A 144179-nucleotide genomic window follows, 5' to 3' on the forward strand; every position below is an offset into this window, starting at 1 on the left:
TAGTAGGTACTTTGCAAACCCGTTTATCAAGGAAATATATCACGTTCCAATGTAGCAAGCGGAGCAGTGAGCTATCGCAGCCCGCTCCCTTGGCCACAGTGCGCATGATCCGACCTTAGGGGTGGGGACTGTGGTGCAGTATGTGCCTGTGGCAACCCTTAGCGTGGTGGTGGTGCGTTGTGGCCGTTCACTTCCCTGCGGTTCAGTTCCGTTCTGTTTGGTTTGGTTTGGTTCCGTTCAGTTCGAATTGGGTATATTTCGCGTGAGGCTGAGACTCACAGAGCGCGGCGGTCACATAACAAACTTTCTGAAAAACCACCCACATGTGTGTACACACGTACATGCGTAGAGAATTTTCTAGCCGAAGGTTTCGGTTGTGAAAACAAACGAGGCGCAGTGACCGAGCCTCCAGCTCACCATCAGAAAGCTGCCTTATCTTGGAAAGTTTATCCTGGCCAGTGAGAGAATCGAACTATTTATTTGGCTTCATTTGACTCGGACTCGAGCTTAGATACTGGAACGTTCCAGTCAGGAAGGAGATCGAAATTGTCTCCTGATATCCACTGGGTGATTTGTGTAACAGTGCTATGCATACATTCGTTTCGAGATGCAGAAAGTGGGACGAAGACGCGTCTGCGAAGATGTAGCTTAGGCATTCAGATCCTAGGTAAATGCTTTTCAAAATCATGCCCTAGCTTGAACGCAAGGGAACCACCGTTTAAGCCAATTTGCTCACTTGTAAAAGTGAGGAAAATATTAGAAAAGTGCAAGCAACCCCTACCCTTTGTCCCTGCGTGTGTGTGTGGCGAATACACTCGCACACATGTATCTGTGTTTGTGTATTAATGGAGCAACCCTTAAGGTCGGCGACGATGGCAACGACAAAAAAGTTCTGTGCAACTAATAACAAAAAATAAACCAAGACGTAGTCTACTTCTAACCGCCGGGACTAATGTCTAAGCCAATCCCTTGTTATAAATCAAACCATTGGTATTATCTGAAATTAATTTGTAATGTTTTACGGTGTTAAGTGTTAGGTGTGTAGTTTCCCTAGTTTTTAGCTGTAGGACCGCTGGTTGTACGGCGAGATATCTAAACTAAGTTACATAAAATCAAACAATTGGCCTAAAGTGCACTAAACGGTTTTTGTTTTCACTTCTCCCTTGCAGATGCATTCGAATGGTAACGCAGCGCAAGCCACATCCATAAGGAATGGAGTCCATAAATGAGATAATTGACCATCAGACATTCAGCCAGGAGCTAGTGGAAGATGCAGCCGAGTTCATCACCGTGGGTCACCATTCGGAGCGCCACCATCAGGAGGAAGCACCGGACAGCGGCGAGGATCTAGCCCTGTCCATGCAAACGATGATTGCCTGCTCCAGGACCGACGGCGCGGGAGGGGAGAAGAAGAACCGCACCTTGTCCGGATCTGGGCCCGGACCGGGGTCCGACTCGGTCGTCATGGTGATCGATGCCCTGGGCCACAGCAGAAGGCAGGCGTCGTATCAAATTGTGCCTCAGCAGCTCCAGCTGCAGCCCAGAACAATGCCTTTGCCCTTTGGGCTCCTCCAGCAGGAGCGGCACCAGCACCAGCACCAGCAGTGCCAGGGACGCTTGGGCAACAGCAGCCCGGTGGACTTTGGGGCCTCCGACATCAGCTTGGACGGACTGACAGTGGACTCGATGTCGCAGGCGGTTCTGCCGCAGGGAATGGCCATTAAGCAGGAGCATAAGCTCCAAGCCAACAAGCGCATCCGGATGCACGTGGACGTGGCGAGCGTGAACGCAGGACTCGAAGTGGACGTCGACGAAATGGACGACATTTCCTCCGACGGCGTAGGGTGCGACGACGAGGGGGTCACCCTGAATCAGCACCACCAGCAGCTCCTGGAGCACCAGCAGCAGCAGCAGCAGCAGCAGCAGCAGCAGCACTACGGCCTGACCAGCCATCATCCGCATCACCAGGCTCACGCTCAGGCGCTCCATGGCCTGCACCACAGATCAGCCCAGCTGGAAATGGGCTTGGGAGGACTGCACGGCGAGGTCCTCTCGGTGATCGTTCACTCGCAGGACAGCGACAAGGACCTGGATGGCGAAGGAGACGCGGATGGGGACGGGGACGGGGACGGGGATGGGGAGGGGGAAGTGGAGGGAGAAATGGATGCAGAGGACGAGGACGACGACGATCGGGACTCGCGCAGTCGAGGGCAGCTGCTCAGCCACAGCTCGTACCAGACGCTGACCTCGGTGAACGACCGACTATCCCCGCCCGGCTTTAGCCAAACATCGTACGCCACGCTCACCCCGATCCAGCCCCTTCCGCCCATATCAACGATGTCCGAGAAATTCGCCTACTCCGGCCACATTTCCGGGGGAGACAGCGGCGACACGGACGTCAACGGAGCGGAGGGAGGAGGCGGAGTATCCGAAGGCGGCGAGGTCACCAACCAGTCTGCCGAGGCCGTGGGGACTGAACCGGGCTCTGGCGGCAACGTGGCCTCCTCCGGGTGCAGCAACAACGACTGCAGTTCTTTCTCTGCCCTCACCATGCCCATGGCGAGTGGTCACTTGGGCCTCGGCGTGCTGGGCGGCGTGCAATCGCCCTACTCCCCCTACGAAAAGCTGACCGCGATGATTTCACCTCCGCCCAACAACTACCTGGTCTCGTGCGATCTGCACGCCTCAGTGTCGGGACGCGTTCCGAGCTCAACCCAACTGCAGCTCAGTCACAACGGTCACAAAAAGGACCCTGCAACTGCCCACGGACAAGCCCACGGACACTCCGATGTCAACGGGGGGAAGTTCGCCTACTCCGGCCACATCTCCGGAGGAGACAGCGGCGACACTGACGTGAACGGAGAGAAGTTCTCCTACTCCGACCACATCTCTGGGGGCGACAGCGGCGACGCAGATGTCAATGCTGAGAAATTCGTCTACGCTGACCACATCTCTGGAGGCGACAGCGGTCCGGATGTCAACGGAGGAACGTATGTATAGAATAAAACAGTCTATAATGATTTCGGACATAAAGTAGGCTCAATAGAACCTTTCTATGTCGTGACTTGGATTGGTATGCCCAAACCTTGAAATTTAAAAATATTATTGCTTAAACAACTTTCACTCCGGGACCGAAGCGTTAACTTTAATTTCAAAAATCACAATTTTTATTAAGGAAAAAACATTTTGTCAGTATTATTCGTCAAACAAAAACACCTCTTAACGCGGTTAAAAATTCGTGACGATCGGGCCTTTCACATACAAAATATCTGATATCTAATTTTGTCACAAAAAATAAATAAGCGACTAAAAAATGCACAACTTTTAAAGTATTTCAGAAAAAAATTTCAAAGAAAAATAATGATAAACAGGACGGTGACTGTGAATCTTAACTCGTGACCGAAATATCGGAATCAAAAAAAAATTGATATGCATTTTTAGAAGTAACCAGGAAGAGTTTTTTTTTTTTTTGCTTTTTGAGCACTTTACAGTGAACAACGAGATTTTGGATAAAAAAAATCTGTGTTAATTTGTTATAACAAAAAGAAAAAAATCCTTACAAAAATTAAAAAAAAATATTGGACCCCTACCCCTCTTAAATGTTTCCATTCCTACACAGGCATTGGGATCAGGAAAGGGAACATTTAAAAAAAATATTTATTTAGTCCAATGCTAATTTGATGTAAATAAAAATTAACGAGAAAGTTGTCTGGCTCGCTATAACACGTTACAATTTTCTTTACTTCGTTGTTTTTAAGACATTTGTTTACATCTTGCTCACTTTTTTTACAAAGTATCTGATTTCACATAAGTTTGCTTAAACTAAGAATAGTTTGATGTTTAATTTTTAAAAAGGAATTAATATTGTACAAATATTTAGTAAAAATTTTTTGGTTCCTAACTAGAAACAATTTTTATAACCTTTTTTTTACCAAATTGCATGCTTTTAGGAGGCAGTGTTCTGTTCTGAACTGAGAATCTTGCGATCTTTTTTTCTTAATAACATTCGAAAACGTTCTTTCAGAAACAGGTTATATATATATCAAAAGTTGAGGAATCTCAAGGGCAAAAAAGTCTAAAAAAAATAATTAATTTTAAACGGTTGTATTTAGGCCAATTATGTTAAGAAAGTGTGACTAGCATTTGACAATACCTTTTAAATTATCTGTTAGTTTACAAGCTTAAAAGTTGTGCACTCTTATTTAAATATACCCTAACATTTAGAAATTCTTTCTAATTACAGGGAAATATTTAAATAAATAAATAAATATTTAAGTAAAATTGGGACTTGTTTTCAGAAACATTTTTCAAAATAACACGAAGGCTTGCCCTAAAAAGAAACTAACTCTAAAACTAGATATATTTTTTTATATAGAAATTCCTTTCTAAAAATTCTCAGCCTAACTCTTAAATTAAATAATTAAAACCGTTTGCTAAAACATAGAAATCATTTTCAAAAATGTCGAACCCAACCCTAAAATGAAACTAGCCCTAACAAGACAGAACTCTAAAGTCGTGTTTTCCGACTAGATACCCTTAACCAAGCCAAAAAAATTCAAACTAACTATTCCTCCTACAAAACAATCGAAGTTTGGGTGGCGCCATCTTTCGAACTGAATAGACAACACTAGAAGCGACAGTTCTTTCGTTTTGTCTCTTTACGGCAGCGACTACCGGCAAGCAGCGGCAGAGGCGCGGCAGAGCGCGAAAGATACCGATAGATATGACTGAAACACAGACACTGAGTCCAACACCTACGGTGTCAGGGTTTTGCGATTTGTTGGCATTAGAGTTCGTTTTGAAATAAACTTGCATGCCAAATCCAAAATCTCTAGCTTTTATAGTTTCCAAGATATCGACGCTTATACAGACGGACAGACAGGCAGACAGACGGAAATGGCTAGATCGACTCGACTATTGATCCTGATCGAGAATATATATACTTTACCTTACGAGTACTACTTCACTCACGGGTATAAAAATTTGTAGTTTCACCGCCCTTTCTCCTGAACCTATTAATTTTTATCAAGTATTAGTATGAATCCCTTTTCCTTTAGCTATACCTTTCGATTCTGCGGCTATAGTATAGTATAGGATAGTAGTATCGAAATATCGTGTGCACAGGAGATTACTATATAGAAAGGGCGGCGAATGTGACATAATAACCATTTTTATACCCTTGCAGAGCGTATTATAATTTCAGTCAGTAGACATTACCGACCCTATAAATTATATATATATATATATAGCAACAATCGGAAAAATTAATGGAAAAGGGAAATTGCTAGCTAAAGCTGTTATAGGAATAATCGAATAATTGAGTTGAAAAACATCAAGGCTTCAAGGTTTTTGAGCAATGTTTTAAATGTTTAACTTTAAACTTCGACTTGCCGAAGTTTTCTTCCCTTCTTTAATTTGGAGTTCTTGGGCCCGGTGTATTTTGTATATTTTAAAATGAAATCTTTTGAGCCTATGTGTGTTGGTTTCAAAAAATTGTAAGGGCTTAATCTAGGACCTTCGAATAATTTTTGATGTGTTGAGCCGATAATAAAAACCTGAAACCTTTGTACATATAGGAATTTTCGAAAAACTAGATAGTTAAGCGGGAAAAAAGCTAGCAGATGCTTAACTTTCTATACCAACAGCTATTAAACTAGTAAAACTACAGACAAGTGCTATGTGTCGTTTAAGAGGAAATTGAGATATTGCTAATCACGCTGCTTTAATGGTTGGTCTAAAAACCATAGTTTTAAAAGTATTACAAAAACTTTTAGTTTTAATAAGTTTATACACTTTTTAAAAAAATTTTCAAAATCGGCCCTTTATTTTTTATAAATATGAGCCTTTTATAAGCCCATTTGCAGTTCGACAGATGGCGCCACCTTAACTTCGATTGATTTGTAGGAAAATATATTGAATATTTGAGTACAGGTATCCAATAGTCGGAAAACTGCACTATAGTGTTATTCCTTGTTTTATATGTAAAACACGTTACCTTGATAATTGGTTTATATTAGGTTTTCTCACTAACTTTAACTTTAACAGTAGTAATAACAAACAGTTAAAAAAAACTTTTTAGCAAAGAATTAATTTCAATTTATTTGATTTACTTTTTAAATTGGATTGTTTGAGTTGAAGGTTAATCGTCTAATTTTGTTTGATAATAGTAAAGTGCGATTAGGTCAATTTAGCTGGGTTAACTCTATAACATCAAATGTTTTTTTAAGGAGTTGGCTTCAAATGCACCCCGACCGGGAGGTTCGACTTCACATGCCGGCCGATCTGGAGACAAGGTTCCACATGCCGCCGGAGCGCAGGGCGCGGCATGGCGGGGGGCACCTGAACCGCAGCCTGCCCCAGACCGCCGCTCCCATCGGCCCCCCGGACTGGAAGCCGGATGACTGGAAGCACGGGAATGGAACCATTGTCAGTCTGTCCGCTGACCTGCCCGTGGTTGTGTCCCTCACCCCCACACCGCCCCCCATAGCAGACGACTTGGCGGGGGCCGGACTCAAGTTGGGTGACCGCTTGTCCCCGGGTCAAAGGCCACAGTACTTCCTGGACAAGGGCCAGGAGCCCAGCGGCGTGCCTGCAGAGCAGTGCAGCCCCAGCCTTCACGGCTCTGCGCTCTCGGTCTGCTCCCTTCACCAGCAGCCCCAGGCAGCCCAGTTGAACGGCTTCCAGGGGGCCACCCAGCACACCAAGACCTTGGTCTGCGCCTCGCCCAAGGCGGCGGGTGCAGCTGCAGGGGGCGGATCGGGCCGCGGCGGAAGCACCGGCGACATGGAGGAGATCAACACGAAGGACCTGGCTCAGCGCATCTCGGCCGAGCTAAAGCGGTACAGTATTCCGCAGGCGATCTTCGCGCAGCGGGTGCTCTGCCGCTCACAGGGCACCTTGTCTGACCTGCTGCGCAACCCGAAGCCGTGGTCCAAGCTCAAGTCCGGCCGCGAAACTTTCCGCAGGATGCACAAGTGGCTCCAGGAACCCGAGTTCCAGCGCATGTCTGCTCTGCGGATGGCAGCTGCCCAGATTCCCCAGCGCGCGCCCTTGGGAGCTGGGACGCCGCTGGTTTCAGCAGCAGGACCAAACAGTTCTTCGGCGACCATGCCGACGGACTTGGACCTAAACGTCGGGCCTACGATGACCCCCAATGGTAAGTTTTCCACTACATCTCAAATTTAAACCCTACACATCTAAAACTTAAACACTTTACTCGTCGAATTGTACTCGTAAAATTGTACTCGTAGAGTTGTTACTCGTTGTATCGTATTGTATTCTTTGAAAAGAAAGTAGCAGGTGGAAGATGACGTTTCTAAACCTGAACCTAGCCACGTTTGTCTGTCTGTCCGTATGAACGCCGAGATCTCGGAAACTATGTATAATAGACAGAGATTCAGTGTTTAACACTCAGATTCTAGTTGTGCCCACGTAGCGCAAGTTAAGTTAAGGCCCGCTTTCAGTGTTCTACCTCTATTAGTTTCTGGGTCTAATTATCTACTTCTGTAACAAATTGTAATTTGAATAAGTAGCTAAAGGGCTGTCATAATTATCAAACATTTTCTCGCTCTTGAACATAGTTTTGCAGATATTGTTTTTGAGCGAATCATATCTAAATATTGCCGTTCCATGACACATAGATACATAAACGGAAGATCATTTACATATGTTTACTGAGTAGATCTGGTCCTTGCGGAACTCGTCTAGTCACCGGTTGGTATCAAGATTTTTGTTTGCGAGTAAAATGGCTTGACTTCTATAAGCTAAAAAAACAATTAAACTAATTTGTAATCTTAACCAGATTTTATCACATTTTGTTGGATATTATATGACATACCAGTTTTTTTTCATGAGAAGCTTCTTTTTGATACAGCCTTAGAAACAAATTATATAATTGTTAGTCCTGCCCTTGACGAAAACAAGAAAACTGCTTATTAGTTCATCCTCAATACGCTATTAACAAAGTTTACTGGACTAATCGAATATAACATTATATTATGGTTCTGTTTTTAACACTCAAACCACTTCTTTTATTTCATTTAACAATGATCTGGAACCATCGTTCGCTGCCGAATCACAACTGGCACAACCTCAGCTCCGCCCAATGAATCTGTCTCCTCGTCTGCAACTACACCTGTCATTAACGTTTCCGCTACCAACGTCGTTAATTGTCGTCGGAAGGAAGAGCCTCAGATCGAGCAAATGCCTCAGCCAAAAAAGCCTCGATTGGTCTTCACCGATCTCCAGCGACGAACACTACAAGCCATTTTCAAAGTATGTATTAATATGAGTGCTCCAAAAATTTGCTTAAATTGGCGATTCACTTTAGGGGGTTGGGTTTCAAAAGCCAAAAAAGACTGTTCTGTTGATTTTGTTTAGTATATGCACTGTCAATATCGTAGGGTAATTTAATAGAAGAACATGCGTATGAAAGATAATATTAATCCATTGCTATTTGTGATTTTTGTGACTGCTTAGCTATTTTTGAAACTTAGCTTTAATGCTCCATAAATACAATGTTTTTCATTTTCTAATTAAATCTTTAACTTAGTTAGGGTGTAATCGCCACTTCCATTCTTTTCACAGAATTGCTTTTTTCTAACAGCCATTAAAATGGAACTTCATTTTTATACATTTACCATAAAGACATTTTTAAAGGGATTTGTGCTTGTGTATTACTTTTTAGGAGACCAAGAGACCTTCGAAGGAGATGCAGGTGACGATTGCGCGGCAGTTGGGTCTTGAGCCCACTACCGTGGGCAACTTCTTCATGAACGCCCGCAGGAGATCGATGGACAAGTGGCGGGACGACGACTCCAAGAACACGATGCACCTAATGCACAACCGCCAGCAACAACAGGACGAGCAGGAGGATGACGAGCTCCACGTTCAGAGTCAGAACCAAAGCCAGAGTCACGGCAACAGTCACAATCACAGTCACAGTCACAGTCACAATCACAGTAACAGTCACAATCACAGTCAGGCCACGGGCAATAGTTTAACGCACGAAAACTACTCGAGTCTGCACACAACAGCCATGTCGCCCCTCGGAGCCTTCGACGAAGAGACCGACATGGACCTGGAGCTGGAAAGCCACGACTTTGACTTGGTGGACCCCGACGACCATGGGGACACCAATGACCCGACCGGGGAAATGTTGTGACAGCATAGCCGAAACGGACGTCGGAAGTGCACCAAGCCCGATATGCTGAAAACATGCCCCAGCACTCGCCACTTCAACCGCAACAGCAACCGCAACAGCAATCGCAACAGCAATCGCAACCGCAACCGCACCCGCACTCAGTCTCGCACGCACACGATCCCTTCGAGGAGGACGATGGAGGTCAGTATTCGTCGCATTTTGAGGAGGAGCGACGCAGACTGTAATGACAGTAATAGCGCGGAGAGCTCCCCGCACCAAGATGACCGGGATGAAGTAGCGTCGGACCATTTGCTTGGGGACGAACAGCTTTCAGACGGGAAGGGCCAACGGAAGCAAGGCCTCTGCTCAGACATACACGAGCAGGAGCCTGGTATCTTCATCGATGACATGGGCATCTCCAACTGCTTGGACGACTTGAAGGTGATGATAGTTTGCTGAGCACAGAAGGGTTAGGGAGTTGCCGCGACAAAAAGGTCGAACAAACATTTTGGCCTGTGTTTTGTTGATTTCGATTTTTAATTTTTAAGTTCACTACCAACCTGCAAAAGTGATTTTATTCTTAATTTTTAAAAACTAATTGTCACCGCTTTCAAAGCCTTCGCATTAATTAGAATTATGATTGAAAACCCAGCTCTGTCCGATTCTAACTGAAATGACTGAGACTCACCAGCCTGAGTGATTATTGAGTGATTTCCAAAAGTCTGTGAAAACCACTTGCCTAGGACGTTTTTGTGTTTTGTCACTCAATCACTCAATCACTCAATCAATAAAAATAGATCTGTTCTCGGGGACCGAAACATTGTAAATGTTTTTACCAGGTACTAGTTGAGTAAAGTGCTGCTCAGATAGTTAATATTTCACATTTTTTTAAAGGCTACGTGACTTTCATAATATTTAAATGTTTCCGGGCGGAATAACGTAGAAATTTCCATCGTTTCCAGTAAACAAATTACGCAAATCGATTTGTATTCAAAGGCAGCATTTAAAAAAAATGTACGATTTATACGATATATGTTATTGTTTTATCCTTTTCGGCAAAATATTCAAATGTTCATATTTTAGGTAGTTCGATTGTGTTTTAAAATAACAATACGCACCTTGGTTTTTGTTTTACATAAGCTTTCAAAATTGATCTCAAATATGTTTACCCTTGCTAAGGGTGCGTTTAATTTTATATTTGCTTGAGTGATATGGACATGGAGCTAAAGATAAAGATATAAAGATACTTCTTTACCAATCTAAGTATATTTTTCACGAATCAAAGTCGATGCCTTGAATTTTGTCCTTATGTCTGGACATCGATATTAAATAGCTCCATTGCATTCATTTAAAACAAGAAGGAAAGCAAACTTCGGCAAGCCGAAGTTCATATACCCTTGCAGCTATTGCATTAATTAAATACTTTTGAAAACATTTAAATTATGATTTACTTGAGTATGTGCTAAAAAAAAACATTGAAACTATGATTATTTGCAGCTCAATTATTAGATAGTTATTTTATATATTTTTATTATTTCTATGGGAGCTATATGCTATAGACGTCCGATTTTGATAAAATTTATACCATAATTCTGAAATAATTAAACATTGCTATATGTCGAAGAACTAAACAAAAAATTAAAAAACAGAAAAGTTATAATTTTTTTCATTTATTTTTCCGATTGTTCCTATGGGAGCTATATGCTATAGTCGTCCGATTTTGATGAAATTGAAACCGTAATTCTGAAATATTAAACCATTACTATATCTCGAAGAACTAAACAAAAAATTAAAAAACAGCAAAGTTATAATTTTTTTTCATTTATTTTTCCGATTGTTCCTATGGGAGCTATATGCTATAGTCGTCCGATTTTGATGAAATTTAAACCGTAAATCGGAAATATTTTACCATTACTATATGTCGAAGAACTAAACAAAAAATTAAAAAACAGCAAAGTTATAATTTTTTTTCATTTATTTTTCCGATTGTTCCTATGGGAGCTATATGCTATAGTCGTCCGATCCGGCTCGTTCCGACTTATATACTACCTGCAATAGAAAGACAACTTTTGGGAAAGTTTCATGCAGATAGCTTTAAAACTGAGAGACTAGTTTGCATATAAACGGACGGACAGACGGACAGACGGACAGACGGACATGGCTAGATCGACTCTCCTAGTGATGCTGATCAAGAATATATATACTTTATAGGGTCGGAAACGTCTCCTTCACTGCGTTGCAAACTTCTGACTGAAATTATAATACCCTCTGCAAGGGTATAAATATAATTATTTATTTGGCTAATAAGATAAGCCTCGGTTTCTTAAGCTTTTTATATGGGCATTGTGGCTTGGGCTGATTACAGTTTTACCCATTTGAAACGCTATTAACTTATTTGTTTTTGTGTTCTCTATAAGAGTTTAGCTTCCCTATTTATCATATATTTATTTAATTATCTTTATATTTATCAGCAGTTTTTTTTGTCAGAGCTTATAAAATCGTTTGCTAGAGTAGCACCCAGATGAATTTTCCACTGACAGCTGATTTAATGAAACCGTTCCAAATATTTTTCATTGAATTCAATTGTCCGACTGTTTTTGCCGACCATTGTGACACGATCACATTTATCGCATGACTTTTAGTTATTCAATACGAAAATGCAGTAAGAGTATGCATCTAAAGGGCACTCGTTTCAAAAGTGTAAGAGTATAAGAGTGTAGGCAGTTCTTAAACAATTTCAATATACAAACATTTTCATATATAAAGTTTACCTCCTGTTTTGTTAAGCATAACTTCACTGGCAGTTAATGGCAATTGGCCTTAGGCAACTGGATAAGGGTATTTGGAAAGAAGAAATGTGTATGTATGTAGATATATTAGTTTGAATAAAATTAAAGAAATGTAAATGGAGAGTCCCAATTGAAAGAGAAAACATATATAACAATGTCAAAATAACTGTATCTAGTCAAATTAATAATATAAAAAGAAATCAACCTTAAACGGTTTATGCAAATATTATATTTAACCTAAAATTATTAATTTCACTAAAACACTCTAGCATAATCATTCACATTTATAAAGGTAATAATGTACCTTCGTATTTACGTTTTTTAATACTAATACGGGCCAAATATTGATTTTAAATGTGAAATGTGAAAATGTCAGACCTGACAGACTAAAAATCGTGAATAACAAAGAGTTTACAAATCGGGTTTTAATATAAGAAACTGTAAATAAATGAAATATTCAACAAACCCTTCCAGTTAAGTTTGAATGCAGATATTCGATAAAAACCGCTTACTTCATGGAAGAAAACCACAAAGAACTATGATTCATTATTAAACGATACCAAATGCTTAACAATACTCAAATGTCAATATAGCAGGCATTATGTTAATATCTGTAGGATATATTACGCAATTTCGCAATAGGAATACGACCCTCGATGTATGCTAGTCAATTTAGTTTAAATACAATTTAGCAACCTACGCGAATGAAGGGTGGGCATGTTTAGGCACATTCATATTTTAAGTATTTATGTAAAAATCAAGCAATGCAATAATAAATTAAAGGCAAACTTAACTTGTAAGTACCTCTTTATGTATATATGGGGCTAAAGTTGCTATACAGCTTAAGATTATAATTTTGTTGGACTTTATACCCCTTCCTGGTTGACTACTCGTATTGTACTCTTTCGAGGAGTATTTAAGGAGACGAAGGAAGCCTTTTTGACCAGTGACCAACAAACCAGTGGCTTTCACAAAGTTTCTCGACAAGTGGTTAAAAGTGCATATTCTGACAATATTAATTTGAACAATTATTTGATGCTTAAATTGGATTTAGCGATCGACTCACTGTGTAAGTCTAATTAAGTTTAGTTATTTAGCAATCACATTCAAATTAGTCAGCTTACTTTCACATCGATTAATAGAGACATCACGACCGATACCTACAGTGAACGCTCGCAAACACAAACACAGTACAAACACAGTTTTGAAGACTGATTCAAAAAAACGAACTTGAAACGCGTTTAAAACATTTATTGTGGCTTTTTAAAATTGATGAAAAAACTTAAAATGGAACGCGCTATATAAGTTGTTTTAAGAATTTCGAATTTGTGTTTGGCCAACAAATAGTGCACTGTAAAAATTCAGTTTTGAACTAAAATATATATATATTATTGACTATAGCCGGTCGATCTAGCCATCTCCGTCTGTATGTCTGTCTGTCCGTCAGGACAGGCATAGTTCTGTCATCTTCTAACACATTGCTTTGGTTTTGATTGCTGAAAAGTTTCTTTACCAAACAATAATTTATTTAAAAATTTGCAAAACAACGGATTATAGATTATTGGATTCCTGACTGTCTGCACAATATATTGCTCGCTTGATTGTAACCTTCTCAGTCTCAACGACCTTTTTCCATACTTCATCGTACCTGGAGAAGTGCTGATCAGCCAGGCCATGTTCCGTCAAGCGGAAGATATGATAATCAGGACTAGCAATATCTGGGGAGTACAATATGAGTTTCCAAGTGCAGGTGGGCCAAAAGAAGTTATCCGACGATGTCAATTTTTATCTAAATGAAAAACTTTGATTCCTATTTTTGGTTATGTTTATTTGAACCCTTGGAATTTCTTTGGTCAAGTCAAGAAGATGATTTCGGCCAAAAGGGAGGCGTCACAATTTATTGCCAACGGACTTGTTTTATGTCATTTTTCATCACTTCGCCAAAAACTTCGGACGACAGCTTCTTTCGCTCGTGTCAAAAGTTATCCTTTGGGGCTTCTGGAGTCTTGGGTTTGTTCATGAAGACAGGGGACTTTAAGAAACCGCACAAAAAAAACGTCTGGAACGGCTTAATAGGGCGATCTGGCGGGACAGTGCAAGTCGCCACAACGAGAGGTATTACGATTTCGGTCCGCAAATCGTCCACTTCGTCCTTATGGCGATTATTCCACGTGCTTGGGGAGCATATCGCCCCATTGCTTGTTACACATTACACTTAACCGAAGAGTAAGAAGAGTAAAAAATATTGACCAGACTTATGTTTTTGTTCTGTGAGCCCCAGCCTTAAAACAATATGTGTTAACAACACATAGTAACGATTTATTTTAGTTTTTACATTCTCGTGTGTGCATTTTACTAGTGGGAAAACATTTTAATATTACCTGAAAATGTTTGTAACCTTAAAACTTGAACAATACACAAGACTTTTATATATTTTAGGTTGGGCAAGGTACTTTAGGTAAGTAATTAGTTAGAGTGCAAGCTTAAGCCTTATTTAAAATGCCAGCTGTCTCACTTGCTCAAATAGGGCTTAGATTGTAGAAACTTAAACTGTTGTTAACTTTTGTGTGCATTTAGAATGCAATGTTCTAGAATTCGAAAACCAAATAGTCTATCTATAATAACGAGCGATAAAATCACGATCCTGATATTGCACTTTGACTCCGTGTCCCGGCGTTTAAAGGAACCCTCGGTGTCACCATCCCTGCCACAGAGCCCACATCCATCAAAACATGTCCTCGTGCTCACTTCAAACAGTTCAAACAGATGATGTCGCATTTTGCCCGCTGTCGATCGTTAGGCTGGATGCCCGCATACTCAGCGAAGCCAGCGACAAGTTGCTGTGGTACATGCCTTTGGGGGACAACAAGGTGCTGCTTTCGGTGTCCACTGCTGGCTTGTTGACGTGGCAAAACGCGACCGAAGGGAGGAGGATGTCGGAGTTCATCCCTAGGAGACCGTCAACCGACAGGGCATTGGCATTTAGGGTGACCGTCACGGCGCTGCCTCCGTCAGTGCTCTCGCTCTCGACAGGTGCGCTGCCGCAAAGATGTATGCGAGAGCTCACCAACTTGTTGCAGGCGGGGCATGATCGTGGTGTGTTCTTGTCCCGACGTCTCAATATTTCGTAGGCACATCTGCAAAACGCCACATAGAAGTATAAGAGCAAGAATCAATTTGAAATAATTTAATGTGTAATTTAGTTTAGTCTTTGATCATTTTTTTTTGCTTGAGTTTTAGGTGCTACCATTGTTTTTAGAAGTCTGCAACAACGAAAAAACCAAAATTACCGGAAGAACTCTGCACAGAACAAAACAGTATATTGTTTTCGTTGCAAAGTATGTAACAGGTAGAAGGAAGCGTTTCCTTTGGTAAAGATCCAGATGCCCGGGAGCTCGGATGGAAGGTTCTTTTGCAACAACCTCGCACCAAGTGATTACCACCTGGTAGTCTGAAGTTGGCCACAAAATAAAGAAGCGAGCATCTATAAAAGGGGCATTATGAAGTTGGCTTCCCTTTGGGAACTAGTCATCGAACAAAACACCCTTATATATTATTGGTCAGAATCATCTAGCCATGTCCATCTAGTCTGTACGTCCGCATCAACGTCGAGATATAATATTTGACTTGCAGATTCCAGGAATTCTTACGCAGCGCATGTTTATTACAAAACGGAGCCACGCACACTCCAACGACCTTAGTTATTAGGCTCTGTGTAGACACAGAAATTTTTCAAAAAAGTTATTGGCAAACATGTTTTATTATGGCGTCACTGTACAATTGCAAAACGGAGTTTGTGAAGGAAGAGCAGCGGAGAGCACACATTTTTTGTGTGAGTAATTTGCACGGGAAAACATTTTAATGTGTGTGTGCCGACAGAGGTTTTGTACTCTTCGCGTGTGCTCTGCCGCTGCTTCGCCTAAGATATTGTCGCTGTAGCGGGGGTAAGGTGCTGCTCGCTCTTTACTGGTAGTGTGGTCAATGCAGTTCGGCTTATGGCGCCAGCTATAACCCTATATTTTTAACTTGTTAGATGAGTAACTTGTTTATATTAAAGTCGGTTCAAAGGGTTCAATTTTGAAAGCTTTAGCGTAAGGGCTCGATCTGTTTTGGGCAGCTTTCTAGTATTGAAAAAAATCACACAACACTGTACTTTAAACTTTTCCAGAACCAACTGTTTGATGTTTTAAAATACTTGACTTAAATGAGAAGTAATAATTTCTAACTACAAACAAAACAAATTTTTTGTTTGCTATGACGGTTTTTTTCTTTGTTGAATCTCCTCCCTAAGAAACTAACGACAAGTAATAAAGTCTTAAATCTATAAATTTAGTTGAACCCCATTAAAAGAACCATTTGGTTGATGAGAGGCCTCGCTTGTGTTCTAGTTTCGCAGAGAGGCTTCGCTTATAGTTGGGCAATTTCTTCTTCTTTTAACGGATAAAATATCTTAAATATAGGCTTACCTTGCATGGAGAATGTGCGCACAAGGCAGAGCTTCCAAGTTTTCCGGCCGAAGGCCAAACAACTCGCCACACGCGCCACAATTCAGGCCTAGCGCAGCGTCCGTCTGATTGGCCAAACGAAAATGTGTGTTGTACTGATCCTCGTCGCCCAAAGCGCGGTAGATAAGTGCCAGTCGACAACGAATCTTGCGGACCAGAAACTGAAAAGCACAAACACCACACAAGCTTGAACACACAGTATAGGCCACATTTCCGACTCTACACAGTATATATATTCTTGATAAGCATCACCAGTTTATTCGACTTAGCCATGTCAGTCCGTCGGTCTGTCCGTTTCGAAGCTATTTCCAAATTTTGACCTACTGATAAAGTTATTAGTATGACCATATCATATGGCACCCATAGGAACAATCATAAATAAAAGAGGAATTGCTTCGCTGTTTTTTATTTTTTTGCGATTTTAGTTTTTTTTTAAATACGGAAATAACTTCACGATTTTTAATTGATTTATGCATACTTCGATATAATCGTATAATTCCAAGAAAAATCATAATAGCTTCATTGCTTTATAGGCATAAAATTGGAATAAAGCTGTTATAAATATTGTTTACATTTTGCCATCACTGCTAGGGTATATAAACTTCAGCATGCCGAAGTTATCTTTTTTTCTTGTTGTTATTTCATAGTCTGTGCACTTTTTTTAAAATACCCAAATGAGTCTCTCCACTAAAAGTAAATTAACCTATTATACCAGATAATCTTGAATTTTGAAGTATTAACGTTTTACAGTAAATAAATTAAAAACAAGAAAGAACGCTATAGTGGAGTTCCCCGACTTTTAGGTTACTCAGCCAACAAACTTCAAAGTAAATGTTGCCCCACACAACAATCAAACTGCATTACCAACACTAGAAGCTTACAGTTCATTCGTTGTGTCTCTCTACACCAACGATCACCGGCAGACAGACAGACGGACAGACAGACGGACATGGCTAGATCGAATCGGCTATTGATCCTGATCAAGAACATATACTTTATAGGGTCGGAAACACTTCCTTCTACCTGTAACATACTTTTCAACGATCACAATATGCCCTTTTACTCTACGAGTAGCGGGTTCAAATACATGAATATCTCTCACTCTTACCTTGGCCCCGATTGAGCTTGCAACTTCCAGAAGTCGTGTGTTGAATTCCAGTGGTCTGCAGTTGCAGATTTTGTTTTGAAGACGCAGTGTTTCCAGGCAACGGGCCGCTCCGTCCATAGCCTCCATTTGAGCCATACGATCCCCTAAGCTTGCTGACGTTCCCATTGCCTGTTCGTACTGCCGGAATGCCCGCTGAAATAATTTGTTGTTAAGTATGAGTTGAAAGTGTTCTAAGATAAAGAAGTATAAGAGAGCCTCTGAACAGGATAAAAGAATGTATTGCAAAATATGTAGCCAATAGGGATCTCAAGCTTAGTTAGTTTCTTTTCCACTATTTGTTTGAGTTGTATTTGGAAAACATTCCGTCAGTGGATTTCGACCCACCCTAATGGTGTAATCAGTGTTGGGAAAGGTACTAGTTTTTCCGAACCAAAATTGTTATCATTTTGTGGTCAATGATATCTTGGCAATTAAGACATTATAGAAACATAATTATATCTTGTTTATCCGTTTAAGCTTACTTATATTTAAGTTGCAGTTTAACAATTCTATTTTTTATTAGCATATTGGCGAAAATAATACAAAATTAAATTGAGTGGCATTAAGCCAATTTGAAAACAAAAATAAATACAAATATTTCATTACCTAAATACTTGACATAGCATATTCTTAAGTTAAATAAAAAAAAAAAAAAGTAGTTTACCTAGGTAAAATTTACAAGATTGCGTTTAGATCCGAAATAATTTCAATCCCACAAATAGGCCAAAAAACCATAACGCATAATGTTTAAAATAACGATCTTTACTAAACGAGCGAAATAATGGACTCTTTGAGTCATTAAGCTATTGTTGCAGAGAGTAAGTATTATACGATACTTACGTCCATGTCCATTTGTTTCCGGTAAATGTCACCCATAACGCGAACACTTCTCGTGTAAGTGGCTTGATCCCCAGATATAAGCGAAAGCTTTGTGGCCTCCTAAAACGGAGTAAAGGTCAACTGTGTGGAACACGAGTTGGGTAGATGGTCCGACTTGACTCTACCTTACAGTAATCTTGTGCGTCTCCGAGTTCGCCTTGCTTTCGCAGAGACACAGCCATTCGCAACAACGCGGCTCTGTGGTGACATGAGTTGAGGTCACCCAGTTGTAGGGAACGAGACAGGTCGTAGGCCTTGGAAGCATACGTTGCGCTCTTGTCGTTATCTTGAAGCCGTCCAAAAAGCTCAGACAGCGCAACATACACTTGTAGTTCTAGTGATGGATCTCCAATAGCGGTTGCGATTTTGTAAGCCCCCTGTAAGCCCTCCAGTGCCCTAGAGAAACCTCCCATTTCCAGATATACTCGTGCCACAGTCAAGTGGACTAGCCCACTTCGACATTTGGTGCCGCACTCATTGTAAAGTGAGTGCCGAGCATAACTTAGGGATCTCTCCAAGCCCCCCAAACAAGCGTGAGCTCTACTGAGGTTAAGGTACGTCTCAGCCCGCATATTTGGTGAATCCAGTTCCTCTGAAATTCTGAAGATAGTTTACAAATTCATGTATATGTTAATATTTTCAAATGATCCAACCGATGACACTGCGAATCAACAAAAGTGTATGATAATGCAAGTAAATTTTAAAAATAAATACATATTTAGGTGTGCTAAATCCGAATCTGGCAACGAAGACGTTTCATTACGTCACTGATTCGATTAATTCTTAGAACTTTATATCACACTGAATACAACAACAATCAAAAGAAAAAGAGTTACTGTTAGTTACTGTTTTGCAGTAAGTTCAACCAAATAATAGCAGTTAAATGGAAAAATACCAATGATTAAAGTAAACGTTAAGTTGTACCAGAAAAACTTTAAAGTTACCCTAATTACAGCAATAATAGGACTGCCTTAGTCCATCCTAATACTTTTGTTTTGGCGGAGGTCTTCGCGTACAAAACACCCTCTCGTTCCTCATAGTTACAATAATGATTTATAGATAGATTTATGGAAGTGATAATGACTGTCTGTAGCACCTAATTTATATTTGAAATCTCCAAACTAGCATTTAAAAATGTTTATTTAAATTCTTGTTTTGAGGAAAAAAAATCTCTTAAGCTGCGGTATGCACTCCGTTCTTTAGCAAGACTTAGAATCTTTTTAGAACTGTATCTCTCCCGAAGTTGCTTATGATGAGTTCTTACGGTTCAGGTAACAATAAATGCCCTTAAAGCTTTTTTAAGCCAATACTATATGTTTAAACATTAACACGGTTAAATATAAGTATATGAGCTGATAATAGCAGCCACTTGGGTCCTCCTGCGAGCGGTCAAAGAATGTCTTTGACTATAAGTGATATCAGGGTAGCTGTGATCTCCCTAAGATTGTTTTCCCAAGATAGGGATAAACAAGCCACTCCGTGGGATATTAGAAACAAGATAATAATAATCCCGATTATAAGATCCAGAGCCATAATTTACGATCAGTTACCTAAACCATGCAAGGGAACAGTATTGTAGCAGCACTTGTATTCTGTAAGTGCAGGCCACCTGAGCCTCCAAATGCTAGCACTACTCGCAAGATACATTTGCCTATATAGTTGTTACATAGACTTTTAGTTTTAAATTCGGCATGGCGAACCTAGCTATAACTTACCCAAGCTGCTGATGACCAAATTCTATAGCCTCGCGGAATTTCCCCCAGTCCATGTGAGCCTGATACAAGTATCCCAGAAGCTGGAAGCAGTCTTCGCGTTGGCAGGTCCCTTTAAGCGCACTGCGCCATGTACGTACGGCCTCCGTTTGATTATTTTGCTCATACAGACGTCGACCTCGCTCGATCTAAAGAGCGCGTTTTAACAGACAGCCAATATCCAATATCCAATATCCAATATCCAATATCCACTTACCTTTCGTTTTGCTATATACTGCTTCAGGCTTTGTTGACATGACAAAAAGCATCCAATTACAGAGCCCGACCTTAATAGCCCCTGGCTGGCCCAGAGGGATCGGGATCGGACGTCTGGGCTGGACCCATATCCCGCCAGTCGGGAAAAGCTTTCATCTAATTGACATAAATCTGCAAGACGTTAACTGTATTAAAGTATGGAGACACGTATTTTTGCTCTGGTTGACATAATAGGGGTATGCGACTGGCAATTAATTAATTTATTTGTGTTTGATTTTTTGTTGAAGAGTAATCCCAAATAGTCAAAAAGAAAAATGCAGAAGTTCTTAAATTTTTTTTAATAACGCAGTGGATACGAGCTAAAGCAGGGACCGTTATCGTTTAAGTTTTATTTTAAAAATCACAGTTTTCAGTTTTTTTTTTAAATCAAGAATAATGATTGTTTTTGAGCAAAAAATAAAAATAATAAAAAAAATCATTACTTTTAATAAGAAAAATAAAACTAAAAAATTGTGATATTTATTTTATTTTTGTTGGATCAAAATAAAATTTAGGTTGAAGCTGCGTCTTCTGTGTGAGTTTTAACGATATTTTTCGTAGACCTATACAACGCCTCTAGAGGTACAATCAATAACAATAATAAAGCTAATATTTTATAATTTTTATTTTAGTTTTATAATTTTGTATGAATATTATTCGCCCACCTGCTAGCAATTTAAACTATATCAGAGAGATACGGGCACAGAACGTTAATTTAACTTAGGTAATGTTACTAACGTTTAGTAAAAGCCATACTAATGTGACTTTTGGGTGTGTAGGGTCATAATAATAAATTTAATGTTTTCAAGAATATTTAGTTTTTGCAATAGCTGCAAGGGTATATGAACTTCGGCTTGCCGAAGTTTGCTTCCTTTCTTGTTTTATTTCATTTTTCCAATTTTTTCTATAATAGCTATATGCTTTAGATGTCCGATCCAACTCGTTCCGACTTATATACTACCTAAAATAAGAAAGATAGATTTATGAAAGTTTCATGCAGATAGCTTCAAAACTGAGAGACTAGTTAGCGTATAAGCGGACGGACAGACGGACAGACGGACGAACGGACGGAATAGGAAGACAACTTTCGGAAAAGTTTTAAGTAAAGAGATATTAAAACTGAGAGAATAGTTTGCGTAGAAACGAGACGGACATGTCTAGATTTATTCTCCTAGCGATGCTGATCAAGAATATATATACTGAATAGGGTCGGAAATACTAAAAGTAAATATGCTGTGTCAAAATGTAAGAAAAAGGTATGCATTATTAACAACCCAATTAAAACTATTTGGTGTTCTTCCTACTTTAAACTTTGCCACTTTTGCGCACTTTAAAAAAGGTTTGCATTTGTTTATTTATGACCATACCAACAGTATCGCCGAATATATGAACATAAGAAATATTGAATCTTTACTTTAGATTCTTGAATTGCTGTTCAACAAAACTTATTGTGCACAATGTAATTTAAGGTGTAAATGTGCTTTTAATCACTTTATAAAAGTAAGCTTACACAAGTATTGAGGAAAAAGTCTGTTTGACGAAGAGGCAGCAAAATTTTTGTTTTGGCATCGAATCCGTCTGGCTAATTTTTTTTTATATTCTTGAACCACTCTTTCTTAAGTTATCTTACATCGGATACAGTTATTAAAACCTCTCTTCAAATTAAAATACCACAAAGCAGTTGCTTAACGAAGTAAAGACAATAATTTTAATTTAAAATTTATAATTGGCTTAAAAGTTGTTTTCTTTCACTTATAAAAACTATATTAGAGGGTGCCAAAGAAATCTCCGAGGTTTTGAAATATTATATACGGAGTGTGGAGTGTGATGGATTTTGTGTTTTCGCTTAACAGCAAACTTGATACCTCCATAAGTGTTTTCGGAACACCGAAATCTATTATAAATGTTTTAGTCTCTTCTTGTGAAATAAATAATCGTAATATGTTATAGCACGCAGCTAATAGTATGTTTATTTATTTAACAAGAAAGTGCATAAGTTGTATGTTAAAAAAGTTTTTATTGCTAACCGTTTGAGTTTTCCAACAGGTAACGTGATCCATCAGGTGATGTTAGTAAATGTGTTGCAGACAGATTCTGGCTAGGTGGGATGCTAAAAGTAAACATCAATTGTATATATATATGTGTACATTCATGTAAAGAGATCTAAGTTTCAATACCTAAGGAGATCCTTAGAATCAATGCTCTCCCATGACATGACAAGCTCCTTTCTTTTTGATATATTGGGATCGCACTGAAAAAAATAAAAAAGCCATAAACCACAATAATTCGCCTAATAATTGGAAATTTTGCACACATTTTTGCTTCTTTTTCTTTGTTTTTCTTAAGAATACATAGCTCACAAGGTTTTTCAACTGAATCAACATTAAGCCCAGCGGTGGCTCAATATCCTGATTTTGAAAAACAGTTTTGAATAAGTTAAATAGCAAGTTAGTAGCATGTACTAAGTCAAGAACAAGACTGAAAGCAATTACCCATCTCGTACGCCTCAAAAACTTTTTTACAAGGTGAGAGCAATAAATCTTTAAACATTAAAGAAATTTGAAAAGGTATAATTTTGGCACCGCCATTGCACCCAAAAGCTAACTTATAGTTCTTACTGAAAAAGATATGAACAGAATTATAACAAATGTATTCCGACAGGTTTGGTTGCAATCAGCGTTCCTAACCAGTACTTAACTCACTTGGCCCAGGCCTTTCGGACTTTGCACTAACAAAATTGGCGCCCATCGAAGGGTATTTAAATTTAACTTGATTAGTGATTTAAATTTTTTGGTCAGCCCTTACAATTACGTATAGCTTGTTGGAGACTTTTCTGCTTTAAAAATGTTCCCATTTGTTTACATTCTTGTCGTTGCTTTGTAGCATTTGACTGAAATATATATTATTGCTGTTTTTTCCACTTTAATATTGTTTTAATCGATTCGTATTGTACAAATCAAGACAAAAATCAGCTGTTCTTCTGCAATATATATATTTTTTATTTTCATTTTCTGAATTGGGTAACGGTTTAGATAAAGTGAATTTATCAGTTAATTACGGAATAACATTTTTTTATAAACATTAATAAAAAAAACGGAACTTTACTGCCTAGCATATTTGCAAGATTTAACTTTTCGCACTGAACAATAATTATCCTACTACACTGACCTTCCTTGCGTACATATTTAACTTCTTTAGTTAGGTCCTTTATTGTTTTAATTATTTACTAATGACCAGTAAACTGACAATTTGACGTCATTCCTTGAACCTTGAGCCAGCTTTAAAATATTTTTTACGCAAAAGTTATATGAGTGACCTTGCATGAATGCTTGATTCCACCACTCTCAATGAAATTTTTTTAACACATGAAAACCCGACCTAATATTATCACATAAATATTATTGACGTACGTATAGAACTTTTGATGCGACGAATCCTTAACACATTGCACCAACAAATTTCTACTAGCTTGACAATTGATTACATATTTGTAGAACCCGTAGGAATAAGCACTAAAAATATCTGCGTTGTCTTTGGGCGTCCGACAATGTACTAGTCCTGGTCGGTCCTTAAAGCATCTCGTTCTTGGTCTGGTTGGTGGTGGGTTTTCATCCACTGCGGGAGGCTGCGCGTAGAGACTCGCGAAAATCATTTTTGCTAAAACCTGTTCAGTGGAACCAGTGTGAGTCTGAATTGCTGACTCTTTTTTCGAAATTGTAGGTCTTGGGCGGGCGGATAGAGAGACATGGCTTTTAAACCGAAAACCGTTTTATGCTGTTAACTGAAACCTTTAACTTTTACTCGATACCTAATAATACAGATCACTTAAGACAGAAACTTGTTCAATAAGATTACTAAATCGAACTTTTGCTTTAAAGGGTGAACTCAACAAGTTTTGAAATGTTGGGTTTTAGAAGCAACAGTATTTAACTTAAATTAATTATTATTTTAATATTCTAATAGATGTATCCTAGCGTTACAAGTTTTAGAAACTTATGAATTATTACGCTAGACACCATATTTTTATAATAAAGACAATTTAAAACGGACAATATTTCTTTAATCTCTACACAGTAGCTTTCAAAATGCAAATTTGAATTGTTTTCCGTTTGTCCACAAGTCGAGCTGACTGACAGTAAGACCGTAAAGCCTAGTACTCAGATCGACGTACAGTTACGCCAGCGTAAAAAGTTAATTCTTTCTAGTGTGACCAAAGTTTTGGTCTACAGTCTGATAGCCTGGTTAAATGTGCCTGATGCCATTGGCGCATTAGCATTTAGCTAACGCTACTCCTATATGTGAGAGGCACGAACAGCTGATCTGGGCTTGTTTACTTTTGAATTTTCGCAAGTAAAAACGAAATGAATTAAAAATCATGAATTTGAGCGAGTGTACGGCCATCTTTAATGCCCAACAGGACATCCATATCCATGGTGTTATTTGACGGGTTTGCAATGGAGACCACCACCGTTTCTAAAAAGGGCAGGGATCCCCGTATATGTGGGAGTTATTTCATGCCAGAGATCCAGCAGTAATCCTTTGTGGTACTGCGAGCAGAATTTGCAGCGTGCTCTCTTGTTTTCAGTCATTTTTATACAAAATGGATTTTATATTCGAAAGAAATCAAAAATTGCGCCAATACTGCATTAGCCTTATGGAATTCCCTGTGTAAATAAGTGCGCATTAGGCTAAATGCGTATTAATGCGTCAATGGAATCCGACTATAAAACTTAAAACTAGAGCGCTGAGCGCAGAATAGCACTCTCCAAGAGCGGGAGAGTTCATTTGAATTAATTTGAGCCCAACATTACAGCGCCTTCGTTATGTTCCGCGGCCTAAACAGTCATGATTTAAAGGTTCTTTCAACTCAGTAGAATCTAAAAAAATCAAGAAAGAACTCTACAGTCGAGATTCCGGTCTATTAGATACCCGTTACTCAGCAAACAAACTTCAATCTAAATATTCCAGTTTGTCGAACTGCATAGCCAACACTAAAAGCTAAAAGCGGGGTGCACCCCACCCCCCGATCACAGTTCATTCGTTCTGTCTCTCACTGCAGCGGTCGAGCAGCGGACGAGCAGCGGCCGAGCAGCGGGAGAGGGCAGCAGAGAACTTAACAACACTATAACTTCTAAAATAATAGCTCGATTTGAAAATTAAAAATTTTTGTGTTTACCGAAAGATATGACCGAAACACACATCTACGGTCTTACATGTCTGAGAGTAACGATACATACTTTCACGATTTCTGGGTTTTAAGTGGACTTGGGCTGCGCAGGAGATACTAGAATCTGCATGCCATAGTTTCCGGACGAATCGACTTTCATACAGACGGACATGGCTATTGATTCTGATCAAGAATATACATATATACTTTATAGGGTCGGAAACGCCTCCATCTACCTGTTACATAATTTTCAAAGAATACAATGTAACGGGTATAACAAAAAATCCAGACGTGGCATTTGAACTTACCCAGATCAGATTTCTGACCAAGCGTCAAAGCCGCTAGGCTCCAGAGTTGGCAGCTTGGCCAATAATAAGCTGTGAAAGCAACGTTCATCAAAATTCACGGCCAGTGACGACGATTTCTAAAAACTTTTTTATATATTAGTGACGGGTTTTTCCAAAAATTGGCACAGCGTTGGTGCGTCACAACGGGAACTGTTTCCAATAATACATTCAATTTGGACTCCATCTCAAAATAAATGTAATTGTTTAATTTAAAATTAAATGTAAATTCAAAATTCTTTTATTTTTATTAATACATTTTATCATCTGCATTTCACATCTCCGTTATTACTTGCTGCTTGGCTATCTGTTATGCTCATACATAGTTTTTGTCGTACGTACTTGCTTATGTTACTCCTTAAACAGTATAAGTCGATATAAATATGCTGAGCTACTATTAAAAACTACATTATACTCTTCTCTCCGGTAACATACAAATACAAATGCTTACTAGTGTAATAATTTGCTGAGTTCAATCATGTCAAATCATATAAATGATCGATCGGCCTTGTGTTTTGCAATTTAAAAGTTTCCTATCGTTATGTTTACAGTTATTTTGTGCATCGTCGATGTATTCTAAGAAATCAAACAAGAATTTAGATGTAATGTTTTTTGTAAACAGTATTTAGCGGCGTCCACCTATATCCAATAGGATTCAATTCAAATTTTTGTTATAATTACATTCTTTTGGGTAAATTTTATTAGAGTCAAACAAAGACTCTTTCCGTTAGGTTCACATAATAACTATAAAATAATAAAACAATCAATAATATACCAGACAATTTTTTGCTCCAGCACCGTTTACAAAAAACTTTATCAGAGTGCACTTAAACAAAGAGTTTTAAATAAAACGATCTGAGAATGTTTGCAAAATGCTTTCATGATTATGATTTTTGTGTGAAAAATGAAACATTGTCCAGGACGGAAATAAAAATAGGTGAATTGGTTCGAACTTCGTAAACATCTCTACTATGTTCACTATCGCAGACAACGCGGCCGAATGCTAGTTAAAAATAGGTTATTTTCGTGAGTCAATAATAGAGAGTTGCTCGCATATAAAACTGTATGTATGTAATGTGTGCTGTATGAATATGTGTTATCCTAACGATTCTTTATATTATTTTGACTCTTGTCTTATTATGTAGTTAGTTACGGTTCTATTGTATGATTCTATGTATGTTTGTATGCAGTATGTAATGTTGGTTGTAAGTATGATATTAAGTATTTGATTAAGTAACAGTACGGTCCGCATTCATGTTTTCATGTCAAGCTAAAAATGGCTTGCAATGTTACAAAATATCAAACATTTTGTAGCTCTATAAGCCATTATTACCTCAACAGCAATGGTTGGATACAGGCCTAAGTAGAGCAATGCATATTTTAAGGGGTTCGTGTTCACTCATAGAATGGGACTGAATCTAGAGATTTCGGTTGATACCGTTGGATCGTAATAAATTCGGTTTAGTGTTCAGGTTTGCTGTGGCAGTATACGAATGCAATTCGCGTAAAGTTCGAATAATCAAAAAATGTAATGAATTCAAGTTTTTAAGGCTGTATTGCAGTAGATAGTAGCACAGATTTATGGAAAATAATACAAAACACGAAAAACATGAAGAAGCTTACACTAAATGCACAATAAACGTGTTATATTTGAATTAATTCGATGCAAAACTAAGATTTTAAATTACATTCCAACGATGAAACATGGGATGCAGTCTGTTTGCTGTCTGTCTTTAATTAATATAATAATTTGTAAATAGTTAACTCGCTGCGGCAAATTTTGCAATACCTACAGTTTCAACACATGTTTGTCGGACAAAATTATAGACACGCTTATGTAATCACGCTCTAATGCATTGAATTATTCACTATATATAGACTATGAATACAAATTGTAACCTTTTTATTTTCACACGAAGGTAGCACAAGATGCCTCAATATATTTCTTTTATATTTGACCTTCTTTTTACCATCCCCATTTTTATTAATTTTAATTTAAGTTAAGTTATATTAAATTTACAGAGTTTATAACGTTTCACCTAAACATTTCTTGTATATATGTTAGTATGTGTATGATGTATGTATATACATATATATTTTATTTAATGTTAAGAATCACTTCTCTATACTGCTTGGTTCATTTACAAAATAAAATTGTATTATTTCGAAGGAAAAAATTAAATAAAAACAAAACAAAAAAGAAAAGAACATAAAACTTATAGTTGAGTTCTTTGAATTTCACCTTTACCATATTCAAAATACCTACCACGATTTTAAATATACATCAATGCATACCAAACACACATACATAAGTTTCATTTGATCTTATGCGATTACATTTACATATGCGTAGTCATCCTCAATCTGCAGCATACTGTATTTAAATGACTTATATTTAATTTTATTCGTGCTTTCTTAATAAGCGCTTGTTTTTAATTTCAGTCGAAATACCCTTCGTACAGGTGCTTGCACAAGGATTCAATAAGATTAAGCATGTGTATGTGGTTTCTCACACATTTTTGGGACTTTAGATTTCCAGTGATACGGCAAATTCTAATCCACTTTAGCCATTCCGAAGGCATGCGAATCTCTTTGCTTTAGTACATTTTTACTAATTATTTGGACATTACATTCAGTATGTGCCTAGATAATACAAGAGAATGTCGGAATGATAATTTAACTGGCAGTCACTCAGTCAGCTAGAGCCTTAGCTGCAAAGATCTGATAATCGCTACATTGCCCTATCATTTCTGCGAATGTATTTTGCGCACACACGCCAAGTAGTGATTTCAAAAAACCAAAAGGACACAATTATAGGGAGGACAGCAGACTTAGTGGCTAGGCACTTGATGGTGGTATATGCATTTAGCTAAACTGGTAGCGCTTTGTATACCTGACCCTTTGTCTGCATTCTGCTGTCCTCCTCTGCTTAAGCGGTAACAGTTATATCTAGAGCACTATAGCTAACTGTTAATGTACTTGATATATTTAATTTGTTTACTTATTAATTCTATTTCACCTTTCTCCTTTCTATCTGATCTATTATATTAATTTTGAGTCAAAGTGACTCGATCAATTGCAATTACATTTCCAAATCAATATCAGTAAGCATATCATGTGATTCCAACCTTTCCCATTCACTCCCTTTTATCACTATTAATATTAACATAGTTGGAGAAGAGTGACAAAAGATGTTGAGTGATATTGGTATTCTTAAAATATAAATGCTGAACAAGAAAACACAAAATTCTTTGTTCACTACAAATTCACCGATCATATCCGATGGTGGCGGCTATGGGGCCAAACAAGTCCACGCTCATACTTGGACTGAGAACTACCATTCTAGGTCTATACGGCTGCAACGTGCTTTGCAGCGCACTTTCAACTAGATAGTGAATCACGAGGATTGCAACAATGCTTAGTACCAAAGATGGGTTGATCCAATACACAGACAAACAGCAAGGTTCAATTGATGTCACTGAGAAAAGCGACATGAGCCAGATCCACAAAGCGAAAATGTGCTTATCTGCAGGCGCTGCGCCACTATTGTATGTTAGTTCTTCGTTCTTTACAACCTCGTTGGGATGTTTGTTGTAATGGTGATGGTCATCTGAAAGTATTTTTTGTATAATTATTTGAACAGTTAAATTAAAGATAAAATATTATAAAACCATTAGTTCACACTTCACTTTTGAGAAATTAAAATTTAAGTATTAATATTAATCTTCTGTAATATCCTTTAACAACATCGCCTTCGATAAAATCGGCAAAACTTAAATAACCCAACAGTGTTAGTTTAACCAATTTTAAAAAGGGACTAACTTTATATTTCTTACGAGGGAAACCACTGATGTTTCGGAAAATTGGCAACACCGAAAAAGAGATTGGGATTTTCTAGCGCAAGCCCACTCAAAAGTTTATATTTATTTTATTATCATTAAGACAAGAAAATCAATTCGACCAAAAATGGAAACTCAAGGGAGTTCTATGAAGGTTGTCCGAAATCCCACTAGGAGGGTCGATCTAGCCCTGTCCGACTGTCCGTCCGTCCGTCCGTCCGATTTTAAGCAAACTCGTCTCTCAGCTTTGAAGCTATCTGCATGAAACTTTCCCAAAAGTTGTTTTCTACTGTTTCAGGTAGAAAATAAGTCGGAAGCCTCCCATCGGAATCGAAAAAACAAATGATAAAAATTATAACTGCTGATTTTTAATTTTTTTTTGTATTTCTTCGATTCGTTGTAATGTTTAGGTATATCAGAATTACGGTTTAAATTTGATGTAAATCGTACGAATTTATCGTATAGCTCCCATGAGAACAATCGGAATATTAAAAAAAGCAAAATTTAAAAAATGTTACTTCTCTATTTTTGTATTTTTTTAAATTGTTTTGGAAACAGTAATAATTTGATAGTTCAGATTTACGATTTTAATTTAATTTAAATCGGAAAACGATGTCATGAGCAGTCGAAACATAGAGTTGACTTGGCCTGACTTGGCTCCCAATGATTTCTTCTTGTTCCCAAACACCAAAAGTAAACTGCCAAAGAACAGTGTAAAACCACTTTGAACAGTGTAAAGCCGACGTCAGCGCACACACATTGACAAGTTTCCCCATGCAAATTAATCACACAATTTAAGTGCGAGCATTTAATAGTAAGTGTGCCCTCCGCTGTTCTTCATGCACGAACTCCGTTTTTGAAGTACGCAAAGACGTCAAAACCAAAAATGATTGCAAATAACTATTAAAATAAAAATATATATATACTTCTATCTGTAACTTACTTTTCAACGATTACAATATGCCTTATTACTCTACGAGTAACGGGTTTAGATATGGTTACACTTGTTCCGATCGCAAGAAGACATGCCTTCTGTCTTTTGCTAAAACCCTTTCTCTGTCTACCACTAATTTGATTGTAGGGATATTGATTTGTATAGCCTACACAAAGAGAGCAATTGTCTAATTTAAAGTACGCTCTAACAAATTTTTTACAATGATTGTAGATTTATTAGGTAACACGCCAGTCGTTGAAAAAAAGGGAAAGGGTGTGTCGCGCCACAGAACATATTTTTTGTCTTTCAGTTTAAAAGATGAAGAAATGGAAGCATTCTCGGACCAGGATTGTTGTTAAAAGCGGTGTATCGATGATGAAATATGGTTTCTTTACAACAACCCGAAGCGAAAGAAATCATTTGTGACCAGCAAAACGAACTAACTGCAAAGCCGAATATTAATTTGGCCGAGATAGTACTTTGTAACAAACGGTACTATTGGCTCGATTCGTTCTTGGTCTTTAAGTGAAGTTCTTTTAACACAGAATACATATGGCTACCAGAAATGTTTTATTGAAACACAAAATAAATTGTTAAAAAAGTAATAAGGCGAAACAATGTTTGGGCTTCATATAGTTTACGGCACACAAAAACCCGCCCATGTCGACAGGAAGATTATATTTATAGTATCATCTTCAAATGAAGCATTTTAAAGTGTCCTTCAAATGGCCTCTTCTTCTAAGTTTTTTCTCGTAATAGATTTACTAGATCTACTAACATTGCTTAAAATATTAGTCGATGAAGATAACATATGCTTCTACACAGATGGCTCCAAACTAGATGTCCATGTTGGTAATGAATAATAATGTAGCCAATTAAATGTTAAATCAAAGAAAAAGAAAACTGTTGCAGATATAATATGTTCTATAACAATTTTTGCGATTTTTTTGCAATTTGTATATCAATTTTTTCGATTGATCCTATGGCAGCTATACAAAATCATTTATAAATTTTGGGATATCATTTATTTTGAAAATAATTTAAAAACAAGAAAGAAGGCAATGTCTCCTTCACTGCGTTGTAAACTTCTGACTGTATTCACTTTTCTCCCGATTGTTTAAATTCTAAGGGTGGGACATGGCTAGATCGACTTTCCTAGTAATGTTAATTAAGAAAATATAGTTCAAAAGATCGGAAATGACTCTTTTGCTGCATAGCAAAGTATTGACTGAAATTTGACTCTGCAAGGTACACAAATCTTACAGGTTTCCTCACTATTGCAGAATCAGAAGCACTCGACGGAATTGAGAACAGGCATTCAAGAGTCAGGAGTCTACATACTAAACCAATGAAAAGGTTCACACAGTAGCAGACTGTCGATAATCTCTTACAGAAAACTTTGGCTGCTTTGCTTTCTCAAAAGGATAAGCAATTTGTAAAGTCGATCACTACAAAGACATCTATCAAAGAACTGGCAGCTGGGGTCAGAATTGTGAAAAATAAAATCATTACGGTTTGTCCTACAAGTGCCTCAAACGTGTTGTCATTCACTTACCATTTCCGTTGGTATTGCCGTTGATATTACCCTTGTGAGGTGGATAGCTGTGTTGCGTCGGCACATTGTTTATCCGGATCCCAGTTTGGATGTGGTGATGTCCGGGGTAAGCCACGTTTATGCCACCTCGCCCGGGTTGCAGCATATTAATGTTGCCGTGACCATGGCCAGGAGTTAATATTATTCCACCACCGCCAACCATTCCAGGTCCAACGGCGTTGTTTCCCACATTGTTGCCAATTATATTTGGTTGAATCGGTATCCGGTTGAACTGGTCGATGTTTGAATTAATAGTAGTTGCTATGCCGTTTACATTGCTATTGCCGTGGAGCGGATTTATCGGCACCCCTGCGGACTGTGGACCTCCTGGTATCAGACCTCCACTTATTCCAATATTAGTTCCAATGGCGATGGTGTTGCCTTGTCCGTGGACGTGACTGTCATCGTTGGCTGCTATATTAACACTAATGGCTCCCCCAGGGTCTGCGCCTGAGATGGATTTGTTTATCGGTGTTGTTTTGTTCTTTTCCTCGGCGGCACAACACACTTTGAAGACTACTTTCATGTTGTTTGTAGAGCATCGACCCCCTATTCGCCGATACAGATCATCCTTGGATGAAGTCGCTATATTAAAGTAGAAAAACAAGACTCATTTTTACACGATCTTCAAACGGCAGATATGCAAACGAACTCACAAATGAAGTAATAATCATTTCCAGGTAGGAACTCCAGACCACCTGGCTGCGGTGTAAATGGCCGGAAAGTTATTGTAAAAAACATTAATTTCTGAGGTTTATCACATATAGCTATTACTCGCGGATCTGCATTCGTTATGCGACATGTTTCATACTCCACTTTAGACACATTGTAAATTATATATTTCTCAGTTTCGTTTTCAAAAGTCCCTGGCTCATATACTGGGCATATTATATGCACCTGATCGAACTCAAAAGCAAGATTGCCCTTATTAACATCGATTATATGGTCGGTGTTATCAATCCGAAATCTGTGGATGAAAGAAGTGCAAATATTTTATAAAATAATTAGACATGAAAGACAGATCACCATTAAAAGTAAATTTGACTATATAAATAAATTGGAAATTCAGTTAGTTGTTAATCAGGATTGAAAGTAAACAACGGCGACTGAACTTTTAATTAAATGTTTTTTAAAAACGGACTTTGCTTTTGATTGTTACTAATGAAGAGTCAGATGTCCTCAACTCAGACCCCAAAATTGTAACCGTTTCTCGTATGCTCACATAGACTATTTCAGCCCCATCTGCAAAATTAAATGAAATGAGTGGTTTGTATGCAAATTGTGCCTGGAAAATCTTTTATTTAATTAACATAAAATAAAGAAAAAAATGTAAATTTAAGGAATGACACTTTCGAGAATATTTGAGATAAAACAATTAAATGCTATGATTTGTACCATTTTAAACCACAAGCTTAATTAGACTCCACTTTTTGCAATAATAAATTTTGCTGCCCTGAAAATCATAGCAACTCTACTAATTTATTAATTAATAGTTCAAAATGAACTGCTAAAGCACATATACATACAAGCTATGTACTTAACTAAGTGCAATTTATATTAAATTACGTAAGAACTAAATGACTAAATATAACATGATTCGAGAAAAGCATAAATGTTTGATAAGAAGCGATCAATGGAATTCTCTAAAGCTAATTTCATAATTTGAACAAAGAACCCGAAAGGGCTCATGGAGGGCAAAGTTGGATCTAAAAATTGACAAGTGAATAGGGAAGTGAATAGGGAAGTCTTGAGCGAACAACGATGTCAATATAGATGACGATGGTTTTAAGTCCCAATTCAGCTGTCGAAGAGCAAATAATAAAAATTGCTCTTGGACTAATTCGTTCCAGTTTTGTTGATCAATATGTTGGGGGCTCCATACACAATCCAAAATGGGGCGAACCATGGAAACTTACAGTGTTTTTGTTGTTTACGGGTCGTCAAACTCCTTGGCCCAACGTTTTGTGAAGACTAAAACACCCTTAGCTTTAACAATGGCGAAACATAACTTGCTACCAAAACTGACACCAAGATCAGTTACTTGCGTAATACGTTTTAAAGTAGTTTTCTATTTTTTAATTTTTTTAAAATTATTTTTGACATTTACTACTTTAATAAAGAATTACGCGTTTAGTTTTATTTAAATCGGAAAATCCTGACTGCCTTAGGAACGATCAAAAAATTTAAAAGCATCACAGCTTCAATGTTTTTAAGCAAATCAATGTTTTTTTAAATCAAACTTTAGAATTTTTAATTTTTGCTATTGCTGCAAGGGTATATAAACTTCGGCTTGCCAAAATTTGTCTCCTTTCTTGCTTTATTTTACCTTTGTAGAGTGTCATTCCTAAATGTTTTAATTTCAATTTAAGTTTCTTTACTTTATATTTCTATGAATACCTCTTTTAAAAGAACAGAGGGTATTTTAAGAGGGTATCAGAGGTTTGCATCGCAGTGAAGGAGACATTTCCGACCCTATGAGTTATATTTATTCTTGACCACAATCACTGTAGAGTCGATCTTACCATGTCTGTCCGTCCGTTTCTACGCAAACTAGTCTCTCGGTTCTAAAGCTATCGAAATTGTCTTCTGTTGCAGGTATTATATAAGTCGTAGTAGCTCCAATTGGAACAGTCGGAAAAATAATTTATAAAAATGTAACTTTCTAAGTTATTAAGGTAATTATTATTAAACGTTTCACAATTACCGTTTTCATTTCGTTAAAATCCGGCGACTATATTAAAAGCTCCCAATGAAATGATCATAAAAATAAAACAATAAATGAACAAAACATAATTACTTCACTGCTTTTGAATATAGTACAACACAAAGTAATATAAATAAAACGACGGAAACTTATCATAACTCAACTGTTGTTAAACATATAGGTATACAAATCGGCTTGTCGAAGTTTGATTCCTGTCTTATAAGTTGACTAGTTGACAACCTTTGAAACTGTCCACGATATATGGTCTCAATTATTAAGGAATTAATTTAGAATTCAGTACCGATTCGCATTTTTATTTTCTTTGTGTTCAACCAGGCACTATATGTACTTAAACGTAATGCTATACTCACATGCTGTTCGATGTATTCCAATGCATGTAGAACGTTTTGGCGCAGCTGGACATGGTTGACAGCAGGACCGTTTCCATACAAATTAAAGTGAGCAAAGTAACTAAGGATGTGGCACCAAATGTTGGGAACGGAATCATCATTTTGCACCTCACCGCTGCAGACGGCGGGGACGCAGACAACGAGCGGTTTCGGTTTCTAGTCCTGTTGCCGCGATTTCGCTGGATTCTTCCAGTGTTTTTTATATCAGGAGAGCGCAGCGACTTCTTGACTCCTATCCCCACAGAAGCTCCCTCACAAGTTTCAACCGATTCCTCCAGGGCCGCTGAATGCTTCGCGGAAGGATCAGTTTCCTTTTCACTTGACGACTGACAAGGCGAAGGGCTGCAGACGGACGGGAGCTTGCTTTTGCTCTTGGACTTTCGATGCATTGCTGGTTGTTGGTTTTTCGCCGTGTTCAGTGACTTGCTCCGAGCACTTGGCACACTCTCAATACCCGCTGGCACGAACAACTTGATGTTCAATGGACTTCCGGAGTAGAGCTGCACTCTGCGTTGCTCCTTGGGCTGATACTGCGTGCTGCAATCGGAATTCGGGAGAGCTAATAAAAGAGGTGGCTGCGGGTCGGCAAGCTCTTGGCCAGAAGTTAGGCGTCTCTTACGACCCAGCATACTGCTGTTTTGAATCTGCGACTTTGACTGGGTCCAGGCAAAGCTAACACGAAGCTCCTTAAGCGTGTCTTGCATTCCGCCAGCAATTTGTCTTTTCGATGTTTAGTTCTCCAATAACGCTTGTCAAAGCACCCGCTCTGTTTCAAGATAGCTACGCCTTACGAATACGATTATTGGTTTACAGCAGTATTCGTGTCGGTACATACCAATGTGTGTCTTGCTCCATCTGTAAAAAACAACACAATTATTCACTTGTCCATAGAACATTTTGGAAAGAAACATAATACTAGTGGTATATTTAAGTATATTTGAGTATATTTAAGTATATTTATACTTTATACTTTAATATACTACTTTTAAAGTAAAAGGTGGTATTGTATTTGTTAAAACGAATTTAAAAAGTCAACGATCGCGTTTCCGACCCTATAAAGAATTTGTCTTCGGTACTATTTCTTTATGACTATCATTGACTTAATATCAACATACATTTGTACACACATATATTTGTTTGATGTACAAATCTGAAAAATGAAAACTCAATTTAATTAATTTTAATTAATTAATTTTTAGAATCCATAAAACATTATAAAGTTGCTTGTTTTTATTGTCAAAATCGGATTACTATATATTCAATAGCTGTCATTTATCTGCCTTAACGGGTCTAGGCTTCTATGCAGTTTATTAGTTATTCCAAATCTTATTCATACTGAACAGCTAAAAAAAAAATTGTTTTTGATTAGAAAAAAATATTTTTAGACTTTTTTTTCTGCGATCGACAAAATACGCTTCTTTTTTTCACTTTTCCACATTTTTCGTGAAGCGATTGCCTTTTTATAGTCATTAACAATGAATTGAGCAACGTACTAAATAGTTTCGCTGTAAAACGTGTGGACTACAAACTCAAAATTTAATTTCAATAAATTAATAATTTAGCATCTTCTTTCCACATTCCAAGTCTCACATACATATGTACATATCCATATAGCAAGTAACTTTTTAAGCCGGTACATAATAAAATTTTCATTGAGTTGTAACACAAACCTAAAAGGGGAAAGCTTGTCAAGACAAAAAATGTATTTGATCGTTTGTTTGTTTTTCAAAACGACTTTGGTACATTATACTAAGTCTAGTAGAAAAGAGCTATCCCGAAAGTTTCAACAAAATAATTTGGACAGGCATTCGTCTGGGGATGCCGATCAAGAATATATACATAGGTATTCAGTATAGGGTAGGAAATGTCTTACTTTGAAACAGTTACTTCTGAAACCTTTTTTTAAAGATTTAAATGCCCTCTTCGAAATTATACACACACAGCGACGCTGTATCTGTGTGACGGGCAGACAAATGTTATGTTGTAATTCGCTAACATTTACTTTTTATCATTTTTTCCTTTTAACTGCTAAAACATCAGAATAGCCAGATATACATATACGGATGCATATGTATGTACACACCAAAAGAGAGACGTTTTCTGTATACATACACAGTGACGACACAGTCCCCAGTGGAGTCAACTCTATATGTGTACACAGGTTTCCTTGCTTTGGGGAAGCATTCTTATTTGCTACTTAAAACAAGACCGTTTGGAGGAGTGCGTAACGGGATATTTATCATGGTCAGACATACTCGTAGGCAGGAAACACAAGCAAATATGAACACAAAAGCACCTTGATTTTCCAAGTACATATATTTTAAAACAATTACATTTTTCACTTGGCGTTTAGAATAGGTCCCGAACAGGTTTGCGACTGAAGAGAGATACTCGAAAACAACGCATTTTAACGGTAATTTTTTATAATGGATTACATACAATAAATATATTTATAAATATTGTATTTCTAGAGCTATTATAAAAAAAACTTGTCAGTAGTGTGACCGCGTTTGGATTAAAAATAATTGGGCACGCGAAAGTAAACGTAAATATACTTATTAAAGACACAAAATACTATAATACACGCCTTAAATTTCAATGCAAAAACAGTCCATGGCCCAGAAACCCGGTTCAAGTCAAGACACAAACCCAGTAGTGGAAATGTAAGTGTAAAGTAAGTTAATGTAGTTGTGGTGTAATGTGTAACAAGCTGCCAAATTAAAATTGCTCAATTACTGAGGTAGCATTAAATTAATATTTTTGTTTGGCTAACCCTCTCCCTTTAAGTACATTTAATTTAAGCAATACACCACCGCATTATAAAACAAAAAAGAAAGGAAACTTTGGCAAACCGAAGCTTACATGCCCTTGTGACTGTTGCAAAAGTTAAGTTTTCTATAAAACGTCTATATTTAGATTTTTATCCGTTATAAAAACAATGAAGATATGCCGATTTTTCGATCATTCCTATGGTAAATAAAGAAGGCTTTTCGGAAAGCCTCATGTAGATAGAGCATGCTTATATAGACGAAAACAATACTTTGTGTAGAAACAGACAGACGAACATGTCTAGATCGTAGAGCTGCAAAAAATCGAAGTCAAGATCGATACTATCGATTCTTTTTGTTTCGGGAAAACGCTGTTCGTAACTAGTGTTATGCAGATAGCCCAATGTGGACACGAAAGTTGCAGTTCGGAGGGCAAATTAAGACGCTATTTACACTTGGCCGCGTCATTGGGCAAGAAGCAGTTTTTTGTACATAGGTTTTCCATGGTCTGCTAAAACAAAAATAACAGCAGTTACATTCTAACCAAGTATAAATGGCGCCAATGCGTCTGGGCCGATATCGACAGGAAACGCACGTGAGTGTAACTACGCTATAAGTTTGCATTCCGCAATAAGGCACAGTGTGAAAACCATATAAGATGCATAAGAGTGCTGATGTAAACAGCCTTTTACCAGGGACATTTTTATCGATTTGTTCTATCGACCTAAAGATTTAATCTGTCTCGTTCATTGTTCCAGCTTAGTGAAACGCTAATTGAAAACATAAAATAACAATTTGTGTATCAGGATGGCGTTTGCCAATATAACGAGGCGCTCTCTGGTGCCCGGGCTATCACACTTGAAGTTGCGGCCGCAATTTCTAGCTGGAACAAGCGCAATAAAGTAAAAACTATCTGCTTACATAATTCGAATGAATGCTCATTTTTTGTTTTCAACTCTCGACATTCAGTAAGCATGATACGCGCCGCGGAGCTGCAAAATGGTATCCCGATCCGGAATTCATGAAGCAGTTTAGCGGCCCGGTGATGTACCCAGACGAGGTTACATCGCTCTGGAAGGTGCCCCCATGGAACAGTTAGTTGGTAACCTAATCAGTTAGCCACTTGGCCTAACGCTTCAATTTTCGTTCTGTACCAGGCAAGGTCACACCTGTCGAGAAATCTGTGCGCAACCTGACCCTGAACTTCGGCCCGCAACATCCCGCTGCTCACGGAGTCCTGCGTCTGGTGCTCGAGTTGGATGGAGAGGTTAGAGCCCACAGTCGCAGATCTTTTAGCTAGACCTTAATCCCGTCATCCGCTTTTTCAGACTGTGATGCGTGCCGATCCACACATTGGACTGCTCCATCGCGGAACCGAAAAACTCATCGAGTACAAAACGTACACGCAGGCTTTGCCCTACTTCGACCGGCTGGATTACGTCTCCATGATGTGCAATGAGCAGTGTTACTCGCTAGCTGTGGAGAAGCTCCTCAACATCGAGGTGCCGCTCCGAGCCAAATATATTCGAAGTAAGTAGGCAGCGTCAGACTTCTGGAGAGCGCTTCGAAAGTGGAACCAAAACTCACTCTTAAAATAGGTGGTAAAACTTAAATGTTTAGTTTCGCTTTGCCTTCGTCATGATTGATATCATCTTAACGTAGAAAAAGCAAATTTGCCAAAAAATTTCGTTGGGAGTGAATTGCCTGATCCTACATGGACCAAAAACTTCCCACTTTAGTGTATTTGCCACCGAAGCTGAAGTTTGGAAGGGATTCACCATAACGGACTAATGCTGTGGCTCGTTGTCCTTAAGGTCAGTTTTGCGTTCTTGGCAGCAAGCTATATATTAGAAGTTTTTAAGGTACACGTTGTTGTTTCGGCTCAAAAAAAAAATGGGAACTATAACAATCTGTTACGGTTAACGTCACAATTGGAGCATTGGCTGTAATAAATGTTTAAGAGCAGCTGATGTGGCATAGCTCCCATCCGGTTGCTTTCATGAACGCTATTATTCTTGTTAGGCTTGTAATAGCAAGTTCTGAGAGATATATGATGAAGGGATTGCCTAGGTGAATCAATCTTAGTCTGCATAGAGCCGGACAGGAACAGAACAGGTGTTCCACCGTTTCCTTTTCCTCCTCGTCTATGCAGTCTGCTGGCATGTGTACCTACTAGCCATTGTCTTGTACATCTGTTTTCATTATTGACCAACATTTTTACTAACTAACGATATGTTGCCATATGCCACTAAGAGTACGCCCTTAAAATTGACATTCCAGCCGGATATTCATCCAAAACATTCCAGCAAATCAGATAAGAAGTGGTTTAACCAAGATAGAATCCACGTAATCATATGAAGGTACAAAATTGTTCAGAACATGGATCGTATTGACTGTTGTCACAGCCTCGCATCCACCCACGTGTCGTAATCGTATGACAGACTTTAAGTTTTTTTGTTATCCGAAAGCAGAAAGATAGCAGTACCATTACTTGCCAGCTCGTCAGCTATACAATTGCCTGCGATGTTTTGGTGTCCCATATCAGGTTAATGCTACACACAGGGCCGTATTTATGGGGGAAATTTACAAATTTATGGCTAGGTAAGGGTTACATGGGTGTGAGGAGTTCTTATGCGTATTTTAATGGTATCCTAGTTTTATGGTTAATAGCATTATAGTTATTTTATTCTAATGCATTGAATTCCCCTTCAGATAACTGCGGATCTAAACCTGACCTTTTATAACAGGTTTTTAACGGTTGTCGTCTTGGCTAAATATTTGTTATATGATCGAACAGTTGGTTTCTCAATATGCCACAATACTGCGGATATTGTTTGAAAGTTTGTGTTGGTCGCATAGATCGACCTAATAGCCTAATAGCTTGGCTATCGCTGTAGATGTTGATCCATCTTTGATAGTTGGTATTGTTTACATGCACAAGTGCTCCTCTGACGGCATATACTTCCGCTTGGAAGACGCTGCGGTGGTCAGGAATCCCAAAAGATTTCCTGGTGTTGAGTTGATCAGAGTATATACCTCCGCCGACGTGGCTCTCTTGCTTTCAGCAGTCTTTGTACATGCTGACTGCTTCTGCAGGCCCAGGCTGACCGTGCTCCCAGTTTTCTCTACTTGGGAGCAGGATTTTAAACGGGGTGTGATCAAATTCAATTGGTTTGCATAGATCCGATTTGGTTGGGATTGATTTATCGTGCTGGAGAATTATGGCATGACCATATGTTCGGGGTTTCCATTGTCCAGTGTCTTTTAATCGAACCGCTGCTATTCCATGCTGGCCAAATCCAGACTAGGATGGCGCAACATAGCGGTTAGCGCATTGTTTGGGGTACTGCGGAGTCCGTTGAACATTGTCTAGGTTTGCTGTGGTTGTCTATTTAGATAGATACCCCGAAGAGCAAAATTGTCTCGACGATTTTTGGGGACATGCCCAAAACCATAGTTACATCCAATGTCCCAACTGAGACGTTATCCGTAACAGACTGTTATAGTTCCTTATTTTAGTTAGGCCGAGACACACACCAGAATTTAAATAAATCAGGCTACTACGGATCAAATAAAGAGTCAAAAGCTAACTTAGAAAAATGCATTTTTATCAACGATCCAAAGGTCCCATGTGGATTTTTTTGTGCAAAATTGAAGTCGGATTATTCACCGCGGTTTCCTTAGAATTGGTACGTGATGGAATGTTTTAAGTTGCGAAATAGCAATCCACAGATAAAATTCTTTCAGAAGCACCATCTTTTAGTATTGGTCTTTTTGGTTGTTGACCTGTGTAATCATAGGTTTGGAGATTTTGAATTACGAATAGTTTAGTATACGAGTTAAGTTCACAAAGGTAGTAAACTTTTTAACTTTAGGGATTATTTATAAATCTTATTAAAATCACGAGCTTGAATACAACTTTTTGTCTTCTGTGCCGCAGCTTTGTTTGCCGAGATTACCCGGATTCTAAACCACATAATGGCTGTTGGTACACACGCTCTGGACGTTGGTGCCTTAACGCCTTTCTTTTGGCTGTTCGAGGAGCGCGAGAAAATGATGGAGTTCTATGAGCGAGTTTCTGGTGCCCGAATGCATGCTGCCTATATCCGCCCTGGTGGCGTGTCATTGGTAACTACCTCGCCCACGTTTTTATAATGTTTCTATTAACTGACGGTTTTTGTAGGACATGCCTCTTGGCCTGATGGACGATATATATGAGTTTGCATCGAAATTTGCCGAGCGCTTAGACGAAGTGGAGGATGTGTTGACCACGAATCGAATCTGGGTGCAGCGAACCGAAGACATTGGTATTGTGACGGCAGAAGAGGCCCTGAACTATGGGTTTAGCGGGGTCATGTTGCGTGGCTCCGGCATAAAGTGGGACCTCCGTAAGCAGCAGCCGTACGATGCCTACCACCTGGTTGACTTTGATGTTCCCATCGGCACCAAGGGAGACTGCTATGACCGATATCTTTGTCGCGTCGAGGAAATGCGCCAGTCCCTGCGAATAATTGATCAGTGCCTAAACCAAATGCCTGCTGGGGAAATCAAAACTGACGATGCCAAGGTCGCGCCACCGACGCGCTCCGAAATGAAGACTTCAATGGAGGCTCTAATTCACCATTTCAAGTTATTTACCCAAGGCTATCAGGTTCCACCGGGGGCAACGTACACGGCAATAGAAGCTCCAAAAGGGGAGTTTGGGGTTTACCTTGTATCAGATGGATCAAGCCGTCCATACCGCTGTAAAATTAAAGCTCCTGGATTCGCCCACTTGGCAGCTTTGGAAAAAATCGGAAAGCAGCACATGCTGGCCGACGTCGTTGCCATTATTGGTACATTGGATGTAGTGTTTGGGGAGATAGATCGATAAATTGTTTTCCGAGTAGTATTGCCGATCTGTGTATGAAAATACTTACGAACAGTAAAAATGAATACGCTCAAAAAGTCATTATTGTATTTTTAATTTTCATTCAACTGTACGAGGGCTTAAAACGTTCAGGAAAGCAAGATGCATACAAATGCGTTAGAACCGTAAGTCCTACAGTTTCAATAAATACACCGACTTTGAAGCTTAAGGGCTTACGTTAATCCTGATTCACAATGACTTTTTATGGAGTCAGAAGTGTGCAAAGCAGTGAGGGATACATCTCCGACTCCATAAAGTATATATAATTTTGATCAGCATAGCTCTCAAAGCAACAACCGAAAAAATAAATTGCTTTTGTTTATTTTATTTATTACATTAAAGTTGGCAAATATCTGCCAGCATAAACATAGTACCCGACTCACTTCTAGTGCGAGGGGGCAAGGACAGGTGAGTTAGGATGTTTGCTACAATTAAATTAACAGAGCATTCAGAAAATATCAAAAAATACAGTTCGTTATATTGCGAACATAAAACGCGAAATGGATCGTGTACCTCGAAATTCTTCTTACAAATATCGAGGGCAATAGGTCGAAGGTGCCGAGTAGACCTTACAGGGTGGAGGACCGCATTGGACCCAGTAGGTAGCTTGAATTTACAAGACCAGTTATTAATTTGTGAGGGAACATGACACCATGGCAGGTCCGACGTTCCGACGTGGGGCAGGTTCAGAAGACGCTGTCTATCCACGTAAGATAATAGGTGACAATGTGTTTCCCAGTTTAAACCACATTTCGAGTTGCCTAAAAACAGCAAATTCTGGATGCACCAAGAATGCAGATTGCTCAGATCGGCTTGCAAAAGTTCATGGGAATTGGGGTCGATAACGGCAAGCAAAGTTTCACGTCGTCAGCATATGTACATCATAACAAGAGAAGATAGAACTACTTGAGGCAAGTCATCTATCAAAATTCCAAACAGAAGGGGTCCTAGGCGGCTTACAAAGTTAGAGAACGTGCTTTTAGAAGCTACCCTCTGAGTCCGGTTCGACAGGTATGTTGAAATCCACTTTGGCAACGTGATCGGGAATCCTAATAGTATTAGTTTTTTCAATAACAACTGATAGTCCAAGGAATCGAAAGCCTTACCGAAGTCCGTAAAAATACCATCAGTTTGATAGTTATTTTTAAAAGCGCTTCTGACGACTGAGGTAAACTCAAGAAGATTTGTAGTCGTTGACTTCGTTCCATAAAGCCATGCTGAGTTGGGGACACCCTTGAGCTGCATTGGTGCTGTAGCTGAGCGGTGATAAGCTGTTCAAAAAGCTGGGCGATGGCGCCCAGTTTTGCAATACCCCGGTAGTTTTTTATGCCCGATTTGTTTCCCTTTTTATGAAGTGGAATGATAGAAGTTTTTTTCCAAACTTCAGGGAAATATAATGTAGGAGGGATATCTGAAAATGTTGAAATAATGGTTTGCACAAAGCACCGTCACATTTATTTAAAACCCAGCTTGGTACAAGGTCAGGACCCGAAGAGGAACACGTCTTGATTTTTTGCAGGTTTTGTAAAACATCATCCTCACTAATTAGGGGCGTGAAAATACAAATGGAGTGAGGAAGAAGGAGAAGGAGAAGGAGAAGGATGAAGTGTTATCGTAACCAAAAGACGCAATATTGGAGCCACTAGAGGCGGATGTCGTATCAAGGTGAAGGCAAGATGGAAATTGTTGCGATTTTCGTTTCGAATTAACAAATGCGTAGAACTGCTTGGGGTTCTATTCTATGCAGAATTCTATTCTGCAACGGTTTAGGTAACTATTGTAACATTCGGAATTGTGGACTAGGAAATTTGAAGGAGCAATTAGCTACCTCGATTGGTCAACTTGCAGTCAGGTTCTCTAAATGAGACGCGTTTGCAGAGGGAAATATTCTACAATGTGTAAGGGATCATCGTTTGAATGCATAAATGACCAATCGAGTTCCGATTGACAGTAATGGAGCTGAGGCTTCTAAGGTAACCTCAAGTTTAGGGAGGTAGGCGTCTTCAGGACTGGAGAGAGGGCTAATTCGAGTTACGTATGCATTGGCGAACTCCGAGACAAAAATAAGGTCTAAAACTTTTCTGGAGCAGTTCAAGACTGAGTTCAGTTGTCCTAATGAAAGATCAATAAGTCCGTGAAAAAACCGTACTTTTGTTTTTTTATATAATATCTTAATGAATGCCTCAGGGTAGTCATTTGGGCCCATTCCTATTTACCTTATGATCTTCCTTCACAATTCTTGAGTATTAATGTAAGCTGAAGATGCTAAACTTTGTTTGTCCTATAATGATTTGCAATCGGGTTTCGGTTTACAGTCTGATATTGATTGTTTTCAGAGATGGTGTCATCTAACCTCTTAAATCTGAATTGCCTTAAATGCAACGTAATGACTTTTTATAAAGGTACGCCTTCATTTATAAGCTATTCTCTTCAAAATATGTCCCTGGACCGTATACATTCGGCCACCATTTAGAAGTTCTTCTTGACCCAAAATTAAAATTCGACTGTCACATAAAGTCTGCTGTTAACAAGGTTATGAGTGTTCTTGGGTTTTGGCGATCTCTTTACATCTAAATCATTATTTACTTCCATTGTCCGTCCTAATTTAGAATATTGCGCTCCCGTTTGCAGTCCCCAATTTCAAGTACACGTCGATCGTATTGAGTCGGTACAAAAAGTGTCTTATTTTTGCCCTTTGTGGTTTGAACTGGAATCAAAACGTAAGGTTTCCTTCTTGCTCTACTAGATTACTATTGCTTTATTTACCTCTTGTAAATCGAGAATGCTTGGAACTATTTTAATGCACAATCTTGACAGTTGTGTAATTGACTGCATAGCATCGGTAAGTCGCTTAACTTTAAAAGTGCCTTTTAGATCCTCCCGCAACAACTATATTACGTTTTTGTACTTTTTATAGAGCATCAACGTTCAACAATACAACCAATAACCGTTTAAATTCAACTTTATTTCCATATTATGTTCACAAAACTCTTAAAATACACAATATGCATTTTTGCCAAACAACATTGAAGATAAACCCACTTTTTATAATTAACTAATTTATTGGATCTCTGTAACATATTGCCGCTTACATTTGCTCGGTAAATATAAAGATCTTTGAGTTTATAGTCTGATTAGCATCGACTCTAAAAGGGAATTTGTGGGGCGTTTTCGGCTTTTAGTTTCAATAATAATTAGTTTATAATAAATTAGAAAATTGCATTTTTTGTTTCTTTAAATAAACTGGCTCTTGTTTTTATAAATATAATAACGAGAGCTAATTCACAAACATCCCATAACAGTTCAATGAATTCTCATTGAGCTCGAAATCTGACAACTTTAAATACTAAATAATTAATACCTCTAATTATTACTTAGCACACGCAATCTGTACACGATATTCCTCTGGGAAATTTATCCGGTATGTGCCTGTGTCGCATTCGATTTACATATGTTTTTATTTTGCTATGCATTTTCATCGTACTTAGTAAGTTTGTTTTTATTCTACGTGATCACATTGAAACTTTTGTTTTAAAAACGCGTTTAGGAGTTACTTTAACTTGTATTATAATATGTAACATATTATCTTAGAAGCTTTAACAATTTTGTAAGCTTGTTATGAATGGTTCCAAATTACATAGGCCTGATTTAAACTGTGGCAGAACCCAAACACTTAAGCAATACTTCTCATGACAAGTGGTTCTCTAAGTGGCACGAATTGTCAACAACAAGTAGAAATCTCACAACAGAATAGAGGCCGATTAAGAAAAAAGAAACGACGCAATAGATGACCTCAACTATGAGATATTTGGAACTCAATATCCTGATTGAACGTATGCCGCAGCATCAGAGACATATGTCCACACGAATCATTATATTGTAGTAACTCTTGTCTACCATTAGAGCTCTGGGTAAACTTGAGCGTGACTAGAATTGTGAAACCACTTCGATCTGCATGGGCATGTTATTGCTTTTGAAGTCACAGAGTTCCAGGCTTTTGTGTGGACGGACAGACGGACTTGGTTACGGATTAGTCTGAGAGTAAAAAACTTAAGATCAGAGAATACAGAAGCCAATTGTCTTTGTAAAATAAAACACAGGTCGGGTGGCTCAATATGCGCTTGAGGAGCCGAAGGGAAATTGCTCAACCATTTAGCCATTGGAATTCTAAATGTAAACTAAATCGTAAAATGTTGAATGTTAATACTCAAGCTTTATCATATTTTCTTCATGGATCTGAATGAAAATTATTTCTAACTGGTTTCGTGTTCTCATTTTGAAGTTGATTTTTCACGCTATTCATTATACGTTTTCATATCGGAATTGGTATATTCAAGACCTTTTAATAATTCGTTTTATAATTTTTAAAATATACTATATATATATATACGACAAATCAGTGAATTATTTTAAGATTCCTTGTACTTTGTTGGGCATAAGCAATTAAAAATTGGCAACTCATATTTGGGCTCTTTTGACAAATTTAAATCGATCATTGGGAAACCAAACAAAAATTGTATGATTTTTACATGTTATTGCAATAGCCATTCTCAGACCAAATTTAATTTTTTCTACTTAAACTCTAACTAATTTATGGTATTATTTAAAAACAATAAATTAAATAATACTAACACATATTTCGCTAAATGCTACTAAATAAATATATTTGTGTGTCATTCAAGCTTAATCATTCGCATATTTCTGAGTTTAGTTAGTTATGTCACACATTTCAAGCTTTACATTTTTGTTGGTCAATCGACATTAATAAATATATTTTCCATGCCTTCTAGTAAGATTGCATAAATCACGGGATGTTTATTTATTTAAGACTATTTGAGGATGTCGGTAGATTAATTTCGGCAGTAATTGAGTCGGACGATTTTTTCATTTTCTCGCAGTAATCATTAAAAATATCTCGAAAGCGAATCCAACATTTCTCTGGGATAGTTATCGAAGTTCGAAAATTATTTTTTACCTTTAAAATGAAAACGGAAAATTTAATTTTGAAATAGAAAAAAATATATCTTTTACATACTTCGCTTATCCTCATGTAGACGCCTCGGTTGTTTTGCCCGATATCGAAGTAAAAGTTTTTGTTATCCACCTTCATATGCCGCTCTTCAGGCAAATCTCCTTTAAACCTGCTAAATAAATAATAAAAGCACAAATTTGATTAGCAATCATTTATTTGTTCATAAATCATCGCTTTAGGCCAACTGGCACAGCCATATACTTGCGTATTTCTATCGCTTTTACTGCGACAGGCTATATAAAGCCGCAATAGTGAGGATCAGCAAATAAAATCTAAACGACTAAAGCTACGGATGTCGTCAAAAAGAAATTATAAAGGGCTTGGCATTATCTTAAAATAATTCAGAAATTATAGCCAAATTTAAATTTATGTTTTCAAATTTTAGAATTTTTGTTTGGGAGTTGTTCAGCGTTTAAAAATGAAACCCATTTCAGATCTTTATAATTAGCATTTCATGCTTATCTGCATGCCCAAGCCCAAGCCAATTTAATAAGGAAAAATCCTTATTAGAGCTCTTTTAAGAAAAATGGAAACAAAAGGAAGGGTATTATAGCCAAAAAATTGTTTTTTATGTCCAGTGCTCAGAACTGTGTTCTTCGTTTTTTCAATGAATGCAGTCAGCAAATTAAAAATATTCAAAATGTGTAAAGGGTTATTCTCCACAATGGGACTTGTATTGTAGCAAAAACAATCGCTAATAAATTCTCAAGCTATTTAGATCACTTTTCTAACTATTGTCAACAGTGAACCGCTTCGTAGATGAATAATCTGCTTCAACGATCAATACACTTGTATAACAGCTGGCTGACTGGAGGACAAAAATATTATTATACTCGTAAACCATCCACGTTGATCCTTCAGGTTTGAATTTGAAGACTGCCCTACGATTTCTAGAAGTTGGGTTGTTTTAAGAGCTACACGATAAGGTTTGGTTCCTGTCAAGGGAAAAGGTGGGAAACATTCTTTATAAATGCTTCCATCGCTTGAACCTAGTTTAATCCAGCTAAACAAATAAAATCCCTAAATCCCAAGCGCCTTGTTTTGATTTTCTTCTTCAAGTAAGGACTTTATACGGCGTTACTTGATACTTAAGAATTTGTATTCTTAAATTGAGAACAGATTTTGCCTTAGAACTCTCATTGATGATATTTTGTACTCATTTTAAGAGAACAAATACTTAAGTTGAGGATATGTTTTTGAACTTGAGAAAATATGTTCTCACAGTGAGACAAAATGTAATCAAAATCCCTGGTAAAGCGACTGACATGTCCGGATGCGCTTTTTCATACAAGTATTTTGTAAGTAAAATGATTTTATTTAACACGTAAAATTAATAATGGATTAACATGTTTGTAAACAATCAATTACAGCACTTCAACACAAACTGTGAACACAAAAGACCAACAGGCGGTGGGGTAACAATCGTTTTCAAATTAAATCTCTATACATATGTAACTATATTAAACAATTGAATTGAAAGAAAACGGGAATTCTCACTTTGAAAACAAAATGCTTGAAATAATATCTTAAAGCCTGATTCCATTGGTGCATTAGTGGACTTAATGTAAACACTAAAAATTGTTGATCTAGGATTTTTACAAATATTAGTACAAATATTCTCAGATTGAATGCAATGTACATGATTAATAATATTCCCTTACTCGTGAAGTAAAAGGGTATATTGTGATCGTTGAATAGTATGTAACAGGTATAAAGAATATATATTGATCAGGATCAATAGCCGAGTCGATCTAGCCATGTCCGTCTGTCTGTCTGTATCTCGAGATCTCGAAGGGTATCTAATAGTCGGATAACTCGGCTGTAGCGTTCTTTCTTGTTTTTAAGAACGGCATCGAATGATATTTAAAAGGCGCTGCCATTTGGTTGAGGACAAATGGGAACGTTTAAGAAACAATGGTACGCAATTAGTTTAAGTAAAACAATACTTACACCATTTATATACACTGTTCTGCTTAAGTTAAATAGAAACAAAAAGAACGCAATAGATGAGTTCGCCGATTGTTAGATGCCCGTAACCACAAACCGCGCCAAATAGACTGCTCATTTCAGACAACGAGACGGAGGAAGAATAAAATGTTACAGTGAGTTACTCGTGGAATGTTACGAAAACAAACACTGGGAGCAAAATGTGTATGACCCCGGCACTTTTTAATAATGCGTATTTGAATTATTAGTACTATGTCACTTGGCGTTATGTTAGGCACCCATACCACACATAAATATTATATTATCATTAATGATGATTTTACGGCCCGCTTGAGATAAACATGGTATAATTTAAATTAAAAAACTATTGGTTTTTATGAATACTTTACCCTCCATCGTTTGCTCCAAACTCTTCCAACAAATCTGTAAGGGCGTCACGAAACTCGATCATTCCTTGAGCTGGTAGGGCGATTTGAGATCTAGGTCCACCTCTTGTGATGGTTTGTGAGACCTAAAATTAGATTTCGTTAATGCATAATGTATGTTTCGGTATCACGAATAGAGAAAATCTCCCTAGCCGTTAATGTTAATATCTTTTAAAGTCGAACCTCTGGCTGGTAAATCGCTGGAAAACAGAGTTGTCTATCGATTTCCATTAAAATTATATGCAATGTCTGATCAAATTAGGAAAAGCATTGTTTTAAGTGTTAGTAGATTACTAACTATTTGACAGTGCAACAGGAAATTGTTATTTCTTATCGCTTTAATTTCAATTTCTACATGTGTATATGTATGAATAAAAATCACATGTGTTTATATTTTTTCAATATTGTATTTAGAATTTTTTAATCTGACAATTGGTCAGTGATGGCAAAGGTACTAGTTCCTTTAAGATCTAGGTAACGTATAAGTTACTTGGGAAATAGGTACTTAGGTAAGGTAATAGGTAAGGTCGAAAGGTAAAAAAAAAGATTAAACAAATATATTGTACAATTCAATATTGAGTATAGTGGTATCAAACTTGTTAAAAAAACACAAGCAAATAAACATTTTTAAGATAATATTCTTAAGGTAAATAAAAATCTTTACCAAGGTACGGTAACAGACAGTCCCATATTTTGTTACCTAGGTATGGTACAGGTACCAAAAAAATATACCTAGGTACGGTCAAAGGTACAGTTATCTAGGTATACCGCAACAGTGCAGCTTACACCCGATCCCGTAGAGCAAATTTCACCGAAACAGGTGAAATTTTTGTTACGGACGCGAAACTCCAAATCCCACTAATGACTTTAGCTCAACTAAACTTTTTTAAAATTTATTTTTCTGCCTTTGCTGTATTTAGTATTATTTATCGGAACTTTTAAAGAACGTCTTACAACTATGTACAAATTGCTGCCCGGGAGAGTCCTAACATCCCAAACACCCACTTTGCTTTCTACAATATTTATGTATCAGATAGTCGACATGTAAGTTTAACTATGATCCGCCAATAACTACAATGGTTTACAAATTTAAATCAACAAAGTGGTATTATTTTTTTGTAAGTGCAATTTATTTTATCGATCTAACAGGAGATTAGATAATAGGCATAGAACCGGTGACGGACGTTAATTACACTTAAAGAAATGGTACTATACAAACAATTAGAGTGTAGTTTTTCAAACTGCACCCCAAAATCCCCAAAAGGTATGATCTATGGAGGATTTTGTCGATTTAAATTTGCAAACCTGTGTTATTGTTGCATCGGCTAGGAACGTGAAATTCAGATGGTGCACTAACTACCATCCAAAAACAGCTGACAACAGTGGCGTTAGCAGAATTATTTGAATGTGATTTTTGTAGCTCTACCAATCTGTTATAAAAATACATTTCCCTGGCTTTTTATATTCTATTATATTATAATAATATCTATTGGGAAATGGGGTAATCCCATTTACATTCTCTCTACTTCACTGATTTTGGTGTTGCACGGAAAAGCAACCGGCTTAATTCCGAATAGAAACGAGTTAAGGTTCGCCATCTAGGACTAACTAAAACATTTTTATAATTGACTATTTTCTCATGAATTTTAATATTAAAAGTCATTTTAAAATCGGTTAATAGATAGAAAATAAATATTTGTTTAAGACTGAGGAGCTTAAGCATAGATTCAGACCGACAACATTTTTTTCAGTGTTTTCTATGGGGTATGAATGTTTAAGGTAAATTAGTTTTGTTTGTGTTATCCCAGAACAGTTCGCAAAAAACTTTTTGTAAAAACAAATTAAAGCACAAAAAAACAGTTACAATATAAATGAAGTGTTTAATTATCTTCTCGACTCAAAAAGAAATCGTCATTAACAGCTGAAGAGCCTTTTAGGCTATGTGTTATAAAGTAACGAAGTTTACCCGTAAAAATCGTCCTCGCGCATTTTCCTTCAAGTCCAAATAATATCTTCTATAATCTTTTATCATCATTTCGGACTTTAATTTACCATCCTCCGGTAAATTGTCAGTGTTTGGGGGGCCTGTGTTTTGACCAGCTTTTTATTAATAATTACTTTATTAACTCCAAAAAGGAAAACTTAAACATTAGGTAATTGGTTTTGTGCTGTCGAAAATAAAGTACCCTTTAAAGAATTTAGTTTAAATGTGTTTGTTCATTCATTGAGAACGTTGGTTTATATAAGCAAATGAAATATTAAAAACAAATGTTTACATGTCTATATAGTCAGAAAATTTTAAGGCACAGATTGTTACAAACAAAAAACTTGGTTTAAGCCTGGTTACAATCCTGAAAATGAGCAATGTATCACAGGTGCCACAGAAATCGCCCACTAAAACTGGCTATTAGATGCTTTTGTTTAGCATTTTTTTAAACATAACCTTAGCAAAAGAATTGATTTGTGGCTTTGTATTTTAGTAATAATATAATAATAATAATAATTTAAGAGCAAAAACCTCATATACCTTCCGCGCCAAATTGAATTACAAAAAACTGTTTAAGCCAAATGTTCTGATTTGTTTTTAAATAGGTTGTTCAAAAATTCGTTAAAAGAATACTTAGTGTATGCTTGTCGTTTCTTTTTTCAAAATTCAGTTTTCGCTACAATTATAGTATTATCAAGAGGTCCTTTCTAAGGAAAAGTAATCCACGTCGATTCGTTCAGCTCTTTATTGAAGGCAAACCATTTCTGGAAAGAAAGCTTGGACATTGTTTTATTCTGTTTAAAAAAAACGAGGAAAATCCGATTGAAACGGCAACAGTGATGGGATTTTTAGCGCGCATTCGGTTTGTTTTGGTTTATGACATTATACGGCGTTGCCAAATAGGTGATATAACACTTGATTTCGCTGCCACCTTGGTTAAGAAAACGTCGCAAAATGTTTAAACTACTCGAAGTAAAACAAGAAGAAACGCTGTAGTCGAGAGCCCCGACTATTAAATACCTGTTTATCAGACAACCAATTTCAAAACAATAAATATCCCCCTAAAATAATCGGGCTTTAGCTTGCGCCATCTGCCAGAAAATTTGATGGAGATGATTTACTGATTAGAAGGCAAATGAATTTTACTCTGATTAACTCCTATAAAATGCCAATGCCAAATTCATTACTCCTTTCTCTAGAATTTCATCGATAAATCATCCACAGTTGATGATCATCAGCGGATTTCAGAAAATCGAATTGCAGAGATGTTAGCCATCTTAAGCCGTTTAACGCAATGGAATTTGCTGTTCTTTAGCCCTAACTGGCTACCTATACGATAGATACCCTATCATTACAACTTAGAAACTAGATATATTAATGAAAAATCGCAAGTTAGGTGGAAGAGCTACATGGCTACATGGCTACATGGATAATGCACCAACACAAAATATATACAGACTTATATAAACGAGAGAAATGAGGATCATGTTTTCTTACTGCCACAAAAAAGTTCGAAAATCAATAGAAGGGTCCACTGTTTTTTACAGATAAAAAAAAATATTTTTAATATTTTATAAATCGAAGGTAATGAAAAATGTATCAGAAAAAACTTTAGTTTTTAAACAGTTTTAATAGTTTTGTAGAATAATTAATTTTTGTAATAGCTGCAAGTGTTTATAAACTTCAGCTTGCCTAAGATTGTTGCCTTTCTTCTTAGCACTTGTTCGAAAACCGTTTCGACTAATTGGCTTAAACAGCTGACCTTAGTTCACAAGGAGTCGCTTTCCAAAAGGGATACCAGGTATGTTCTACCGAAAGGATTTTGCGCGCAACAAATTAGAGAAATGATACAATGGTCATAAACCGAATTTTGACTTTGGATTAAAATTTGATTGGAAGAGATTTCTGTGACACCGCTAGTCAAGCTTTTCTTACTATTTTTATGAAATAATTCTTTTGAATTGGATAAACACGTTTAAAAATTCCGAAAGCATCCAAAAGAAGAACTTTAAAAAGGTGTCAAAAGTGACGACACTGCCAACAGATAAAAGAAAAAAAAAACACGAGTTAGATGTTTCCTCGTATTGTTCTGATATACAAATCTGAAAAACAATAATTTGAATTTAATTTTTCTGTAATCCTTAAGAAATGTATCGCGAAGAAGTGAAAGGCTACTGTAAAAAAATTTTTAAAGGGTACATTATTCGTATCTGTAAATACCTAGAGAAGCGTAGTAGTCACTAAATGACGACAAGTGATCACGAAATTCTGCGGCAGTTGAAAGAGCCAAATAAATTTGGCTTCGTCTGCCGTCAGCGCCAATCTGAAATTAAAAAAAAATTATATTTTAAGGCTGCTTAAATGTATAAGAGTTAAAAATTGGTTGGTTTGATTATCCAACTTTTACAGTAAATATTTTGTAACACTATGACACCGTGTATTTTGTTGTTGCATTTTGTACTCCACTGACTTTTGAAATGGCAAAAAAAAGGTTTTTTGATTACACTGGCTTACAAATTCAAATAGGTGAAATCCACCAGAGATCAAACCTCTCCAGTTCTATATAACCGATTTCGTTCATCGATAGCTTATTTCACTAGAAATAGATCATTCTTCAACTTTCCCATATGCATGATCTGGAGAAAAAAGCTATCAATGACCGAAATCGGTTAAGCAGAACTGGAGATAAAAAACAGGTGAAAAACGTTATTTGCACTAAAAAAATGGTAGCATACAACAAATTTTGAGTATCAGTTTTTGTATCTGGAGGATTTCATCGATCTAAATTTGTAACTTACACTTGCTAAAAAAAAGAAAGCTCAAGACAAAGCGCTAATGATTGAGAAAGTACCTAATTTGCAAACTATTAATCCGAAACCGAAATTTGCCATTACTTTTTAAGGCTGAACAACAACGGATTCAGCTTTAATCATACATTTTACTAAGTTTTTTCGTCATTCTCTCTCGGCCTTAGGTTTAACAGATGAAATTAAAAAATTAAGTTCTAAGGTTTTTTTTTGTTTTAGATCATCTGATCGGTCAAAATCGTATGTATCAAGATCAAGAACTTTACAAACAATCAACTTTTGTATATAATGCTCGAAAATAAGTTAATATTGTGCTCCACAATTTACAAAAATGCTCTGTTTTTTTTTGTTGGGATGGAATTCCTGGCTGCGTACTTAGGTATTGTGCTAAATGTCTTTCCAAACCAAACCCCTTCTTATCTCCAAAAACTCCTCAATTTCCCCATGTTTGAAACAAGTCGTTTGTAAATCCTCTTAACAAGAAGGGTAATAAGCTGGGTGCCCGCAATTATAGAGGTTCAATTAAGTTTTCGGCTATCCCAAAAATATTCGATATATTTATTATTCTCTTCTCCGCTAAAAAAGGGTTCAATTCATTTGTGATAAAAATAACTATAAACAGGGATATTTTACTGCTGGTTTGGGCTTTGCACAAGCAATTTATAGATAATTGGGGAAATACTCAATATTAAAAAAAACAAGAAAGGAAGCAAACTTCGGAAAGCCGAAGTTTATAGACCTATTGCAAACTTTACCTATTCTTGAAAACACTTAATTTTCGATTTCTACGCGTATTTGGTTAAAAACATAAAAACATATGATGATTTTCAGCCCTATTATTCGATCGTTCCTAAAGCATCTATATGATATCGTTAGCCTATTTGATTTAAATTAAAATCGTAGATTTGAACTATCAAATTATTACTATTTCCAAAAAAAAAAAAAAAAAAAAAAAATATCTGAAATAAATAGCCATTACTATTTCGAAGTATTAAAAAAAAAAGTTAAAAAACTGCAAGGTTTTGATTTTTTATTATTTGTTATTTGTTATAGCTCCAATGGGAGCTATATGCTATAGTCGTCCGATCCGGCTCGCTCCGATTGATGTACTACCTGCAATAGGAAGACAACTTTTGGGAAAGTTTCATGCAGATAGCATTAAAACTGAGGGACTAGTTTGCGTAGAAACGGACGGACGGACAGACGGACATGGCTAGATCGACTCTGCTAGTGATCCTGATCAAGAATATATATAATTATATTAATTATATATATTATATAATACCCTATGCAAGGGTATAAAAAATAGATAAGGTGTGAAGCTGTAGATTTGTGGAGCATTGCTTTCAAAACAACAGAACAAATTCAAAAGAGATTCAAATCGGTGTTTTAAAACAAAACATGAATCGGGTTCTTTAATTAAAAAAAAAATCGAAGAACGTACTTTGGAATTATACATTTATATTCGTGTTTTATGTTTTCGGTTGTTATAGATTTAAGGGACACGCCTGATGGACTTTGGCTTTTCAAAGATAACCCTCTTTCTTGCCTTGAATTTGAAATAAAGCAAATGCTAAAGTCGAGAAAGCGGCACAATCCCCAGAGTTATAGTTTACCTCTGCAACTTTTATAAAACGACCCCTTCGGTTTTGTTTCACGTCCAGATAAAATCGTTTGGATTGTATTTGAAGCATTTTGGTGGCCAGTTCCTGTTCCACACCGCTTCCGCCTTAATCGAACAGAAGGGATCAAAGGTCAGAAGAAGAAGAAGATGTTAGCCAGGTACCTTTATACCTTTTACAGAAGATTCGAACTCGTTCCTGCTGGAGGAACCCTCCATGTTTGCGACATTGTATTCTGAAATATTTCAGTCTTAATATGTATGTTTGTCAACAAACTTGAGTGTTACTTACTTGATCCTGAGATACCTTCATCTCCGCTTCCCAAATCAGACATTACGAAACGACCTATGTATACAATTTCGTAGCTTGTTTAATAGTCACGTTCCTCTCCTTTCCCTCTGTGCACGTTGAATGCGAGTGCCTCTACTCTTGCGTCTCAATATGTCGACTTCTAATTAATCATGTTACCATTCCTGTTTATCCTGCGAACAACATTACCCTGCGTGGAACAGAACATGCAACAGTTATAACTTGATTTCTTATATTAGCTGTTTCTTTTTTTAAAGTCTCTGAACTTCATTTTCGTTTATTACATTTTCGTTTTAAAAGCAGTTTTGGTAGGATTTTGAGGCTTTGCACTGAGTTCATCCCCGATGGACAAACGATTCTACGAATTTTCGTTAACAACGATTGAAATTATTAAGTAAACCAGCTACCAAATACATTTACCCCGATTGATCGCCATTTCTAAAAGTTGCGGAAAAACTGTATTTCTTCCAGAGTGACCGAAGTTTTGCAAATTCATGCAAATGGGTGTGCTAGGGCCAGCTTACAACTATTATATAAACTTATTAATATTGTATATGGATGTACACTCCCATCTCAAAAGATTACATTCTGTAATCTTTTCCCCAGGGCCTGACGATCGTTCATCCTGGCGAAAAGAGTCCGCTAGTGGCATATAAATGGATTGGGAATATTCTGTCAACATTGAATTGATCTGATAAATACTATGATCTGCCACTCTAACCTCCAAAGATTTAATTACTTATTCTTTACGCCGGGGCCTGGCGTGAGTTCACCCAGGGAAATCTGGCAACGCCTTGCAACTTTCTGGCAATTTGTTCGTCGATCTGGGTATCGGAGTGAAAAAATTCACTGACGAAAAATGTACGCCGTTTATTTGCCTCTCGCTCTCTCTCACAGCTGGCGTACGGATTTCCTCGACCTGAGTACCAGGCTTAAAACTTCTAATCAGATCGACAAGATCCGTTCGACAGCTTACAGGCAGAGCGCGAGGCAAGTAACTGGCGGAAACTTTACTTTTACTCAGATCGACAACAGAAATGCTAGAAAATGGACTAGCGTTGCGATTTTGTTAAAAAAGCTGCAAACATTAATAGGGATTGCAGTTTAAAAATGTAACATAATTATTTATTGTGTTTCTTTACATATAGATATACTGAGTTATAATAGAAGTTTTCTGTTTGTGAACAAACACGGCTGACTGGCTGTAGGACAATAGCACACCCAGTTTGGATAAACTTAAAACAAATGTGTCTTTCGATCTGAGTCCTAGGCTTCGAGAACGACCGATCTTATTATTATTAGTATACGAATTCATAATTTCAGTCAAAAGCTTGCAACGTAGGAGAATTGATCTAGCCATGTCCGTCAGTCCGAGCGTCCGATTTTACACAATCTAGTTTCTAAGCTTTATTGCTAACTTTATGAAACATAACCAAAAGGCGGATCGGATTACTTAAAAAAAAAATATATATATATATATTTACTCGGATTACTTAAAATATATATATATATATCCAACATATATCCAATGGGATATATATATATATATATCATGTAGCTCCCATTGGAACAATCGGAAAAACTTTGTTTTTGGATTTATACGACTTTTATTATACAATTGCCATGGGAAAAGTCGGTAAAATAATAAGATAAGAACTATAGCTTCATTATGTTTAAACTCATATACTCTAGGACATAAAATTTAAAAAATTTCAGGAATAGTTGACTGTCATAGTATATATTCGAAATCAGACTATTATAATTTATCGGAAAATCATTGAATTTAAAAATTTGTTTTAGCTGCAAGGTATAAAAAGTATGTAAAGGCTGGCCGAAGTTCTCTTAAATTTTTGTTTTAGGTACATACATATATGTACATAGGTATTTTTCCATATGTACACGCCTATCTGACTATTTAAGGTATGCCTTTGCAAAAGCACAATTGGTAAAGGTTTTTATGTCAGCATCATCAAATACATAACTACTGGAACGTCAAATTCATTTAACTTAACTTTAACTTCTTAGTTAATGAAAGTGTTTGTTTACACAGTGTGTGTGTGTACATATGTATGTCTGAAATAATCAGCTGTTCGCTTGCCCCTTTCGTTAAATTGATTCGTTGCAAGCACAAAAAAGGTTCAAGGTTTTTACATAAACACTAGTAAGTGTTATTTTGCACACACATACATACGAATGTGTGTATTTATGAACATTCAAAACACAGCATGCTGGGTCTTTGGGATACATATCTATCTGGCCTGCGTAAATACTTAAACATCAGATAGTTTTTCCCGGTATTTTGAGTTGGTAAATGCTGTTTATTCAAAATCAATAAGTTTATATAATTAGTTAATGAATTTCTCTGTAAATACGATAGTGTCTTATTCGTTCAATGAAGCTTTCCATGTGTACATATTGGCCAAGCTCAACAAATATGACACTTCACAGGGGGAAAATTTCAGGAAACTGCAACTGGGAGAGCCCTATTTTGTGTTAGGCTGACACAGCGACATCCCAATTGCTGTTTGGACTATTTTCACTTTTTTAATCCAAGTAGAAATAAGTTAGAATAAAATACGTACAACTGCGACACACACAACTGCGCCTACTGACATCGACTTTCGCTCATTTTATTTATCCGTCGGATACGATACTGTAATTCGTGAGAACGGGAGTGAATCCCGAACAGGTTATTTTGAAATATCTTAACGCATTTTAGGAACTCCAAATAAGAAGGCGGGTAAGAAATTGTGCATTACCGCAACGACAACCTACCCATGTTGCTGAAGTGCTCTTTTGTTGCGGATTATGAAGTTAAATAGTTTATAGATAAACTATTTTAAAAGGAATGAATTGTTGATTTGAGTGCAGCTGACCTAACTGACCTAAACGCGCTAGGGTGTTTCTCAAAATCCCGTTTTGGGTGCAACGTAAGAGCAAAACGTAAGCGTAGCGAGGTGACTACGTCGACTCGGTCGAAGAAAGCTCAGATAACTGCACATAAATCAGCAAAGCTTTTTTTTCCTAGTCGTTCCTAACAGACAATGTTAGGAAAACGTCGAACTAACAGAGAAATGTTAGGAAAACGTCGAACTAACAGAAAGTCAGATCGAGAAAACTTTATGGTGTCGGTTGCTTTTCGTTTCGTGTCGTGTACTTGTATTGTATGAACAGAAAGTTGAAAATGATCATAAATCTCATCCAGAGTTCTGTTTTGATTCCCTCGTTACATCTGAGATCCAGTGCGATTCAATATTCCATTTAACTGCAGAGTGAAACGTGTGTGCCCACTCTGCCCCTCTAAGCCGATGTGCGTGTGTATGTATGCATACACGACAATGTATGCACATACATATGTCTGCATATACATACGAAATTGAAATTATGCAAAATGTGCAATATAATGCGAAGCCAGGTTAAGGAGCAGTGCTTCAAACAAGATATTTATGAAAATGTAACTGTTACGTATATGTGCGAATTCCCTTGTTCTTATCCTGTGCTTAAACCGTCGAACGAAACGTGAGTACATGCCCATGTACTTGCACAAGTATTCTCTACATAAATATATACACGCAAACAAACTTATTTTTGTTGGTCGTGTCGTCGTTCTCTCCTCATTCCTCCACCCCCTCTCCCTCTCCCGCTCCCGCTCCTCTCATTAGCCACATCCACTGTGGATAGCGAAAACAGAAGCAGAAACAGCATCATCTGTAGCGAAACCACAGCCAGGAATACATATGTAAAACAGATACATATATGTACGCATATACATGTGAACAAAAAAACGAGTCGAACGGCGACTAGTCTTTTATCTTTTATTTTGGTATCTGGTCCGTGTGTTTGTGTTTCGTATCCGTGAATCCGAGTCCGAATAGGTGGGCACAGCATAGCATATAAAGAATATTATACGTAAAAATAAATTGATATGTACATTTATGTGTGCACATGCACGTACCCTATGTTTTTGTATTCAACTATGCACATATGTACATATATACGCACATATGTACATATAAAAAGTATGCATTTTTTGAGTAATAGAAAAAATGTCAACAGATCCTTAAGATATTAAAATACATAAGTTCGGTGCGGACGAAGAGGTATGTAACTTGTGTTGTTTAGTCTATCGGTGTATATATGTAAGTCAAAGCGAACGATAAACACACTAAAAACACTAAAAACGTCCAGTAATTTAACCGAAAGTTATATAAGTTACTGAAAGCAGAGCGTCAGCTGTTGTTGGACTGCCTCTTTCTATTTTATTGTCCAGACGACAACCAGACAACCATGGCCCTCCTTCAGAAACTAACATTTTAATAACCGGTAAATTAATATTTCCGAGATATATTTGGGACTTAGAAATATTTTCGATTGAAACGTACGATTATGTGTGTACATGAATACTTCAACCGGAAAGATTTCGGTATCACCCTCGATAGAAACGAAATGAGCAGGCTTGCACCACTTAAAATTTAAATTAGTTTTGTAATTTTTTTTTTTAAGTTATTTTATAGTTATAGGCCAAAAATGTCCAAAGAATTCGATTACCCCTTAAAAACCCGTAAAATCGGTCAATATCCACTTAACTCCACTTTTACCACCCTATGCTTAGCTTTTGTAAAAAAAGAAAGAAACAAGGAACTTTGGCAAGCCGATTTTTCAATACCATTGCATGTACTACGTACTACAAAACTAAATATTCTTTAAAACATCCATATTTCGAATTATTTGCGTATATGTTTAATAACATTGAAGCAATGATGATTTTCAGCTCAAATATTCGATGGTTGCTATGGCAACTATATGATACCGTTTTCCAATTTGAATAAAACTAAAAGCGTAATTCTGAATTATTAAACCATTACAAAATCAAAAAAAAAAAAAGCATAAAAAAAGAATTAAAATTTTTTTTTCATTAATTTTGTAATATTCCGATTGTTCCCATGGGAGCTATATGATATGTCGCCCGATTTTTATCAAATTCAATCCGTTGTTCTAAAATAATAAACTATTACTATATATCTAAAAACTAACAAATAAACTGGAAAACAGCAAAGTTTTATTATATTTTTTCACGATTGTTGCTATGTGAGCTTTAGTGATGCTGATCAAGAATATATATACTTTATAGGGTCGGAGATTTCTCCCTTACTTCACTGCAAGGCGTTATCATATAGGTATATAAAAGAGGGTACATGCAATAATTTAATAGCTAAATTGAACACTTTTTCTAAAAAGTTAAGAATACTTCCTTTAAAACAAAAGTTTCCGAATATTTATATTTCTGTTCTTATCCTGCTCGTTCCGACTTATGAACAAGCTGCAATAGAAAGACAACTTTTGAAAAAGTTACACGCAGTTAGCTTTAAGTCTGAGAGACTAGTTTGCATAGAAACGGACATGTCTAGATCGACCCTCTTAGTGATGCTGATCAACAAAATATATACTCTTCAAACTTCTGCTGAAATTACAATACACTCTGTAAGGGTATAAAAACGGAACTTTGCCCTAAATGTTTGCACATTTTATTCTTTTTAGTGTGTCCGATGTTCTGAGAGCTTAATGCAACTTGGTGAGCTACGGTATCCGGCAAGCTCGAAACTATTACCAAAACAGGATCGAAAACGCGACATTGGTACGACTTTAAACGAAAAAAAAATAGCAAGACCAATTTTTTTTCAACATAAGTAACAAATTTTATAAACACTAATTTAATTTTTAATTAAACAAGAAGGAAAGCAAACTTCGGCAAGCCGAAGTTCAAATACCCTTGCAGCTATTGCATTAATTAAATACTTTTGAAAACATTTAAATTATGATTTACTTGAGTATGTGCTAAAAAAAAACATTGAAACTATGATGATTTGCAGCTCAATTATTAGATAGTTATTTTATATATTTTTATTATTTCTATGGGAGCTATATGCTATAGACGTCCGATTTTGATAAAATTTATACCATAATTCTGAAATAATTAAACATTGCTATATGTCGAAGAACTAAACAAAAAATTAAAAAACAGAAAAGTTATAATTTTTTTTCATTTATTTTTCCGATTGTTCCTATGGGAGCTATATGCTATAGTCGTCCGATTTTGATGAAATTAAAACCGTAATTCTGAAATATTAAACCATTACTATATCTCGAGGAACTGAACAAAAATTCAAAAACAGCAAAGTTATAATTTTTTTTCATTTATTTTTCCGATTGTTCCTATGGGAGCTATATGCTATAGTCGTCCGATTTTGATGAAATTTAAACCGTAAATCGGAAATATTTTACCATTACTATATGTCGAAGAACTAAACAAAAAATTAAAAAACTGCAAAGTTATAATTTTTTTTCATTTATTTTTCCGATTGTTCCTATGGGAGCTATATGCTATAGTCGTCCGATCCGGCTCGTTCCGACTTATATACTACCTGCAATAGAAAGACAACTTTTGGGAAAGTTTCATGCAGATAGCTTTAAAACTGAGAGACTAGTTTGCATATAAACGGGCGGACAGACGGACAGACGGACGGACAGACGGACAGACGGACATGGCTAGATCGACTCTACTAGTGATGCTGATCAAGAATATATATACTTTATAGGGTCGGAAACGTCTCCTTCACTGCGTTGCAAACTTCTGACTGAAATTATAATACCCTCTGCAAGGGTATAAAAAGCTTTGAGGAGTTATTAAAAGAAATGTCAAAAAATGCGAAAGTCAGCGAAACGTGGCGAGTAATTTGGAAACCAAAACTGTTAAACCATATTAAAAAAAAAAATGTAGTTTTCAGATTTTAGTCTTTATTTTGATATATTATATTTATTTGTTTTATTTCCAAGATGTAACAAAAATTTCTACTTAAGCTCAAAGAAGTTGGGTCGACTTAAATCAAATTTTGAAATTCGAAAAGCGGAATTGTTTGTCCATTTTTTGCCCAACAATTATTTTTTTTGCCCACCTCCAGTTTTGAAAATAAATAAATTTCAAAAATTTTCGAAAACCTATAAGCCGATGTCTGCCTTGTCTTTATTCTATTTTTTCAATATTTTATTTATGGGTTTTTTAATATTATAAATATGAGGCTTGTAATATTAATTTCGGATCGTCAATGGTATTAAAATCGGCTCGCCAAAGATATCATAAAATGATCGCAAGCGATCCGGTTAAAATTGCTTCATTCTACGGTGTATTGATGTTTACCGATGTTTACTCGGTGTTTACTATATATTTACTCAATATTTGGCGTATCGATATACATGGGATAAGGAACTAGCATCACTAACAAAAGGAAACAACAACAAAAGACAGCTGGCAAACGAAGCCGGGAGGCTTAGGATTTTCATTAAAATTGTAGTTTCATTAAATGGGTACTAGCTGCACTCAAGTCGATATCGTCTAATTCCCTGTTTATTTTCTTTGATTTGATCAGTTTCAACAAACTTTTGCTTTTCCTTGACAAATCAAAACAAAGAACTGCTGTACAGACGCAAAAAAACTTTAGCCACGTGTCAAGGAAACTGTTTGGCACACATAACCTAGCACAATAAGCTGACTATGAAGGGCGCCCAAAAAGCCAGGGCTGGCTTAAAAAATATTTTTAAATATAAATATTTGGCCATTTCAATAACGGAATTTAAATGAAAATTAACTTAATATAACAAAATAACTTTAGACTTTATGCCACATAAGAAAGAACGCTACAGTCTAGTTACCCGACTACCCGTTACTAAGCTCACAGAATTTCAAGCTTAACATTCCCCATTAAGGGGTAACCCACGAAAAAAGACAATTTTTGGATTTACTTTAATGAAAGTAATTAATATGTGTTGTAATATTTTGATGATAATGTAAGTTTTCCACTTTATTTTAAGATTTTTTGTTTTGCAAAAATATTGAGAAATAATGGGACTATAAGCTGTCTGTCAACTTCCGAATACCCAAGCTCGTTCACCATGTACAAAAACAGGTGGTAATCACTTGGTGCGAAATACGGACTATACGGTGGATGCAAAAGAATTTCCCATCCGAGCTCTGGTAGTTCTGGTGCGTCACCTCTTCGGCCTCTGATGATCAAAGATGGCCTCCTCTGCATGAGTGCTACCTTCAAGCGGTCCAGTTGTTGGGAGTACGGGTTCGAATAGAGCGTTTGACCATAGGGGAGCTGCTCATAGTGGATGATTCCCTGCCAATCCCACCAGACACACAGCAAAGTCTTCCTGGCCGTCAACCGAGCTTGGCCACAGTCTGGCCTTTAATTTTATTCAAATCGTAGAACGATATCATAACATAGCTGCCATAGGAACAGTCGAATAATTTAGCTGAAACTCATTATAGCTTTAATGTTTTTAACATATTCGCATAGAAATCAAAATTAAGATGTTTTAAAGATTAATTCATTTTAACAATAACTGCAAGGATATATAAATTTCGGCATGCCGAAGTTTGCTTACTTTCGGGTTATTTATTTCTTCGAGATGTAGTTCAATAAATTTTAAATATTTCAGAATTACGGTTTAAATTTTATTAAAAAAGGAAGACTGTATCATATAGCTCCCATGGGAACAATAGGAATATTAAAAAAATAAATTTAAAAAAAAATGAAACTTTTATTTTTGAATATAGTAATAATTTGATAGTTCAGATATACAATTTTAATTTAATTTAAATCGGAATACGATATCATATAGCTGCCATAGAAACGATCGAATAATTGAGCTGAAAACATAAATGTTTTAAGCATATACGCATATATATCGAAATTTTAGTGTTTTCAAGAATATTTAATTTTTGCAATAGCGCTGCAATGGTATAAAAGCTTCGGTTTGTCAAAGTTTTCTTCCTTCCTGGTTTTGCTTAAATTTGTGACAATTCAAAAGTAAACAAAGCCAGATCAGCTGTTTGTGCCATTCACATGTCGTTGTAGCAATGCCATCAGGTACATTTGATATCGGCAGTTTTCAAAAATGTGGTTTTGAGAAAATCGCGTTTAAAGTTTTAGGTGCAGCGATGTAAGCCTGCGAGCGGTCGCTTTTTAGAACGTTCAAAAAAACTATAAAAGCAAGAGATTTTGGATTTAAAATGCAGATACGAGTATTTCTTACGCAGCGCACTTTTATTTCAAAACGGGTCCACGCCCACTGTAACGCCTACAAATCGCGAAACGCTGAACGGCACTCTGAGACATGTTAGATTTATGAAGTCCTCCGCTCTGCTGCGCTTCTGTTAAAATTGTTAAAAATAGGTGGTTACAGATTTCTATAAAAAACAAGAAAGGAAGCAAACTTCGGCAAGCCAAAGTTCATATACCCTTGCAGCTATTTCAAAAACTAAATACTCTTGAAAACGTTAAAATTATGATTTACTTGCGTGTATGTTTAAAAATATGATGATTTGCAGCTATGATAATTTGCAGCTTAATTATTTGATAGTTCCTATGGCAGCTGTACGATTGTTCCTATGGGAGCTATATGCTATAGTCGTCCGATTTTGATGAAATTTAAACCGTAGTTCTGAAATATTTAACCATTACTATATCTCAAAGAAATAAACAAAAAATTAAAAAACACCAAAGTTAGAATTTGTATAATTTATTTTTTCGATGGGAGCTATATATGCTACAGTCGTCCGAACCGGCTCGATCCGACTTATATACTACCTGCAATAGAAAGACAAATTTTGGGAAAGTTTCATGCAGATAGCTTTAAAACTGAGAGACTAGTTTGCGTAGAAACGAACGGACAGACGGACGGACAGACGGGCAGTCGGACATGGCTAGATCGACTCTCCTAGTGATGCTGATCAAGAATATATATGCTTTATAGGGTCGGAGATGTCTCCTTCACTGCGTTGCAAACTTCTGACTGAAATTAAACCGTAAAATTTAATCAAAATCGGACGACTATATCATAGCTCCCATAGAAATAATAAAAATATATAAAATACCTATCTAATAATTGAGCTGCAAATCATCATAGCTTCAATGTTTTTAAACATATACGCAAGTAAATCATAATTTTAATGTTTTCAAAAATGTTTAGTTCTTGCAATAGCTGCAAGGGTATATGAACTTCGGCTTGCCGAAGTTTGCTTTCTTTTTGTTTTTTTTTTAACTTCGTGTAGTGTACAGTGAACAATTTCGTTTTTTTAGTTCAATATTGTTTTCACACGACTACAGTGTGTTCGATATTGTATATGTACATATTGGCACGCGGGTTGTATACTGCTGGTAACTGTATATTTCGTCTCACGCATACCATCTCTTGAACTAACACAAACTCGCAATTGGAGCTTTTTCGAGAGTGCGTACTCATTTGGCCGTTGTTTTTGATTTTGCTAAACTTTCTGGTACAGTAGTTTGGACACATGCATATGTAAGCACATACATATGCATGTACATGTGGACCCATACACATAAGTGCAAGTACGTGCACACACTCAGAGCTTGCACTGCCATTTTTCGGTCCGTTGCATTTTGGGGTTTTGCTAAATATTATGTGTATGCATATTTCTATCAAAGGTATTTACTAGTCCCGAAAGGAACCTTATACACACATATGCATATTATTATCAAGAAAAGTAGTGTCTCCTCGAAATAGATTTAAAAGTCCTTAATGGGGTTATTTACAGGCACTATTCAAAGTCAAGTGTGCATAATCAGGTGTGTCCCAAAAAACTCATGAGGTTTTTTAGGCATTGCTTTCAAAAACAACAGAAACCAGGAGGGACGCTGTACTCGCTGTATATTGTGTTTGGCGACTTGATAACTGCCGCACCGCAGGGTCAACACAACAAGCTAATAGTGGGCAGCACAATCGCCCCTTCCTTTTGTTCTTCCAAATATAAAAACTTTGTTTTTTTTTTAAATATATAACTAGTTTTCTAACATATTAGAAAACAATTAACTTACGCTACATAGCAAGAATCTCCGTGTTAAATCCGAAATCTCAGGCACTTGTATCATAGTTACCGAGGTCTCGACGTTCAAACGCACGAACTGACAGACAGGCGGACAGGCAGAAACGGCTAGATTGACTCGCCATTGATCCTGACCAAGAATACATTTACTTTATATGGTCACCCTAGCTATTGGTTTATTTTATTTTTTGTTTTCTAACGTCCATTATACCGTTGCAGGGGGTGTTTTTATTATTTTGGTGAGATTGACGCAGTGAAAAAGAATTTCTGACCCTATATATATATATACATATATTCTTTATAAAGTCGGAACCCTTCCTTCTGCCTGTACCCTATTACTCTACTACTATATTTGATTTACTTATTTGTGTATTACATTTTATTTTCAGGCATGCTTTTAGCGCATCTGGCACTTAACACACTTGACGAAAGTAATTTGATTGGAGCTAGGAATCTAGAAATAGTATACGAAGGATTGTTTTTGATGCTATTGGAAATGATCGATTGCAACCGTAGATTTTCTCCTAAATGGACGATTTATAAATAGGAGATGCAAGTGGAAAGGAAAAACATCCCACTGATAAGTAGTTCCTTCACTTACGCGCCTACAGTAGCTTCATTAATCTTAGGAATAGTTCCAATACAAGCAGCCAGATCTTTTGCTGCCTTACAGGATTTAATCAGCGTTTTGCAGGCTTTCAAATTTTCACTGACTGATCAATCCACAGTGCAGAGGGCAGCGAAACCCGTTAGCACTGTAATGGCATCAAATGTGGATGAAAGCTTGGCCCCGTCAGATGGAACAGTGCCGACATTGACGCCATCAACTCCATACCTTACAAATTCAGAAAAAAGCCACAATGACGAACCAGACAAGTATGTCTCTGGCCTGCCTAATAGTCGCAAACGCCTGAAGCTGTCCAATCTTGAACTAAGCAGCAGCCAGGGAGATGATGTGTGCAATCCAATCAATGACCCTGACTTGGTCCCAAACGCAAGAAAGTCAGAGAACAAGCCAAATGAAATGGAAAAGCACCTGCCAAGCCACTGCAATATCGTCGTTGAGGGGTCATTATCCGTGGATAGCTCAGAGAAGAAAAGTCCAGAGAAAATGGTGCCATTCGATAACGACTGTTACGTGCCCCCAGAGCAGGCATTGGTCACTAGCGTGGAGCTAGTAGTTCCAGCTCCTCAGACCTCTTCGTCAAGCATAGCGGACAGGCAGTCCGAGGAGCCAAGGCAAGGCTCCCTGGGAGAATCGTCGGCAGCATCGTCATCGACCGTTGATGCCAAACTGCAGTACAGTACGGCTGGTCTGTACAACTCTAGTAGTTCCACAAGTATATTAGCAAACAATAAAATCGATGGTTGTGTAAATGACTCTTCCAATTTGAACATAAGAATTCCTACTAAGTTAGCAGTAACGACAGAAACGGGTGATATTTTGCTGGATGATAGAAGGACTTCCTTATGGACGCCTCACCATGACCAGTCTGGGCAGTCTGGGCAGTCTGGGCAGTCCCAGTCCCAGTCCCAGCAGCACACAGAGTCAGCGTCCAGTGAGAGTAAACAAGAATATGTGAATGCTACCCCGGAACTGTCATACCAGCATCAGCATCGTCACTCGGAACTTTTGCTTCAAATCGAGAAGGAAAGCTCTGGAGCGGGTGTATTTTTGCAAGCGATTCCAATGCCATTGCAGCACCACCACGACAATGCGACGCAGGAGCAATATGGCCAGACAGAAACGCCTTCTGCCATGGATAGCCAGTTGCATAATAATTTTTATACACAGATGATTCAGCAGCAGCATCTTCCACAAAACCACCATCAGCAAAGCATGCATGAACACAGTCCTCGACATCAGCAGCATGCAAGTTACTCCAGCTATATCTCTCACTATCAGAATTCTCCCTTGTTTGGCACACATCAAAGTGATCACCACCAACGTCAGCACCAACAGCATCAAAATGCCATGGAGTGCCATGGGCATTTACATCAACCGGCCCTTATTTCACAGCAACACCAACACCATTTGCAGCATGAACAGCAGCAAATTCACCAAAACCAACATCAATCGACACAGCAACAACAGCCATTGCGCGAAACGTACCATGATCTTATTATGGATGATTTTCACGAAGAACCCAGCGCAGCATTCAAATTGTAAGTAGTAATTTTTGTAGTGATTAAACTCATATACTTCGGCCAGCCGAAGCCTGAAGATTAACCTTTCATCTTGTTGATGTCGTCTTAAACCAATCATACATTTAAATCTTTTTTTCGCATGTAGAAAACAATTTTTTACTCCAGTTTTAGTGGTGAACGGGCTTTTATTAGCCAATGTATTGAATTCCAGTTTTAAATTTAGTTCCGATGTGTTTACCCCAAGTAAGTCGTCTATGCAGATGGACTACACGATTTGTTACTTCAGTTGTTTGTGGAATATTGATGTTGTTCAGAGATAGTGAAATGCAAGTTTGTCTGTTTCGGGTAAAGGTGACGTGTTTGCACTTTTGATCGTTTACATGTATGCGCCAATCTGCTAGCCATTTGTTCAAAAGCACGAGATGATCTGGCGAGTTTTGCGTTGCTCTTTCAGGACTTAAAGTGGCAGTATCATCAGCAAATGTTGATGTTGTTGCAAGTTGTCGGTAGATTTGCAGTGTTAGTTGGTACACGGTCCCATCACGCTACCATCGTACTGGAAAACTTCTTTGGTGCAGACATGACGCAAGTTTTTTTAAATATCTTTGATAGACACGACATGTGGCTAATTGGCTGGGGCTTGTCCTTACCGCCTTTACGGGTTGTTGTGATGATAGACTTTCTCCATTGTTGAGGATAATAACCCCATTTCATCATGCTGTTAAGTATTATGGTGAGAAAATTTACTGCACAGCTCGGCAATTCTATGATTACTAAAGGGACTCTTGTAACTTCTTCTGACAATAACTTCATAGGTGGAGAAGTTTCAGGATTGTGGATTATTGGGAACTCAAATCTATTCTTTTCTAGATGGATGGCAAATGTATTTTCGCCCTCTTCGTTGCTGAAAGCCCAATCTCTTGCTTACGTATGTAAGGGTGATTCACTATCGACTGGTGGACACTAGCTTGTCTTAGCTTTCCACTGGAGAGTATCTCCAAAAAGTATACGGATACCTGAGTTCGATTTCTCTCATCTTCCAGGACTTTGCGTAGTAGGTAGTTCGATGCAGGTGATCTATGGGCTTGCCACTCTCGCCGAAGCCTTCTCTTATTGCACAGCAGTTCTTCAATAAGAAGAAGCACCACTGCTTTGATGTGTTGTGTAGCCAGTGAAACAACAGGCACCAACGCTCCTATTGAGCTGCATTTGTCTTTTTTAAAGGAAATGATTGGGCAGCCATCAATATGGGTAACTTACATACTTTCTGTGTTTTTTTATGGCGTCACTTTTTTTCTCTGCTTCTGCTGAATTCCTCCTAGAACTGCCTATTCTTCCATCATCAAAATAATCCATAACGCGTTATACTTGAAGTCATTTTTGAAACGAATGGTGCATTGCTCAAAAATAATAGATATAAAGTTTGGCTTATGAGCTGATAAAACAATATTTTTTAAATTATTTTTTCAGAACGCTCTCCCCTAGCACTGCAAAACCTGAAAATCAAGATGATGGGTATGAGACTAGTGCCGGCGACGTTTTAACCCCGAACTCTCATAGTTCGTCCGCCCACTCGGTTACGCCTCAACATCAAATGCAACACCCTAACATCGTGCTTATGTCGCAGAACCAGAAGAAGCCTGATGAGCTGATATTGGCAAAGAATCCTCTGACTGGTGAAGCCCACACTGACCCCAATGTATCTTCATCCAGCGGCAACCAAGTGCAGGTCTCCGCCTCCCAGACGCAAATCGAGCTGAGTGGGGGCTCGCGTTGCCCCAGTCATGCCTCTGTTGTCGATCCCTACAGTTTCATGGGTGAGGAAATGCGCATGCACTCGGCAGCCCATCGCCACATGGACACTGTGAGTACTGGAACGACGGGCTACGCGTCAGTACCATCGTCAAATGGTACTCCAGAGTGCATACCCGGAGGAATGTACCAACACCCTCAGCACAGTACAATTATTTTGGAGCAAACTGATAACGCTCAATGCGGCTTGCATCCCAAGCCAACGCCAAAGAAAAGAGGGCGCAAAAAAAAGTTGGTTGCCGACAATACTGAAACCACGCAATTATCAACACCAACGACTCAACAGGAGTAAGTAAAACGTTCTTCGCTGAAATAGATATGACACCTTTAAGTTATTCACAAAATTCAACATTTAAGTTATTCACAAATTAAGCACACAAAAAAAATAATAAAAATATGCTTAAAAAGCTGATTTTTCTTTGTATATTTTAGTTAATTATAATTAATTTGGTTATGAAACCAAAAGAAAATTTTTTGCGGCCCTGTTTTTATCGACTTGCTGTTAGTGCAACGTACGAACCTTTTTAGGACTTTCACAAAAGACTTTACTTAGTTTAATGGAACATATGTGTTGTTATTACTTTCTAGCACATCTGGCGGAACTTCAGTCTGCGAAGACGGTGCTGGTGATCTATTGCAAGCCATGAAACCCAAGGAACGCAAAAAGCATGACCGGTTCAATGGAATGTCCGAGGAGGAAGTGATTAAACGGACAATTCCAGATCATCTGTGTGATAATCTTGATATCGTTATAGTGAGTTGTAAATTTCGGATGTCTATACGAAAAAACGTTTACAATATAGGCAGAGACCAATAATAGTAATAACGATTGACTTTTCCCTCCAACGCCTTGCAGGTCGGAATAAATCCTGGCTTGTTTGCCGCATACAAGGGTCATCACTATGCAGGGCCAGGTAACCACTTCTGGAAGTGTCTTTACTTGGCGGGCCTCACACAGGAGCAGATGAGTGCCGACGAAGATCACAAACTGCTAAAGCAGGGAATCGGATTTACTAACATGGTGGCGCGAGCCACAAAGGGATCAGCCGACCTAACAAGAAAGGAGATAAAGGAGGGCAGTCGAATCTTACTGGAAAAGCTACAGAGGTTTCGTCCAAAAGTAGCCGTTTTCAATGGAAAACTAATATTCGAGGTGTTTTCAGGAAAAAAGGAATTTCATTTTGGTCGCCAACCTGATCGCGTCGATGGCACCGACACCGTAAGTTCTAGTTCTAAAATACTTCTAGAAGAAACCTCGTTATACGTTTTAGTTAAAAAATGATAACTTTTTGTATATATGCTTGTATATCCTTGCAGAGGGTGTTATAATTTCAGTGAGAAGTTTGCCACGCAGTGAAAGAGACATTTCCGACACTATATAGTATATATGGTCATGATCAGCATCACTAAAAGAGTCGATCTCGCCATGTCCGTCTGTCCGTCCGTTTCTACGCAAACTAGTCTCCCAGTTTTAAAGCTATTGCATGCAAATTTTTCAAAAGTTGTCTTTTTATTGCAGCCGGATAAGAATAATTGAGAAGAAAGGAACAAAATTAGAACTTTATTGTATTTTGTTCTTCGGGATAAAAAAAAAATGCAACGCTGTTAAATGAGTTAAAAATTATTAAATTATTGCATGTACCCCCTCCCACACATATAGTAATGCCCTGCAATTTTCTTTGTGCCGCTCCATTAAGTAAACCATTTATTGTATTGCAGTATATTTGGGTGATGCCCTCATCATCAGCACGTTGTGCGCAACTGCCCCGTGCTGCCGACAAAGTGCCGTTTTATGCGGCCCTGAAAAAGTTTCGCGACTTTCTAAACGGGCAGATACCGCACATTGATGAGTCGGAGTGCGTCTTTACTGACCAGCGCATCCGGCAGTGTAGCGAGCAACATCAGACGGAAGCCAGCGGAAATATTAAGCAAACACACCAATCTTCCATGGGCGATCACCACGCGGGTCTAGCTTTCGTTGGTAACTGTGGTCCAAGCGCAGGGGCTGCGGAGTGTGGAAATGATATTTCTGTCGCCGAGGATTCCGATCAAGTTCAATCAGACAAAATGATGCCTCACATGAATGCCAGTGCGGCACCATCTAGTAACTGCACTGATCGGGGATCCTTTCCCTATGCGGGTGACGATAGACCCATGATAACCACATCCAATCAGAATCCCACCCCGAATGAAAGTACTTACTTGTCTGTGTTTGGTGCGCAGCAGTCTCTGCCACAGCAGCCACTAGAGAAGAAAAAACGAGGCCGTCCAAAGAAGATAAAGGGTCAAGATATGATTGATCATACCGCAGGCAGCAAACTCACCATAGGCGGACAGCATATGCCCCATCACGACTTCAACAATATTCTCAACCTGTCGGTAATCTCTGGCGGTAGCAGCATTGAGACTCCGAAAAAAAAGCGGGGCCGGCCAAAGAAACTGAAACCCGCTATTGACAACATGATGACAGTCAAACCGCTTCAACACGGCAACTCTAATCCAAGCACTGGAGCAGGGTTGTCAGTAAGCTCAATGCATCCACTCTCCATGGAGCACATAGCAGCGTCCCCCCAGAGCAATCATCAAATGCCGCCTAGTTTGTACAACACCCCGCCACCGTCGCACCTTTTGTACACGGCGTCGGCATCTCCGATGGCGTCCCCCGCCCTCAATTGCAATTACACCCAAGTGCATGGCCATGGAACTCCGCCGGTAGGGCAACCAAATTCCGTTGCTCAGGGCACATCACCCAACATCGATCCGCAGATCGAACACTTGTCACCGCAGAAAAAAAATCAGCATGGGAACCTGGAGGTCGGGCTAGACATGCGGGATCAACCTCACTTGGGTGAAACACCTCCTCCGAGCTCGCCAAACATGTGCACCGCCGTCGATTTTGAACCACCAGACGAGCACTCCAGTTCCCAGGTGCGTCCAGGGGAGCACACTAAAGCGCCTGAATTGGGCCAACAGCAACCGCAACCGCAATTAACGGATAAAGACCAGTATGATAGTCCGGCGCACGATGCCGAGGTGAATTCAGCTCATCCTCACGAACACTACCAACAGTGGCTATCACCGCATCCCCATCAAAGCCACCAACCAGCGCAGAGTCTGACACAACAGCACCTGCATCACCCCATGCAGCATTTCCATCAGGAGCAGGCGGAGAACTGGCAGCGCTACGAGGAGCCGAATTCGAATCCCTACATGCTGATTTCCGCACACCACCAGCATCTGGGCCCACGCTTGGGAAATCAAATCCATCAGAATTCTTCTCAAACAGGTCTCATCGGGTCAGATGTGGCTCGTAAAAGCTTGTGCGGCCTCGAGTCGCTGGTGGATCAAATACCAGCAATAAGGGAGCACGAGTGCAGCAACCTATCTTCGGCGACAGCAGCGGCTGCTGCGGCTGCTGTTGAGAGTCGTTTGTTGGGTTTGCAGCACCAGCATCAACAACAGCAACATCAGCAACAACAGCAACATCAGCAACAACAGCAACATCAGCAACAACAGCAACAACAGCAACATCAGCAGCAACAACAGCAACATCAGCAGCAACAACAGCAGCAACAACAGCAACAGCAACATCAGCAGCAGCACCTACAACAACAACAACAACAACAACAGCAACCAAAACGTTGTAATCAAGAGAGTCCGGTGCAGGCGGAAGCATGTAGACCTACAAGAGAGAACAGCAATGTGAGCAACAACAATTTTTCGGTAAGCAGTCTGGCTGCTTCCGCATCGACTGTAAGAAGTGACAACGATGCTATATATGGAAACAGTGGCGAAAATCGAGGCAACAGCGAAAGCGGCAACAGTAACAACAACTGTAGCAACAGCATCGAATATCCCATTCACAGCCACAGCCCGTCCGGTTATCCTCATCACGCCTCTCATCTGATCGGTAGCGCCCTTGGGGTAACTATGGGGAACTCGGAGCCGAATCCCCATTCGCTGCCCCATCCTCTGCCGCCTCCGCACTCACATCCGCATCCAATGTATATGGATCAAGCACACCACGTGGCACATATCCCCCCCGTAAATGTGAACTCAATGTACGGTCCACCTGCATATGGATCACATCCACAGCATAACACTGGAGAGTATGCTGCTGCACACGGCCACTATAGTCTCGGCAGTGCCGCTCAGTCGACTGTGCCAGCTAGCACAGCGACTTTGCATGTGCCGAGCCCCAATTATCCGTTTGGACACAATCCATATAGTCACACCCCGCCGCAGGCGAATTACCCAAGCTATACTCATCCACATACTCACCACCATTCACACCATAGTCATCCCTCGCATCACTTGAGCGTATTTGATCACCTGAAGCCGTCCGACATAGGTGGGTACGGCAGTTTTTGATTAAAGAAACAGCAAGATGATCCACACCAACCGATAACGTAATCAGAATCAGAATCGGAACGATCCGAATACAGCGACTTGATGTGAATGTAAATCGTTAACTCTTACGATTTCGCGTCCCGCCGCATCTCAGCAATATTTATCAATCTCCGGCTTTGCCGATACTAATTTAAGGAATTTTTAGATCTTATATATACAATAAGATAACCAAAGACTCCGCCTAAAATACTTATTTAAGCGTTACTTTCTTAAATTATAAACTACTACATATGATAATGTTTACTTAAATTATATACGTAACTTACAGGAAAATCGATATCGAAATATTTTTTTGTACTTAATATCAATTATTTTAAACTTACTTTATTTTACTCCCACATAAATATTGCATAACTTACTCGTAAATAATAAAGTTTCAAAACAATATTCAAACGGACCCAGGCTTAAATCTGTGGCCCACATAGCACTTTATTTTACAGTTTCCAACCCAACAGCTGTTTCGCGTCTAATTATAAAATGTGTTAATTTTATTTAAAGATGTAATGATTAAAGCTGACAAAATAGTTATCCCGGATCTGAACAAGTCTCTAATAATTGATAAGAAATACGTACGTAACAATAATGGAAGAAATTCTGATTAATAAAGTGACAATTTTAAAGTAATTTCCTGAAAAAATAACAAACTTTTATAAAATGTATCCTCTTAAGTTCCGGTTATCGCAAAAGGGTCAATTGCTTAATCTATCGTCAAATTTTATGCTCGGGTTTTGGCAAATCGTGTGATTATAATTTTTAAACGATTAAGAAATATTTGATAACGTGCTTTTTTGGTTTCGATTTAGCTAATCAAAATATATTAACTTTAATTTTGCATTGGATGTTTGACAATGGATGCATTTGATGCGGTTAAAACGTTCATATAAGGTCAACATTTTCAAGCTTTTAAAAGTATTTCACAAAATTTTTTTGTTCCACTAAGCAAATTTATTGTTTTTTAGTAAAATATTTTGATTTATGCCAATGCTTAAAAGTATTCTTTATATAACAAGGACATGATACGCTGTGATTTAGTTCTTTTTTTAAATGAAATTAAATAATACGACATGGTGTCATAAAGATTGAAAAAGTTTGCGATAACTGGAGCATTTCCGTATAAATTGACATAACAATTTTAATTATATATAGTTTTATTTATTTCTTAAGTACAATTCCTACATTTGACAAGATTACAAAGTAAGGCTAAACATTAACGCGGTAATGCTGTTCTTATTCAAAAAACAAGCATCGAGATCGAATGTAAGCATAAAAACTATTATTATTAATGTATATAAATGCATACAATATAAAGTATAAAGTAAATTAAATTTTACTATTTCTCTATAAGCCTACTAAAGTCTTTAAAACTAAATGCATTATTGTGCATACTGCGAATTTAAATTAAAGTAAAACATTTTTAAGTTTATAGAAAAAAAATGTTACTTTAAATTATTTATACTTGGTTTTGTGTATAATTACAATTTTAAAAATTAATATTAACAAGGCATAAACACTAATAAAACTGTTTTGAAAGGTGCAATCAATAAACAATAAACGAATATAAAGTAGAAATCTTATCAACCGAAAGCAATATCCAACTAGTAATTTGTAAATTTGGTTGATCTTAAACTTATACCTAACAGGCCGAAGTTTAAAAAGTTCAAAAATGTTTTTCTAACTGCGAAATTCATTCTTCTTCGTTGTTTAGTAGAACATTTTTACCTATGCCAATATAAAAGGGCAATCTTATAAAAAAATATGTTACACTGTTATAAGTTTTATTCGATTCACAGATTTCATTTTAACAATAACGCCTAGAGAATTTTAAACACACATTTCGGGATTTTTAAACTCAATTAGTAAATTTTCGTTGTCTTTCTGAATATAATTCATGCATAAGTCTTTTCAAAAACATTATTTAAAATGTTTGACTCCTGCCTCCTCGTGAGTTTAAGTTAACAGTTCTATTAACCGAAATGTTTATTTCTACCCAATAAAATATTAGCGCAAAATCGAAGATTCAAGCTCTAAAGAAACTTAGCATTAGGCATCCAATAGCGATATATTGTACTTCTATGCTATAAATGTGTACGTATGTATGTAAGTAATACTGAAGACTGTGAAGAATTGTGTATATTGCGTGTAAACAACTATTTAATATAAAACATATACCTTGGACGACAAAATCTATCTTTAGCCCCACATTTCCATTTAACGAAATGTCCGATATTACCAGTAAAGATTTAAAGAATTAAAGTGATTGATACCAGGGAATAAAACCGGAGCCGAAAGCCCTTACCTTATTCCGGCCTAAAATGGTTGCTACCAGAACGGTTTCGGTACTCCTTTATTGTTTGTTTTTTATTGTATTGCATTAGTTGTAAACTGTAATTATTTTTGTTTGTTTTTACATTTACATTTTTCTGTTGAATCTTCTCCTTAAGGAGACTAACAATAGGTGTATTAAATTTTAAATTAAAAAGCTGCATTACATTCAAGATGATTGACACAAGAATATGATAAGGGGCTCTAGTAATAAGTATTGCTGAGCTGAAAAGTCACTGCGTGTCAGGCGGGTTCGTTTGGCAACCCCCATTAAACCCCTGGCGTGATGGTTTGGATGAAATTGTTTGGGTATTTTTGATCTTTTACGCGTAGAATACCCAGACCTCTGTAAATGTTCTCAGGATTTTGGATTGATATCGCTGGATAATGTCCGTTCCCCCACAGTTGGGAGCCGTAAGTGCAGACTGGCTTGAGCGTAGAGTCGTAGTCCAGGCAGAGGGGAAACTGGCCGTTTATGATCCAGTAAAGGCTATTGGCTCTTAGTTTTATATGTATTTTCTTAGCTTCGATGTGTTTCCGCCAAGTAAGTCGCCTGTCAAGGTGGACGCCGAGATACGTTACATAGTCGGCATGTGGAAGCTGTGTATTAGTCAGGAATAGTAAGAGTCTGTTAAGAGTGAACGTTATGTGTTTTCACTTTTGCTCATTTATTTTTATATGCCAGTCGGTTGTCAGACTGCTCTAATACTACGGCGTGATCAGCTAGAAGTGCTGTTACTTGAATTGGGCAAATGATCGCAGAATCGTCTGCAAGTGTAGACATTGTTAGGCACTCGTTTGTGGGATTCTCTTCTGTGTAAATGGCGAACAGAATTGGCGCTACTTTAAGGAACTCCAGCTTCCAGAACTTAGTCGTCTGATAATGTATCGTTGCATCTCACTATTGTAGAGGTACGACTCAAGTAACTTGTGAGTGTATTCAGAAATAGACAAAAATAGACAGACCATCAAGCCAGATTTTTGGCAGGCTTTGTGAAGTAGCCACGGCTTACAGTCTTTTTCGCTTTGGGCCCAGCTGCCTGCAGAGTTCCTATAGGAGTGACTGTATAGGTGAGCTTTCCACAAGGGATAATTTTTACTGGCTGTCGAAAGTTTTTCAATGTACCGGCATTGTGCTTTTTCTTAAGAGCCCTGGTGAGTCAGTGAGTAGCCTTCTTAAACCCTTGCTTGGAGGTTGGTCATCTGCTTTTGTACCGGTTGGTCTGCACATCCTGCACATCTATCTCTTGTGATGCAGATTCCAATGCGTCGGCACGGCAATCGATGTCCTTCTTGATGTTGAGCTGCGGGGTAAGTTCAATATGGGAATATGTGCGACGTCAGCCTGTGGAGGTGCTCAATTGTTTTCGGGCTTTGAAAAAGATTCAATAGAACTGGTGAGGGGTTCGACGAAAGGTCTGGGATCGATTTCGCAATTATCAGATTGTCCAGTTTGTTGCACGTTTTGATGATTGCGTTATATAGTTGCCCTATTTTGGGGTCACAAGGCGAGATCCCCAGTGCGTATGCTTGGCATTATAGTCTTCTGCTGCTATGAAGCGATTTCCAAGTGACTTGAAGAAATTAAAAAATTGGCCTTCAGAGACTTAAAGCGGCAATGGCTAGATCGTAGTTGCCAGTTGTAACTTTATCGATGTAGCTTGCAAATAATTTTGTGCAAACCTTTGGTAAAAATGGTGTTTTGTGCGATCTCTTATTAAGATGCCGGTTTGGCCGTGGGCATTGCCATCTGCATAAGCGGTCTCGAGGAACAAGGTAAGGTGCGTTTCTGCTAGCAACATGTCGTCGATGTGATTTTCGTTCAGAATCTGAAAAATTGCAAGTTTATGCCGGGAAAGTCCGTTGGAATTCCACAGAAATTATTTGTACTGCTGAGATGCAAGCATATGTATTGCGATATTTTGTTTTTCCATAAAGTTTTGCATAGTGGTTGTCATGAATGACAAAAAGTTTATCATACTTTGTTGCAAAGTGATCATCACACTTTCGATATTGCTCTGTGGGTGTTCAATGATGTTTTCAATTCTCGGCTCCGCATGAGTTGTTCCAGTTCCAAGAGCGCTGCCATAGGAGAAGCCGTTGAGGGTGATTAAAGGACCAAAAAAGGATCTAGCTGCTCTAAAGCCTCTGCCTCTTAGATTTCGGAGGAGGCCACATCAGGTTCTATTCTTTTTATAACAACTTCCAATCCTTGGCTGCTTTTAAGCTGGTACGTATAGTAATTCTTTTATGAATCTTCTCCTTTTTAAGTTCGAAGTTTAGTTTTACTTATACTTCCTTTGGTAAGGAAAATAACATGAAAGTTATCTTTCCCGATCAGCTCAACCGTCTGTCCATCTGTCTGTCCGTCCGTCCGTTTCTACGCAAACTTATCTCTCTTTAAGCTATCAGCATTAAACTTCCCAAAAAGTTGTCTTTCTATTGCAGGTAGTACATAAGTCGGAACAAGCCGGATCGGACGACTAAAGCATATAGCTCCCATAGGAACAACCAGAAAAATAAATTAAAATAATTATAACTTTGCTGATTTTTTATTTTTGGTTTTCAAGACATAATATTCGTTTTTTGTTTTTAGAATAACGGTTTAAATTCCAAAAAAAATCGGCCGAATATAGTTTATAGCTCCCATATGAACAATCGGAATAACATTTGACGGACTTTGACGGACTAATCTATGCGATAGCTAGCCGATATATTTTCTGTGCAACCCTCTTCCCACGCAGTCTATCCCTGAAAAACCGTTGGGCTTTTGAAAAGTGTTAAACTCCGATTTCCACAGAGCACATCCACCATCATATTTCCAATAACAAAGATGGTTGACCTGTTGACTTTGTTTATGCTTTGGCGGCTCTGTGAATAATAAGATAGCTCATTAATTATTATTAAAATAATATAGCCAATTAAAGATACCATCTTCTTTATTCTGTATATTCTTATTGTACCCGTTACTCGTAGAGTAACAGGGTATATTGTATTCGTTGAAATGTATGTAACAGGCAGCGTTGGCTATGCAGTTCGACAGATGGCGTCACCTAAGCTTCGATTGTTTTGTAAGGGAAATATTTAGGTTGAAGTTTGTTGGCTGAGTAACGGGTATCTAATAGTCGGGGAACTCGACTATAGCGTTTTTTCTTGTTTTTAAGTTTATTTAAAAGAAACATTGTTGTTCTGTATGTTCTTATTTTCTATCACATAAAGAAATATTTGTGACCATGCGAGTCGGTCGAAATAAGTCCGCCTGGCCACAGCTTTTTACTCTCTGATAAAGAAATAAATATTTGTAAATTGCTGAGACCAGCTGAGTTCCTTGATTATACCCTTTATAAGAGTGATATAGAGATCTTGGATTTTGGTTGAAGGATGGTCACAAAACAAATTTTTTGTAGTCTACATCTTAATACAACATTTCTATCACTTTCTTCACGGGAAGGCCTAACCAGCCTGCAAGTAAATGTAACTTGGCAGCTACGTCAATAGAAGAATTGTCGCATTGGGGCTCCTTATATATCCGCCCTTGGCTTTGTGACTTTGTCGAACTGCATAGCCATCACTAGAGTCTAAGTGCGTGCAGCAGTTCTTTTGTTCTGCCTCTCTACTGCAGAGATTACCGGCAGAGTAGCGGCCGAGCAGCGGCAGAGAACTTAATAACCCTATTTTCTAAAATACTGTCTACCTACCTGGTCCAGCACCTACGGTTTAACTTGTCTTCCAGTGATAGTACGTACTTTCACGATTTGAGGGCGTTAGAGTGGACATGGCTCCGATTTGAAATAAACTTACGCTGCTTACGAACTACTAGAATCTGCATGTCACGTCCCGAAGCTCTAGCTTTTATAGTTTCCGAGATCTCGACGTTCATACAGACGGACAGACAGCAGACAGACCGACGGACAGAAAGACGGACGGATATGGCTAGATCGACTCGACTATTGATCCTGTTACGTACTTTTCAACGAATACCATATACCCCTTTAGAAACCAATTCAATGGAGTAGGCTAAGAAAATGACATAGTTATTGACTGACAGCCTTGACAATAGGGGTTCGTATTGCGCGGCCCGAGACGATCCATTGGCACACGAGAAAGTCTTTTGGGTAGGGTATCTGGCCGAAACACTTCACAACCGTTTTACGATCAAGCGAAAGCTAAGCTTACTGGGCAGTGCGGACTGATGACTGACCGACTTTTACATTAATATTTATTCTTGTTCTTTCAGGACTAGGGCACAAATATGCCCACGAAACGAAAAATTGCGTTGATCCTGCAGCCTTATGATTGAAGTCTTGGGGCTATTCGAGGAATAAACAAATTTATACAAATTAGATGGGAGCATGTGTTGACAGAGTGCTCCCGATGCAAATGTGACGTTTTTCAAATATCCAGTATAACATAATATCATACTTGTATTACGTTGTCAAGGTGGGATGGGAGTGGGAGGATTCCCTAAGCCGGTGGGTGTTGGTCGCAGCTCCGACAGAGGTCATTGCATGGGAGCACCAGGAACCCAGATGAGCTCAATTAAGTGCAAGTGACACTGGTTTAGCCCTGATACTGTGTTTCGTAAGGTCCAAGTTTTGTAGGAGGCGTCCTAGCTATCTTAGTCAAGAATATATTTATTATTTATCGGCCATATCGCCTCTACTGCGTTCCAAACTTCTGACCAAAATTGTAATACCGTGTGCAAACAAAAGGCTAGTAGGTAAAAGTGTACTTTCGTATTTTGAAGAAGGTTTCCTTCGATGCTGATGCCAATTGTGTCACCAGATCTGCCCGAGATGTCACTTTAGCCCATCCATCGAGCTTAGTTTATACCCAGGAGAACGGAATATAGCCCGCTGTCGTTATAAAGTAAATAAATTTAAACTAAATGCCACAAGTTCTTGACCAGCTTTACATGGAACAAAACACATGTGTTTTTTGTTCATATCTTTATTAAGTTATAATTTTATAATATATGCACATCTTTTGCCAATTATTAAATATATAGGAACTTTATAAATATGTATTTATTTTTCCTTTTTTCAAGTTTTACCCAATATTTGTAGTAACTCTGATTAATACATAGATTGACATTAAAATTACGTTTACGTTTAAGTTTACTTACTCTGAATATACGAATCAAGTATTTGTATTTGTATAGCAAGAATATTGTTTAAATCGATTAACTAATAGCAACGTTGTACATACATATGTATATGATTGGCAAAAATGCGCTTAGCATTCCCACTAACACACAAAATATATATGTACAATTACTTAGCTCAGAGGAAACCCAGTAGAGAACCTAGGATAAATTAACATAATAATCACAAACTATATATGTAGTCAATTAAAAAACATAAAGACAAGGTCATTGCTAAAAATTGTATTTGGAAAAAAGGAACAGACCAAACTTTTTAAGGATTAGTCTGGTTAAGTATGTTTATGGTGATATGTTATATATTTATACATACATACGAAAGTATATATGGTGGCTATCTATTGAGCAATAAAAGTTCTGATCTCGTCTGTGAAATCGCATTATATTTTGTGTGTTACATATGTATGTTGATCAAATATGTTTATCGTACCGACTAGTTTTGTTAACTAGTACATATTTGCAATTGCGAGGGTATAGTTTCATGATCATATACATCATATACATATATATATGAAAGTGTAAGACTGCTATTATGTCCAAATATGTCAATCTGTGTTTCTTGGCAATTATGAATGCTTAAGTACATAGGTATGAAAATAATTATTTTATGAAATGATTATGGGATTTTAAACACTGCACACATTTTTAATATTCTAATGTTAATATGGACATATGCTGATTACTTCTTCATCATTTTCCTGTCATAATTTAAAATTAGATAAACAGAAAATAATGTTATTTCTGAACTTACACGTAAATATATTTGTATTTCTTTTTATTAAATTCTATAGGAACTTCTTAGTACATTTTTCTTATGTTTTGCAACATATGTATATATTTTTTTGCAGTTAACAATACACTTATGCATATACGAGTACGTATGAATCTAAGTGATGCGGAATGACATTGAATACATATAAATATGGGTAATTTAAAAGTTTTAGAAAAGGGAATCAGTCTAACACTATTTTGTTTAAATATCATTTAACTGTTTTTTGGGCCAACTGTGTCCTCTCAAAATATCTTTACTTAGATTGGCAGGGAAAATATAAAAAAATTATATATAGTAAATAACGGTACAATAAAAAGCTGAGATTTTACTTTAAATTCTAAGTTCTGTATTGGAAGCTTCAATAAAAAATCAACGCAATTGTGAAATAGTAACTCCTGTCTTCGCTTAGAAGTTTACATTTATTCTTTTAAGTCTAAAACATAAATTTCAAATATGTTTCATTAAAAATACAAAATTATTTTTGAATGTGAATTAATAATTTAACTCGCCGTAACAAATATTTAACATGGAAAGGAATTTAGAGGTACAAACCAACAACTAAAACTCATACAATGTTTTTTAATCATTTGTTTTTTCTTCCTTTTTTAATTAGTTAGGATACGTGTTCGTTTTTATAGAATTTGGAACGCATTCAATTTTGAGTATAATATAGCTTCAAAGATACAATGTTTTCTATGCTATAAGCATGCATTGCAAAATAAAATATTGGCACATTTACTCTCAGCATATTTATGACATAATTAAATAAATAAAAAGCGGTTTATATGTTCATATCCTTGTACAGTTTCCGAAAATTTAATAGGAACCACTGTATTTCTTAAACTTTTGAAAAATATTTAAAAGATCGGCATGCCGAAGCAGATCTTAGTGTTCATTGATTACATTCTAATATAGAAAACAAAGGCATAAAGCAATCAAATGCTAGGAACTCAGTTTACGTGTCATTAAATCTAGTTCATTATATATGTATCTAGTTGTTATATAATTTTGTTTGGAGCTGCCATGGTATTTCGACTTATCAAAATTAAGCCCTCCATTTCGAATTATTTAGGATTGCCACAATTGTGTATACTTTAAGATTATCGCTAATTTATATTTTGAATAGTTAGGAACACTGCCGTATAACTAAGAAATTCTTACTAATGTTGAAATAGGTATTCGCAAGAATTTCAATACATATATCTGTATATTCACTTGGTTCATGGAATGTCAATGTTTTTATAAATTTCATTAAAATAGGAACTTTTTAGTTTTCGTAGTATGGTTTGTTTATGTTCGTATTTATGTCGTGTACGTATCTTTCGCATCTCAATATGCAATCATTTTTCCATTCGTAGTCTGTAATATAGAGCATTGTTAGTGTGATATGATAAGTTTGAGTAGTGCAACTCACCTAAGTTTTAACCACCACCACGGTTATAAGGCCATACAAACACTCCAATTTACTTTCCACCTATAACTAATAAGATGAAAGTTACTGATTTAGATTTCACCGATTGCATAGTTATCATTTTCGATTGCGTAACACTACTCGAATTGAAAAGATTTCATTATTGACATTACAAACCAAAGTATTTTTAAAATAAAAATAAAAATGCAAACTGCAAATAAATGGATTTGAATAAAATAAAATGTTTATTTTTGTACATGTTTCAGTATACTAATGTTATTCGGTTCTTGCAGTAGTTGATTTATACATTAAATATATATATATTTAGGCACTCATCAAGTGTCAATATCGGTAATTGTAGCACCAAAAACTCAGTTTATATCGATTATTTCCAAAACATTGATTTATATTTTTCATGGTCGCTTCAAAAAACGTCGGGATAGATTGGGGATTGGGCAAATCTCGAGACGGAAGGCAAAGAAGATTAGCAGAAAAGTACCATGTACTGACTTCTTGATTTAGTTAAACACTTAAAGTGTCCCTAAAAGTTTACTTGGGATGTCGCATTCTTCCTCACACAATCACAATGCAACACAGAGAGTAGTTACTTCTCGGATTTCGCTTTTATAGTTTTACACACACATCTACATAAATACATATTCTTACATACATATGTATAAAATGTTTCATTAACGCTATATTTATATAGCTACACCCTATATAAAATATATAAATATTTCATAATTTTTGTTTGTTATGTTTAAATTTGCGAGGCGTTAAATGTATATTTATAATAATAGGTTTTCAATGTATTTTTTGTTTTAAAAGATTGTCTGTTTCTGTTCGTATATGTTCGCATAACATCTTTTCAGCAAAACAAAAACAAAACAAAACGAAGCTCTTTTAATTAAAAATAAATAGACATTGCAAGTTTATACAAAATAAAAAGCAAGCTGTACTGGTTAATTTAAGTCTGATCAACAGATGAGATAAAAAACGAAATTCTTTAACCTGCCGAAACTCTTACCGGTGATATGGTTTCGGTTGAATAGCTGCTGCATAAGTTCCTGATTACCAGCGATCTTACGGACTTCATCATTGCCGATCTCGGCAGGCATGTTGTGCTGGATGTGACTCTTCGAGTCACCACCAGCAGTGTTATAGTTAAGCAAACAGTTCTTCTCAGGAAGAGCATTTGAGTCCTGTCCAGATCCCGGTGTGAGATTGGCGTTGCTTGCCGCGTTTGAAACAACATGTTGGAGCAGAAAGGCCTTCGATAAGTCGTAAAATCTCTTTTCCCTGTCGGAATCGTTGTCATCGCTGCCGCTGCCGCTGCCATTGCTCTGGGCATAAAGCTCGGTGGTTTGTTCGAGTAGCTTCTTCATCTTGCAGATGTGCTCTACGCTGAAAGCGTGCTTTCGGATGTTGACTTGGGTGACTTGGCACAGCTGGCAGTCCTGAAGGTTTAGTTCGTGATCCTGATCCGCGGATACGCCATTAGCTTTCAGGTCGCTGGCAACGTCTTTGCCACTTGAGCCATCATAGCTGTTGTCGTCAGATATGTGGGCATAGTGTCGCTGGTTGCGAGATTTCTTGTCTTTGGCGCGAGAATTTTGAAACCAGACCTAGAAAATAATGAAAAATAGAGCAGTTATAAGTGCTGCCTTCTCTGCTTTTTGCTACTATTTAGAAAACTAAAATTTTAACTATTACATTATTTACCTTTAATGTTTTTTTCGCAAGCTATAGAGTATGACTTAAAAAATCAGTCTGTAGCCCAATCATTTGTTTGGGCTATAAGTTTAATATTGTCTATCATTTTATAGTTCTGTGTTGCATTTTCACTAAAAAATAAAGTAAAAAACAATAAAAATTAATAATAGGAAAATAATAAAGACATCTGTATAAAAACATTTGAATGAATACATATTAAAACGAAACATATATTTTTTGGCATTTTTAACGAAATAAAGTTTCAGTGTGAACTTAAAACTCTATAGAAATATAGTCTTTTTATAGAATATTTTAATTATTAATCGCTGGTTTTTGCCCTAGATGATGATTGTATGGTGTTTAAAACCCATCCATTGAGATTTGATCAAATCGGTTGACTGACTCTACGGTTATATGCCGATTATTCGCGATGTATAAAAGATAGATTCTTGTACTGTGTTTTTGTTTGGCATCTTTCTGATCGGACGACAATATCCTATAGCTGCCAAATAAACGATCAGGAAAGAATTGTTTAATTTTTCTGATTATTTTGAATTTGTGAATAAATCGCTAGACTTTAACTTATTATATTTTGTTGAGATTTTATCAAAATCGGTTCACTATGTGCTATAGGCTATAGCTGCCAACGGCAAGGTCGTATGAAAATTGTTTTTGAATGGCAGCGTTCTAAGGAGCGACTTGAAACGCGTTTATAAATCGACTACAAGTTGACCGATTGGTTAAAAATTGTCCATTTGGCAGAATTTAAAGAATCAAGTTTTCTCCCCAAAAAACGACTTTTTGGTTCGAACCGATGCCAAATTGTTAATATTCTATCTTCTTAAAAGATCGTAGGTCATTGTAGGGGAAATATATTTAGCTTTCATAATCTTTTTACATTTTTCGCAATGTTAACAATGAAAACTAAAAGAGAAGGTAACATCGGCATGTTGAAGTTTATTGACCCTTCCAGATTTTACAAAAATTAAGTTTTCTACAGACAATACTTTGATTTTAATACGTATATGTTTAAAAACAATGAAGCTATGCCGGTTTTCCGCTGAATTTTTGTATCTTGCCTCAGTCAGCTATATGATATCGTTCCACAAATTTTAAGTAATCAAAACCGATTTTCTAAAATAATATATTTTTCAAAATCTTATGCAAAACAAATTTTTTTTACTCTTTTTTTTTGGCTTTGCTGTGGGAGTATCACTGTGGACGGCTTTCCACGTAGTGACAATGAGCGTGCGTAAGGAAACTCTATATATAGTCGCAGTATTGAAAATCGGCAAAGAATAGTCCGATCTTAATAAAATATATAGCCTTCAAACGGTACTTTTTTGAATTTAAGAAAGTCTTTTGGTTTGGTTTGTGCGTGAAAGTGCGAAAAAAAATGTTTCTCTTATTTGAGCTGTTGGGTCCGCAAAAAATAATCGTCACAAATCTGATATGAGAAGTTTTTGGAGTTACCTCGGCAAGAGATGTTTTTGTTTGATACGATGTAGTCGTTCGATAACCTATATTTGGGAAGTTTCATTAATGTAGTCTTATGACCGGATTCGTAAACGTTATTATTCACCGGTATATCCTAATCAAAACCGCTAGTGAAACCGACACCAGAACCGAAATAACTTGTTTTTTGCCTAACCGAAACCGTAACCGAATTATGCAGCAACCGGAATAACCTTAACCGATATCGAAACATTGGTACCGGTTCTGATAATGTTTTTTCCAAACAAGGAAGGAAGCTAACGTTGGCAACCCGAAGTTTATATACCCTTGCAGCTATTGCTAAAATTAAATATTCGTTAATATTAGCTCGTTCCTCGCTTTCCGATTTGAATAAAATTAAAAGCGCAATTCTGAATTATTAAACCGTTATTATGTCCAAAAGAATTAAGAAAACTAAAAATATAGAACTTAAAATATTCTTTTCATTTATTTTTTTTATAATTTTTTTTCCTGATTGTTCCTATGGGAGAAATATGCTGTAGCCGTCCGATCCGGCTCTTTCCAACTTATATACTCCAACAGAAAGGCAGTTTGGAAAAGTTTTATGCAGATAGCTTTTGAAACTGAGACCAGGTTGCGTAGAAACGGACGGACAGACAGACGGACTCGGCGATTGATCATGATCAAGAATACAAATACTTTATATAGTCGGAAGTGATTCCTTCAATGTGTTACATACTTTGCAACGAATATTGTGTTCGATTACCTGAGTGACGGCGAACTCACATAGAGAATGGCGACATTAGAAAAGCAACGGTACCACAAACACCAAACACCAAATGCCCGAGGGAAATAACGGGAGGGTCACAAGGAACAACCAAGAACCGAGTAATAGTCGGAAGACGGTGTGGTTTTATTTGAACCGGTAACCGGTAAAGTAACCGCAACTGAAATAAAGAATTTAAGCCAAAACCTAAGCCGAACAGTTATATTGGTCGTAAGACTAGCCTAAACCGATATTGATTCATCCCTGCTGAAAACTAAGAGATAGCTTTGGAGGGACGGACGGACATGGCTAGACCAGTAACCTTAAATATTAGAATAAGAAGGTGATACTTAAATCTCCTTCACAGCTTTTCAAGTTAAATTTTTTTCTCATCATTTCAGAAGATGAGAGCTAAATAGCCATGTTTTTCCTAACCACCATCGGATTAAAGAAAAAGGTACTAGCACGAGTTCTGTTCCAATAATATCCTAAGCAAATTTTCTGGGTTCTTTGCATATATGTATGTATATTGGTACTTACTTGCACTACTCGTTTCTTAAGATTTACTTTCTTAGATATCTCTTCCAGCATTTTTCGGCTTGGATTTGATTCGGATTGGTAACACTCATACAAGAAGTTAAGTTGCTCCGGAAGTATGGTTGTACGTAGGCGTTTGTTTTGTTTGGATGAAACGTTAACCGGAGACACAGAAGAGCGTTTCTCCATATCGTTTGCTTTATGGATCGATATATTCGCTTCGTCCTTTTGGCAAGCTTTGTCGTCATCATTAAAAGTCAGGGTCTGAGAGTTATTCTCTATCATAGTGGCATCCAGAAAATCCTCAAGGTTGTGTAGGTACTGAGATTTGTCCTTGTCGTCTGTTTGTAAGGATCTCGCGCTCAAATATTTGCCATTGTCATTAATTGCTATTGATGTAGGAGCCACTGGCACCTCTTCTGCCATTTCAACTGATTCGATATCGTTCGCCACGGTTGTATCGGTTTGTGCCGAGTTGATATTAACGTTAACGTTAATGTTATTGTTATTAAGCTTTTCCACTTCATTTTTGGTCTTGAACAACTCATTTTCGTCGCATGGCCTGTCTATGCTGAATTGTTCCTCCTGCTCCTCTTTTCGTAGTTCTGTTGCCTGCGCCAACGATGTTTCGGCGTTAACGTCAATGATTCCATCCGTCGTAGCTTTTAGCATCGGCGACGACGGCTTGTAGCCTAGGCCATCAGGCATTATTTGGGGCGAGGCAACTAACTGAAAAAACTTCTTTGACTCGTTCAGTTGATAGTACTGCAGTAGGAACTCGATAGTTGGCTTCTTACTGGAGCTAAACGGATGCTGTTGCTTGGATTTGGTCTTTAGGGCTGCCTCCTCCTGAGTGCGGTAGTACTGCAGTAGAAAGTCATAGTTACTGACTTTCTTCAACTCACTCTGCTGATAGAAATTGGTTAAGAACTCTAGTTCAAAGTCGGATTCAGTGCCTTGCTCTTGGGATTGAAACTGCAACGCCTTCTTGTGTTGGCTTTGCATGAGAAACTGCTGTTTCAGCTCTGAGTTCGTTTCGTTCTGCATGAAATATTTATACAGGAACTCGTGCTTCTTATGTGAAGCCTCGAGTTCCGATATGGTCGGCATTTCATCTGGATTGGAAGAGCTGTCCGAGTATTTTCGCTTTTTTGTCGGAGGTGGTTGATGTTGAGGCTGTTGAGGCTGCTGTTGTTGTTGTTGTTGTTGTTGTTGTTGCGCCGCTGCTTGCTGTAGGCTTTGCAGTATACTGCCGAACGGACCGAAGTTGGCGTCTGGATTGGAGTTCTGGCCTGCATCTGAAAAAATGTTACCTGGATTCATCAGGTGCAATAGTTGGTGCTCTCGCAATTTCTCCAAGTGGTTAAACTGCAGTTCGCACTTATCACAGTCGAACTTGGAAGGCCGTTGTGGATGGTCTAGGCTGTTGCTGCGTTCTCGTTGGGGGGGCGTAGGAGTCGTGGAAGGGCTGAAGTCAGTGAGGGAGGCAGACTTCGCAAACATATGCTGTGGTGAGGGCAGAGCGCCAAATGATTGCTGTGCGAACTGTCCCGCCAGAGGAGCTGCAGAAACGGCTTGCGAAACCACTGATGAGCCTGACGGACAGATACCAACATGGTGTATGTCCATGGAGGAGTTGGAGTCCTCCGAGCTTAAGTTCTGGGCGATTTGAGCAGCAGCAATTTGGGCCTTGGCTGACTTTTTGTTATTCTCCTCCTTAAAGCAGTGATTCTTCTGATGTCGTATGAGCTCGTAGTACCGCTGGAACACCAAACTACACTTTTTGCACGCATAGTTGATGTTTTGTTTTTTGGTCTCCTCGTTTTCGAAAAGCGAGTTGTTCGGTTGGTTTTCATAAATCTTGCGTTGCTTTTGCCTGGCGTTTTGAAACCAAACCACGATGACACGGGGAGACAACAACAAGAGCTTGCTTAAATACTCAAGATCACTGTCTTTCGGGTAAGAATTATTCTCGAAAAATTCCTGTAAAACCTTTATTTGATAGTCAGTGAAGCGAGTTCGGTTCGCTCGCTTGCCACCTGATGTCGAAGATGAAGAACTCGATGAGTTTGAGGAGTTGCTTTCAAACTGAGTGCTAGCACTCGCCGAACTGGAGAGTGGTGTTGAGTTCTTGTCGAAAGTTTTGCCAACAATCTGAAGCTTTTTTGGTGGTCCCATGTTACTGCCCATGTTTTCCAATTGCTGGTTTATCAAATCATTCATACTGCCGTAGAGGTTTCCCGCAGCTGCACTGCTCGGAGTAGGAGGACGTGACATTACATCGGAGCTACCACTCTCCGATTTCGTTTCAAAGATGTTTGTTTGCTGTTGGCTTTGACAGTGAGCCGTAATGGAAGAACCTGCAAGTATTGATTGGTCCTGAGAAATATCCGTGTCTTGATTTGTAAGAGATTGTTCTTGCGGGTCCACAAGTTCCTGCTGGTGCTTTAAAAAGTTAAAGTTTGGCTGCTGCTTTGTTTGGAATGCGAAGTCATTGGCCCCAATCATATTGTCCTGAGGCTCCGATTTTATTTGCTCTTCTGCAGGATATGGCAAGCCTTGGTCCTTACCTCCCTGCTGTCCAAAGAATAAATTATTGCTAAGGTAATCGGATATATTGCCGCTCGAGTTCGTAGATTCTGGGCGAGAAACTGGCGTTGAGATTGGAACAGTAGCAGGAAACAAGACGGGCACTGAAGCGATTGCTTTTCCAACCGTGGTTACCCTTGTAGCTGCGTTTTCTTTTGAGCTCAGGTTGGTGATAGCAGGCGATGCTGATGAAATCGTTGCTGTCGTCATTGGCGCTGTTATTGCGACGCTGCTAGTATCATTTAGTGGCGTGACTTTGGCCTGACCTGTGCGTTCATACTCCTCCAAATTAAGAGTTGTCGACGGTGGGTTGTTGAAATTATAGGGAGAATCCTTGTTCCGTTGCCTTTCTTTAAACAACGTGTTTCGAAACCAGTGCTTTACCACCTAGAACAGAATATTTTTGTAAAACCGTAGTTTATCAAGCTTTTGAAACCTTACCTTCATCGGTAGATTTGCTTTTTGTGACATTTCCATTATGCTTTCTTCGCTTGGCGAGTTATTTATGTCGAAATGTGCGCGTAAAATCTTTAACTGGTCATCTGTTATACGCGTTCGGGCCCGCTTTTGGTTGCTGGCCAGCTATAATAGCAAAAACGTTTACCGTCAATAAAAATTCGAAATAACATTCATGAAAAAAAACCAGCTTAATATTTTATTAAAATTTTTCCATATTATATTTTCTACGTATATTTATGAAATTTCTTTCCTTAATAGCAAAGTGAGAGCAACGTCAAGTAACGAAGTTTTTAAGCACCGAAAAAGATATATTAGAACTTCACTTGCAATATCTAAAAATGTTCTGGCTTCAAATAAGTTAAAATGTGTCGTAAATAATATAATAATCATAATTTGTGTTCCCTTACTGCAAGCAACACTTTCTAAATAATTTTTGAATTTATTAACAACTGTTCTATTTATCTGTATTCGTTATTTAACTTGAATCTATAAAACCTGAAGTTAGGGTTTTAAATCCGAAAAAACTTATATTTTTATGAATTCTTACGGCGACATCTATAATATTATTTTTTCGGGAAAACCGGTTTAAAGTTTTTCAAACGTGAACAATATATTTTTTTTTTTTAATTAGTTTTAAGTATCATGTAACATTTAAATATTTGCAACTCTTTGTGACTAGCGCATTAACTTATAAGTTCCAAACTTGTAGCGTTAGGATGATTTTTTTTTATAAAATACAAATACAATACCGGTAACCGCAACTTGTTTTGGTTGCGGTACCGTAAGCGCAACCGAAAACATTTTTAGTTTACCGAAACCGCTACTGAAATTGTTGCATTGGTTGTAACCGTAACAGAAACCGAAACCTATATTTATTTCGGTTTTAATCTCTGAACAAGACATACATACCTAGTCAAGACTGTTCCAAAAACATATATATATATTTTTTCTGCACATAAAAAAAAATTGTGACCAATATATACTTTTTTGGAGCCTTCTTTTGATAAAAAAAGATGGAAATGCTGGTACTTAAGTTTGGAAATTTCATCTCTGTTTACACCTTTGCATGTAAATACAACATTTTTTAAAAGTTGAAATACGAAAGTTTCGAGGTTGCGATCACTTTGGTCACTAAACTTCCTCCGTGTTAAGAAGTATTTAAGATCAAGACAGAATGATGTTGACAATCACAATCTTAATATGGTAAGTACCTGGGAGTTTGAGTTGACATTGTGCTGAGGCTGAGCTGAGACCATCGAAGCCTTAGCAGAGTCCACCGGTAAGGCGTTGACTCCGCTGGCGAGCTGAACATCAGCCAATCCCGACACAGCAGCCGCGGAGGAGGTAATGCTGTTGTTTTGGCCTGTTGACACGGGAACAGCGTTGCTTCCGGAGGCCCCGGCGCCAAAGACCAAGGGCGGTGCAAGGTTCATGAAGTTAAGGGACATCAAATGGTGAAACTGCATCAGGTTTAGCATGTCCACAGGATTAATCGGTAGTCCCGATGCGGCAGCTACGCTCCCAAACTGCTGTTGAATGTGCTGAAGATTTTGTAAATTTTGTAGGCCCTGAAAAAATGTGTATTAGTGGCATGTCCTCAAGCAGGCAAACCTGATGTGCGGATGGCACTACCTGCAAGTGCTGAGAAAACTCTCCAGTGGACAGTGACAAGGCATCGGGGTGGAGGCCTACATCTGAGTTGCACTGCTGCTGCTTTAGCAAGGCTGCGAAGGTTGCGAGGTATTGCTGCTGGGTCTGGGCGTCCTGAGACATTGGGCTGGGTGTCAAGTGCCTCGTTTCCTTGCTGGCTTGCGATTCCGCACGAAGCGTTGAGCCATCAGTCCCTGGGACCTCTGCAATCAAGTCAACCAGACGAACAAATTAATGCTGAGCTCAATCGAAATTCTAACTAATCTTTGGGAAATAATTTTACCTCTTTCTTGGGCATGGGCCTCCCCCGATGAATGGTTTTGCCCCTCCTCGGCAATCATTGTCGGCGTCTGCGGACTATTCGACCTGGCTGGTGGTGCTCCATCCTCTGGGTGCGCCTGCTCCATGTGCTTCTGCAGCGCCTGCGTGCTGCGGAAGTTGCGTTGGCAAAGGGAGCACTTTGTGGCATCCCGCATTGTGTGGTACAGCATGTGCGTGGTGAGCTTTTCTTGGGTTTTGAACGCCAGGGAGCACTGTTTGCACCGATACTTGTAGACATGGCGCTCCGAGATGACTAAGCTCATGTGCGAGTCTTGGAAGTGGCTGATCATAGCTGAAATGCTCCTGAAGCTCATGTAGCAGGGCCGACTTATGTGGCTGGCCGCGAGACACAAGTACTCTCCGTTTTGCAGCGAGAAATGCTGGTTCTGTTGCGCGTGCTGAAGCAGCTGCTCCTCGTGCTTGAAGCTTGCCTCGCACTGCTGGCAGGAGAGCCCCTGCATTCCCACTGGGAGACTCGTGTTAGTGGCAGTGGTGCCCTTGGCTGCGTTTGTACTGGAGGCCGAAAGGCTGGAAGTGCACTCCTCGAAGACTTCACTAGGTGCTGGGGGCGCCTCCTCCGTGTTGCTATTGGCATACAGAACTTGGGAGGTTTTGCCGATGCTCTCACTTCCTTTCCTCCAGGCCTTCTGATCCACAAGCGACAAAAGCCGAGAAAGGCCATCCCTGGTAACGCTGTGCACGCTTGTTAAATGGGCCTCCAGGTACTGCTTCTCCCGGAAATGGTTCTCCAGACACAAGGGACACTGAACTCCGACTTGAGTGTCCGCGTCCGAGTGTTTCGGCGACTCCGAAGAGGCCGGCGCCTGGGAAGTAATCTCTTTGGTGTCCTCTACAGCGGTCATGGGATCGTCCTCCTCCTCAAGCCGCTCCCGCTTGATGGCCACTGGGCCGTCAGCAGCATTCGCGTCCGAGTTCTTGTCCGCTTCGGCATCATCTTGCGTCGGTGCATGGATAGCGGCGCAACGCTGTTGCACCGCAGCTAGCGCAGCTGCTGCCACAGCTGTTTGGAAAGCCTGCAGGGCAGCGGTGTTGGTTGGTATACTGATAAAGTCATCACTCTCAGCGCATGGGTGCTCAGTCTCGATGTGAGAAGCCATGTCGCCTTTCGATTGCACGAAGTATTCGCAGAGATTGCACTTGAATACTGTGGTGGGGACTGCGGCACCGGCACCTGAGCCAAAGCTATTTGCGCTGGGCGATGCAATATAGCCCAAACTCTTGCCGCATGACGTCGCGCAACTCAAAGGAGAAGTCGGTGAAAAAATACTGACATCTGGAATGGCAGGGGCAGTCGCAGATGATGCTGCAGCAAAGCTGACATCGGAGGTACTATCATTTGGTTCCGGTCTGGCCAAGTTAAAGCCACTCTCGAAAGTAACTTCTGAAATGTAAAAACCAACACAGGAAATTGCAGATATCAGAACATTTTCATTATATCGGATACAAAACAACGGCTATTCGTTGTTACATTTCAAAAATACATTAAAAGACCTAACTTATCGAAGCTTAAAGTCTAATAAAAAAATCGAGAAGAAACCAAAAGAAAGCTAACTTCGGATATCCGAAGTTCATATACTCTTGCAGCTACAAGTTCCTTAAAACGACTAGGCTTCGATTTTTATGTGTGTGTATATGTAGATATTCCGCTGAAATTTTCATTGTTCTCCATATAATATAGTAAACCGATCCTGTCCGTTTCGACTAATACACTACCGGCAACAAAACGACTTTTTGATAAGTTTCATTGCTTTAAAGGACGGACGCAAAGACGGACATGGTTAGACCGACTCGGCTGGTTAAGCTGACCAAAAAGGGTTCTCTGGCAGCATTGCTCAAAACCCTTTTATTAGTTTTTATCCAAACAGCAAATGAAATTAAGCCTAAAACCGACTTTCTAAGCGTTTTTCCGTGGATTTTTGTGGCTTATAAGTAAAAATAAACCCACACAATTTTCACAAAACTCAAGGTTATATGAATTTGTCCGCTGTTTTTATACCCTCGTAGAGGGTAGAGGGTATTATAATTTCACTCAAAAGTTGCAAAGCAGAAAAGGAGACATCAGTATATCAGCACTGTTCGAGTTTTCCGAAAGACTCGCACGAATTCGAATTTCCGAGACCGAATTTCCCTCTTTTAATTCTTTGTTGTCTTCCGATAAAACTAATGGAAACTTTCCGCCAAGCTTTTGGCTAACGGATTCAGATCCGAAGGACAGAAATAAATTATTTTTAAATACTTTGCGATAATTTGCAAAAGATATTTTTATCTAGTTCTTTGATGTTTTAAGAACATTATTGCTTGGTTAAAAATAATTTATTTGACTTTTTACCAAGAAAGGAAGCAAACTTCGGTCAGCCAAGTTGTTTTACCCTTGCAGCTCTTGCAAAAATTAAATATCTGAACATCTAAATTTATGATGATCTTCACATAACAGCAAAGTTATAATTAATTTTCTTTTTTCCCCGATCGTTTCTATGGGAGCTATATGACATAGTCGTCCTATCCGAAAACTTTTGGAAAAGTTGCATGCAGATAGCTTAAAAACTGAAAGACTAGTTTGGGTAGAAACGTAGAAACATACGTTCACGGCCAGATCGACCCTGCTGGTGATGGTGGTCAAGAATATATATATTTCATAGCAGGGACCGAAAATAACTGTTATGAGGTTGAAAAATTCATGGGCTAAATTAAAGTCTACATAAATGAGGAGATCATAGAGTTTTTTTTTTGTTTTCCTACCCAAAAACAGTATAAACTTTTATTATTGATTAAAAAAATAATTGTAAAATAACTCTTATATTCAGATTTTTTTAATGAATAATAGTTATTATGTAATTGTTTATACAAATTGTGACATAAAAATTGTTTTCGATGCTAGGTCCATCGATTTTGTGAGTTAAATTAGTACTTTATTAATGGTATTCGATGAGGGACACCAGCAGGGTAAAATTTAACCACCCCTAACCTTTTTCAATATCAGCTGATTTCGTTTGAGACCAAAAGGAAAATTCAGTGGCAAATCAAATATGTCAAAGGAAATCCGAAAATGTTATCAAATTCACTTCCGAGTGAAAACTGGAACAGGCCTGATAATAAAGCTGCCAAGGAAACAAAAACTTAATTATACCTGTTACAAGTATAGTAAGTACGTAACAGGTAAATGGCAGCATATCCGACACTATAAAATATATTTGTTTTCGATCACGAGTCGGTTTATCCATAACTATAAAAGCCAGCAAGTTTATTTCAAAATGTGGCCACGCCCACTCGAACGAACTCTAATCGCAAAAGTCTGACATGTCACTTTGAAAGATGACATTTATTTTTTTATATGTTTATTGTTTAAAATGTATCTAATCCAACAAATATCCACGTCGGAGCATTACTAATACTCATGTGAGTTTTCTATCGATATCAAACTAGACGCAATGAAGCAGAATTGCCGTATACACTTTGCAAGACGCCATTACATGCGTCTGCCTCGAGGAATTTGGCGGTTGTTTGTTATACCCTTGCAGAGGGTATTATAATTTCAGTCAGAAGTTTGCAACGCAGTGAAGGAGACATCTCCGACCCTATAAAGTATATATATTCTTGATCAGCATCACTAGGAGAGTCGATCTAGCCATGTCCGTCTGTCCGTCCGTCTGTCCGTCCGTTTCTACGCAAACTAGTCTCTCAGTTTTAAAGCTATCTGCATGAAACTTTCCCAAAAGTTGTCTTTCTATTGCAGGTAGTATATATGTCGGAACGAGCCGGATCGGACGACTAAAGCATATAGCTCCAATAGGAACAATCGGAAAAATAAATGAAAAAAAATTATAACTTTGCTGTTATTTAATTTTTTTTTTAGTTCTTCGACATATAGCAATGTTTAATTATTTCAGAATTATGGTATAAATTTTATCAAAATCGGACGTCTATAGCATATAGCTCCCATAGAAATAATAAAAATATATAAAATAACTATCTAATAATTGAGCTGCAAATCATCATAGTTTCAATGTTTTTTTTAGCACATACTCAAGTAAATCATAATTTAAATGTTTTCAAAAGTATTTAATTAATGCAATAGCTGCAAGGGTATATGAACTTCGGCTTGCCGAAGTTTGCTTTCCTTCTTGTTTTGATTTAAAAATGAATGCTAACAAAATCTAGAAAAGCACCAGTAAAGCTAAGTAAAATTTTGATTTATAGTACTCAATAAGTCAAATTTCCATTTTAGCATGAAAATTCGTTTGCAATTCACAAAATTAAAATCTATGACTTCCCGCCTTCGTTTGTTAGCTGTTTTTTGTTATTGGTTCTTGTTATCAGAGGCGATAGTTGCGCCCGATAGTGGAACGATAAGCCAAATACCGAGTAAATATCGACCAAAAATCACGAGGTCAGCACTACACACTGTTTAGGCGCAAAACCTCTGTAAAAACAAGAAAGAAAGCAATTGCAAAAATTAAATGTTATTATTTTGATTGCTCCCATGGGAAATAAATGGTATAGGCGTTCGACTTTGAAATATATAACCAATTTATCTCGAAGAACTAAAAAAAATAATAAAAAAACGTTCCGGCTCGTTCCGACTTATATACTACCTGCTATAGAAAGACAACTTTTGGGAAAGCTCCATGCATAAAGATCGACTCTCCGAGTGATGCTGTTCAATAAGTTATATAATTTATAGGGCGGATATGTCTCTTTCACTGCGTTCCAAACTTCTGACTGAAACTATAATAACCTCAGCAAGGGTATAAAAACTGAGCATTAAAGCAATAAGGCAGCACAAATGGAATTAGTGTCAAAAAGTAAATGCTCGACAGTTGGCACCACCTAAGTCCCAATGGTTTTCTGGGGCGTATTTATTCAAGAATATTTAATTTTTGAAATAGCTGCAAAGGTATCTTTCTTGTTTTTTTTTTTTTTAATATGTTTATTGTTTCTATCGTAGCTATATGATATAGTCGTTCGATTTTGATGAAAGTTTAAGTTCAAATTTTTATACCCTTGCAGAGGGTATTATAATTTCAGTCAGAAGTTTGCAAACGCAGTGAAGGAGACATTTTCGACCCTATAAAGTATACATATTCTTGATCAGCATCACTAGCAGAGTCGATCTAGCCATGTCCGTCTGTCCGTCCGTTCAATCGGAAAATATATAAAAAAAAATTATAACTTTGCCGTTTTTCATTTTTTTTTAGTTCTTCGAGATATAGTAAAGGTTAAATATTTCAGAATTACGGTTTAAATTTCATCAAAATCGGACGACTATATCACATAGCTCCCATAGAAATAATAAAAATATATAAAATAAAATATATAAATACAAATAATTGAGCTGCAAATCATCATAGCTTCAATGTTTTTCAACATATACGCAAGTAAATCATAATTTTAATGTTTTCAAAAGTATTTAATTCTTTCAATAGCTGCAAGGGTATATGAACTTCGGCTTGCCGAAGTTGGCCTCCTTTCTTGTTTTTATCATATTATATTTTTCCGATTGTTCCTATGGAAACTATATGCTATAGTCGTATGAACCGGCTCTTTCCGAATTATATACCACCTGCAAAAGATTAAGAAGTCTTGGGAAAGTCCAATGCAGATAGCTTTAAGGGTGAGAGACTAGTTTTCGTAGAGACGGACGGACGGCTGAATGGATCGGCTCTTTAGTGATGATGATCTTTATAGAATCAGAAGTGAGTCTTCACTGCATTGCGAACTTCTGACTAAAATTATAATACAAATTGTTGAGCCAAAACTATTTTCTACAATGAAATATGTTTTTGAAAGATGTGTGTAAAGGCTTCGTGAAATCAAGTTGCTCAAAATGGTTTGGTGTAAGCACTCACTAATCAACAAAGAAACTACGAGGAGAATTAGCATTCGATGGAGTGAACAGAAATCGGGCGACAAGGGGAAATATCCCAGAGAGGACTGCATTTTGAATCCGCAGGCGCAAGACTCTTCAGTCAGCAGACCCGAGTCGAGCAGCCACAGACGGCGAAAATCGTTTGGTCCTCATTGTCTACATTGGCAAGTATTTCATTTTTGCATATAGGCCCGAGACACCCTACATTGGTGCAGAGCAGCATGTGCAATTATCAACATCTTGAAAGGAGTGGGCGCAGGTACGCAGATGGTGGCCAGGTTAGGACCAGGACCACAACCACAACCACAACCAGGACCAGGGCGAGTGCGAGTGCGAGTGCGAGGGCGATGGCGATGGCGAATCTGACCTGGCTTCAAATTGATGCGGTGCTGGGTGCTGGGTGCTGGGTGCGGGGGAGCTTGTGATGCCGTACGAAGTGGTGGTGGAGCGGCGACTGTTTGTTGTGTCTCTGCATCTGCGAGCTTCGCTCTTTCTGTTCGGTGTTCGGTGTTCGGTGTTCTGTGTTCTGTGGTTAGGTGCTATGCCTGCGGTTCGGCCCTGCACGACGCCGCGCATCTGATATGGGAATCTCACACTGCGGAGTGGAGTGTAGTGAATTTGTTTGGCCTTTTGGATTGTGGGCATTGTATACCCATACTGAAGTAAAGAGAAGACTAGCCTCAGCTTGAGCTGCAGACTGAGGCTAAAGCTGCAGACTGAGACTGAGACTGAGACTGAGACTGAGACTGAGACTGAGACTGAGACTGAGACTGAGACTGGTGTGGAGCAAAGTGTGCACGTCACTAATTGCAAATTCGATGGATACACATAATCGTTTTTGCATTCTTAAGTAATTTGTAATAATTTCCTTAAGGGTCAGCGTCAGCGTATAAATCTCAGAGCGCATATGAGTCGCTAAAGGAAAAGAGAGGGCGAAGGCGAGAGCAAAGGCAAAGAAGAATTTACGTAAACGCGTCGATGATTCCGAACGTGAGGATGGGTTCGAGGACGAGGACGAGGACGAAGCAAGGGCGAAGAGGAAGACGATAATAATCGAAGAGCGGGGCAGAAGAAATTGAACTGAAATCAGCGCTTAATGATGAGTTACGAACGAACGAACCGTATTATACAATGCAATATGGTTATGGCTTGTGGTAGGGGGAATTTTTCAAAATCATGAGCAGCGTTTGTATTTATGCACGTAACCATTTCAACGAATACATATGTAAGTATCTGTGTGAGAGTATTTGTTTAATCTTATTCTATTCTGGTACATTTTCGAAAGGCCCTTTCGAGTATAATTTAAATATCAGTAATAGCATATTTCCAAAAACCAAATTATATGCGGATAATTAAGGCTTTTTACATAAAGATTGTTTTTCGCAGACTGAAAAAAATGTTGAAATATAGCGATATAGTTGCTAAAGAAAGAGTAAATCGCTTCGTTCGTACTAAAAGGCTTTTGATTCGGGCTAAAAAATGGATTGACGTTACCCGACTCTTTAAAGTTAATTTACACACTTATGTTCAGCATCAACTGCCGAATTGAGCTAGCTTTTTCCGCAGTGTGGTTCGACTGTATCTATAAAAGACCTGTATGATCTTCACGCAGGTCAAGTTTTGTTGCAAACTTTGCCAGGAACACACAACATTTTGAAACAAACAGAAATATGAACATTTCCATTAACGAGGGCGTGGCGGTTTCTTGTAGTGTTGGCAATGCAGTTTGACAGATGGCGCCACCACAAATGTTAAGTTTGCAATTTATCAGCTGAGTAAGGGGTATCTAATAGTCGGGGAACTCGACAATATCGCTCTTTCTTGTTTTTTTTCCTAACTGCTGCTTACAAATGTAACGACCCTGACAAGGGGGTCTAACAATAGTAAAAAAAATACCAAAATTTTAAATAGATTCAGATGTGGATTTTTAATTATAATAACTTATTGGCGCTTCAAAAGTACCATTTACAAGTGAAAAGTGTTCTTTTAATAATATCATTTTTTAAGCTAAGGCACTGTACCAAACAAAATTCAAGGCCATTAAACTTATTTAAGACAAGTGGTTTCAATCAATATGCAATCAATGCAAAATTCCAAGTCAGAAAATTGAATAACAGTAACTTTTAAAAACGCGTTCTAATAACAGATAAACTTTGTTATATACTTTTAATTTAATTGTGTTTCAGTCGGGTTATAATGTGGTTTGAAGGAAAACGGATCCAAATAGCATGCAGATCATTAGATCATTCTGCCCAAGCTGATATATAAAAACTATTATGAAATATTGGAACATACCTTCGTTGTCCAGAATCCACTCCGTCACTTTGAACACCTCGCTTAGTGCGGGTATTTCTTGGTTTTCACTCCGACGCTGCAAACATATGAATTGCTCGACTTGCATGTGTCGCATACCCTTCACATGCTGAACCATTTCATGCAGGTTCTTAGCGGTGAAGTTGCACAGCTGACAGAGGAGCAGCTTTTTGGTGGACTGCGCTTGCAACTGCTGATCCTCATCCGGACATCCGGAGCACTGGGGATCATCCTCCGCCGTGCCTGGAGCCTTCTGGTGCATCTGACTCTGCTGAACAATGTACAGTAGGTGCTGGAATATCATCCGCATCGTGTCGTGCCGCATCTGCTGGGTGTGCAGCGACAGCTTCTGGATAGAGTTGGTGTGGAAGTCGCAGCAGTTGCACTTCAGCTGCACCACGTTGGCGGCCAGCTGTTGCTGATACTGCAGCTTGTACTCGTTGCGGGGGCCGCCCTCGCGTATGTGGTTGATAAAGTTGAGCTTCTGCAGATGCTTGTCGGTCTTGCTGTGCAGCTGGAAATTGGCCTTGAGATTCGTCTTGTAATTGCACAGCCGGCATATGTAGTTGTTATTGTGGATGACCATTATTTCGGTGGAGGCGCTGGAGGATTGCCGTGACCGATCCACCAGCAAATGCTGGTTGAGATCGTCCAGGTTGTTCGTACTGAAGCAGTCGCAGATAAGACAGCTGTAGAACGCCGTGGGCCACTTGTCCGTCTTCGTCAGTGGATGCGGATCGCCAGACAAATCGCCGGGCACGTCGTTCGAGTGACTCATTCCCATCGGCATTCCCAGGCCCATGCCAACGCTTGCTCCGTGACTGATCTTCATTGGCTTTGGGGAGAAGGAGAACTGATCCGGAGTGCTCACGGGTGAGGATGAGGGTGATAATTTGGTACTAGCTGACTGCTGCTGCTGCTGCTGCTGCTGCTGCTGTTGGTGGAGGAGCTGGATCATGAGCGCCTGGTTGTACGCCAGATCGGCCAACGCAACCTCGGGCATGAAGCCCCCGGAGCCGAGTCCAGGGACATTGCCACTGGACCCTTGCTGCTGTTGCTGCAGAAAGTTGAACGCCTGGATGTGCTTGATGTTGTTCTGCAGCACAGCCATGTTGTGGGTGTGCTTCTCGCTGGTCATGTGGATGCGCAGGTTGCGGGCCACGGACGTCTCGTAGCTGCAGATGTCGCACCGAAACGAGGGCTTGGGCTTGCCACTGGAGCTGCTGGCACTGCCCCCGGCGTTGGCACCAGGGTTGCATGCACCGGTGCCTGCGGCTACTGCGTTTGCACCCAGAGATGCGTTGCCGCCCACACTGTTGGCTCCGCTGCAGCCGGCGCCGCCGGAGGCTCCTACCGATCCACTGTTGGACGGACCCGCACTGGCGCCCTGGTGAGCCGGAGACGAACTGGAGAGGAGCAGCTTGCTAGTCGCCGCAGCGGCCGCCGCTGCAGCTACCATGTTTTGGGAGCTGTTCAGCTCCTGCATGTTGTTCAGGTGCTTGTCCGATTGCATGTGAATGGAAAGATTGCCCTTGGTGGTCGTGGAGTAGTTACAGATTTCGCAGCGGTACGGCTTGTAACCGCAGGAGTAGGATTCCCCCCGAGCCAGCCGAGGATGCTGTTGTCCTGTGCGACGAGAAGAAATGATAATAGAATCAGAGCTATTCGAAATGATCTTTAGCAATTCATTTTAGGCTAAATTCAACGCCAGTCTGGGAAAATGTATTTTTTAAGCCTAAGGATATTATACTTTTGTTTCCACTTATTTTTTTAAGGTCAAATATATTTTAAATCACACTCTTATAGAATCTACCCCAAATATTGATAAAAAAAAATAAATGTCTCTAGAGAATGTGGCTCAACAAAATATACATAACAAGAAAAGGGGTAGACATCTACAAGCCGAAGTTTATAAACTATAAAAATAGTAATTACCTAGCGCTAAAATAAAAAACTACCTCTATATTTCAGGATATATTAGTATAAACTTAAGATGTGATTTTTTCTTTTTACCGATTATTTCAATGGGAGCTATACGATGGCCGATTCGACTATAAGTAAAATAAAAACAACTTGGAAAATTTTTATTCAGCCTTAAAAACAGGCAGATCGACTCTCAAATTAAGATAATTTATAGGGAATCTCACCTTTGCGAACTAAATAAACAAATTACTATTTATTACTATTATTTCAATTAAAAGTTTGCAACGACATTTCCGACCCTATAAAGTATATTTAGCTCCCATAGGAACAATCGTTTTTCAATTTCTTTTAATATTCTCTAGGATATAGTAATGGTTTCAGAAGTGCGGTTTTAATTTTGTTAAAATTGAGCGACTATATCACATTATTCCCCTTGGAACAATCAAAATAAATAAATAAAGTATTACTTCGCTATTTTTTAATTTTGTGTTCATGCTTTGAGATATTAAATTTAAATATTTAAATATTTATTAATTACGTATTTATTTTTATGAAAATCAGACGACTATATCATATAGCTTCTATGGGAAAAATCGCATAAATATATGAAATCAAGAAAGGAAGCAAACTTCGGGAAGCCGATGCTTATATACCCTTGCAGCTTTGCAAAAATGGAATATTCTTGATAACATATAAATGTTGATTTATGTGCGTATAAAACTTTAACGTTAACGTTGAAAGCATTAAAATCATAGTGTTCATCCATTCGTCTGGTGATACTGTATACCGGTACACATAATAACTTATCTTATTATAAACTAAAGTAAGGCTAAATTAAAACATGAACAAAAATTAACACAATATAGTTTAAAGTATTAGGTAATTTCTGGTTGAATTAGGAATGCATTTTGTTGCTTTTTATTAATCTATGCTCTCGAGAATATTCATATCTTGTTGGTTAAGTACCTGCAAGGCAATAGCCACAGGCACTCTCCCCATCGGGATGCTTTTCCCGCATGTGGATCTCCAGTGTCTCCTGGTACTTGTAATGCCAATTGCATTGCGGACATTTCAGAGTCTTGCAGGAGTTGCGAGTAGACATTTGCACGCCGCTGTTTAGTCGAGCCGAGTTTAGAAGCATTTCACACCTGTGTAGGAAGAACAATGAGCATGATGACAAAATGGGTTTTAAACACGTCAAATAACATAAATACTTAAGAATCAATAGGTGTACAGAAAGAAAGTGATGCTGATTTGATTTGATTTGATTTGATTTGATGCAATTAGATTACCTGTTATTTGCTTCACATATTAGTTTCTAGCTGTGATTTCTGTGTTCAATTTGAATAACAACCGACCAACCGACTTTCGAATGTGGGGAAGGCACCTTAAACCGTTTCCACATTCATTAGTGTGTCACCGGCAACAAACAAGTTATCATTTTAATGATACCGAGCCCACAGTCGCTTGCCTCGACCCAGGCGACACCATTAAATTGTGTGTTCAATTGGGTGCCGGACAGACGGCAGAACATTTATTAAGTGAAATCAGCGCAATTGGTTTAATTTTCGTTGGTTCAGCCGCCATCATATCCTCACCCTCCTGCCACATTAAACATATCTCTCCCTATGATCTGTATGGCAACATAACAAAGATTTCCCAACAAACTGTTAATTGAAATATATACAGGCATATAATTTACATACGCATACGCATGGATCGCAGACGAAAAGTAGGATGGAACTCATTAATATCAACTCTTCGGAATAGATGCTTGCTGTAAAATGAAGCCCAGAAATCTCTCCTATTTATGAGAACTTAAGGGTACTTGATTTCTATACCTTACAGAGGGTATTATAGTTGTGTCAGTCGCTTTTGGTCGGCAAGTCTTTTAGATTGAAAATATTTTCAATAGAATTTTGCACATGGAACAATGGGATGTGTCTGCCAAAGGAAATAGCAGGAAATTAATTGAAACAAATTAAAATTGTTCTTGCAAAGGGTATTATAATTTCAGTCAGAAAATCTGAATAAAACTTTCCCAAAGGTTGTCTTTCTATGGCATGTAGTATATAACTCCTAAATTTTGAATTACAAAATAAAATATTTAAAAAATGATTACTTCGCTGCTTTTCCATTTGTTTTAATATTCTTTAAGAAATAGTAGCGGTTTAATATTAATGAGAATTACGGTTTCCTTAAAATCGGATGACTATATCTTAAGGTTCCCATGCGAATACCGACTTCTTCTTGCCGAAGCTGTCTTTTTTTTATTCGTTGAATTTTATACACTTCTGTAAGATCTATGGACTTATTTTGGTATTTGACTTTCACATACATATTTAGAATTATTACTTTATTAATATTCTGTTTGTAGCAAGTTGGCTTCAATAAATGAATTCCTCGGCAAAAATTAAACTTTCTAATTTTTGGAAGTTTTATGGAAAATTCTTTTCTAATAAATTATTTTCTTTTAGTTAAAAAAGGAACAAAACTACCATTTTTAGACAAAACTGAACAAGTTTTATCTTCTTTCTGATATACATGTAATTATTTTTTTTGTCAATTTAATAATAAGGATTTTGGCCAGTGCCAGGAACCAGAGATGCGGTCGGCTGGCAGGGATATGAAAGCAAACATCATTATTCATTATTCATTATTCAAGTGTGATGCAATCAGTGGGCTCTAACTAACCGGAGTGCTTTCCACCCAAATCCCAATCGTCATTTGCGTTTAAATGAGCAGCCAGTGAGAAGCTCGGCCCGTGGGCACAAATCATGTACCTCTGGCGTTACTGTTGTTCCCCTAATGACTTATTGTTCGGCAGTGCCAAGAAGTTTCAGTTCCAGTTCCAGTCAAAAGTTCAAACGACCTCAATAATTACGCATATTAGGCCTGCATGGACGACACGTAATCGCAACCCCTTCCGCCAGATCAATATTCTGCACCCTGAGTCAGGCCTCGCCGGCAACCCTTCACCAATCAGCCAAATAAACCGCTCGCGGCAAGACCCATGTCCATCCCCCAGGAAACCCATGGGCGGAAACCCGAAACGCTACTCTTGCTACTCCTGCTACTCCTGCTACTCTTGCTAGTCTTAGTACGCCCAAAGCTACTGCTTACCGCGCGCAGTCCACTCCTTGGGGACGACCGTTGATGTGCTCGGAACAGGCGCCGATTGTGAAGCTGGAAGTGGCGTTCGACGCATTTCCCACGCTGGCCACCGATGAGGCAGTGGGCGATATGGCCAGGCCAACACTGTTACCGCAAGGAGAGCGATGTGGAATCTGCTGGGGCAGCGACTGCGACTGGGACTGCGACTGGGACTGCGACTGGGACTGCGACTGCACCTGAAGCTGCAGCTGAGGCAGAGACTGTGCGAGATGCTGGTGAGAGGAGGACGGAGACTTCGGCTGCTGCTGGATGTCAAGGAGTTCGCAGGTCTTGCAGTCCACGCCATTGAGGTCGGGGTGATCAGGACATTGGCTGGGAAACAACGAGCTCTGCTGCTGGTGCTGCTGGTGCTGCTGGTGCTGCTGGTGTTGCTGAAGCTGCTGCTGGAGGAACTCTGTGATGAGCTTCACCCGGGTGTCGTTAGACTCATTGGCGGCCAGCGCGGCTAGAGAGGCATGGAAGGAACTGACTTGAGGAGGGTAAATGCCACCAGCCGCTAGCTGCTGCAGCTGCAGGAAGTCCTGGCAGGGCACATCCGAGTCATTCGTTTGGGGTGACGCGGACATGGAGCCCAGCTTCACTTCGACCTCCGACGACGACGACGACGGCGGCTCCGTTGCTGGGTTGTAACTGGTTGACTTATTGATACTTATATTATCAGTACTGGGTGATGAGAGCTCTCCGGACGCGTATGCCGATGTGGGTGAACTGGTTGAGGATACTTTCGATAGGTTATTAGTCTTTGCTGTTGCTGAGTTTAAGGAACCAAGTTTCACAGTTGATTTCGCTGCTACTTTGGGCGATAATGATGATAATGGGAGATATGCACTAGGTGCTGCCATCTTACTACTACTAGTGTCCTGATCGCCTTCAGGCTTCTGCTCGTGGCCCTGGTCCAGGACCCGGACCTGCTCAGTCTCCAGCTTCTGTTCGGGCTCCAGCTTGGACTCGTTGCCGAGAACTAGCTGCGGAGACGGCGGCAGAGTGGCGGCAGTGCCATCAGGGGCTACTTGAAGCTTCTCGGTGTCGTCGCTGGCAGCACAGGTGGCGTTGTTGTCCAAGGGCTGCAGAAAGGATATCTGCGGCTTTTCATCCATGTTTCGCTGAATAATGGCACTGGAGTACTCGCGATTAAGGAGCTGCTGGTCCAGCTCTTCCAGGTTGAGTCTGTGTTCAGTGTTTGCATGCAGGCTAAAGGACTTGACGTTGCCAAAGGACAACTTGCATATAAAACACATTAAAATTGGTTTGTGGATTTTGAACGCTCTGATTTGATCCTGGCAAGTTGAGTTTGCATCTTGCGCGGACACCACACGAAACGAATGGATTTTAGGACTCAATTTGTAGGTTGCTCCTCCTAAGGCTTCGACACCAGGACCAGCGTCCACATCCACATCAGCATCGGTTCGATCCTGCTCCTGTTCCTCGCTTTCTTCCTGATGTTGTTGATGTTGTTGATGTTGTTGATGTTCTTGATGCTGGTGTTCTTTTCGTTTCTCCTCCTGCCCACTGTCTTTGACCTTTGAGAGTTTCTTTGCTGAAGCCGAAGTTAAGGCATATAAACTTTGAGCAGACACCGATCCACTTCCGTTGGCATTGTCTGCGTCGATAATAATGGCGCTGCCATCGAGATTGTAAACTATTTTGCCGTTAAAAGTTTCCACATCAGAACTGGACATTGGAGAGCCGTCGTCATTACCATTATTGGAGCTGAAAGTGAATTTAAGAGAAAACTGTTTTAGCGTAACGTTAAGGAAAGACTGCCAAGGAGTCGATGCATTATTTAAAAGGAGCTCATCAACGTTAATGGGATTGAGGGTGGTTGCCAAACGGACCTTTTTAATACCAATAGAGTTTATTAAGCTATGCAGTCATGCTCAAAAGGCAAAGTCGAAACCCCATCTACATACTTTTCTTTTATTTGAGACTAACTCTTGGTGATTTATTTAAATTAATAACGATAACCTATCCTAACACTTGCACATGAACTGAAAATTGCTAAGTTAGTCCATATTATCATTGACTAACAAGATTTTTTAACGTACAATTTCGTACTAATTTCGATGACCATTAAACCCATTTACCACGGAAAGCCCAATATGTAGATGCACAATTGGTGAGGAAGGAGAAAGAAAGCCATCATCTTCTGAAAAGATCATATCGTACTCGTTATATGGTATGTAGCAGGCGGATTAATGCGTTTTCGACCCTATAAAGTATATATATTCTTGACCAGGATCAAAAGCCCAGTCGATCTAGACGCGTCCGTCTTTTTATCTCAGATAGATAACTGAAAGATAGAACTGGAGACGGCCAGTATGAATGTCGAGATCTCGAAAACTATAAAAGCAGGAGATTTGGGATTTGATATGCAGGTTTATGTTTTGCCTACGCATAACCATGGTCAAGGACAGCAATTGGGCGGTATAAGTCAAGATCTATCGACGCACCAACCATTTTTCACATCGAACTATTATTTTATTTGAATATTTGAAAAAAGTAGTTCATATACATATACGAGGGTGCGAAAGGGAGCAAAATAATTGTTAGCGGAGAACGGGGGTTCTGCTTGTTCCTATCACAGTTTTAAACTTTTTCGAAGTCTTTCTTTCAGGGTATCCAACCGGTTTCGTAACCGTTATCCTTAACCGATAAAACCGAATATAGAATAAAATATTGTACGAATATTTGTTGGTTATACATAGGTGCAAGGGTATTTAAACTTCCACGAGCTGAAGTTTGCTCAAATTCTTGTTTTATTTTGTGGTTTTGCAATAAAACCTAAAACTCTTATTACATTTGTTCGGAGAAGTTAATAAGTTAAAGTTATTAAAAGCCGAATTAAGACATATTTGATATAAATCTGAAAATCTATTTTTAAAATCATATTTACTAAATGGTGATACTGCCAAGTTTTATACCCTCAGGCTGAGTAAGCTAGCTATTTCAACACTAATATCTATTTTATGCCAGATGATCATCATCTAATTGTACATGAATTTGTGATTAGCATCACCAGAAGATTCGATCTAGCCTTGTCCGTTTGTCCGTTTGTCCGTCTGTCCGTTTCTACGCAATATAGCGTCTCTCTTTATGAAACTTTCCTTCATTCTTACAATTTTATAAAAATCGGTCAACGATTTGTTAAGCTGCGAAGGTAACGATTAAAATTATACAGATAAATATCGAAACAAAGTCGTCTTAGAGAATATATTTATACTCTTGGCGAGGGAATTATAATTTCATTCATAAGTTTGCTACGCAGTGAAGAGGATATTTAGCAATAAAGGGTATAGAAATCTTTTTACTCCTACAAAAGGTGAACACTAGATCGATTTTGACTCAGAAACTATTGCGATGATTATGTGCCTGTTTCTTTTTTAATTAAACAACTTACTAACTTGGCTAAGGCATCTTCTTTTAATTTCAACCGTCCTGCTCACGGGAGGTGTGGGTGTCCCGGGTGTCCCGCTTCGCCACAGCTTATACGCATACTTTACAAAATTATTGTCTCGATTGGAATGGTGTGGGCACAAATAGAAAAGTTCACTGCCTTATGGCTTTGCACAAAACAAAGGAAGTCAAGGTTTTCCTGCTGTCATCCCCACACCCCCACACCTCTATCCGCATCCGTCCCTTCTTTGATTCGTTCGGACTATTCGCGCGTGCCTTTTTGTTGTATGTCTTTATTTCTGCGGAGTCGTCGTTATCTGTTCTTCATATTCCTCAACTGGTTTCACTCAGTCGCCTTTGCAGGCTTTTGCCTCTGCCTCTGCTTTTGCCTTTGGTTTTGCTTATGCTTTTGCTTATGCTTATGTAGCCAGTACTCCCACATACAAATTCCGTGATATATCAGCCACCACCATCGAGTGGCATGCGGCCGGTGGTGTTTCGTTTTGATTCTGCCTGCAAGTTTACTATAGCCTTTCGTTCGGTTTCGACTGTGGCTTCGGCTCTGCTCCCAGAGGAGGTTACAGTCGAGTTGGTATGAGTTGGTATGCAAACAACTCTTGGCGAACTGCTTGGCCTAAACCAGGACCAAAGCCAGCTCCAGCTCCAGCTCCAAGCTCGCCAGCTCAGCTCGAGCAGCTCGAGCAGCTCGAGCAGCGCGTTTTTCCAGAGCACCTTTAGCCTATAGAATCATTTTGCGTTCTTTCTTCTTAGGAATGCCAATGCCTCGGACGCAAAGGCGACTGCTGAAACGAACTTATGTTTGCCACTGAAGCTTCATATTCAAGAAGACGACGCCGTGGACAGCGTAGCATGATTTCTTTGGCACCGTTAGGCAGGCTCCGTCTTAATTTTCTTTTCGGTTCTGGCAAACCATTCTTGTTTCATTCTTAGGCGCTGCCGCTTTTTTCTAACGAGCACTGAATTATAATAATTAAAAACATAATATCTGATACCGCTACCCAACACGTGTTGGGAATGCAGATTTAACAAGAATAACCGATATTGTCGCGGTTCCCGACTATGAGATTGTAAGCCAAATAGTTATTTTACTCTGTATCTCTACATCAGCGATCACAAGGCCCTATCTAGTGAGCATAGGACAGTGTTTGGCACAGGTCACGTGTTAAAATAAGCTTAAGCTGCGTCAAAACAACCAAATAACTAAGTCTGTATGTCAAATCCGAAATCTGTAGCGATCTCTATGTTCGTACGGACGGACAGACAGACGAATATGGCTAGATCGACCAGGGTATTGATCCAAATAAAGAATATATTCTTTCTTCACCTGTTATAAACCTGTTTTTAAACTAACACAATAACGGGTATAAAAATGTAAATATTAAAAAAGGTTTCCCGATCCAATTGCAAATTTTGAAGCTCCAGTATGATGCACATAAAGAAAAATCTATGTCTCTCACCGATAATGATAAAATGACTTTAAAACTATATGATTATAACGAATTTATCAGTAAACTATGCAGGTATCTCATTGAGCATATCACGCAGGGTAGCTATGATGATTTTCCGGCGAATTATTCGATCGTTCCTAACGCAGCTATATGATATCGTTTATCGATTTTAATAACATTAAAACAGTAATTCTAATTTCACCATTCCTATATCTCAACATTTTCTTTAAATTGAAAAATAGAGAAGTAATCATTTTTATACCCTTGCAGAGGGTATTATAATTTCAGTCAGAAGTTTGCAACGCAGTCAAGGAGACATTTCCGACCCTATAAAGTATATATGTATATCCAGCATATCAGCATCACTAGGAAAGTCGATCTAGCTGTGTCCGTCTGTCCGTCCGTTTCTACGCAAACAAGTCTCTCAGTTTTAAATATATATATACTACCTGCAACAGGACTACAATTTTTGGGGAAGCTATGAAGATTTTTAACTAAATTTTTCAATCGTTCCTATGGCAGCTATATGATATCGTTTTCCGGTTTGAATAAAATTTAAAGCGTAACTCTGAATTAATATTAGTACTATCCAAAAGAAATAAATATAAAGTAAACAAGATAGAAAGCAAACTTCGGCATTTTTGAAAACATTAAAATTATGATTTACTTGCGTATATGTTTAAAAACATTGAAGCTACGATGATTTGCAGCTTAATTAATAGTTAGTTATTTTATAAGTTTTAATTATTTCTGTGGGAGCTATATGATATAGTCGTCCGATTTTGATGAAATTTTAACCGTAGTTCTGAAATAGTTAACCATTACTATATCTCGAAGAACTAAAAAAAAATATAAAAACCCCAAAGTTATAATTTTTTTTATTTATTTTTCCGATTGTTCCTATGGGAGCTATATGCTATAGTCGTCCGATCCGGCAATAGAAAGACAACTTTTGGGAAAGTTTCATGCAGATAGCTTTAAAACTGAGAGACAAGGTTGCGTAGAAACGGACGGACGGACAGACGGGCGGACGGACACACGGACATGGATAGATCCACTCTCCTAGTGATGCTGATAAAGAATATATACACTTTATAAGGTCGTTAAACACTTCTGACTGAAATTATAAAAGCTTTTGCGAGAATATAAAAACAGATTTTAGGTCTCCTGAGTTTTGAGAAATGCGTGTTAAAGTCTCAAATATTTGACTTTCAGGCATTTTTGAAGGCTTAAGGACAACGAATCCTTACGTGTCCCAAGTTAATTTAGCTTAGGCCAAGCTTTGAACGTTTGATTCAATCTTTGGCCTTTGGTTTTGTTTGAGAACTGCGTTTGACTAAGTTTGTTGTTTTTACTTTTTTCATCTATCGTGGTCTTATTTATTTAAAGTCTGGTGTGTGTGCCTACTAGATATAAAACTAATTTTGTACAATTGAACTTAACTTGACGACAAATAGTAACGTCGCATACAATAGGGTTCTAAATGATTTAATCAACCTTAAGCCGAAACCTCTGCAAGGGTATAAGAAGCTTACTACATTTTCTTAACCTCGTGCCAAGAAGGGTGTAGAACTCATTTATAACAACTTCGTTAAATAGTGTACAAAACTTATCGAGCCCAAAAGTAAGTCTATATTATTTTGAGTGTCCATTGCACAAAAACCGCGGGTATAATTAATGTACTATATGTGCATTTCCTGGAAAAAGTCAAGCAAGCCCCAAAAACTAAACGTTGAGAAAAATGTTATTTAATACAATACTAGAGAAACACTCAAATTTTGACAAGCGATTACACGACTTTGAAACACAAGCAACACTAACTATTTCTCTCAGCAAAATTTTGTTAAGTTTTTCGTTTAGTTGTTATGGCTTCTGTGGATGCTTTTGAATCAAACAAAATATCACGCATCTAAGTTTAAGCCAAGGGTTTGCAGATTAAAATGTAAATATCTTAAATAATAATGTATTTAATGCCCATTTTCAGCTTTACTTCTTCATTTTTTGGTTAACAAACACATCTGTGCTTTTATGCCCGTCTGTCCGTCTGTCCGTCCGTTTATATGCAAACTAGTCTCTCAGTTTTAAAGCTATCTGCATGAAACTCTCCCAAAAGTTGTCTTTCTATTGCAGGTAGTATATAAGTCGGAACGAGCCGGATCGGACGACTATAGCATATAGCTCCCATAGGAACAATCGGAAAAATAAATGAAAAAAAATTATAACTTTTCTGTTTTTTAATTTTTTGTTTAGTTCTTCGACATATAGCAATGTTTAATTATTTCAGAATTATGATATAAATTTTATCAAAATCGGACGTCTATAGCATATAGCTCCCATAGAAATAATAAAAATATATAAAATAACTATCTAATAATTGAGCTGCAAATTATCATAGTTTCAATGTTTTTTTTTAGCACATACTCAAATAAATCATAATTTAAATGTTTTCAAAAGTATTTAATTAATGCAATAGCTGCAAGGGTATATGAACTTCGGCTTGCCGAAGTTTGCTTTCCTTCTTGTTATTTTTAATGCTAAAGTCGTCCGATGCGGATCGTTCCGACTTTTGTACACCTGCAATATAAAGACAACTTTTGGGAAAGTTTCATGCAGATAACTTTGAAGTTGAGAGATTAGTTTGCTTAGAAGATGGATCAAGAATATAGATACTTTATAGGGGCGGAAACGTCTCTTTCACTGCGTTGCAAACTTCTGACTGAAATTAAAATCCTCTGCAAGGGTATAAAAATTACTTTTTATATCGGCACGCTGCTTTGAAATTGTAAAGTAACAAGGCTGGTTTGATTGTGCAGCTTTGTATCGACTGCCGACTGTTGCCGAGTGCTGCCGTGAGCTCCGTCGTCTTACTTGCACAACTTTTGTATGGGAAATCGCTGTGCGCGCACCCGAAAACAGGTGTAACTCAAATCTTGGTTAAAGTAGTCACTTTTTTTTATTATATTTCAAATGAATCAATGCTATATTTCAAACTTTCAAAAAGCAATTTAAAAAAAATTGTTGTAATTTTAAACAAAATTAAGTTTAATTATAACAATGAACTATATTTAAGCAGTAACTGCTTAAGAAATCATCAAAATAGCACCTTCCAATCAGAATTTATTAAATAAGAATTTAGTAAAGTAAAGTAACTGCCGTAAAACTTCGAAATTCTCAAAACCCAAAAAGTAGAATGAAATATGGACCTCTTAGTAAAAGTAGGCATACTTGGCAGATTTTGACTCATTAGTGTGGTTAGAATTGAATTTCTTAAATAAAGGGTCTTCATTAAAATACGGTTAAAAGTAATGCGACAATGTACACAACATTATTATAACAGCACATCTCGGGGGAATGCATAATAAGTTAAATTAATTTGTGTTCCGTACTCGCGGTTTCATTAGTGTACTATCATATTTGTGTACCAATGCATGAAATGATTACAAATTACAATCTCAATAAGAGTTCCCTCTAATGGCTGGAGTACCTTAATATGCCCCTTCTAACTTACTACAATCTACCTGTAGCATACACATAAACATACATTTTAAGTGCAAATAGTTAGTAAAGTTTAAAATCAACCTTCTGTTTGCCCCCTCGCACAGCACACATTGTCAACTTATCGGACGAACCCTTTATTTAAACCTAAACCTATTTTATAAAATTAAGAATTAATGAAAGCTTGGAATAATACAACAAACTATGCACAGTCAAATTTTGTGGCAGTTAAGTAGTAACATGCTAAATCGAATGCTTTAATAATAGATTACATGAATTTTTCCTTAGTGTACGCTATATTCAGGCACTTATTAACGTACACACACACATATTTACACACAGACATATCAACGAGCTCGTACCTTTTAAGGCATTTGCATGCAGAAGCGATTTATTGGTTTGAGTGAGTACGAGTACGAGTACGAGTGTGTGAGCAATTGTTGTAGTTCATGCACACCAAAACTCAAGTCACATCTGTTGGTGCTGTGTGTACCCGTGTGCAATTGCACGCACACACCGCATTTAAGTTGTCATCAGAGCCGGAGTTACTATTAAATAGGTACATATAATGCAGTTGGGAAAACGCATTTCGGATAATTGTCCAGTCGAGCTGAGCTGGGTAATTACTCGGCTTACATTGTTAGTGTTCTATTTTAGCATTTGTTGTCATCGCAGTAATTTGTAGCTCTCCGGCAGGCAGCACGAAATGCTTCGTAGCCAATAGCCTGGGTAAATATGTTACATTCGAGTTTTATATGTATACCTACTTACGTTGCGTACAGTTTTCAACGGTTTTTCAGTTATTTGAGTTATTTGAGTTATTTGAGTTATTTGAGTTACTTGCAAACACCGCGTTGCAGTATTAATTATCATTTTCTTAAATAGTCTTATTTAAATTTGCCATATCGTAGAAGGAAACTAAACAGTGCAAACTGCGGCAGAAGCGAGGAGCGGTACACCTTTGGGTGCTCTGATCCCTACGAACCCGAAGATTGCAAAAGCGCTGTGTGCTGGATGAGGGTGGTGGCGAGGGAAGGTACAATCACCAAGTACAATACACAATCGGTATGTCTGTGATTGTGTTCAGTTCAGTTCAGTTCTTTTTTCTTTTTTTTTTTTTTTTTAATTTTTTTTACTAAGAAATCGTCTTTTGTTCTCAGAGATCCAGCATAAAAAGTTGCGAATATAAAACAAAAGTGTCACTTGCCGAGGGTCTGGAGGTACCAGACGATGTCCGAGGTTGAGCTTGCATTGTTATTCCCTTTGTCGCTGACTGGGGTTGTGTTGATTCGTTTTTAGGAGTATTTATTCATGTATGTGTACATATATATAAGGCCATTTGATTCCGCCAGAGCCCCACAATCATTCATTTCGGTAAGATCAATGAATCGATACGATATACCTGGGGAGGCACAGAATCGCGACAAAAAGGAAGCCAGAAGGCGAAAGCTAAGCGGTATGAGTTCCCGTTCCCGGGATCGAGACGAGATCACAAAGTTTCAGTTGATGAACTGTTTTTGAAATTTACGAAAGGAGTACAGAAAAAACCAATAAATTTACTTTTCAGCCTTCATTAAAATTGTCGCCGATTGTTTTCGCCGCATGAATATGTTAATTTTCAGCTCACCAGACATATGAAACCAAAAAACGTTTAACAAGGTAACGACTGGAGACGAAATTAGGGCTAAGGTACGCTCATCGAACATCGTTGAGGGAATTGTTTATAATTTCCTAGGTAATGCATTTCACAAGGTAATCATTTCACAATGCTCAATTATGATTATTATTTATTTTGTTTAAACAACTTCTCCGAAAACTGCGTTAGTATCAATAACTTAAATTGGCAACACTTTGATTATTCTTATTTTAGTCAAGTAAGTCAAGCTTCCGCACTCGAATTTCTCTGAAGCTCAAACTAAAACATCTCATTGTTTTAAACGGGACGTAATATTTACTTGGATGGATGACAGTATGTAGACCTAAGGATAAGAAATTCGGTAGTGTTCATTTCTAATGGGGTATCAATTTCTAGTATTTTTAAGCTGAGAAAATCCAGATGTGATATTGTATACTTAAAATGAAATTTGGTGCACAAGAATCTATAAGGAATTAATTTAAATTAACTAATTAATTTGAATTTGAAAATTACATTAAATAAATGGGGTTAAACGAAGTTCTAGTTTAAGACTGCGTATTTCTAGACCCTTTTTCTAAGGGTTTTCAATTCTTTAGACGGAAATGCGTTCTGTCTTATTGCGTACAAATATATTTTCCAGAATGGAAGCGAAATTCGGCAAGCGAAGTTATTTACCCTTGAAGTTTAAGTATCCCTCAAATTAACTATATTCAAAAAATATGTAAATCAGAGCAGTTATCAATTTTTTCATTTATTTTTTATTTTTTCGACTGTTTCTATGGGAGTTTTAAAAAAATTCATTTTGAAATTCTGAAGCATTTCTATATCTCGAAGAACTTAAAAAAAATATAGAAAAACAGCGAAATTATAATTTTGTTCATTTATTTTTCCGTTTGTTCTCATGGGAGTTTTATGATATAGTCGTCGATCGGCTCGTACAAGTTATATTCTTCCTGCAAAATAAATAAAACTAAGAGACTTGTTAGCGCAGAATCGAACGGACGGATGGACAGACCGACATGGCTAGATCGACCCTCTAGTGATGCTGATCAAGAACATATATACTTTAAAGGGTCGAAATTGTGCGCTTGTTGCGTTTAAAACTTTTGACTGAATTCATAATAACCTCTGCAATGCTATTAATACACTGATCAAAAAAATTGAATAGTAAGAATAAATACATGGTAATTAAAAGCCAAAGTTTATTATGCCATATTTAAATTAAATATTACACCGTAATGTTAATTAGAATGCACATTAGAATGGATGACTTAATATTAAAATATTTTAATTAATGTGAAAAATCAAAAATTTCAAATAGTTCCTATTTGATTTAAATACATTTTAATTGGGTTAATATTGATTAAATTGTATTTAAATTTGCAAATACTAAAATCAAAATCCTAACTAAATCGTTATGGTTGATCACCAATCGAGAAATATTTAGAAATATTATTAGAAAGTCTTGGATTTAATATTTAAAAAATTAGGTGTCAATATAAACGTCTGTTAAAGAGCGATATAAAAAAATGTGTAAATATACTGGAAACTCGAAGGTAACCATAAGAAGACCCTTCGATTTAAACAAAATGAGCCTGTGTTAAAGTAAAGGTCGGTTCACAATTTGAATCCATGAATTCATAAATAACAATGACCAGCAGCACACAGGATGAAAATAAGGATTTCCACGGGGATAAGGATTTTGAGTCAAAGACCCAGTCAAAGACCCAGTAAGGCCATCTGAGAAGAAGTAAAACAGCAATAATAAAACGAATTTATGCACTGAAAACACACACACGCATGTATACAATATCAAAAGGGGACAAAAACAAAGCTGAAGAAAAATGTATTGTATTTTATTAAGGGAATTGTTTTCTTTGCCTCATTTTTCTCGGAACAAAGTGATGTATGAGCTCCATAGGCCAAAACACAATACGGATCTTGTGAGACGAGACTGCTACGGAGTCGGAGTCGGAATTGGATTGGGGATTGTGAATTGTGGTTCAGGCCGGTCGGAACAGAAGCAGAGGCGGACGGGTCGAGCTGTTAAGCCGTTAAATCGAGACGACAGTGTTTGGGTGAGCACTATGTAACTATGGGAGCTTACAATCTCAACGTGAGTCTGCAGACGAGCAGCACCACTGTTAGGCACAAGAAAAAAGAGTTCGAGAAGGAGACATAAAATAACAATGACCAACTACATATTTTGAGGAATAAAAGATGATCGGAAAATAACTTTTTAGAAATATGTTAAAGGTTTGAATTTTGGTTAGTTGGAATAGGCGAACTAAAGTACTAAGTAGACTGTATAACTTACCAATTTACTGAGTCAATGGCATGATTACCCCTCAAAGGATTTGAAGTTTACTGAAAGGGAGAAGCAAACATTTCAGAGTTAATCATTTAATTGTGCAGGCGGAAAGGCCTCAGCATTGTTTTCTAAATTAAGTGTTTTTATTTAATGTAATGTGGGTAAAAACCCACTGTTATATAGATGGACATCTCTTCTATCACACCTGCAAAACTCATTGCATCGAATCTGGTGTGTCCTTGTACTCCATGAGTACCGGTAAAAATAACAACGCATCATCGTTCATCGCCCCGACACCGTCGAGTCTATTGATCACGTCATTCATCTCTAGGTAAGAAGATTAAAAACCCAACAGAAAATTGAAATTGTCTGTTAGTACCTGACCGCTAACTGCGATCAAATCGCGCAGCCATTAATTATTGTGTTCACGTAATTGGCCCTTTTTAAAACTGTCACAAATAATACCTATAAGTAGAATAGTTCGGCAAACTATCAAACTATCAAACTATCAAAACTATCAAGCATGGCCCACCATGCCGCAAATGATCTCATGTTTATATGCGCAAGAGCAGGAGACATTGGGGCAACCACTTTGGCAACGCACAATCTAAGGGTCAATGCCCAAAAAATGTCATCGATACATGCATATGTATAAGTGTACACTCGGAATTGTGACTTTTAACGCACAAAACACAAAGCGTGTTAAACTATTTCAAATTCACAGAGCATCTCAGCCAGCGTTTCTTCGTTCAGTTGGGAAAACACGGGTAGGGTGAAGGCAGGGCACGTACTTTGGCAGTGACACCCATCGTGACAAACGTACGTCGCGAGGCAGTTTCACCAAGCTAAAAATCAGCTAGCCAACACCAGACACGTACTTATGTATGTACTATACACTAACCGAGTTATTTCTGTTACACTTAATACCCTTGCGGAGGTAAATAAATATGATTGTTTTACAAGCTCGAAACGCGTCGAAGGAGACATCTTCAGTTGCCGGTAGTATTAACATTGACTAATAATTTGCCTACAACAGCTACACAGAGAGAACTCTTACGTTCTCCTTGATTTTAAACTCATCAATCGTTGTTCTTTGGTGTTTTAAGAACAAGAAAATAACTCAAGAAAAACGTAATGGAATTGACCTATTTACAATTATTTTATCACGCGTTTTTTTTTAAATACTCTGTCTAGTTTCAGTAGCAAATCCCCAAATGAAAAATATGGCTCTTAAACTGAGAGACTACTCTGCGTAGTCTGTAGTAGGAAAAAACAAAATAAATCGACTTAGCTTCGTTGTTTATTCACATATACGCACACAACGTCTCTAACAATTTTAAAAATACATTTTAAAGTTTATTAGAATTACAGGTCTATATGAAAATGCTGCCGTCGAACGATTTAACACTTTTTAAAAAATTGACAACTTTATTGTTTTTAAGCATTTACGCACAAAATACGATACAGAGTACAGAATACTACAGTTACCCGTACCTGCAAGGGTATACCTTTTTATAGCAGTTACTCGTAGAGTAAAAGGGTATATTGCCTTTGTTAAATAGTATGTAACAGGTAGAAGGAAGCGTTTCCGACCCTATGAAGTATACATATTCTAGGATCAATAGCCGAGTCGATCTTGCCATTTCCGTCTGTCTGTCTGTCTGTCTGTCTGTCTGTCCGTCTGCCCGTCTGTCCGTCTGTATGAACGTCGAGATCTCGGGAACTACGAAAGCTAGAGATTTGGAATTTGAAGTGCAGATTCTAGTAGTTCCTACGCAGCGCTAGTTTATTTCAAAACGGGCCACGCCCACTAATCGGGAAAGTCTGTCAGACCTTTCGACTGTGTGTGAGAAATCGAATTGAGTTAATATTTTAGAAGTTCTTTAGTTATTAATTTGGTTAATTATGGCGTGCTATTTAGATTGAAATTTTATTGTTAGCTGAGGCTGAGTATCGGGTATCTAAATGCCGGAAAACTCGACTATAACGTTCTGCCTTGTTTTAAGATGAATTATTATTTTTTAACAAAAGTGATATCTTGAAAATGAAAACATACCTGTTGGTTAAAAGAGGGACAGTCAAAATGTCTTTTTTTAAGCCTTTTCCATAAATTAACATAATCAAATTTTTCTGTTTAGTATTTAATACAAAAGTCTCTGAAAATCTTTAAGATGTATAAAGCTACGAAACAGGAAATGTTAATTTTAATCCTAAGACCTATAAACAAAAGATGAACTTGTTTTACCTTCTCTTAAGTGCACACTTTTTCCTCTATCCTTGTTAGTAATTAATATAACTATTTTTCGGGTTTCTTCTTTGCCATAATCTTATCGACGTGGTTTTTGTGACTACGACCGATTTAAACCAGTCGAGGAAGACCCGAAAGCAGTGGAAACAATGGAAGCGGTATAAACGCAGCGGAAGTTGTCGAGACGCTTCTTACTCATAATTAAAAGTGATTATTGCTGAAGGAGATTGGTCATATAAATTAGGGTGGACCTCTTCAATTTTATTACGAATGACTTTGGGATGCCAAAGTTTGACTCTCTTCTTGATTTTAGTTATGATATGATATGATGATATCTTTTAACTTTTTTTGCTACAGAAACAAGAGGTATGACAGTCGTTACGATCGCCCAATCAAAATACAAGATTTCTTATATCAAACGTTGCGGCGAAATCATTTTTGTTTCAAAACGACTAGTTTGCTGAAGTATTTGCACGATACTTTTTGAAGGCGAATTTGGAAAAGAACGTTCGTCAACAGTTAACAAAAATAGATGAAATAGTAAACTACAAAAAAAACCTTTAAATGAACCAGCAAATAATTTTTATACCCTTGCAGAGGGTATTATAATTTCAGTCAGAAGTTTGCAACGCAGTGAAGGAGACATCTCCGACCCTATAAAGTATATATATTCTTGATCAGCATCACTAGGCGAGTCGATCTAGCCATGTCCGTCTGTCCGTCTGTCCGTCCGTTTCTACGTAAACTAGTCTCTCAGTTTTAAAGCTATCTCCATGAAACTTTCCCAAAAGTTGTCTTTCTATTGCAGGTATTATATAAGTGTTATCGAGCCGGATCGGACGATTATAGCATACAGCTCCCAAAGGAACAATCGGAAAAATAAATAAAAAAAAATTATAACTTTGCTGTTTTTAATTTTTTTTTAGTTCTTCGACATATAGTTATGGTTAAATAATATAGAATTACGGTTTAAATTTCATCAAAATCGGACGAGTATAGCATTTAGCTCCCATAGGAACAATCGTATAGCTGCCATAGGAACTATCAAATAATTAAGCTGCAAATCATCATAGCTTTAATGTTTTTAAACATACACGCAAATAAATCATTTTAACGTTTTCAAGAGTCTTTAGTTTTTGAAATAGCTGCAAGGGTATATGAACTTCGGCTTGCCGAAGATTGCTTCCTTTCTTGTTAATATCGCGATTGTTCCCATGGGATCTATATGCTGTAATCGACCGACCTTAATGAATTTTAAACCGTAATTCTAAAAAAATAAAAAAAAAAATTGAAAAACGGCATAGATATAAATTTTGTCATTTATTTTTCCGATTGTTGCTATAGTCGTCCGATCCGGCTCGTTTCGATTTATGTACTACTTGCAAAAGAAAAACAACCTTTTGTAAAGTTCCATGCAGATAGCTTTTAAATTGAGAGACTAGTAGAAACTGACGGACAGACGGACATGGTTAGATCGACTCTCTTAGTGATGCTGATCAAGAATATATGTATATATATATATATAGGGTCGGAATGTCTTTTTCAGTGCATTGCAAACTTCTGACTGAAATTATAATACCCTCTGCAATAGTATCATCTGCTTAATCATTTTCAATCATTAACAGCTTAAACAAATATTTAAAAGCACGTCCTCAAAGTTTGCAGTTGATCCAAACAAAATTGACAAAGAGCATTTGACGAAAGGAATCGTTCTCTAGGGTGCTAACTTAATTTTATTTTTTTTTAATCTATGTTTTAAGAATTCAGTGTCAGGATTTCAAGTAAAGCGAAACAAAACTGAAAAAATTACTGAGGATGAAGCGACTTAGTAAGTGTGTTATTATTTATATTTTCGTGTAAAGATATCTTTAAGTTGATTTTCCCACGAGTGTCATTTGTGAAGATATGACATTTTATTTAAGGCGCCTAAAATGACAATATATAAGATGTTTAAAAAATAAGTTGCACAACATAGTCCAAATTTTGAAAAGTAAAACGCGAATGCATTCCTTTATTGGGCCATTAAAACTCATTTTATTAGAATTTTTATTTACTATCCTAGCGTCAAGTGTACAGTTATTTTTATATATGATAGCTGGTCACAGTTGGTTGCATTTTCAAATAGTTTTAACAATTACAAATTTAGAACATACTTGAACTAATATTTTCAAAATTTAATCAAACTTAAATGATTATTTGAATCTGTGAATTGCAGAAAATTTAGAAGAAAATGTTTACTGCTAAAAATGTCAAATTTCAAATTGTTTATTCAAATAGCCATTACGCCTGCACAGAGAAAATTAATCAAGTGCACTCAATCTGGACTTTCAGTCCATTTTACTCAGTTTGAGTACAAATTTTCAAGAATCAAAAAACTCAAATTGAGTAAATATGTGATTTGTTAAAGTATTTTTTCTCAAAATGAAAAGCTACCAAAAATAAATCGGCCAAAAATGTAACTAACATTTTCTTTAAATTTTATTATTTGTTTTACATACATATGTATAGAAATTTAATTTGAACTCGAGCGTCGGTCTTTGTTGTCCACTTGTGGAGCTAAATTGATTCTTGATAAACATAATAACTCAATTAAATGTTATATTATTAATTTACGTGTTAAATGAATCTTTTTACTTACGAAATATTTTTATGAATTGAACCCCGTATCTTTCATGCTCTAGATGTAAGCCTTAAGCACTCGTCCACGCTCGCTCTAAATTGTCAGTAAGCAAAAGCCGCACAACTATTTTAACTTTTCTATTAAAAAAAAATTATTTTTAAAATAGTAATAATTTGATAGTTTACAATAATCCTTTATTTTTATTCAAAACGGAACACGATATTATTTAGCTGCTACAGGAACGATCGAATCATGAATCAGCTGAAAAATCATTAAAGCTTTCCATGTTTTTAAACATATACGCAAATAAATCAAGATTAAATGTTTTAAAGAATGTTTCATGTTTGCAACACCTGCAAGTTTGCTTCCTTTACTGTTGTCCTAGCTTTTGCTTGAATTCGAGAAAATGCCTAGAAAAGGCATAAATACAATCTATTGGATTTTTTTACAAGCAATGGACTGTTTAAACTTCTTTATTTGCGTATATTTGGGACCAGCGTTTCCTTCTCAATTTTAGTGGAAAAGAGCGACAACCCTGGATTTTCAGCAAATTCAATAAAATTTTCATAAGCCTCTGGGTAGCTGAACTGCTGAAAGGTCAACAAGCTGAACTTGTAGGGAACAGCGGTCCGAATTTCAGAAAAGAACCCAAGGTATTTTACCGATGGATGCTGTATTTCTGAATTTTGACGTTCATATTATCCACATATTTTATCACTAAGTTGATGACCACCCTTATAAAAAATACAGCATAACCAATGGATTCAGCACTTTAAAAATTCTTGCGTGAATTCAAACGTTAGGGTTCGACGCTACCTTGACTTCCTCTTGATATTTTCTCTGGCACATTCACGGATGTACACAAACACATAATTTGTCTGCACCCTTCCAAGTTGTTTAGTGTTTGTGATATAAGTCGAAGAAGAGGGTAATAATGATTCGCCAATTTAATAATAATTTCTCTAATAATTATACGGTAACTGTAATTAGGGGCACATTAAATTCAAAATTCGTTGAAAATGTTGGCTGGTCTGTCAGAGTGTTTATCTGACTTCTCTACGGGTTGTTTCTGTTTTTTAATCGTCCGTCGTTAGCAGCCGCGCTTTTGATTGTTCTGAGTTGTACTCTGCTGAATTGTAATTAACTTACAAAAAAAAATCTCTAATCTTAACCAATTTTTTTTGTTTTGATAATTAAATTTCGTTATTGCAATTTATAACATACTTTATAGTAAACACATAAGTTGGTATTTTTACTTAGTACTACAGCTTTTAATAAACTTACTTTTGCTAGTTATTTTCGTGAGAAATTAATCTCCTTGATTTTGAAAAAGGAATCAAACTGTGGTAAGTTGAAATTCATTATTTTACCACAGGAAAAACCCGATTCTTCCAACCAACAACATTTCAGGCTCTTATTGGCCAACCAATGTCTGCGTTACCCCAACTTCCCCGCATCATCGTGGCCACCCAATTAAAACATGACTGTTACGAGGGTGGTTCCGATTAGAGCAGCGCAATGAATGAGGCTGGCTAATTAGTGTGTCTTTGCAGGTAATTATAATTCAATTAAATATCAGAGAGTTAGTTTCCCTTTTCGGTTTGGCGTTTTGATTTTGTTTATTTTCCGTGGTGCGATGTAGGCAAAATTAAGCAATAGAGGTTTACTAATTAACCCAATGATCTTATATTAATGGTAACACGGCATAATTTTTTTGTATATACCTGTACTTGTGTTACTCTTCATGTCCCTTATTATTCCCTCTGCAAGGGTAAAAACAATTAAAATCATATAAAATGTAGAACAACATGAACATTATGTTTATTCTTTCATGGCGATTTTTATATTTGAATAACAATTTTAAAAAATAAAGAACACATTATATAGAACATTGATTTTACAATAATATTGAAAACGTTTTCGGCCCCTGCTTAAGACTATTTGTAAAACATATATTAACACATTATTTTTTTTTTGAGGAATGTGTCTGGAACAGTTGATACCCTTTACTTTGCTATTTCATTTCAAAATAAACATAGTGACCTTGACCTTTTGAAGGAAAGACTCTACCCCTTAAGTACTTTTCAACTAATAAAGCATACTCTTAATGTACTACAACTACTATATCGTGCTCGGATGCCCTTTTATTTTCACTGAGGAAGAAATTCCAAATTGTTAGGATACCCGACAAAACACACTTTTTTTTAAACGTTTTGAAAACATTTACCATAAAATGGTGTGAATAATTATAATCAAAATTGTAGGAACGTTTCCATTAATGTACAACAGGTACCTTTTTTTTTTTGATCAGTCCAGTAATTAGTGGGTATCCCAAAGTCGGGAGGAGCCCATTTTGTCCCTGTCCTCTGAATTACGTAAATAGTGTTCCAAAAGCCGTGCATTCGAGGCGATTTGGAATGTTTTGGGGCATTTATCAAGTTCAGCATTCAACAAGCCGAATTACACAAGTTCATGTCTAGGTATGTATGTGGTGTGTGGTGTGTGGTGTGTTTGCCCCCTTCCCTCCCGCAAGTTACAACCTTAGGAAAGTAACAGGAACTCCAGAACTCCAGAACACCAGAACAGAACAAGAAAACAGCCACTTCTAGAAGGGGAGCGGTCGAAACCTTTATTGACCGTAAAGATAAAAGCAGCACTAACTCAATGAAACGGAGAGTAGGTGCTAAAACACACGCACATGCTCACGCAAACGCAAACGCAAACACAAACGCAAACACAAACACAAACACAAGTCGAAGACAAACACAAGCCAACAAGCAGTGGTCAAGTTAAAGGTACACGTATACGTATGTACATACGTATGTACGCATGTGTACATGTATCTTGACCCACTCACAACTGTCGACTCGCCACTTGGCCCTCACGTGAGTCCTGGTGATTGTGTCTCACACTTGGCAGCCGAAGGACGAGGTGAAATTTGTAGATAAACACCCAACGCTTAACCGATTTTATCTGCATATAGAAGCCTGCAATGAAATAGCCAATAGCCAAAATAGCTTAAAGTCCAATCCAAATGTGTTTTAGCGCTTTATTAATTTAAACAAATCTTCCTCTTTCACACCGTCAACTATGTCATATAACAATGCTTCCGCTAATTCTGGGACGCATATTGCAAACTTATTTGCTTCCTTTTTCTCGGCATATTTCCAGTCTGCTTGTGACTGGAATGACCAGCAAATTCCAAATAATATTCCAGAAATTTGTAATATTAATTCCCTTGAATTAATTATTCCCTGTTAAGGAATAACCCAACTTAAGGGTTTACATTTATGTATCACTGTACCACGTTTTATACATTTTATGCGACTTCAAGTTAGGGAAGTTTGAGGATCGTTCGATCGACCGTTATTGTTGACGGCACTGTGCTACAGACTCCCAATCTGATTAAAGTGTACCACTTTGTGAGCGTTTTCAGAAAGTGGACCTCATTGACAACATTTTTAGAAATCCTTCCAATTACGTCGTTAAAAATTGTACCATAATACAAAAATCCCATCACTCTTGTGCTTTTAAGGCTCAAAAATGAAATCTCTTACGTCGTGGATCATTTTCGTTAATCAAATCGTGTTCAGCAGATTCTTTAAAGTTTGTACTTTGATTAATGTGGATATTTGGTGTAAATGTGAATTTGATTAATGTGAATGCACCTCTATCCTCAATGGGGAATGAATTTATATATATCATATTATTGACCACTTCACTGGACGAGTCGATACTTCAATGTCTGAATGTCGTCGTTTCTATACTGTTTGCGGGTTCAATTTGGTTTATACACTCTTCATGAGGATCAGTGTTGATCCAGTCATGTCCGTCCTAAGCTACAAGACCTTTAAAATTGAACAGGAGTATTCCAACGACGCAATACTATTTTAAAAGTTGGTCCACTATGAGGGGCACACATCGTAAAGTTCTGGAGAAACTTTGGACTTATCCACATATATATTTTTTTGTCTATACCTATCGACACACTGAAAATGTTCCAACTCTATTTATTTATTTATTCGCCAAGCATTTCGTGGTTGAACTCGTACTATTATTTCCAAAGCACATTCTTTTGATTCAGTAACAATTACTGAGTCGTCACTTCGTCCGTTTGAACCTCGGGAACTTAAAAAATATATATATTTAGTAGGCATGTTAAAGGACATTCTGGTCGCGTTAATTAATTAGTAAATTTGAAATAAACATTTGAAACTTTTAAGTTGAATAAAAGAAAATAGTTTGTACATTTACTTAAAAAAATTGAAAAAGTCTTTAAGCCCTCAATTTGATGTAAGTAAGGCAAGTAAGGCAACGTTAATTTTTCTCAACTGTAAGAAGTTACAGTTTCTGTTGGATAATAATTTGGGAAAGAGACTTTTTATTGTTAGGTACCAAGAGCCCACCTTTATAAATAGCTAGTTATCGCCGTTTATGAGGAAACCGCCAATCGACCGTCAAACTCTGAGACAGTATAGACAGTAGTCAAGTTTTTCTGAACACTTTGTCGCTACATGAACACCTACCGTTTTGACTGCTGTATATTAATATTTAAAGACAGACAACTATTGAAATAGTTGCACACCTTTAACTTTTAAACTGAGAGACGCGGAAAATCTTCTCGCAGTGCTGATCAAGCCTGAAGACCTTCATAAGGTTTAAATGTCTCGTTTCCTACTATTATTTTATAATATACAACTTATACGTAAGCTGGAGCAATGAAAGTGCATCGAAAAAAGCTTTAAACCTAAGTTATTTCCATTTAATTTATTTTATTATTTAGGAAGTAATATTCACTGAAGTTTTTATAGTCCTTTATTATCTCGATGTTTCTTGTTTAATATTAGATTTACAAAATAAGAAAGGGTTATATGGATTAGTATACTGTTGGATTCAGGGCGAGCTCTTCTGTATTTCAATCTTTTAAGATTTTCTCCCAGCTCGAAAACGGCTCGACCAATTAAATTACTCGGAACTCGGCTGCTGTATGTATGTGGGAATCGTAATTAATGCAGTCGCCGAGGGAAGAGCAAGAAGGCAAGATGTGGCGCGGGGGTGGAGCTGCGGGGGGTTACGGGAGCACTCAGCGCACATTTAAACGACCAATCAGAAGATGCTATGCGGTAGTCGACGACCGCAGTGGTGTGCGAAATGCTCAGCTCACACGCTACACACACACACTGTCTCTGGCTGAGTGCGATTTATATGCCACTTTCTGTGTGAGCAAAAAGTTTTCCGAGGGGGAAGGAATGGGGAGGGAGTCGCACACGTTAAGACACACACACACACGTGGACATGGATAGAAATATGGGCGTTTGTGTGCTGCATGCATAATGTTTGCATATGAGGAGCCGAGCACAAAGATTTAGCCAACAGGCTCACATCTGTATGTACATGCATATGTATACACGTATTTGTACACATGCGCTGGGAGCACTTTTAATGGCTGGCAATTACATATGATATGCAGATTTGTATCGCAAGGTCCTCGTCGGTCGTTTGACTCTGTCTCTGACTCTGAGTCGCAATCAAAGTCAGAGTCTGCATCGGTCCATTTTTTACGCCACGCCTATTCAACGCGTACGCTTGTTTGTTTTTTACCGAGCGTTCACACTCCCATCCACATCCACATTCATTGACGCGCTCAGTGCTCGGGATTAGGTTTAGGGTTACCTACGAGCGAGCTGGGATAATTGAGAGCGGAGAAGAGCGAAACCCCTTGAAAGCGCGAGAGAAAAGGAAAGTCAAGCAAATGTAGCAGCAGCAGCATCAGCTTCAACTCTCCTCCCCTACCAATCCAATCTCATTTATCCAAACAAGCAAAAAACAATGAGAACGACTAAATCATTGCCACCGCACTCTGTCTCGCTCACGCTCGCATAGATGGCCTTCGCCCGCATATAGGTGTGTGTTAGCGCTTAAGAGATAGAAAGAGATGCGAGACAATACCACAGAGCGTAACGTTCTGTCCTGCTGAGGGGGAAAGTGGGGGCGGTAAAGGAGAAAGAGGAGAGGAGCGGAGGGGAGAGGAGAGGAGAGGAGAGAACGCAAGGGAGAAACTCTTATTTTAATTAATATTGGCGAACATGAAAAGAGAGCGGGAGCTAGAGAGAGCCCAACTTCATTATTACCAAGGCGGTTCTCTCTTCGCTTTCCTCCCCTTTCCCCCTTTCTATCAGTTCTCCCTGGCAAAAATCAGTTTTGCCGCAGCAACAGCACAGCAGCAAAATTAAAACAGGTTCTCCGAGCTGAGTATTCGGTTTTGGTTTTGGTTTTGTCTCGGGTTCGGCTTTGTTGCTAATTTTCATTTTTATCCTTGTTGTTGTTGTTGTTGTTGAGGTTGATGTTGCTGTTGTTGTTGTTTCTGTTGTTGTTGTTAGGGTCTCGTTTCACGTACCCCTTTTCGTGAGCTGGTGTGCGTTTATGTCTCTGCGCCCTAATTGTAATTGTATGCGCACTCACGCAGCAGGCCTTGCTCTGCAGCGAGGGGGTCGGGAGCGGAGGGAGCGGAGGGAAAGGCTGAAGCTTCCTGGAGGAGACACTGTGGCGACTCGTCGTTTGTCTTCGTCCCGGGAGAAATATATCTACGCCCACAACGCCACAACGCCGCACAGCACACCACCCCAGCGAGCAATGCGCGAGTACAAATATAATGTAAATGTAAATAAATAATTTATACATAATGCGCTGCTGCGCCAGTATCTCAGCGTCTGCCTCAGCAGATGATGGTGTCTCTTTCTGCATATTTTCGGCCCTCTCTAACCGGGGTCGTCGTCGCCGTCGTCGTCGTCGTCGCCGTCGTCGTCGTCGTCGTCTCTTATAACAACAACGCAGTAAAGCACAGCACTTGGACTTGTGGGTGTGGGTGTGGGAGTGGGAGTGGGAGTGGGTTTGGGTCTGAGGCCCGAGCGAAAGAGACAGGAGGCTAAGGCGCTGATGGGCAAATAGAGTACGAGAAGGAGAAGGAGCATAAAGAACACAATTACGCGAACGTGGTATTCCAAGGAGCATTGAAACACACATTTCGAGCTCCTTCTGTTGTTTTTTTCGTACTCTTCGTCTCTCCATCTCTCTCTCTCTCTCTTTCATTCACTCTCTCTCCCTCTCTGTCTCTCTTTAAATTTTTTCTTTATATTTTGCTGGTCTGAGATATTTTTTATTATGTTAATTTCCGCACTTTTTTGAATCATTTCATATTTTGGGAAAAACCACCCTATCCACCACGCTGTTTACTGCGAGAATGTTAATTGGGTTCTGCAAAAAGACTTTTCTGGCATCTTTGCTTTGTTCGCGGCCAACTTTGAAAATTGCAAAACTGTATAATGTCCTACCTAGCGAAAAAAACACAATCATTAAATAAGAGAATGCTGAGTTAAAAGCAAAATTTTATCTTGCACAGCATTTGGAAAATAAGGAGAATGACTTGGATTTTTTGGTGGAGCATGCCTTAATTGGGCTCCCACATACATACATACATACATGCAAATGTTCATATGTATGCCGTAGCGTAAAAGGAGGGCGCTCTAATGTGACCCAAGCCATCACCACCATTCACCCATTCAGCTCATTTACATTTGTATGCACACATGCAGACATATATTCGACCTATTCACCCCCACTACACAGAGGCAGACTCACTCAAACACACAGACACGGCCTGTAAATGTTACATGAGCAGTCAAAATATATGAGCACACATACATATATGTACATACATATGTACATTCAGCTAGAACATACACCCATCTTCTGAAAGGAGGAATTCTCGTTTGTTGTTTATTGTGATTCCGAAGTCTTTTTTATTTTAATTTCGTTGCTCGTCATTATCGATTTTTGCGTCTTTCCTTTGAAATTTGACTTTATCCTTGGCGAGAAGCAATCGCTTGGGCGAAGGCGGAACTGAGGTCCTGATTGAGGGATGATGGTTGTTTAGATACCCACATTGTCCAAATGCATGTGCCGCATGGAGAGCCGCAGAACAGCAATATAAGTAGCAATTAGTAGGGGCCAAGTATGTACCCATCCGCTGCTGGTGCTCAGGCTTTTGCTTTGCTTTATTTACCCATTTACCAGCAAAACTTTCATTTAATTGGTTCTCAAGCGAGCGCCCACGAATTACGTCCATTTATATACGTATGTGTGTATGGCATGTACATACATATACGAATTTCAGAGCCAGTACCTTACATACATATGTACATAACTCAAAGCTCGAATGTTCTTGTGTGTGCAACGGGTGGCGGCGGAACAAAACACGAGCAAGTGCTAGGGAGAGAGCTAGAGCGTGCGAGGGAGACGGCTTGGGTATGGTAACGTTAGTGCTTAATTGGTTGGCCAGTAATTAACATTTTGCCAAGCCGAATGCTCATTCTCTCCTCGGCGGGGAGGGTGGGGGTGGGGTAGGTAGTGGTGCGCTGCTGGCCGCAACGAATCACGTATGCCGACTCCCAGCCAGTGACAACGCGAATGGGGTGTGATTCGAAAGGCGTCAATTAACTCTACTCTATGAACCACCCACCCAGCCATCCAGCCACCCACACATGACGAAAACACTAACAGAGAACCCAATACACCCACAAAGGATTGGGACGGCAGGTGCGGAAGAGTGTTGGGGAGTCGACAAAGAGGAGAGAAACTGCGAGAAGAAACGAAGCGAAGCAGAGAGGAGAGCAGAGAAGATGAGGACTTTGGCAAGCGGCAAGCGACAACCGACCAATCAAGTCGCACTTTAGCGACAACCGCGCACAGTTGCTTCACTCTTCTTTTGGTTCCGTTTCCGCTGTTTCTGACCCGTTTTCCCACTGTTTCTGCGCCGGCATCATCTGAGACTTAACAGCAAAAGAGCGGGGCATTAAGCTCTCTGTGCGTTTCGCTGCCGTCATCATTGCCTTTGTCTGTGCTTAATTACTAGGCTGATTTGGGGTTCTCTGCTCCGCTTTGTTCTTCTCCGTTCGGCTTATTTCGGCAGAGCTCGGTTCGTTCGTTGAACTAACTTCAGCCTCCAACCGAAAGCGACAAGTAACCCCTTCTCCCTCGCTCAGCCAGCTCCATCGTCATTGGCTAATTAGATGGCTGCTTGTAATTAACAGGGCCCAAAGGGTGTTTTGCCACCACTTTCCGCTACGTTTTAATTGGCGCGCTTAGCTTGGATCTCGGTTCTCATATGCAACCCAACCCATTTTAAAGCACATTTAATCCATGCTAGATTTGACAATATCAAAAATATCAATACTCTGGATCGGCCAAATCGACGGAGCCTAGTGGGGTGGAGGGCTTGCTTGATTCTGTTTCGCTATCTGGTCAAAAGATAATAGAGTTGAGAACGATGCGGAAGCTTTTTTCTTGAAAATTCTGATAAGTTTGTCAGGAAAAAATTTATTATTTATTATACTCTTCCAGAGGGTATAATAATTTCAGTCAGAAGTTTTCAGCGAAGTGAAGGTTTCCGACCCTATAAAGTATAAAAGTATAAAGTTGCAAGAAGGAGCCGGATCGGAGAAAAATATCACCATAGGAAAAAGGGAAATAAAATATAACAAACTTTAACCTTGCTGTTTTCAATTGGTTGTAATGTACTTTGGTATAAAAGAATAATTTACTATTTCTGGAATACGGTTGTCATTTTAATATAATTGAACAACAATATCATATAGCTGTAATAAAATGATTGAATAAATCATTGCAAAATTATGAAAGCTTTACTGCTATATAGGCATAAAAATCGGAATATAGTTGTTATAAAGAATATTTAGTTTTTGCAACAGCTGCAAAAGTATATAAGCTTCGTCTATCCAAAATTTACATCCTTTTTTTGTTATTGGTAATATTGATTTACTGCCTGCAAAAGAAAGTGGGTTTAGGAAAGTTCATGCAGATAGCGTTTAAACTGAGCGACTAGAATAAAGGGAATTGACCTAGTTGTCTAGAGTATTTCCCAATTTAAAAGTTAATAAACTAATATTTATTTAAAGAAAATAATTAGTTTACCGCATATTATTGTTTTTGTTGTGAAATATTTGAACAGAAAGTCGAAAAATGAATTTTTTTCATTCATGGTACCTTTAAGTGCTGGCTTTGTTTTTGCTTTAGTTTGTTGTATGTTCGTTGTATGATTGCAATGTTCATTTAGGATCCTTAAACCAATCGTAAAATAGTAAAAAAATACAAAAAAAAAGCATGCATCGATTAATGATACATTTTTAAGTATTTTTCTCCTGCTATTTCGTTGCCACGTTCCCGATGACAAAACGCTGTCTTCTTTCAGTACGGTTAATACAGTCCTCGCAAAAATCTAAATATTTATATCTAAACTAAGTTAATGAAAAAAAGTGTTGTTGCCTTCCAAAAAACTTTAAATCTACTTAAAAGTTTGTCGCGTTTTCCATCGTAAGTTATAATATTTTCAATATTGCTTCCTTTTTATGCAGATGAGTAAAAATTATAACGACGTTATTTAGAAAAAATGTACCTTGAAAAGGCTGCAATGAGAATGACAATGAGACCCGCTAATCCTAATGTCCATTGCTTTGATTATTAAACACACGTTCCTTAAAAATGTAAATATTAATACGTTAATAAGTGTAAATCAAATTTTTTTGTTTTTTTAAAAAAAATGTTTGACTAAAACTAAGTAGAAACTTGGCGCGTTCACGATTTCGCCTTACAAATTTTGATAAATCTTGAAAAATTAAGCAAATATTTCAATTAATATTTCAAAATAAAGTCTTAACATTGAAGACTACATTATACCCAGAGAAATCTGAAGAGTTTGAGGTGACGTGCAAACGAAACTAGTTCGGGGATCACTCCCTAGGAAGTGCTAGTGTGATGAAAGTTATCAAAGGAGTTGTTTTACAAAGACTTATAACTAACTATGACCTCGAGTTTTTCACTTCGATTTATGTATACGAAATACAAGGTCAATAAAACCAACACAACATTATTTTACTATCGCGTTCTCGACGCGGTGTTTTCTATTAATAACTCGAAAACGACAAGTACTCAAAGCCAAATTTTTGTATAGTTAAAGTAGGGTTTTTCAAATATGTTACTTGTGTAAAAAAATGTGTTTAATGATAGTTTTTGTCTTTTTTCGTTTAAAGTCGTACGAATGCCGCGTTCTCGATCCTGGAAGTTCCCATATGCCCCCAGAAAACAATAGGGTTTTATGGGGTGCCAACGTTTTTATTTATGCTAATAACTTATAAAATAATCGTTCGATTTAGAACATTGGTCTCGATAGTTATAATGACTGACCTCTGTGGCTTGGAAACATTTAGAAAAAAACACGTTTACCTTCAAAGGGAGTTTTTCTCATATAAGCTTTTGATAAAACCTTATAAAATTTAATTTGGCTGTCATACATTTTTTGATACTAACGAAGCTTAAAAAAATTAAAGACTTTTGGCCGGACAATAAACTTAAAAGTGTTCTTTTAGATAATTTCAAATGAAGAACAAACCATAAATTTCTCAGTTGCAAAATGAGTTTGCTTTAAGCGTAGAAAAGGATTATTTCTTATAAATTGGTTCGACTGGCAGAATAAACGTATTTCGATATATAGTCAAATAAAATATACTCGAGATAGGTAAAGCCGTTCATCCGATTGAGCACTGAACATCACTGCATTAAGATATGTATAATTAAGTCGCAAATTGAACTTTCCAAGTGTAATCTGTTCGATGCCCCAGTAAAAATGTTAACTCATCTCAAAAACTACTTTTGAGAGTAAACAAAAACCCCCCAATAGAAGACTTACCTGAAGTCTGAAAGCAGTCGAATCCATTATCAGCTGACTGGAACGTTGGGCCTTCAGGAGAAGGCATTTAGAGTTTTGCCAGTTTCAGTTGAGCGTATTTGTATTTGCGCATATATAATTGGAGTTCGAGTTTGTAGGGTTATTGGCTAGTTCAGTTGTTAATTATTTTAAGTTAGCGGCGATAGTTTTGTACTATGTTATGATTTATCCTTAGGCTTAAATATTATAGGAACTTTTGAATCGAGCGCTTGTAGACGTGGGCGAGTTAATTCATTGGACTGCGGCACCTAGAGGATAGTTTAGTAGATAATACTGTTACCAACTCATCACAACGCTTCGACAACGCTTCCGTACGCGAAAAAAAACTATTTTTGTCTCAGACTAAAAACATAATGAGTATGGATTCAAAATAAAATAACCCAAATAACGCGCAGTGTCAAAAAATTTGCAGGCTACAAAAACAAAAGGTTTTTCCATTCAATTCATTTTCCATTTTCCATTTGACATTGCTGTTTTGTTACGAAAACCGTAAACGTTTTAATAACTCGTAATTTAACTCTGTTTCCGATCCCCGTAATCGAAATACGGCTTTCAAACCACACCTTGTCCTCAAGGACCTGCGGTTTTGATTTTGCACTTGTGTGAGGCCATCAAGGACAGGTGGCAAATAGGCATGGGCAGGATATCGAGGCAGGACATCGAGGCAGGATGTTAGGGAGAGTTAGGGAGAGAACAGCAGGCAACAGCAGGGCTCGAAAGAGCCAAATTAAGTGCAAACGCTGGTGTACGAACGAGTGTATATACTCGTGTGTGCGGGTGTAATTGCCGTGACCAGTGACAGGTGACAGGCGAAAGGCGAAAGGTGATCGACCTACCGCTGCAGGCTGCAGCTACCCGTTGAGGGCACAAGAGTTGGCGCGTTTTCGGCAAGGAGTCGGTCGGAAATGCGTTAATTTCGCTTTTTGTGTCACTTCGCATCGCGCATATGAAAATGTATGCATTTACGCAGATCAAAGGATTATCGACGACTTGTCAAGGCTTCTTACCCGCACAAGCACAAGCACACGCACACGCACACGCACACACACACGCACACATCTATTCACATACGGTTAGACGAATGACTGCAAAATAATTTAAATAGCCCACACTTATGTTCAGACATACATGTGTACATATGCATATGTAAGTACACAACGACAATGTATGCACATCTGCATGTGCACATACTTCTGCCGAGTCGGTGAGTGTACGTGCATGTGTATGTGAGAGCGAAACGAGCGAGTTAGTCGAATGATGTGTGTGGGTGAGTGCAGGGGTGTATGGTTATGGTTGGGTGTATACGCGCGCGTTACGCCCAGCGATTTAATTTGCCAACTTTTTGCGTTTTTGCATTTTTAATATCAACACTTTTACTCCTAGTTGGCTGCTTATGGCGCAAGCGAGACAGTTGTCTCTTTTTTATACACACACGCACAGTTACAAGCACAGTCACAAGTGGAAACTTCTGGTCCCGTACTTTCCGACTTTCAATGCTCCTTCCCCCCATCCCGTCTCGTCCCGTCCCGTCCCGTCCCGTCCTTTCCAGTACAAAGCGCCAGACAGAGAGGGGAGAGCCGCCGCGACAGGGACAGAAATAGAGACAGAGCCTGAGAGAGAGGAGGCATTCATTTTTGCATACACTCTCGTGGACCACGTGCTCATTAAATCGTTGAAAGCAATTCATAGAGAACATCCAACAGCAGTCTAGCACCCTTTTCCTGCGGCGCGCTCTTTTTAGCTCCTTTCCTTTCCATTCCTTTCCTTCGATTTACTTTCGCGCACCCTCCTTCCGCTCGGCACGGATCGGATGTACTCGGCTCTGTTCGGCTCGGCCCGTAATGCAATTAAAAATAAAAAACTTTCCCCGGACGGATTCCCCGTTTTGTTTGCTTCGATATTTTTAATACGATACGACGATTCGCCATCTCTTTTCAGTAATATTGAAATGAAATTCTGCTCTTGTCGGTGGCGTTGTTCTTGTTGTTGTTATTGTTGCTATGCACACATACACAAGTACATAAAGATAAGGGTGAGTGTATTGTTTAGTGCACAGGACTGCAATGTTACCATGCACCTATACATTAAATTTTTGATTTGATTAGATTTCGCCATTAAGCAGCAACGAACTGGATGCATCAAGCAGACAATCGCTGAATTGCAATCTCGCCTCGCAATCGACTGGTTACTGTTTACTGTTTACTGTTTAAAACTTCTTTTCTCTTCATTTGCAGATCCATAATTTATCAAATATTTCTGCGAACATCACTGCTCTCGGCGCACAACACAAACCAAAGCGTGTGAATGCTAAGTGGCATAGAATCAGGTAGACGCGCGATAACGACGCGCACCCACTTCGAAAGCAGATATCACTATCCTGGGGATTGGGTATTCATAGGTGGTGAGACACATTCAACATCTCTTTTCGAGATCACAGTGGGCATTGGGTTTCACTTTTTGGTTGTTTCTTATTGCACTTTTTACGCTTTACAAAGCACAATGAAACAGCGGATAGTCACAGTCACAGTCACATCCACAATCACTGTCACTGTCACTGTCACAGACACAGTCACAGTCACGCCAACGGCATCGCCATGGAGATCTACATTGAAACCGCATCTCATCCGAGCACTCAGAACTCAGAACTCACCATCCGACCCGCATCTGACTCATTCAACGTTTTTTTTCGACTGAGCCGAGGCAGGCTTACTTGTTTACTAGTTTAACGTCACGCGCGCTCTCCGCCGCTCTTTGCCGCTCTCCGGCGCTCTCGTCTCGGGCTCAGCCGTTCTGAAAGCCGAACCGAACCCCAAACCAAACGAAACGAAATCGAATCATGCGTATAAGGCGAGATTGGAGAGAGACTGAGAGTCTCTTGGCTGCGAGATTTCCGTAATGGGGTAATTATTGCCACGCAGAGTGGTAATTACAAAAGAGCGAGACGGGAGCTGAGGTGATAAAACAATGTACCAATGTGCTGTGCCTTATGCTCTCTCAGCGACCCTCTCTTTTCCTCCTTAATTTCTGTCTGTCCCCGTGTGTGTGCGTGTGTGTGTGCTTGTGTGTGTGTGTGTGTGTATGTTTGTATGGCCGCGTACCTTTGTTTTGTGTGGGTGCAGCTTGAGCAATCATCTTTCATTATTTTTGTATTACTGCCGACGGATGTTAAAGGTTCCCAAACCGGCATGTTCAACATCCCATTGTCTGCAGAATGATCGGAAATATTTTCAGTATTAAACTGGAATAAGAGAATCACAGCGACTTCTTTAAAAGAAAATCTATAGAATAATATAAAATATCCAAGATATTGTTTATTTCTTGAACCACTATTCTAAATTGTCATGAACATAACATTAAGTTATAAAATAAAACTGGAAATGATGATAGCAGCTCACTTTTTATATACACAAGAGGCAACCCCTTTAATTTTTCCTTTTTTCTGTTTTAGTCTCAACTTGAACGAGGGTTTAACAAATTTTCAGTTTTTGATTGTTTTGCAACATTTTCGTTGTTTTGACAATAAAAAACGTTTGTTTTTTTGTGTGTTTCTGGATATTGTTGAAGCTCGGAAACATAGCACTCAAGGATAACTACTGGAAGTAAGTCCATCTAGGGTTCCTTGCTTTGAAATATGTACATGTTGCAAACATTTCAAAGATTTATTGCCATTTCAACCCGAATCAATGCCCAGTGTAGTGTTCAAGATGTTCTGGCTGTTAAACTTTATACCATCGAAGAACTAATCAGCTTAAATTCTATTTGTTACGTGGCAATTTGCACCCAAAAATGTGACCCTTTTTATTAGTGAATTAAGTCGTTTTCGTTTAGCGATGCAATAATTGTATGAACCGACAGAGGCTGTAATGCTCTGAGTTATACATATATATTTCTGGTCAGAGTCAATAGCCGTGCCGATCTAGCCATGCCCGTCTGTCTGTCTGTCCGTAGAAAAGCGGCGATCAGCACACATACTGTGGCTTGCTTGCACTTCAGTTGTCTGAGAAATTTTCACGGCGAAACTTGTCAATGTATGTGTGCCGACAGCGGTTAATTACTGTTCGTGTCGGGCTCTGTCGGCCCTCTGCCGCTGATCTATCTGCACTGGAAAGACCGCTATTAGCGCGTGTTCGGCGTGCTTTTCGCTCTAAGGTTGTATTGTTGACAAACCCAATTGCTTTTGGTGAAATATTTATTTTGAAACTTATTAGCTAATTAATAAAATGGTCGGGGAACTCGACTTAGCGTCTCTTCTTTATATTCAAAACATTTTATAAAAAAGTCGAACGTATCAGGTTCTTTTAAGAAATTTCTATTTTCAACAATTAACAGTGATAGGAAACTTAAGTTTTACTTGTCAAATTAAAACATTTTAAGACAAGCCATCGTTTATATTCCCTTCAGCTATTACAAAAGTATTATATTATGTAAGCGACTAAATTTCGATTCTTATGCGTACATGTATAAAAACAATAAAGCTAGGTCGATTTTTCCCTGAATTTTACGATCGTACCTATCTCAGGTATATGACATCGCTGTCCAATCATTATAAAATAATAATTGTTGTTCTGAAATAAGATTCCAATTCTATATCTTGAAGTATATTAAATAAATTGAAACACAGTAAAGTTCTAATTTTTTTCATTTATCATTCCGACAGGGAGCTATATGTTATTGTCGTCCGATCTGAATAAAATTAAAACCGTAAATCTGAAGTTCAGACTAACGGACAGATAGACAAACGGACTATCTTATCCTATCCATTTGCATACAATACAATACAATACTATTTCAGTCAGAAGTTTGCAACGCACTGAAGGAGACATTTCCACAGTTCTACTTTCCCAAACGTTGTACCGTATCGGACGTCTATATCATATATAATACCATAGGAACAATCAGGAAAAAACAAAAAAATACTATAACTTTGCGGCTTTTAATTTTTTTTTTTAGTTCTGCAAGTTATAGTATTGGTTTATTATTTGCGAATTTGATAAAAATCGAACAACTATATCATCATATAAAAACAATCGGACTTAAAAAAAAATAAATGAACGAGCTTCGTTTGCTTTTCAACATATGCGGATATATTAATGTGTATATATAATAATTTCATTAAATTATTTTACCCTTTCCAAGGGTATAATGATATTTTTCCTGTTTCTTTATTTTTTTTAGTTCATCGATATATAGTAATAGTTTATTGTTTTAGAATAGTGAGTTTAGTTTATTGCTTAGAATAGCGATCTAATAATTGAGGGTATAAAAAAGACGTGAACAACCTGGGTACACGGCCGGTCGTTTGAAATACAGTACAGAATATTCTCAACTTATTGTTGATTCAGAAACAGAATGAAAAAAAAAGTTTAAAACCCTTAAACTAAGAAAGACATTTGGTCAGAAACAGCAGTGAAAAGGACAATTTCAAAAACTAGAATTTTTGATGGTCACGGCACCTCCCTCATTAAAAACAATGCTCCGTTCATAAGTAACTTAACAAACAAGATGTTGATTTTATTTTCATAATTTCTTTTTTAGGCTAGTGAAAAGTTGTCTTCCTATTGCAGGTAGTATATAAGTCGAATCGAGCCGGATCTGACGACTATGTCATATAGCTCTCATAGGAACAATCGGAGAAAAAAATGAAAAAAAATATAACTTATGTATATAATAACCATAAAAACAATCAGAATTATAAAAAACAAGAAAAAAATGTAACTGAATGGTTTAATAATTCAGAATTATGCTATTAATTTTATTAAAATCAGAAAACGGTATCATAGAGCTGTCATAGTAACGATCGACTAATCGAATGCTTCAATGGTTTTAAAGGGTTTTCGTATAATTCGAAATTTACATGTTTTTAACTTTTCCAATAGTTGCAAGGGTATATAAGCTTTATTTTCTTCCTTTCTTGTTTTTTTTTTTTTTTTTTTGTAATAACTAAAAATCAGTGCTAATGGTGAGACACAACTCTGGCGAGGTTATCTATATAAGCATTATGTTTGTACGCAGAAAAGTTCTCTGAGTTTCAAGCTTACAGGAAAAAAGTGACTAAATTTTAAAACCATCTGCATGGATAAAAAAATTGTCGAGTTTCGAAGTATATTGAAATCTTTAATTTATTTTTTAATTTTTTAGATTGTTCCAATGGAAGCTATACGTTATAGAAGCCCGATTTTAACGAAATTAAAAACGTAATTCTGAAATATCTA

The 144179-nt window shown here is 38.0% G+C and overlaps 7 protein-coding genes across 27 annotated transcripts; 3 read left to right on the forward strand and 4 right to left on the reverse strand.

Moving 5' to 3' along the window:
- Positions 1-471: 471 nt before the first annotated feature.
- LOC128263789 (homeobox protein onecut) lies at positions 472-10629 on the forward strand. 2 transcript variants are annotated; one of them, XM_052999005.1, is made up of 5 exons: positions 472-667; positions 1170-2990; positions 6228-7156; positions 8096-8274; positions 8687-10629. In XM_052999005.1, the coding sequence occupies exons 2-5, from the start codon at positions 1213-1215 to the stop codon at positions 9161-9163; spliced, it is 3363 nt and encodes a 1120-aa protein (XP_052854965.1). In that variant the 5' UTR covers positions 472-667; positions 1170-1212; the 3' UTR covers positions 9164-10629. The 2 variants fall into 2 exon arrangements, with proteins under 2 accessions (XP_052854965.1, XP_052854966.1); XM_052999006.1 differs by lacking the exon at positions 472-667 and adding an exon at positions 734-1037.
- A 3600-nt stretch (positions 10630-14229) lies between these two features.
- LOC128263801 (43 kDa receptor-associated protein of the synapse) lies at positions 14230-26127 on the reverse strand. 2 transcript variants are annotated; one of them, XM_052999044.1, is made up of 10 exons: positions 25944-26127; positions 22646-22719; positions 22496-22578; positions 20431-20600; positions 20178-20362; positions 18588-19062; positions 18424-18522; positions 17545-17736; positions 16398-16597; positions 14230-15068 (listed from the first exon to the last, which is right to left on the reverse strand). In XM_052999044.1, exons 2-10 carry the CDS (start codon positions 22681-22683, stop codon positions 14690-14692), a joined length of 1821 nt encoding a protein of 606 aa, XP_052855004.1. In that variant the 5' UTR covers positions 22684-22719; positions 25944-26127; the 3' UTR covers positions 14230-14689. The 2 variants fall into 2 exon arrangements, with proteins under 2 accessions (XP_052855004.1, XP_052855003.1); XM_052999043.1 differs by lacking the exon at positions 25944-26127 and adding an exon at positions 23879-24056.
- Positions 26128-26204: 77 nt separating this feature from the next.
- LOC128263798 (uncharacterized) lies at positions 26205-37986 on the reverse strand. 5 transcript variants are annotated; one of them, XM_052999032.1, is made up of 5 exons: positions 37794-37986; positions 35422-36315; positions 33003-33313; positions 32308-32931; positions 26205-29589 (listed from the first exon to the last, which is right to left on the reverse strand). In XM_052999032.1, the coding sequence occupies exons 2-5, from the start codon at positions 36162-36164 to the stop codon at positions 29246-29248; spliced, it is 2022 nt and encodes a 673-aa protein (XP_052854992.1). In that variant the 5' UTR covers positions 36165-36315; positions 37794-37986; the 3' UTR covers positions 26205-29245. The 5 variants fall into 5 exon arrangements, with proteins under 5 accessions (XP_052854992.1, XP_052854993.1, XP_052854994.1 ...); XM_052999033.1 differs by having other exon boundaries at positions 37757-37986; XM_052999034.1 differs by having other exon boundaries at positions 37716-37986.
- A 951-nt stretch (positions 37987-38937) lies between these two features.
- LOC128263803 (NADH-ubiquinone oxidoreductase 49 kDa subunit) lies at positions 38938-43179 on the forward strand. The gene is made up of 6 exons (XM_052999045.1): positions 38938-39130; positions 39198-39322; positions 39386-39495; positions 39557-39758; positions 42169-42356; positions 42412-43179. The coding sequence occupies exons 1-6, from the start codon at positions 39036-39038 to the stop codon at positions 43099-43101; spliced, it is 1410 nt and encodes a 469-aa protein (XP_052855005.1). The 5' UTR covers positions 38938-39035; the 3' UTR covers positions 43102-43179.
- Positions 43180-46081: 2902 nt separating this feature from the next.
- On the reverse strand, positions 46082-60181 carry LOC128263804 (transcriptional activator protein Pur-beta). 9 transcript variants are annotated; one of them, XM_052999047.1, is made up of 9 exons: positions 60042-60181; positions 57249-57456; positions 57130-57192; positions 56952-57064; positions 54749-54851; positions 52508-52641; positions 50506-50627; positions 48173-48281; positions 46082-48112 (listed from the first exon to the last, which is right to left on the reverse strand). In XM_052999047.1, exons 2-9 carry the CDS (start codon positions 57289-57291, stop codon positions 47957-47959), a joined length of 843 nt encoding a protein of 280 aa, XP_052855007.1. In that variant the 5' UTR covers positions 57292-57456; positions 60042-60181; the 3' UTR covers positions 46082-47956. The 9 variants fall into 9 exon arrangements, 7 of the variants coding, with proteins under 7 accessions (XP_052855007.1, XP_052855010.1, XP_052855013.1 ...); XM_052999050.1 differs by having other exon boundaries at positions 60152-60170; XM_052999053.1 differs by lacking the exon at positions 60042-60181 and adding an exon at positions 59849-59925 and having other exon boundaries at positions 48173-48278; positions 52508-52626.
- Positions 60182-60331: 150 nt separating this feature from the next.
- LOC128263783 (uncharacterized) lies at positions 60332-76977 on the forward strand. 3 transcript variants are annotated; one of them, XM_052998986.1, is made up of 7 exons: positions 60332-60785; positions 62805-62901; positions 68565-70341; positions 71794-72423; positions 72724-72889; positions 72992-73354; positions 73855-76977. In XM_052998986.1, the coding sequence occupies exons 3-7, from the start codon at positions 68726-68728 to the stop codon at positions 76504-76506; spliced, it is 5427 nt and encodes a 1808-aa protein (XP_052854946.1). In that variant the 5' UTR covers positions 60332-60785; positions 62805-62901; positions 68565-68725; the 3' UTR covers positions 76507-76977. The 3 variants fall into 3 exon arrangements, with proteins under 3 accessions (XP_052854946.1, XP_052854945.1, XP_052854947.1); XM_052998985.1 differs by lacking the exon at positions 62805-62901; XM_052998987.1 differs by lacking the exons at positions 60332-60785; positions 62805-62901 and adding an exon at positions 61348-61366.
- A 6768-nt stretch (positions 76978-83745) lies between these two features.
- On the reverse strand, positions 83746-140721 carry LOC128263782 (zinc finger protein 2). 5 transcript variants are annotated; one of them, XM_052998983.1, is made up of 13 exons: positions 137929-138215; positions 121309-121358; positions 108948-110708; positions 106791-106972; positions 103884-105527; positions 95664-97103; positions 95363-95583; positions 94942-95298; positions 93713-93853; positions 90686-93658; positions 87239-87836; positions 86215-86280; positions 83746-86159 (listed from the first exon to the last, which is right to left on the reverse strand). In XM_052998983.1, the coding sequence occupies exons 3-12, from the start codon at positions 110675-110677 to the stop codon at positions 86264-86266; spliced, it is 9303 nt and encodes a 3100-aa protein (XP_052854943.1). In that variant the 5' UTR covers positions 110678-110708; positions 121309-121358; positions 137929-138215; the 3' UTR covers positions 83746-86159; positions 86215-86263. The 5 variants fall into 5 exon arrangements, 4 of the variants coding, with proteins under 4 accessions (XP_052854943.1, XP_052854941.1, XP_052854942.1 ...); XM_052998981.1 differs by lacking the exons at positions 83746-86159; positions 86215-86280 and adding an exon at positions 140618-140721 and having other exon boundaries at positions 86437-87836; XR_008268514.1 differs by lacking the exons at positions 83746-86159; positions 86215-86280 and adding an exon at positions 87934-88055 and having other exon boundaries at positions 87699-87836.
- Between the last annotated feature and the right edge of the window lie 3458 nt (positions 140722-144179).

This window comes from Drosophila gunungcola, unplaced genomic scaffold (genome assembly GCF_025200985.1).
Source record: "Drosophila gunungcola strain Sukarami unplaced genomic scaffold, Dgunungcola_SK_2 000018F, whole genome shotgun sequence".
Classification (NCBI taxonomy): Eukaryota; Metazoa; Arthropoda; class Insecta; order Diptera; family Drosophilidae; genus Drosophila; species Drosophila gunungcola.

What these genes read in the sequence shown, in the direction of transcription:
- LOC128263803 (XM_052999045.1), top strand. Translation starts at nt 39,036, where the DNA reads ATGGCGTTTGCCAATATAACGAGGCGCTCTCTGGTGCCCGGGCTATCA. An exon ending in GAAGGTGCCCCCATGGAACA is followed by an intron (nt 39,323 to 39,385) that starts GTTAGTTGGTAA and finishes GTTCTGTACCAG; the next exon opens with GCAAGGTCACACCTGTCGAG. An exon ending in CCGAGCCAAATATATTCGAA is followed by an intron (nt 39,759 to 42,168) that starts GTAAGTAGGCAG and finishes TCTGTGCCGCAG; the next exon opens with CTTTGTTTGCCGAGATTACC.
- LOC128263782 (XM_052998981.1), bottom strand. Translation starts at nt 110,677, where the DNA reads ATGTCCAGTTCTGATGTGGAAACTTTTAACGGCAAAATAGTTTACAAT. An exon ending in GGCCCATGCCCAAGAAAGAG is followed by an intron (nt 95,584 to 95,663) that starts GTAAAATTATTT and finishes ACTTGATTGCAG; the next exon opens with AGGTCCCAGGGACTGATGGC. An exon ending in AGTTTTCTCAGCACTTGCAG is followed by an intron (nt 95,299 to 95,362) that starts GTAGTGCCATCC and finishes ACATTTTTTCAG; the next exon opens with GGCCTACAAAATTTACAAAA.
- LOC128263804 (XM_052999047.1), bottom strand. Translation starts at nt 57,291, where the DNA reads ATGTCTGATTTGGGAAGCGGAGATGAAGGTATCTCAGGATCAA. An exon ending in TGACTACTACGCTTCTCTAG is followed by an intron (nt 52,642 to 54,748) that starts GTATTTACAGAT and finishes ATTAATAAAAAG; the next exon opens with CTGGTCAAAACACAGGCCCC. An exon ending in CGCGAGGACGATTTTTACGG is followed by an intron (nt 50,628 to 52,507) that starts GTAAACTTCGTT and finishes ATCTAATTTTAG; the next exon opens with GTCTCACAAACCATCACAAG.
- LOC128263789 (XM_052999005.1), top strand. Translation starts at nt 1,213, where the DNA reads ATGGAGTCCATAAATGAGATAATTGACCATCAGACATTCAGCCAGGAG. An exon ending in CCGGATGTCAACGGAGGAAC is followed by an intron (nt 2,991 to 6,227) that starts GTATGTATAGAA and finishes TGTTTTTTTAAG; the next exon opens with GAGTTGGCTTCAAATGCACC. An exon ending in GCCTACGATGACCCCCAATG is followed by an intron (nt 7,157 to 8,095) that starts GTAAGTTTTCCA and finishes GCACAACCTCAG; the next exon opens with CTCCGCCCAATGAATCTGTC.
- LOC128263801 (XM_052999044.1), bottom strand. Translation starts at nt 22,683, where the DNA reads ATGTCATGGGAGAGCATTGATTCTAAGGATCTCCTTAG. An exon ending in GGAAACAAATGGACATGGAC is followed by an intron (nt 17,737 to 18,423) that starts GTAAGTATCGTA and finishes AAATTATTTCAG; the next exon opens with CGGGCATTCCGGCAGTACGA. An exon ending in GCGCACATTCTCCATGCAAG is followed by an intron (nt 15,069 to 16,397) that starts GTAAGCCTATAT and finishes GGCGTTTTGCAG; the next exon opens with ATGTGCCTACGAAATATTGA.
- LOC128263798 (XM_052999032.1), bottom strand. Translation starts at nt 36,164, where the DNA reads ATGCAAGACACGCTTAAGGAGCTTCGTGTTAGCTTTGCCTGGACCCAG. An exon ending in TGGAATACATCGAACAGCAT is followed by an intron (nt 33,314 to 35,421) that starts GTGAGTATAGCA and finishes TTTCATCCACAG; the next exon opens with ATTTCGGATTGATAACACCG. An exon ending in AAATGATTATTACTTCATTT is followed by an intron (nt 32,932 to 33,002) that starts GTGAGTTCGTTT and finishes ACTTTAATATAG; the next exon opens with CGACTTCATCCAAGGATGAT.
- LOC128263783 (XM_052998986.1), top strand. Translation starts at nt 68,726, where the DNA reads ATGCAAGTGGAAAGGAAAAACATCCCACTGATAAGTAGTTCCTTCACT. An exon ending in ACACCAACGACTCAACAGGA is followed by an intron (nt 72,424 to 72,723) that starts GTAAGTAAAACG and finishes ATTACTTTCTAG; the next exon opens with CACATCTGGCGGAACTTCAG. An exon ending in GCGTCGATGGCACCGACACC is followed by an intron (nt 73,355 to 73,854) that starts GTAAGTTCTAGT and finishes ATTGTATTGCAG; the next exon opens with TATATTTGGGTGATGCCCTC.